Genomic DNA, 144,179 nt, shown 5'->3' with positions numbered 1-144,179 from the left:
CATCTTAATAATAGGAGAAAATATCTCATCAAAATCAATTCCTTTTACAACTAACCTAGCTTTAAATATTTTCTTACCTTCATTCTCTTCTTTTAACCTATAAACCCACTTATTTTGTAAAGCCCTTTTACCTGTAGGAAACTTAAATAAATGTCATGTCTTATTTTTCAGCAAAGAGTCCATTTCATCTTTCATTGCAGATTCCCACTGAATCTTAGTATCCACTTGGACAACTTCATCATAACATTCAAGTTCACCAACATCTTTTAGTAAAATAGAATACAAAAAGGGAGAAAATATTTTTGGAGGTCTAATTTTCCTTGTTGACCGTCTAGCATTCACTAGTGTGTGTGGTATTTGTTGTTGTGGTTGTTGCACATCATGAGGAATGGCTGGAACATCATCTTTTGAAGTATCATCTAGCTACATAATCATCTTCTCTCTTCTCATGTTGCTGCAATAGATCTTTGTACAACACTTTCTCATCGAATATGATATCCCTGCTTCTTACAATTTTATGATTTTCAAAATCCCAAATCCTATAACCAAATTCATTAATTCCATATCCAAAAAATACACATTTCTTTGACTTAGCTTCTAGCTTGGTTCTATTTTCAGAATCTATGTGAGCAAATGCTTCACAGCCAAAGGTTTGGAGAAAAGAATAATTCACCTTCTTACCATTCCATACTTCCTATGGAATACCACAACCCAAAGGAGTAGAGTGACCTCTATTAAAAAAATATATAGTAGTATTGACAACCTCCACTCACATGTGTAAGGGAAACACAACATGCAACTTCATGCTCCATTATAGTACTATTTATGCATTAAGCCACTCTATTTTCCTGTGGAGTCCTTGGAATAGTTTTCTATCTACGAATACCATTAGTGGAGCAATAATCTTCAAATTTATGACTACAATGCTCACCACCATTATAAAATCTAAGACATTAATTTCTTACCTATCTCATTTTCAACCAAGTGTTTCCATTTCTTGAAAGTTTGAAATACATCAGATTTCTATCTAAGGAAATAAATCTATACTTTTCTAGTTGTGTCATGAATAAATGTAACATAATAATGAGAGCCACCAAGGGAAGATACCTGAGCTAGTCCCCATACATTGGTATGCACAAGCTCTAATTTCTCCTTTTTATTTTCCTTCCCAATCTTCACAAAACTCACTCTCTTTTGTTTTCCATACACACAACTTTTGAAAAAATTCATATTAACCCATTTTAGACCTGGTAAAACTTTTTTTGATTCAAGAAATTTCATACCTTTCTCACTCATGTGCCCAAGTCTATTGTGCCACAACATTGTATTAGAATTTATAGCAGTTATTTGTTCTCCTTACTCAACTGCAGCGATTGTTCTTGAACCTTCATTTCTAAAACAATTAAAATAGAAGAAACACTATGAGTTGTACAAAGATATAAGGTGTCTACTTTCACACCTTTTGCTACTACAAGGGAACCTTTTGAAACCTTCCAACTTTTATCATTAAAAGTACCCACACAATCCTCATCACCAAGTTGCCCTGCAAAAATTAAATTCCTACTCAGCCATGGAACATGTATTTCCTCATGTAGTAGCCAATGATTCCCATTCTGCAACTTAATCTTAACTTTTCCCTTTCCAAAAATTTGACAGGGTTCATTATCCCCCAAATAAACAAGTCTAAAATCCCTTTGGACATAATCAGTGAAATAACCTCTATGAGTTGTAGCAAGAAATGAAGCACTAGAATCTAAAACCCATGAATTGTCAACACTTTCTAAAGACATAAGTGAAGAATCCTATTCGGATTTGTTACTTACCACATTTTACTCCTTGTCTCCATCTAGTTTATCTCCTTCATTTTTCTTTTAAGTCCAAAAATCTTTTTTTTATGCCCTAGATTCCCATAGTACCAACAGTTATTTGGTCCTCTCGACTGAGACCTCCTTCCCTTTGAATTTTCTCTTGATTTCCCATGATTTCTAGAATTACTTCCTCTCTCAATTGTTTTGCCTCAACTTTGTGCATTCAAAGCACTTCCTGATCTAGATTCACCTAAGGTTTTCCTATGAGTTTCCTCACTCAAAATAACACCGATCACATCATCATATTTTAGGGTACTAATTCCAAGAAAAGAATTACTCATAGCCATTACAAAGCCATTCCAACTTTCAAACAAAGAACACAAAATCAAGAGAGCCCTAGTTTCTTCATCAAAATTGATACCCACAGAAGATAATTGACTAGTAATAGTATTAAACTCATTTAAATGATCTAAAATAGATCCACCTTTTATCATTTTCATATTAAATAAATGCTTCATGAGAAATAGCTTGTTTGAAGTGGAGGGATTTTCATACAATTTTTCTATGGTTTGTATCGACTCTTTTATTTTTTTCACTTTTGTAATATTAAATGCCACCAATGGTGCTAGGAATAATCAAATGCTTCCAAGTGCCTTTCTATCCAAAATATCCCAGTCATCATTTGACATAGATCCTTGATTCTTTTTTTTTCCTTCCAATAGCTTAAATCCTTCTAATAAAGATAGTCTTCCATTTGCATCTTCCATAACTAAATGTTCTTCCCATTAAACCTGTCAAACCTCAGCTTACCTTCATCTACCATCACTCCCACTCAACTATGAGACTTTCTTATAGAGGATAACTAAAAGAACAACATGGCTTTGATACCACTTGTTAGGATTACACTGTGGAGATAAATAACAATTACATGCAAATATAAACAATATCAAAAAATAATAGATCACACAGAAAATAACACAAGACACCAAGATTTAATGTGGTTCACCCAATCCTTGGGCTACGTCCACCAAACAACAAGTCCAATATTATTATGGCCGAATGATTACAACCTAATTACAATTTGTAATACCTTATAGCTCAATACTGCTGCCAGAACCAATTTTTGCATCACAACAATGAAAACAATCCCTAACCCTAAGCACTTTTATACAAACTTATTTTTACAATTTTAGGGATATAATTAATAATTACATGTTGGCCTAAAATCCCAATAAAATAGGGCCCAAATTTTTTTTCCAAAGAATTTATGAAGTATATACAGTACTTTCCTGATCAGTCACCACAAACTAACACATTCAAGATTAGCAAAGTGAGAATACACCAAGTTACAGGTTATCCAACACTAGATAGGGTAAAGAAAATTAGATGTATAGTGAAGAATGACAATAAAGATCAGATGAAGACCAAGTGGAATGACCGTGGAATGTTGATTGATGAAATTAAGGATCCTATTTTTGAATTTGTAGTGCATGTAATTGCACACAAGCTATATTAGTTGAGTTGACTAAACATTGTTCCATGCATTTTAGTTGACTTAGGTTATATAATTCTGAAGAAATAACATTGCTACAATCTAGTCAAGCTACAACTAGAACAACTATCTAAAAATTTTGTAGCAATTAGAAAAGCGAAGAATACATCTTGTAAATTTGGATCTTTGTTAGTTTGTAGAATTTTTTATATACAAAATTCATTTCCTACTATTGGCATTATTGTGTGGGATAGCACTAGATCTATAACCATGAAAATCAATAATTTAATTGAATAATTGGGTGAAACTTTTGAGACCATAATGGATCATTACTTTGAGGATTTTAAGGGTAAGATGAAGAATATAATGAGAATCCCACAATCAATGGTAGATCACTACTATGAAGATATTTATTTCATGGTGGACACAAATTTATTTGATGCATAAGCAATGTTACCAAGGGTTGCATGGTTAAATCCAATGCAATATGAAGTGAATCTGGATGAAGTCACTAGTGATGCAGAGCCACACCTTGGAAAGCTCAGGAGGAATATTCACTCAACTGAGTTACTTCAAGGGGCACGACATCAATCAGCCAGGATTGAACTTGAACCAAACTCAAGATTGGATTAATCAGAATATATAAATCTCCATAATTTATCTTCACCCACACACCAAGATCTTTAACTCGGAATGTCCTCAAAGAAAATATATTTGCACTTTGACAAGAGAGACCAAGATCGAATTGCTGCCAAACTCCATAGTCGATTATCTATATCATTTCTAAGGCAAAAACTAAACTTTCTCTATTACCCAAATTCGAATTAATCTCTTACATAGCCAACCAGCTTATTTAAAATTGACTCTCCTTTTCTAATAAAAGGATGAGAAACGTTTTTCCATCTTCTACCCCAAGAAAAGGATAAGAATCTGAAAACCGCCTACTACCTATTATTGGAACCTGACAATCATGCAGTAGGCCACATGTTTTTTTTTCGTCTTCTACCCAAGAAAAGGATAAGAATCCAAAACTGCCTACTACCTATTATTGGAATCTGACAATCATTAAAACTATTCTAATTTAAAGAATCTACACCCAGTCCTAGGTGGCTATATCTGGAGAGCTCATCGAACTACTACTCTAGGTATGCTGCCACATGTAGGACGTTTATTGAAAACATTAAATTTAAATATTGAAAACATAAAACATTTATTATTTTATTTCCCGCTCTGCTACTGCAGCATACTCCCAAATTTCAAAAGTTTCCAAGTCCCTTGGAAACATCTGCAAAACAAAGCATTAGAAAAACATATGGATCCCTTCATCTTGACTTTTGGTTTGTACTTTTCCTCCATTAGAAAACTTGGCCTTTCTTGAACTTGTATCATTTGAATTTTCTCTTTCTCCTTCATCTTTACCTTTGGTTTGTTTTCCATTGGTAAGATAAAAATTATTTACTACTCACTAAGCATCCACTTCATCATATTCTGAATTTGTATGGCTACTACATACACTTGTAACTTCATCACATTCTGAATTTTTATTATTGCTGCATACACATGAATTTTTATTCTGAATTTTATGTCCTGAAAATAATTTTTTGCCCTGTCATAAATATATTTAGCCTCATCTTCTTTGTCCATAACATCATCTGATACCTCTTCTTTGGAAACTTCTTCATGCTGAGTCTTCATACTACCACCATTCCTTTGCCATTCTCCCATGATGGCTGTAAACTGTTCCCATAAATCAAATTCTTCTTTAGAACTTGCTACTACACAATCTTTATCTCCATCCTCATGCCATTGCTCTTGACATTTCACTACACCATGCATTTTGAAGGCTTCATTATTTTCCTCCAACTCTCTTTCATAGGAGTACCTTTCAGCATTGTACTCATCTCTATTTTCAAAGGACACATTACTATTCCAACCATAACTTTATCACACTCAAATCCCATAGGACTTTCCTCTTTATTCTTCTCATCAACATTTACTTGTTGCACTGCTTCTTGCTGCAATTTATCTTCTTTCTGCTCTTCATGTTCTTTCCCTTCCAAAGGACAAATCACATCTATCATTGTTGAGATTTCAAGACCAACTTCAGATACATCTGCACTCTTTATGGTTGCCTTCTCTATACTTTCATTTGCCTCTACCAAAACTTCTTTCACTTCCTCTTTCACTTCATCATGCATTGGAAATGCTATCCTATCAATAAGACCTATACTTCTTGATTCCTTCCATGTTGTATCATCCTTCAATGGAAATAAAAGCATCTTCTTCCCATTCTTGTTGATGGTATATGTGTTTTCTCTACAATCATATATGGTTGACCTGTCATATTGCCATGCTCTTCCCAAAATCAAGTGACAATCTTTTAAAGGCATAATATCACATTCAATGGTATCAAAATATGGTCCAATATTAAAAGAAACATATGACTTTTCAAACACATCAATCCACTATTCATCTCCTAACCCATATGCTCTGTAAGGTAAATCATGAGGTACTCTTGGAAAATTCAATTTCTCAACCATTTCTACTGAGATTATACTTTCAAAGGAACCACTGTCAACTATAACTTTGCATACCTTATTCTTGCACTTGCACTTTTTTCTAAATATAGAATGTCTTTGGCTATAGCTTTGTCTTTCTGCTTCTTCTTCTTCCATTATTCCTCAGCTAGGTTATTTTCTTCTTATCTAGTCTCCTGGACTTCTTCTTAGAAAATTTCTCTCAATCTTTCACAATCACACAAACATATACACAACTATTTTTTTCCCAAACCTTTTGCTGAGCTCTGATACCAAAAATGATGCAGAGACACACCTTAGAAAGCTCAGGAGGAATACTCACTCAACTGAGTTACTTCAAGGGGCATGACATCAATCAGCCAGGATCGAACTTGAACCAAACTCAAGATTGGATTAATCAGAATATATAAATCTTCATAGTTTATCTTCACCCACACACCAAGATCTTTAACCCAAAATGTCCTCAAAGAAAATATATTTGCACTTTGACAAGAGAGACCAAGATCGAATTGCTGCCAAACTCCATAGTCGATTATCTATATCCTTTCTAAGGAAAAACCTGAACTTTCCCTATTACCCAAATTCGAATTAATCTCTTACATAGCCAACCAGCTTATTTAAAATTGACTCTCCTTTTCTAATAAAAGGATGAGAAACATTTTTTCATCTTCTACCCCAAGAAAAGGATAAGAATCCAAAAACTGCCTACTACCTATTATTGGAATCTGACAATCATGCAATAGGCCACATGTTTTTTTGTCATCTTCTACCCAAGAAAAGGATAAGAATCCAAAATTTCCTACTACCTATTATTGGAATTTGATAATCATTAAAACTATTCTAATTTAAAGAATCTACACTCGGTCCTAGGTGGCTATATCTGGAGAGCTCATCGAACTGCTACTCTAGGTATGCCACCACATGTAGGATGTTTATTGAAAACATTAAATTTAAATATTGAAAACATAAAACATTTCTTATTTTATTTCCCGCTCTGCTACTGCAGCAACTAGAACAATTATTACATTGTTATATAAAGAAATTGACAAAAATGTTGGGTCTTTCATTAATTATGAGTCAACCAAGATTAAAATGATGATGCCAAATAAATTTCCCAAGATCGAAAAGAAATGGAAAAAGATGATAGACAACCTTAAGGGAAAACTTGGTGATGGACCCCTCTAAATAATAGAAGGAAATGATGAAGAAGAGGAATCTGTCGAAGAAGATGAGGAGGAAGAGGCAAAGGGTAAAGAGCTAATTGTTTCCAAGCTGAAGACAAATAAGAAGAAGAAGACAATAATTGTTGATCCTAAGGTGAAGAGGGATCTAAAGAAGAGTGTGAAGAAAATGGTTACCCCTCCTCAACCTAAGCCTAATACAAGAATAATCACACAATCCAGAGAAGCACAACCTTCAGTTGCTAAAACATGCAAAAGTTTGGCAAAGAGAAAATAGACCACAAAAGGGACCAAGAAGAGTCCACAAAAGAGGTCAAGAAGGAAGTTGGTTGTCAGGCCAGATGAGGAGGAGGATAAAGGAGATAAAATAGAGTTTGACAATTTGAGCAAGTTTTAAATTGGACCCAGACAATCTCCTATGAGAATTGACTAGGTATGTAAAATAATTAGGAAATCAACTAGTATAGGAGGCTTTAAACATATTAAATATGATTCTTTAAAAAAGGAAGACCAAGAGAAAATTGAGAAGGTCATGCTAGATATCATGGAAAAATTTAAATATACACCTATAGAATTAGCAAACAGTATTCTTGAAGATTTATACAATAAATTAGATGTGAAATGGAAGTGAGCATTACCCACTGAAAGGTAAATAAGGGAAACCAAACTGGCCCAAATAATTCTTGACATAGGGAAGACACATATGTCTATTACCTTAAGATATTTTCTAATAAATTTGTGCCAAAATAAAGGGTATACAAAATTTCAAAGAATAAAGTAGAGGATGTAGTAAAACAAAGCATTTTGATATCGAAAAAAGCATTTGGATTTTTACTTCTATTGACAAGAAGGAAAAGATGCTATTGAGCTTGAAAGTGAAGATGATGAGCATGAAGAGGAAATAATAAAGAAAGTAGAGGGCAGTGAACAACAAGACATTGTCACTATAGAGGATATTCCTTATTCCTCACCTTTGAATCAAACTATCTTAACTAAGGAATATTTGAAGAATGTAGAAACAAACACCTTAGACATCCATCTCCCATGCACCAATCTAGTTTAACTACAAATTCAAGATTATCCACAAATTCGTAGTGCATGAATTGATGGTTATCAAGTTACAATTGTCACAATTGTTGATTCATATATGAATGTTGAGTAGAAAAATAAAAAAAATTATTGTACTCAAATATCTACCACCCATGACCACTCATGTAATTGGAGAGGAGGAAAAAGAGAAATGTGAAATAGGTCAACTTGCTCAAGATGCCTTAAGACCTCATATTGATTGAGCTAAGGAGGTCAAACCATCTATGTTAGTCGAGACTGAGAAGCCTCAAGAGAAAGAGGCTATCCAAGCCCTCATTCAAATCTTGGGTGTTATTCTAGTATAAAATGATGCATCATATGTTATACCTATTCAATAGGTTACACCTACCCAGTAAGGGAACACTTCTACCAAACAACAAACACAAGGACTGTGTGCCATAGGTACACAATTGAAAATATCATTATCGAGTGTCAGCACCATGTGGTATCAAATAATGAAGAAAAGGATTGAATCACTAGAGACTCTAGTGAGTTTAGATGAGGCCATTACACTACCCAACTATGACCCTAATAATATGACACTAGAAAAAATACAAATTCTATAGGTATTGTTGACTCGTAAGAAAAAGTAAGAATATCTCATAAGGGAGTTTAAGTAGAAACAAGTACTTCATAATATAAAACACATTTTTGTAGATGCATTTGATATTCATGCTATGAATTAGAAATAGCCAAATTTGGAATAATTAGTTGATATAGTTGAAAAGGTTAATAATGAGGATATAGAGACCAATGAGAAGTTGATGAGCTAGTTTTAGAAAAAGTTTAAGCAAAAAGTTTGAACAAAGATTGCAATAAAATAGGTTGAGCTTTCAAACCTTACAAATAGTTTGGAAGGAATTTTGTATATTATTCATTCTTTTTATATAAAAAATTTTAATGTTGAATTTTTCATTATGGAGAACCAACATTCAATTGATCAATTACAAGAAGATTTGAAGTCTAGTGCCAATTCTTTGAGCAAGAACACAAATCCAAGGTTTCATTTATTTAATAGATTGACATTTGTTCAAGGAAGATTAACTGAGTTGATGGATAAAGATAGCAACATAAGATCAAAATTGATTCCTATTCAAACCATGTTGCTACCTTGATGTGACAACCAATCTTTCTTACAAACCCTAAGATCTCTAGGTTCTTCTTAGGTCTTCCACCTAATTGGATAGGGATTATTTCACCCCTTATTCCTCTAAGGATTCTATCAAAAAGATCCCACTTCTTCAATTGGTGCACATCAACACGATAGTACAAGATAGCTCAAACTTCTGCAAACACACAAATAATCCTGATGCTCCTTGGATCTTTCCATTTTTTCAAATGAATACCTAGGAATTCCTTAGGTTACTCATCAACATACTACACCCAAAACAAGTTCAAAACCCTATTCAAATTGCAATCCACTGGTCAATTTTTACTTAATTGCTTGGAAAAAGGCTTTAAGAATTAGCCCTCCAAATGCACTAAAACTGAGATATTTTAAGAAATCCCTTAATAATTGCCAAAAAAAATAACCTTTCTAGATACTCTTTTTAGAGTACTTGAATCTATTTTAACTCTTAAGCCTCCAACTTGTTCATACAACTCAAGCACAATTTTAGGCTTAATTTGAGGGTTTCAAGGATTTTGGTGTTGTTAAGGTTTTAAACCTCTTAAAATTCCTTACTAAGACTTCTCCTCTATATTGGAGTTGACCCACATTATATACTTACTCAACACATTCTTTAATTAAAGAATTGGACCTTCCAATCCACTCCAAATGCTCTTTTTTCATATTTGTGATCCCTAACCAAACATGGTTTGCTTGCTTAGGGCATCACACTAAAAATGTTTTCCATTCTTCCCATGGGGTCTCCTTTTCTGTATATAATTTAAAAGGAGTCTAGTTCTAAATCCCAAGAGGCCATACATTTAATATGGTGGGAAATAGCCTTAAGACTCCATTTTGTGTTGGCTACCCAGTTCAAGACAACAACCCACTAACTTACAAGATAATTTATTTGAACACACAAAAATCTCTAAAAAAAAACAAACAAATTTTTTTTTAAAAAAAAAATTAAGTAAAACCTCCACTAACACTTCCATTTTAGAAAACTATAATTCTGATCCATACAAGCATGAAAAAAATACTCAAAACAAGAAACTATTGTAATAATGAAAAATGTTGATTACATTGCATAAAATGCCATTTCTCCTTCTTCCAACCTCTATAGTTCTAGAATTTAAATTTCCAAGTATATTTAGTGTTTGAAGGGCTCACACAATGAAGTTTCTCTTTTTGCATAAAAGTTGCAAAAGTGTTCAATGACATCTTTGCAAAAAATGAGCAATTTTTGTAAGTTTGCAAATTTTCTACCCAAAATTTCTCTACTTGCTATCAAAATTTCCAAAAGGCATAAGATGGATCCAAACCACCTAATAGGGAACCTAAAACACTTGATTACCCTATTTGGCCCTCAAAGCCCAAAAATTCTTTATGGTGCCCAATGAGCACTTTTTGAGCAATTAGGAGCAATATTGCTTTGTGGGACTCTTCAAACCTATTTAACCTCACCTTAGAACCAAGTGTATCCTATTATTATGCTAGTGATGTGGCTAGCATAACTAAAAACTAGAACACCAAAGAATCCCTAGGTCTACCCTTGAGCCTACCTAGGTGCTCTTGCACCATACCTCATATAGAGGTAATACAGAAGGAACTATCACTTTCCACTAACGTAGTCAAGAGTAATCCACATTTTTCTATCACAGATAGTTTAGTAGATCTACCTATCCATCTAGAAATCTAGATTTAGGTACTGCAAATCAGAAAAATCAAGATTGAATCATGGATTATAGGTGATTTTACTACATCACAAAACATTTTTTCCTAAGAACTAGTTGAGCCCTACAAACCCCAAGCCATAATTGTCAAAAATAAGGGGGAGTATTAATCATGACAAAATAAAGAGGGAAATAATACTCATGACACAAACACAAGGGAAATCCAAATTAGAATATGATATTATACCCCAAGGGGAATCAGATATAGGAAATGAAATATCAAATATTACAGATCATAGGTATGAATAGATATGTACATATATTTTATACAATGAAGTCCAACAGTTATGGAGGCAGAATCAAAGTCTAAGGGGAAAAGCTATTTTTGTTATTTTGTAATTTTGAATGCATTACTAAGTCATGAAAAAATATCTTTGTCACTAATGTCAAAGGGGGAGATTGTTGATTAATGTCCAACACTTAGTCATTTTCTAGGAAGCATTGGTCAGTCATCACTCTGACTGAGCCACTTAATGAAGGTTAAGTTACATAGACTTGGTTATATGTTCATTACATGTTAGGAAAGTATAATGTTGCCAAGAACCCTAGTATAGACCAAGTCACAACATATGTTGAGTAAAGGATAAGAAAATTCGAGCTATGTGAAGATATTTTAAACCAAGTGTGTCAGTTACTATTGAGCATCTAGAAGCCAAGGAACAACATGAATATAATTTATGACTAAGCATCTAGATATTCAAGTGCCCAGTAAACTAGTTTTGGCATATGACTATGTGATGAACAAATACTTATGTAAATCATTTTTTGCCAACTTCTATGTGATATTTATGGATTGTAGAGATAACTAAGGAGCTAATTATGTATTATGTTAGAGGACATCAATCCCTAGGAAGGTAGAGCAACCAATCATAAAATTAGAAGGATTAAGCAAAAAAAGGGAGTGTTTTGGATTGTTGATCTTGATCTAGAACCTTCTCCAATTGTCTATTTAAGAAGGGTTCAAACCATAAATCAAAGTGAATGCAATGAAGGATGACTATGTATGTGTGATTAGGTTATGGACAACACAAGGAAGGGTAAGTTTAATAATCAAAGATAGAGATTAGATAGAACAACCTAGCAGTAAAGAGAAAAACAAAGTTTATCATAAATTAGGAGATCAATTCATGCAAGGACAGAGGAGATATTTAATATAGAATAGAGTTCTAACTAAAGGATCAAGTATTGAAACATTCTAACCAGTGTATTAGAGAAAATTTCTTAACATAGTGATATTAACTAACCTAGTTAAATCTCCTAATAGAGTGCTTATTCCATTGTATATTTAAATCATTTAATCAAGGTATACTTAATAGTCTTGTAAATATTTTAACAAAGAAGACCCCTCATATATTATATCATCAAAAGTGGTCAAATTTTTACCCTTAAGAGGCACACTTTATTGCCGGCATAGCAATGAAGATTTGTGGGTGTCATACCCACCCAAGTTTTACCTTCACCTTGGATGGTTTTTGGGTAATCTCTGTGTTATGTGTTTATATTTAGCTTTAATGTTTATGAATGCAATTCCTAGTTATATATGTTTTATAGTTTATGATTTCATGGTATATGATCTAAGATATGAGATGGATTAGAAGTGAGTATAGTTAATCTATTATATTATTTCAAGGATAATGCTTTTGTAGATCCTAATTCACTCCCCACCCCCCTCCCCCACCCCTTCTTAGTATTTTTCTTCTCAATAAGACTTCCAATAGGAAAGGTCAAGGTGGGGGTTGGTATTTTTTGATGAGGTTGTGGAGTGTCATACACAACCTATAGAGAAACTTGTGGTTGTTATAGAAGAGTTTCCTAACTTGGTTGTAGATGATCAAGCTATTGTGGGTAAGGATTTATATGTTGTAGAGCATCTTGTTGTGGAAAATGGCATTACTGGTGTTGGGAGTTTGGCACATATTGAAGAGGGCTTGCATATTACTATTGCTATGTATTTGGTTTTGGATTTGTTTATTTTTTTTGTGGATGTGGAGTTTGATGCTCTTGTCACTGACATAGATTGTTGTGATAAGTTTCATGCCAATTTTTTTGTGGTGATGCATACTATTGTAGTGTTTTTATGGATGTCATAGGTGCGGTTGACTTTTGTATTTTCTCTCTTATCCTTGATGAATTTGAAGCCTTTATGAAGATGAAGTGGATGTTTGGTTTTAATGGAGGAACAAAGTGTGGGACACATTTTTCTTGGTATCTTAGAAATCTGAAGCAGGGGCATCTAAGGTTCCTAAATTTTTTTCATTTTTAGTGGAAGACTAGAGCTGCTTGGCCATCTATGTGGTATTTTTCAGTTTGAGGCTTGACCAAATGGCTTTGGTGGAGAATCTTGGTGCTTGATCAAAGAAGAGGTGTACATGGTTGTCATTGAATTATTGTATTGACTAAGGAGCTCAGTCATTGAAGGAGGTCATCATTTACTATATTACTTGTGGGAGCTTTGTCATGCTTGGCTGGTTGTTGTTGATGTTCAACAGTTTGGGCTTGTTGGATGAAGTGCTTTCATATTTGATCAATGGACTCTGTATATTTAATGTGTGAAGAGTGTGATCATGATGTGGAGTGATTGTGGTAGTTTGTGTGGACCTATTTGGATCTTGGTTTTTTTTCCTAGGTATATTTAATGGGTGTTGTAAGTATTTTAAGGAATTTGGTATTTAATATGTGTTGCAATCTAAATTGTGGCTTAGTTAGGTATAAGAAAATGATATTGTGGAGTCTTGAATCATTTTTCATTTTAGCATAATGTAGTTGAGAGGAGTGAAGTTAGTGAGAAAAGCTAGTTGTTGCTACTTAGGAAACAAGGAGATCGCTTGGTGGCTTGTGCACAAGTATAGATCTTCCTTAGAGGTTTCTATCAGAGTGTTGTTGTGTTACAAATCTAGACTAGCTAGGGTGTGGGTTGGATCTTTAGGGATCTTGTAGAACTATTACTTGCTTTGTATTTAGCCATAACAAGGAAGGCCTTGCAGCCCAAAACATTGCATGTAATCAGTTATTTTATGAAAAAAGAGATGAGTTTGGTATAATATATTGTATCTTGTCTTATGTTTTTATTATGTGTTTAATTGTTGGGGACTAGGACATATACTTTGGCAATTCTCCTTCCTTGTACTACATCAAGTCTTTCTTGTCTATATATTATATGGTTATTTCCCTTAACTTGTCTTCTTCTAGAGGAATTTCACATCAGAAATATATCTAAGTGGATGTACATATACTCTATTAAATTTATTTCTCTTATTAAATTGTTAAAAATGACTTTGATATCGAGGTATATGTTATGCTCACTTTTTTCTTGCACACACACACACACACACACACACACACACACACACTTACTTGACATCCTTGATATACACTTGTAAATCCCTTTATGGATTATGCATAATCGTAAAGACTTGATTCTCCATGCACCTTTGATCCCTTAAGGATGTAAGTATACTTAAGATTGGGTCTCCCTTTTTTGTTTTTGTACTTGAAATAAGCTAAATCCCATACATAGGTAACACATCCAAAATTTGAACACCCTAAGTCCCATACATGAAAAACACATTTTTAGCTTCATTTTTGTTTGATTCATAGTGCGATGTACACTTCATATTGGATGATATAATCACACTTTTTCTTTTCTTTCTTCTATTTGTGATTTCTCTCTTATTATCATATTTTAGTTAGTATAGAATCAATCCCTTTGGGACTTGATGTATTATTTCTCTCCTTGATTATGATAAGATTCTCTCATCTCTTATGCTCTACTTTACATGGATTTTGGGCTGAGCCCATACTCTTACTAAAGCAGGGGCTAGATGTATCATCTTAAAATGGATGCACTCTATGTTAGGACATTTTTCAGCCTCCCTTTTCAAGATCTTTTAGACAAAAATTAAAATTCTCCATTTACTTTAATGGATGTTTGAACCTTTTTAGGCCCTAATTTTGTGCTTTTCCACCTTTCTATTCACTTTCCCCAATACCTAAAAAGATTTCCCAAAGTCCTATTCTTATGAGATATGGATGTGGTCAATCCTATCCTAGTGAATAATGATGACTTTGGCTCTATCTCTAAGGATACATACCTCTCGGATCTTATCCTCACATCTTGGAAAATTAAAATAATTTCTTGGGTTGGCCCTCTCACATGTATACTCAACATTTGTTATAGAAGTAGGTCTCCCCTCTTCATTTTTTGATCCATTATAATCCATGTTTGATAGCATATTTGCACTTGAGCATTCAAGCCTTTATGAATTCAAGCAATCAAGCATTCAAGCCATCTTCAACTACATTGAAGAAGATCCTTTTGCAACCCATTGGAGAGGATATTCATTATATTCAAGGTTCTTTCAAGGATCTTTAGAGAAGTTCATTTTGGGGCTTCATAATTAATCTCACATGCTCATGCCACAACCTTTTAAGATCTAGTTTCTTCCGGTAGTGATAGTGGATCTTGCCATCAAGAGAGGATTTCAACATTCATCATTATTCCACATCTAATTAGAATAAAGAGTAAATTCATATCCTCTAAGTTGAGTCAACTTGGTAATATGAGCTCATTGAATTTGATTGAGAAATCATACTCTTGTAAGGTGAAATTTTTCATTTACTTAACATTTCCATCTTTGTAATTACTATTTCAATTTCAATTTCAAGGTTAATTCCTAAACTAGGGTTTGGCCAAGGAAAACCCCATATCAATAAATAAATAAAAAATTCTTGTAGGTTATAGGTTTTTGAAAGAGGAATAGTATACAGATTTGGATGCCCATTTTGTCAAACATCAGAGATTTGAAATCATTTCCATGATCAGGCACATAAGGAATACAATACATTTCTTTCTCGTTCCAAAAAAAATCTCTATCTTGGACTATGATACATTTCTTCCACATCCCAAATATTCATCTCCATTCTAAAAACTCATTTCTATCGTATAGCTCAATGATTTATGGATTTTTGTAGATCTCACAGCTATAGGTCTAGAACTAGTTTGTTCACTATTAGGAATAGTACAAAGAGAAGACATTTAGATCTAATTTTCCATTCACATTTCAAGGTTAGTCTTTAATTTTCTTTATTCATTTTAGTAAATATAATTTCTAGATCTATAGTCCAAATAACTATAATTCATTTGATTTCATTTTCTACAATTAGGGTTTTAAGGATCTTGCAATCTTTCTCTAATCTTTGTTTGCATTAATGCTCCTCCATTATTTGGATTGCAAGAATCTTCTTGGATTTAAAAACCTTAGAGTTGGAGTTGAAATAATCTATCTCCTTAATTCCCCTTTGAGGTATAAGGATATACCTCCCCATCAAGGATAACTTTAAGAAACCCCCTTTGGGAAAATATATAAAATCATGGTAAATCCAACATTATTTTAGGGGTAAAAAAAAATCGTATTGGTGATTTTTATTTTCAAAATAGGAAAGAAATTAATTTTATTGGAAATTTTTTTCCATTGTATGAAAAATTTGTAAAACACTAGTGAATCTTTAATTATTTCAAAAAATCATGATCAAACATACAAATACCTAGAAACCATAAGTTTTTATTATCCAAAATATAATAACCTTGTTACTAACCCTAAGATGATCCTAAATCAATGGTATAAACCTTATTTTGGGATCAAATTTTAAAGACAACAAGTTGATGTGAAAGTTTCAAGAATAATGATACTTTTCCATAGTATAATCTATTTCAAGCCAAAGATTAGAAGGATAAAAACTTCCTTGGAAAGTCTTTGGAATAGATACAATTGTCAAGTCTATGTACTTTACATATAACTCGACTTAAATTTTTACCATATATTGGTGGATGTGACCATCTATTTACACATGCCTTGGAAATTGTGAGCAAAAATATTTAACTTATCATGTGGAATGATTAGATTACATTGGTGAAGTCATCACCAAAGTAAAAATTATTATCGTTATTAATGATTGGCCGAAGCATAGGAACCAATTTTTGTAAAGTGTGGGTGACATGACCACCTTGAAAGTGCAAATTTTGTCACCAAATTCAAGGTCATTAATGAGTGAAATTTTCCATTTGGCGAATATTTACCACTAAATTTGTCCCTACTCCCCATACAAAATGTGAGCTAATTGAGAGTTTTTTTATTGCTTCATATTTCATCTTATACACAACATAAGACATAAAATCAAAGACATTGATACAAAAAAAAATTGTTTGTCTATTTACAATAATGATATGAAAACAAGAAAACAATGAAAAACTCTTGTTAAATACCAAAAAAATCCCTTTCCTAAAGAGAACTCATTGTTTTAAACAAATTCATCATTTATGCCTAACTAAAGGTGTCCCATATTAACAAAGATGTAATCACCTATTTCATCTACCACTTCAATCCAAATTTCTTAACAATAAAGTCATAATAAGTCCTAGCTAGCTAAGATTTCAAATCAACATGGTAGTCCAAATAGTTTTCGGTGATTTAATAATGATGAAAAGAGAGTGTTAGAAGCATATAGATTCATAGATGGGATGGTCACATGAAACATAGTGCTCCAAGAAGAAACCTTGATGGAACCCTAATTTTTTTGTAAATTTTGGAGTACCACATATCATGTCAAAAGGAAAAATTTTCATGAATGTCATCCTCATCTTTTTCTCATCATGAAGTCAATTTCCAAGTTTGTATATATGTGCAAGAAATTTTTTTTTTCCCAACTATTTATTTTGAACCATAATTTATTCACACTTAAGTACCTATATATCAATTGAGTTATTTAACTATAGTCTACAGATATTCTACAAATTTTCAATCACATAATATCATTTAGGGACCAATTGGTTGCTGGAATACAACTAGAATAGTCATTGCAAATTAGAGTATCCGGTCATGTTCTTCACTTGGTGTGTGAAATGGGATTGGGGAATAGGAATATGTATATCCATTTTAGCCCCAAAATGAGAATAGGTCCATTCCCAAAATTACTTGTTATTGGAATGGAGAATATGATTACTTCTTTCGTGAGGCCTATTCTGATTGAAACTAGTCCTGGGAGTCTTCATTGTCTTGTATCTTTTCATGAAATTCAAGGAAAATTTATAGCATTTACGGTGCCACATGCAAATGGTATGTCATTGAGTAAAAAAAATTATATGAGAGACATGTCAACAATTTAGGGAATTGTATGATTAGAATTGTCCCTTCCATTTGAGGTAGACCAAATCTTCAAAGTATTCTCTACATTACTTTCTAGCAACTCATCTGAAGAAAATTTGGGACTCAGAATATATGATTTGTTGGTTTATGTTTTGAATTTTTCTTCCCTTTCAATATTGTAAGATTTTTAGTAATCTAGTTTTTCCATTAGTATAACCATGGATAATTATGTACATACAATAAAAAATACTTGAGATCCAAACATTAAAATTGTAGGTATTTTATATATTTCTCTATGTGAGTTTAGTAGCAATCTTACCTATTCGAAAATATTGCATCTACTAAAAATCATTTAGTGATTTTTTCATGTGCAAAATAGTATAATATTTCCAAACATTAATTAAGATTTCTTTAAGATAAAATGTTTTTATCTAAGAACAAGATGGATAGTAGTCTTCAACTTGACAATTATTGTGCCCCTACAACAACAAGAATGTAATATGTTGCCTATGATCCCTATCCTGGGCATCAAAGGCATTGTAAACAAGCATGTATGGGTCATGGTTGTTGAATAGACTATGGAAATTTTGAAAATTAAAACTAATTTCCAATTAAATTTTAGGTTAACCAAACAAGACTGGGAATGAAATTTCCATTCCCAATCCTCTTTCTCATTCCCATTCCCATTATCCATTCTAGTTTCCTATTCATGTGCTTGTTGTTGAGTAATGAAGTATGATGGAGTTGGAGGCCTCATTGTATGGCGAAAGTCGTATGGTAGAAGTAAAGCCATGGAAATGAAGTATGATCATATACTGGAGGTGAACTCACCATAGAAAATATTGCATAGGACATCGTACTAATCAAAAAATCCATTGTGTAGTGTGAGACATATCTGCATATGGTGAAATATATTTATGAGATTAATCAATGGTGTTGTATGTACATTGAAGGTGGTCTAGAAAGTCATCTTAGTATGGTGAAGTAGTATGATAATGTTGGTATGAGTAACTGAGGCCCGAAGGGAGTATCTGAGGCCTTGATATCAAAGGGAGTTTTGAAGGCCTAAGGGACTGATCCCACATCAAAAGGAGTTTCAAAGGCTAAAGGGAGTGATCTAATGTTGAAGGGACTACTAACTAGAGGAGTGATTGTTAGATGGATGAGGGACTGTTGGGAATGTCAAGACTATCAACAAATTATTTTTTATGACAATTAATGTAGTGGATTCCATTATGAATTGTAGAGTGTATAAATGTCTATGAAATTAGTTAGGTTGAATGGCCTAAAATAGTGAAATTCATGTATATTGTAAAGACAGTCTAAGCTTGTGAGCTTATCCAAAAACTAGAGTTTGTTGTATGTAAAATGTTTACTATAATACATAGTTTCTTGGGGGGTTTTGGGTGGTGTGTTTTTTTTTAAAGTGTTTCCCATGTTAAACTTGGTTTGTGTTTATCTTGTGCACATTTGTTTTTCAATGTTCTTAATTTTTCTATACATCTCAATGTTCTAAAGTAGATTTACAATCTTTTATGTTTCCCCTATAAATTGGCATTTGGAAGATATTTTTCACGTGTAGGTTTCCTAACAAGTGGTATCAAAGCCTGGGTTATCATTGTCAGGTAGAGATATTTTTGTATCAATTTGTTTCTAGTGGGAGTGAGTTTGGAAAGTTTTTATCTTGTAGTTGAGATGGTGGGTATAGGGAGAGTAGAGATTGACAAGTTCAATGGCACAAACTTTAAGTTGTGGAACTTAAATTTGAAGATATGTTGGTTGATCATGATCTGTGGATTGTTATGTCTAGTAACAAGCCTTTGGGTATGAAGCAAGAAGATCGGGATCTAGAAAATGAAAAGGTCAAAGGAATGATAAGGGTATGTCTTGAAAATTCTATTTTTTTGAATGTTCATGAAGAGAAAACTATGCATTCTTTATGGAAAAAGTTGGGAGATATTTATCAGGGAAAATTGTTGGTAAACAAGCTCTTCCTGAGAAAGAATTTGTACTCTTCGAAGATGGATGTGTTGGTGTTTGAAAACATTACCGGTTTCCAATTACCCTAATGAGAATATGACACATCTAGGGGCAGCTAACTCCCATCTTTGATGCATCATTTCAAACACTGGGCCAACTATAAGGTTAGACCCTTCTTCTACTTTAGGCTTTGCAAAACCTAGGTGGGTGAACCTCAGATTCAATTAATATGGTACCAGTGCAAAAAAACATACTCCTGAATCTATTATAGTAGATTTAACCCTTATATCTCCTAATGCTTATGCAATAACACAGATATACAGTAGCAAATTGCAATTCTATGATATTCACAAGCTGAGTGAGGGCATCACATTTAGGTTCTTCAACATGAAAGGGAAATACAAATGATTAATGATGTTGATTCAACAAAACCTCAGATATACAACAACATCAACAAGTGATCCTATAATCTGATCAGTGCCTTAATCATTGGGCAATTCCATGAATCAAATACATACATATGGATATCTGATACTTAGTTATATATTTAGATATCTGATCTATCCATTCACCTTATGAATAGACATCCATGTTCAATTTAAATCCCATTCTTACATGATATCCCCATCTATAAAACTTGCAATCCTATTGATTTCTCTGAAGCAGTTACACAACCCTTTGAGTTATAAGCAACAATGAAATAACATACAATCTTAAGGGACTACAACTAAGACATAGGCTCTTTGTTCAAAGATCTTAAAACATTGAAGATTACTGATAAAGGAGACAAGATTCAAGATGAAACTCAACATGTTGTTCTTTATATTAATTTCCTTGTAACAATACATTCATATGCATGAAATGAAAACATAAAACACATAATAGATCTAAACTTATACTATAATCTACAATATTGATGTTCATATAAGAGAATAATGTTGAAGAATGGTGTCTCATTATTGGGAATACATCAAGATTGGAACCAAATCCTTGTATTAGAGCCATGAGCAATTTTTCTCTAACAAACTAGAACCTATACAATGAGAAAGAAAGGGAATGATATAGTAGGAAGTGAATTCTCAGATCTTTTGTAAAGATGACATGTGTCCAATTAGAATTCCTTCCCAAGGAGATGAAAAACCTCTTTCTACCCTCTCTCTGTAACTGCATATCAAACAATCATCAATTGGCCTCCAAAGAACACAAAATATCTGAGATACTTGATTGGAAATCACAACTAATTTTGATGCAAAAATGAGCTCAAGGTAAAAAGTGAAAATCAGTTAAAAATGACCTCAAGAAGCTAATATAACCTTTTCCAAATTATTATATCCACATTTAGGCTTCTAAAGGTCTTCAAATCTGCCCTTTAATCAATTTTGTTGCTCAATGGTGAAAACTGCTCATTCCACTGAGAATGCCTTGGGAATCACAAATTGGCTTATAACTCGAATTGGTGAATACTTGTGCATAATCTAACCTTATATTTGGAAATTTTGTCTCTTCTTGGTTCCGGTGGTATATTGGAGTACCCATTTTTTATAAAAATAACCCCTGTTATGGCCTTTTGAAGATCATACCTCTGTTCATAGATTTGCACATAAAAGAATAAAATTTAAAAAAAAAAAAAAAAAATTCTATAGTTTGAACTATAGAATATTCAACACTGAAATCAAATTTTTCAAATTTGTGACTGAACATGCACAGGGACATTTTTTTAATTTTAAGCTCCTTTTATACCCTTTAGCCAATCGGACAACTCCACTTGTCACAATCTGACTAGCCATCTGTACGCGAGTGGGCCCCACATGCAAACTGCACCAATTTTTAAAAAATTTCAGCAAGTCACCATGTCACTTGTCAGAAATTTTCTCATTTTTTGGTCATGACGTGGTAACCACCAAATTTCGGCGAGTTTTTCGATGACCTCATCCTTTGGTGCCACGTGTTGTCACCACCTCTACATCTGCTTATCACCACCTCAGTGCCACGTAGCTCCATATGTCACTACCAACTCAATGCTCACTATGTCACTATGGTAATCATTGAGCATATTCCATTTAGCGACTTAATAATAACTGCATGATTCACTACACATTGTGATCTCCTTGCCCGATTCGATTTCCTGCCATGTCATCATGAGTGGGTCCTCCCTCAAAATTATGCTGACATCATCATCCAACTAGACATCAATGGGGCCCTTGCACAATTCATGCTTCTTGAAAAGCGTTGTCTTTTAAGACAACACAATAATTGTGGAATGTTATATTTACACAACTAAAGAGCTTCCCATATAAACAATGTGGGATAATTATCTTTATGCCCTTACTCATGACTACAAGTTGCTTCTAGGCAGCTTCCTTTCAAATGTGTGATCTCCTTTGGGTCTGTGGCTACTCTCATTTATGTTCTTGGCATTGATTTCCTTCTTGAATTCAATAAGAACACCTTCTTTCATGTCTACAGGGTACCCTACTTCCTCTTGTCTTTGTCGTGGGTTTACCCTGTTCTGCTCAACTGTGGGTGGCTAAGCTTCAATCCTATGGCTCATTTCTTTCCTTGATTGCATCTTCTTGGATATTTTTTCTTTGCTTATGAAGGATGCATGGGATCTCTTGCCATCACTACCTAGTTTTCCTTTTACATATGTGGACTCTTTTTCTTGGTGGCTCTGTCCTAATAGATGCCCTTATTCAGTGTGGACTTCTGCTTGCATATGCTATGTCTTCATTTTTTTTAACATGCCCAGTTCTTTGAATGGTAGTTTCTTCATTTTTCTTGCAACTCTTTTAAAATTCAGCTTCATCCCCACTGCTTTGTGTGGGTTGTCTTCTTGCTGTAGTTCACTTTGACCATTGGCAACTCTTTTTAAATGGTGTGTACTCTTTCCTGCTGACTCTTCTCATTGGTAGCTTGCCCTTTAGTTCTACCCAGCTCCTAAGTGGATGCTCTATTATAGCTATTGCTTTATTTATGTCTTACCTTCCTACCTTATTTTTTTGCATGCGGATTCATCCTTTACAGATCCCCTTCCATGTGCTTTGCCTCTTCTTTTGGTCTTTGACTAGCATCTTTTAATGAAATTTAAGGGCACCTTCCATTTTACACTTCATCTCCCTTCTTCCTTTCAATGTGCAAACTCCCCTTTCTCTTCTTCTTGGTGTGGGTTATTAATTTGACTATATTTTCTTTTGATTCAGTCTGATTCAGATTGTTATTTTCTTTGGAAATTTAACTTTCTCTTTCTTCTTCTAGCTCAAACTGTATGTGCTAAACCAATTGTCAATAGTATCTCTTAATTTAGCTTCACAAGCTCTTTTAATCCCATTTCTTAGATAGTCGGTCTCAGCTCCTAGTATCTAGTAGAAGTCAATTTGGAGAGTGAATTTTCTTTTGGTGGTTAAATACTTTCTTCAATATCTAGTGTCTTCATATACCATCCATCAAACGCTTTAGCAACTATGACTGCTGGTCAAAAAATACAGCACTTTGGTATGTGCTTATTAGCCTTTATTATTTCATGATCATCCACTAAAAGGCATCCTTATCTTCCTCGGAGTTACATCCATCCAGCACTATCATCAGCAAGACTGAGATGAGCTAGTGATGTCTTGCTCACAGTCTTACAGAGACACAATCATTCACTCTGTATACTCCCTACGCCCTTTTGATCTCAAATGAAAATATAAGCACACTAAGATATTTAATAATTGCAAACATTAGGACCAGTAATATAACCCTAATAACCATGGTATTAAACTCATCTGATGGAATCAGTTGGGCCCCAAAGAGGGTCTGATCTGATTTCTAGGATCTAGGACTATTACAAAGAATGTTAACCAATTACATAAAGTTAATTTTAAAGCTTTAATAAAGAAAATTAACATAATTTCAAATAAGAGAACAACATAGAATAAAATGATAGAAGGAGAAAAGAGAGATAGAGAGACAACACATTTGATTTCGATGTTCATCCGGTATGGACTACGTCTCCGGGTCTAGCTCCAATAGGGGGACCGATCTGATTAACTCCAAGAAATCAATTACAAGTGATTTAAAATAATTCCCTTCAAGTACATGCAACAATACTCTCCAATGTGCAGGAATAATCATCACATCTCCAAAATCATAGTTTCCTTCTCATCATTTGGCTATTCAAACATATTTCCATGCCTTCAAAATGGCCCCTAACCCCTCTTTTATACAAAAACAAATGCCTTAAAATAGGGAAAAACAAAAATATTTAATAATAGGCCCTATAACAATCCCTCCTTTGAAATAAGGCTTTTGGTTAAATTTGCAAATTGTCTTCATACCCTTTTGGAGGTTAGTTTTTAACAAAGGGCCATAATTAAGAAGCTTGGTGGTTTGAGAATAAGTTAAAAAAAACAATGCTCACATAAATTTTTGACCACATACATTGGTACAATGGTTGAGGACTTTTTGTTAGGCCACACCGGCCGGGGTTCAAATCCCGTCGGCAGCCTTTTATCCCACATAGGCAGTGGTAAGATTTAAATAGGATATTTGTTAAGAATGTTCACCGGCTGAACTTTAGAAGTTGGTGGTCATGGGTTCAACTCCCAGCATTGCTCATAATATCTTTTATTTTATTTTTATTTTTATTTTTATTTAGATTATTATTTTTTCTACCTCATCATCTCCAACTTCGATCAGGCATATCTTTCGCATACAAGCTCCGTTCTTGATGAAACAAACACCACTGGAAAGCTCTTGACAAGATCTTCAATTTGAAATCCATTGTTGACCACTTTGGAGATGATTATTTTTTACCTTTTTAATGACCTCTATTCCCAGTTTGACCAACCTTTGACTGACCATAACTTTTTCATATGGACTTCATTTTTGCTTGTTCAAATTACGTCGGGTCCAAAATTTTGAGAACTTTAACTTGATGCTAATTATTGGAGTTTTGGAGATACTTCAATTTTGACAAAAATATCCCCTAGATCAAGCTTCCCCACTGAAAAGCTTTTAGACCACTGAAAGTTTGATTACTCGAAAAGTAGGTGAGGGTATTTTTCCCTCATTTTACCAATCTCCATCCATTTTTCCTTGCTTGGATGCATCTCTTTCAATCCCACTTGGAGGTATTCAACTGGTCCCCTTCATGAAGTTTTGACATTCTTGTTTAGGATAACATCTTCTGGTAATTCTGACATGTACGCTGGTCAAAGATCATCAACAGAAGGAACCTAAACACAGATGTCTTCATCCAAGATCATTGGAGGCTCATACAACTTCAGATTCTCAACATTGATAACTGAGTAAATTTGAATGTATGGAGGAAGATTAAGGTGGAAGGCATTAGTACCAATCTTTACCAAGATTTCAAAATGACCATACCTAATAGGCTTGAGCTTTCTTCCTTCACCTTGCATTCTGTCCTTGCTAGTAAGTAACCAAACTCTATCACCAACTTGGAACTGATGATCAATGTGATACTTATCATGGTGAGCCTTGTATTTTGTTTGGCTCTGTTCCAACTATGCTTCTACTACCTAATGGATTGCTTGGACCTTCTAGATGAACTTTAAAGCCCTTTCTGCATCATGGCATCCATCTACAACATCGTCCTTCTCAAAAGCAAAATCCATTGGTTTCTTTGGCAAGTAACTGAAACAAATCTCAAAAGGAGACCTCTTTGTAGAAGAGTGTTCTGAATGGTTGTAAGCATGTTGCACATAGTGAATACTTTCATTTCACAACTTAGGATGCTTGCTATAGTAACCTCTAATCAAATAAACCATTGTCCTATTGACTACCTCTGTCTGTCTGTCAGTTTGCGGATTGAAGGTTGTACTCTTCTTTAACTTGGTATCCATGAGTCCCTACAAAGATGATCAAAATTCCCCTAAGAATCAAGAATCTTGAGCTAATACAATAGAAGTGGGTAACCCAAAATGAACCCATACATTTTGAAAGTACAAATGAGCTATCAGTTTAGCAGTGATTTTCTTTTTACAAGGCATTAAAATACACATTTTGTTGAACCGATCAACTACTACATACAAATAATCATGACCTTTCCTAGACATAGGTAAACCTCCCACAAAGTCCATAGAAACACTTTTCCATGGACGAGATGGTACAAGTAATGGTGTGTACAAACCCAATTTCCTATTACTTGGTTTGCTGGTTGCCAGTAACAATATTTTTGCAATTGAGCTAATGTCTTACTTACCCCAAAATGCCCTACAATTAAATAGGTGTGTGCTTCACGGATTACATGTGCCTGTTCATCTTTAGGAATGCATAGTTTTCCCAAGTGGTACAACAAATTATCCAGCACATAGTAATCTTTCTCTTCCACATGTTTACCCTGGATTAAAGCTGCATAGATATCCTTAAAGTTCTTATCATTAGCATATTGTTCCTGAAAACTTCCATGAACCATAGAACTATTCTGAAGGATTATCAAAGCATTCTTAATAGGAGACCATATCTTCTACTTTATTATGGGAACCCTTTTTATACTTAATTACCAAATGAAACCGTTGTAGAAAACCCATCCACCTAAAGTGCCTACTTTGTTGCAACTTAGATTGTGAGTGCAAATATTGTAGTGGCTGGTAATCAGTGTGGATTACAGTTTCCCTTCCCATTAAGTAGTGCTTCCATTTTTTAACACACTAAACTAAAGCATAAAGTTCCTTATCATAAGTAGGATAGTTACTTACTACTCCTAAAAAAGTTTCAAAGTGGTAGCAGACTAGTTTACCTCCTTGCATGAGTACAGCTCCCATGGAAAACCCGCTCACATCTGTCTCAATCTCAAATGGTTGATGTAAATCAAGTAGAGCCAAAATAGGTGCAGTGCTCAACTTTTCCTTTAAAGTGTCAAAAGCGTTCTGTTGCGGACCTCCCCACTAAAAAGTTGCCTTGGTACTAGTTAATGTGTGCAATGGTGATGAAATATAAGAGAAGTTTGCAAATGAACTTTCTCGAGTACTAGACTACACCTAAGAAGCTCCTAGCTTCTATAACTGTACTTGGCTTAGGCTATTTTACAATACATTGGACCTTTGCAGGGTCTACTTTCAATTGACCATTTCCTACAACATAGCCTAAGTACACTAAGGATGTCTTTGCAAATTCACATTTTGACCTCTTTACATAGAGTTTTTCTTTTCTCAATACATCAAGTACTTTCTTTACATGAATTACATGATCATCCCAAGACTTACTAAATACAAGAATATCATCTAAATAGACTATGAAAAAATCATCAATAAAAGGATGAAAGACATCATTCATGACTCTCATGAATGTAGCTGGTGCATTACAAAGCCCAAATGGCATAACCAACCACTCATAAAGTCCCTATTTTGTCTTAAAAGCAGTTTTCCAAATATCACTTTCTGCAATTCTTATTTGATGATATCCACTACATAAGTCTAGCTTAGTGAAATAAATTATATGTTTCAACTGATCAAGTAAATCATCGATTCTAGGAAGAGGGTACCTATTCTTTACCGTTATCTTGTTCAAAGCCCTATAGTCAATGCACATTCTCCAAGTCCTGTCTTTCTTTGGAACCAACACAATAGGAGAACCACAAGGAGAAGTACTAGGATGGATAACTCCTTTCTCAATCAGCTCTTGAACTTGCTTCTTGATTTCTTCATTTTGCAAGACTAATAAGCAATACATGCCAATATTAGGAAGTGGTGCATCTTGCTGCAACTAAATCTCATGTTGTATTTGGGGCAATCCTTTCAGTTCCTGAAACAAGTCATCATAAGTGGAAACAACTTTGACCATTTCATCTTTATGTTTTGGATCACATCCCTTAAATGCCTCAGATGTTTCATCTTCTTTGGTTTTTACAATCATCAACACAAAATTCTTACTAGAGTTGACTAACCTTTTCATTTGACCAGCATTAACAAGGGCTAGATTAGTCTTTATTTTATGTGCCCATACAATGTATTCAATTTTATCTTTAAACAAATGATACTTATTTTCCCCCCTATAGAAGATAGCCTGTCGATCATACAAATAGGGACTCCCAAGTACAAGACCACAAATATCTAGAGGGACTACATTAACTTCTACCTAATCTACAAAGTTTGCAGTGATAGCAAATCTTAACTTACATTGCTTGGTTAACTGTAATTGCACATCATTGCAAACCCATCCAAGAGGATATGGCTTCAGATAAGGTGTTGTATTTAGATTAAGCTTCTTAACAACTTCCTCAGATATCAAATTAACTTGAGAACCTATATCAAATAATGTATCAACCTTATTTTTCTTGATGACAACTTGAATGTGAAATAATTCATTCCTTTTCTTATCATTCTTAGGAGAAGAATCTTTACTCGTACTTGCACTTATGCTAGAAGAACTGGTAGCTGATTAAAGAGAAATATATTTTCCTTTACCTTGGATCCCAGTGGCAACGATCTGTGTTTCATCTCCGGAGTCAGGTCCAAGATCCTATTGTACTATAGCAACAGTCTTTTGTTTGCCTTTATTTCCACCAAATTGCATTGGCCTCTTTTTAGGATGCAGCTTCCAGCACTTAGAATCATCATGCCCTTCTTTCTTACAATGTGAGCATGTGGGTTTCTCAACCTCTTTCTTTACAATAGCTGTCCTTTTACCCTTCCCTTTGCCTTTGGACTTTTCCTCAGACTTAGATGGCTTTTTGTCAGACTTATCAATGAAAGTACCCTTACTTCTTGACTCTAAATGTGTTGCCTGGACACATACTTCATCCAAATTACAAGGATTTAGGATGAGAATAGAGTTCCTTAGGTAAGAATGAAGACCACCTATATACTTGAGTAAAGTGTCCTAGGTATACAATGAGACATTTAATGAAATTTCCCTTTTATGAAACTCATGGGTGTACTCTTGGATAATTTGACCTTTCCCTTGCCTAAAATGTTGCCAACTCATCATTAACTATTGCATATGGCCTATGGGGTAGAATTGCTTCTTTAAAGCACTAACAAATTCTGACTGAGACATATTGATCTTAACATGTTGTGAGGTTTCATGTCAGGTCCTACTCTCCCGCCAAGTTAGAGCTACACTGCCTAACCGAAGAGTGGCTAACTGAATTCTATCAACATCATCTACAAGGTTTTGAACTCTACAATAGACTTCTACTTGTTGAATCCAGTCATCTAATTTCTCATCATTTAACTCGCCACAATATTTTGGCAAGTCAAACTTTACATCCAACTTAATTCAAGGCTTATGTCCACCTTTAAAAATATTAGAAGACTTAGAATGGGTAGAAGAAGAAGAAGAAAGGGGAGAAGGAGAAGGAGAAGAGGGAGAAGCAAGAGAAGATGGAGGTGTCTTTGGTGGATCATGATCAATGCCTTCCTTTTTCTCTTTGTCCATTCAAGTTCCACGTCTTTGCATCTTCTCTTCTCTTTTTCATACCAAAACTTCTACCATTGTCTACAAATTCTGAAGAGTCTTCTAGATACTTCGGTCTTCCGAACCTTGTCCATCACCTTTATCTTCCATCTGTAATGGTGGATTAGATCTTCATTTTTTGACCTCAGGATTATATTCTTCAAGATTACCTTCACCTTGATTTAACCTAGATCTTGTTCACATTCAAATCTGAAATACTAGTCCAATAAAGCTCTGATACCAAATTTGATCTAATTTCTAGGATCTAGGACTATTGTAGAGAATGTTAACCAATTACATAAAGTTAATTTTAAAGCTTTAATAAAGAAAATTAATGTAATTGCAAATAATAGAACAACACAAAATAAAATGATAGAAGGAGAAAAGAGAGATAGAGAGACAACACATTTGATTTTGGAGTTTGTCCAATATGGACTATGTCTCTAGGTCTAGCTCCAATAGGGGGACCGATCCAAGTAACTCCAAGAAATCAATTACAAGTGATTTGAAATGATTCCCTTCAAGCACATGCAGCAATAATCTCCAATGTGTAGGAATAATCACCATGTCTCCAAAATCATAGTCTCATTCTCATCATCTAGCTATTCAAACATATTTTCATGCCTTCAAAATGGCCCCTAACCCCTCTTTTATACAAAAAAAATGCCTTAAAATAGGGTAAAACAAAAATATTTAATAATAGGCCCTATAAAAATACCTCCTTTGAAATAAGGCTCTTGGTTAAATTTACAAATTGTCTTCATACCCTTTTGGAGGTTAGTTTTTAACAAATGGCCAGAATTAAGAAGCTTGGCAGTTTGAGAATAAGTTAAAATAAACACCGCTCACTTCAATGTTTGACCATACATTGGCGCAATGGTTGAGGATCTTTTGTTAGGCCACACTATCCAGGGTTCAAACCCCTATTGGATGCCTTTTATCCCAACATAGGTAGCGGTAAGATTTAAATAGGATATTTGTTTAAAATGTTGCAATGACCATCGGTGGTGCAATGGCCTCCTGCTGAACTTTAGAAGTCGATGGTCACGGGTTCAACTCCTGGCACTGCTCATAATATCTTTTATTTCATTTTTATTTTTATTAAATTTTTTTTTTTTCTACCTCATCATCTCCAACTTCAATTGGGCATATCTTTCGCATACAAGCTTCGTTCTTGATGAAAGGAACACCGCTAGAAAGCTCTTGATGAGATCTTCAATTTGAAATCTATTGTTGACCTTTTTGGAGATGATTATATTTTACCTTTTTGATGACCTCTGTTCTCGATTTGACCAACCTTTGACTGACCATAACTTTTTCATATGGACTCCATTTTTGCCCATTCAAATTGCATTGGGTCCAAAATTTTGAGAACTTTAACTTGATGCTGATTATTGGAGTTTTGGAGATACTTCAATTTTGACAAAAATATCCCCCGAATCAAGGTCTAACTAAAAAAAATTTGTTTCTGAACAACTCAACTGTGACACTGATCCATTAACCATTTGAAACTGATTAGAATCAAGCTCGATCACTGAACCATCAATTAAAGCTCACTTTATCACTTAATTGCAAACTATCAACTTCATGCCAGGAGGTCCTTTGATTGGCCTTAAAAACTTATCAGAGCACCTAATTGAGCTCTGAAAATTGGTACATTAACTCTTTGTACCGCACACTTTTACTATATCAAATCTTGTTTCATGAAAAATTTGAGGTCAAAAGATATTGACCATCAAAGTTGACCTCTCAAAACTGCCTACAAGAAAACATGTTAGAAAACAACAAATTACATTTTGAAATGGCTTCAAAAACTAGGCAAACTGACACTTGAGGAAACAAAAATTGGGGTGTTGATTCTCTATCATGAGGAGAGTATGGATTTGTGATTTGGACTCATGATGAATAAAAGGACGTAAATGGCAATCAATCAAAGTGGGATACTCAGATTTTGCAAATTAAAAGCACTAACAGAAAGCAATTTTTGCAAATGAAATTAACCTGGAAAGGTTTGCAAATGTATTCATCATGACTTGACAATCAGCACACTTAAAGTATTTTTAGAGGACAACACATTGGTACAATCCATTTGATCTAGGTAATCGTATATCTCAAGTTATAACATCCTGAATAGGGTACTGATCAATCTGCATTTGGTGACACTGGTAAAAAGATAGAAATTATGTTTGGAATCTTGTTTGAAAATTGATCAAATGGATACATCATAAGCTAAAGCTTGAAACATAACAAGTCTCTGACCTCTACAATGCAACACAATTTTTTTTTAACATTCCAATCAAGTAGGTCAAAATTATAACATGTCAAATAGGGCTTCCCAGAATTATGTGCAATGTGCATCAACATGAAAACAATAAACTACCAACTTTGAGGGATTCAAAACCTAGTCAAACAGATTCAAAATGACTTAAAATCCAATACATAGGATCTCTAATATGGACACCAAACACTTCCAAAGTAGCAAGTCGTGAAAGATTTTTGGGTGTGAGATATTCAATTGCAAACATAGCCTCCTATCATTATTTGACATAGGTGAAAATGCAGATTTGAAATGTGCTCGAAACAAGACTTCACGAAATGACTTAGAATGTCAATTTAAGTTCATGAAATGAGTGGATAGGCTGAATGGAAGGTGTTAGAAACATCAAACACCTCACAAGGATCAAAGCTACAGTCGGGTATGCATGCATCAAAAAGAATTTATGGGGCTTGAATTTCTCAATGGTACTCAAAATTGGGAAGGCAATTTTAAGTCCCAATAGGATGAAGGAATGGCTATGGAAAATCATCCAAACACATTCAATATGGTTTTTACACAATTGACATTTCTTGGTGTATCTGTTAGTGAAGAAGTATGCTCGTTGCTTGATTTATGGGATCACCTTGTGATGGTCATTGGAAGTACTACCACCCAATTAAAAATGGGTGAAGTGGTTGTTGCACTTCTATCAGAGGAAATGTGGAGGAAATATTCTAAGGTGGCTAAGGAGGCTCTCATTATTCAAGGTAGAGTGAAGGACAAAAGAAAGAAGGACGTGAAATAAAAATAGTTTTCTTTGTTAATTTTTAGTGACCTTTTTTAGTGTTAAAAATCTAGCAAATTAGGGGTTATAGTTCCCACCATAGAAATAATTGTAAATAAATGTTTTTCCATCGAAATTTGAAGTATGTTGTTGATGACATATGTACCTAGAACTATCAAAAATAAATTTTAAAAAATATTGTATATTTTGTTTGTTATAGCTATTTTAATTTGAACTTTTCATAATTTAATAGATTTTCTTTCCCACCGTCTTTTTGCTAGTAAATCCATATCAACATTACAAATGTTTTATATTATTGAAGAGGACCCTCTCATCTACAAAAAATTATCATTTATTAAGAAATTTGGTACCATATATTAATTTTTATATTTTTCTGAATGTGCATCATCTTCAATGTTGAAATACGTACTTGCATTATTTTGCAATTATTGTAATTGATATTTTGCTACCTTATTAAAAAATTATATTGACATAATCTTGACTACAAGCTCTATCTAGTGGTATTTTTTAATTTTATTTGAGACCCTAATTTTGATGATGAAAATGGTCTCTAAAGTGTGAAGTTCTTCATAATTACAAAAAAATTAAAGAAAGTGCCACATCAAATGAGACATAGATAGTTCAGCCTGATCCAATCTGGCCGAATGCAATCTAGCGGAATTGGATTTGGCTAGATCAGTACAACCCAAAAGTACACCACACAAGATCACATGTAGTAGCCTAAAAGTTTTAATGGTTTATACAATAAAATAAGTATTTTATTTTAAAGGTTAAGGTTTTTTTTAAAAATATTTTATTTAATGATATTTTAGCTTTTAGTATTAAAAAAGTTAACTTTTATGAAATTTTAATGAAGAAATATTTGGAAATTGGATTTTTATAGTTATTTTAAATCAATTATTAGAAATTATTTAGGTGTTTTAAAACATTACGAAAACTATTAAAATTATTTAATTTATTTAATAAATTACTTAATCTAAATTTAGCAATGCTTTAATGTAACTAGTTGTCTTAAGATTTTCTACTCTTATAGACAGTCAAATATAATAAGCTTCTAAAGTTGAAAGTTTTTTTCTAAATTGTCGATGTTTTACTATTATTTATGTAATTGAATTTATTGCCCAAAAAAATAGGAGGGCAAACACACACCCACACAACAATTTTTATTTTATTTTTAAACTTTAATAATTAAACCCAAATTCCCTGAGATGATAAGTTCAAAATGATTAAAAACTAAATTAAATTCAAGGCAGATACAAGGTCTCTATTCAAACTATTAAAGCTATGACTCAGATGGAAGTCCCATACAGAATAGGTTGACAAACATTCATTGCTAAACTAATTAATTAATTAATTTAAACAACTAGTTCAATTAGCTGAAGGACTTAACATTTTATTAATTTTAAATACACTCTTATTAATACATTCTTAGAATGGCGGCAACCATAATTAACAATAATTTCAAGTCCTATTAACTTTATTCGATAGCAACATATTTAGGCAACAAGTAAATGAACAACTTAACCAATTGATTTGGATATTCAACTATTATAAAACTAATTGCTCGAATAACACTTTAACTTAAATATCATCTTACACTTAATCTCACAACCTTTGTTTTAGTAACAATCTATTTAAGAACAATATAACCACTAACCCAAAGATGAACTAATTAACTAATCTCTTTAATTAACTTTGATTAATACGAAAATTTGACTCAATAACCACTAATTACTAGAATTATGCACTCTAGATTATTTCCTACACAATCAATAGATCAATATCTAAATTAAAACAACCTGATATTCCAATCATAGAAATAGTAATATTTTTTTATGTTCTATATGATTCAATATTGGAAATGATTTAGCACTAAATTATAATGATATTAACATATAATAATATATAAAAAAGAAATCTAATTACAATTTGAACTCTACTTATACTAAAATCTAAAAATTAAACAATATTAAAACACATTAAAAAGAAACTAAATGGAAAGAACATGCAAACAAATTTAATTTCCTATGCTACCAATTTACATTAAAACCAACTCTTAAACATACTAACCCAAACTAATTTAGTAACACTAAAACTAAATCCTATTTTTAATCTAACTAACCTATCATCCCATAACATTAAACTTTAAAGTTAATGCTAAAACTAAGTAATACTATAAGTATCTTACATAACAAAAATCAAAACAAAACACACTAACTTAACAATATTTAACGTGTCCTACTAATTTAAGTCGAGCATATTAATTTAATTATAAAAAGAACATAATCAAACTACTAAACTCACAATAATTACATTACAAAACAACAAAACAACTAATACTAAACTAAAATACCCAAAGCTAATTAAACACATAAAACCCTATACCCTGCCTACTTCCCTATTCTCTTGGCCACTTGGAATCGTCCCTATCCCACATCCCAAGGAGCTTTGGGCAGACTCCAAGACACTAAGCGCTGCCCCAAGTCTACCAGGCGTAGACTTGTCCCCTCTTCCCTGAGCTGGAACAAACCGTCATAAAGCAAGCGCATAGGATGAAGGTGTGGGGCTAAAAGGGTTGGGCAATATATATATATATATATATATATATATATATTTTTTTTTTTAAGTTTGCATGAAGCTGAAAGTCCATCTCAACTACTTTCCCTACCCACCCACATGGTCCATGGGAAACTTAGGGGGGTACAAGGCCATGTCACATTAATTTTGTTGACTTGGCTTAAGACCTCAGGTTTGCCCCTTTGTTCAAACCTGACACCATGAAATGATGAGTGGGGGTGTGGGTTAAGGACTAGGATAGAGGGTGGGTAATAAGTGTATAAAGTTATTTAGGCGAGTTTTAGGATAGAGATATATATGTTTATATATATTTTTGCATTATTTTTTTTTTTTACACCAAATTTATTTATTTTTATATTTAAAGGATTTGAAAATAGATTTTAAAAAAGAATCAATTAGAATATGCTCTGTTGACTCCAAGGATTAAATATTTGTCTCTCATACAAATTCAGGATAGCATAATGCTCCTGGGTGTGTACAAATTTTTTTTTTAAGTGTAGAATATTTTCTAACATGCATAATTTCTCCAAGGCATATTTTTGTGTCTTAAGGATTTTTATACAAGGAGGTTTATATCTTCTACCTCTTCAAATTGAATTCACCAATTATTTTGTTAACAAGAGGGTTGAATAAAAAAAATTATCAACTAAGTGAGGTTTTTTTTATCTCCCAATAAGCATGAGTCAAATTGGAAAATTTCAAGATAACAAAATTTATTCCTTAACACAATGGAAACTTGAAAATTGCATAGTTCAAAAATGTCAACATTAGAACTATTCTTCCACACACATATACATGAATTGAGATAACACATGATACAATAAAAGGAGGTTTTCTCAATCCTTTCTCTCTATTAATTAACCTAGTTCAAGGCTCCATCGGGAAAGAACCAGTAAGAAAACTCGACATCTTTGCCAAATACATCAAAATTTAAATACATTTTTACATAATGTTACAATACAATTGAATTCTCTTCTAGGTCTTTCAGAAGAGGTCTTTTCCAATATCTTCAATGCATCAAGGGAATCATGGGAAAGATAAGAACTGACCCGGAGGTAAAACAACATACATGATGAAAAATTTAAGCATGCATTCCCAACCCATTTTTTGCACAATAGGTTCAACAATGAACCAACCTAGGGGGGGAGGTGAATTTTCTGAATAGGATACGTCAATCACCATACCATAACATAGCCCTTTCAGGGCTAAAACTCAAGAACTTCCATTCTTCTACAAATGCCCTTTCGAGGCCAATATAACAAGGGTTTTCATTCCTTCTCTTCTTCAAGAATTCAAATTTTCATACAAGGTATGTGATGATAAGTAGGGGACCATACAACCTACCCTCTTTCCCTCTTCTCACCATGAGAGGAGACTCTACACTGTTGAAGTCTAACTAAGGCCCTTCCCCCATACTTGGTCACTTCTTCCCTATCCAAGGGTGAGTAATTCCAAAACAATCCCCATGCAATCCCCTCAAAATTTCAAAGCAAAGCATAAGAATGACACCCAAGAACAAGTTAGGATCCCTCCCCAAACAACCTAAACACACATGCAAGCAATATGAGAACAACACAATGCCTTATGCATGAATCAAAGTATGAACAATATGAAGAACATGATCAAAAGAGTGAAGAACCCTACCTTCACAAAAGAAGTTATGGTAAAATGAAAAGTTGAGAAGAGCTTATCCTTCCTTTCCTTCAATCTTCAAACTTCTCTCTAAAAAGTAGATATTGGGTAACAACCCCAAAACTTCTCCAAAATGCCTCTAAATATGATCCTAACTTTAGGTAACCGCAAGGTGGAGTTTTAGTCACCAACTCATGAAGGAGACAAATCAATTTTCGCAATCAACCAAAAGTAGTGTTTATGAGTGACCCTAAAAGTCAACCAAAGAGGCTAAGGGGGTGGAAAGTACTCCCAACCCATACCCTTACCCCTAGGATACTTAAATTTAATGTTTTTAGGCCTTAAAGACTTAATAGAAACCAATAAAAGCTAGGAGAATTTTAAGACTATATAACAACCTTCAAAGAAATACCATGCAAATTAGCACAAATTAGCAAAGGGTTCAATTCTGTCTTTCCATTAGGTTTCTCGACTAAACATCCTACACACTCATTGCACACATCAGTAGTTCAAGAAATCACATGCATTATGTAAATTATGTATCAAAAAAATCATATAAATTAAAAACATCCATCTTTCTAATAATCAATTGTTTATCTCATTCTACTCATTTTTTCAACCATTAAAATTACATAATCAAAATGTTAGTTCTGCATTCATTTACTTCATCATTATACATGTTCATAAAGCATTAAATGATAAAATCAGATATCTGAAAGTAAGGCATCACACATCATAAAATAGCATAATAATGTTGAGTGCATTAAATATTGTCTCGACATATCGAGTCATGAGTATCAAAATAATAATGTATCAACTATGCTACAATGGGCCGAGGTGAGGCCTCACATCCTCCCCCACTAAGCATGAACTTCCTCCTGGAGTTCATAAAAAAGATATGGGTACTAAGATCGCATTCGTGCTTCATCCTCCCATGAAGCTGTAACTTCATCATAGCAATCCCACTGGACCCTAACGTGGTCTAGCTCTCGACCTTGAAGTGCTAGGGTATGTTGGACAATAATACTGATAGGCTCCAGCACTAACTGGTTGTCCAACTCCACCTACAAAGCATCCCAATATATTATATGAGACTCATCATAAATGTACCCTCTAAGTACTGAAACATGAAATACATTGTGGATGCATGATAGGCTAGGTGACAAGGCTAAACAATAGGCAACTGGTCCTATCCTCTCTAGGATCTCGAACGGTCCAATGAACTGGGGTGCCAACTTAGAGCCCTTTCTAAATTGAATCAGACTCTTGTGCAGTTGCACCCTCAAGAAAACTCTATCCCCAACCTGATACTCTTAGTCTATCCTCTTTGCATCAACATACTTCTTCTATCGATCTTGTGCCTCTCTCAGGTGTTGTCTAGTCACGGTCACCTACTGCTCCATCTCCTTAACTAACTGAGGTCCAATAGAAATCTAGTCCTCGATCTTGTCCCAACTCAAGGGCATCCTACAAGGTCTTCCATACAAGGCCTCATAAGGTGGCATACCTATGGAGGAATGGTGCCCATTTTTATAGGAAAATTCAACAAGGTGTAGGTACTCCTCCCACTTGACCTGATGGTCCATCACATACTTACATAACATATCCTCCAAAACTTGATTCACTCACTCAGTCTAACAGTCGATCTGAGGATGGTACGCTATACTAAAATTAAGCCTAGTGCCCAATGTTGCCTGTAATTCTCTCCAAAAAGATGAAGTGAACAATAAGTCCCTATTAGAGATGATCTTACGAGGAACACCATGAAGTCTAACAATATCTTGCAAAAACACCTGACCTCTGTTCTATGCTATAAACATAGTATGCATAGGGGAGAAATGGGCAACTTTGGTCAACATGTCAACTGTCACCAAAATGGCATCATGGCAATAAGACAACAAGGGAAGACCAACAATAAAGTCTATAGATATAATTTCCCACTTCCACTCTGAAATCTCATGAGGCTAAAGAAGCCCATTGGGACACTCGAGGCATCTCGCAACTATGTTAGAAATTTGCACTCTCATGCTTGGCCAATGATACAACTGTCTCAAATCTGCATGTAACTTCTTAACACTAGGATGCACTACATAAGGTGCTCTATGAGCCTTAAGTATAATGAACTCGTGCAAACCCCCCATGGAAGGTACATACTTATGTCCTCTATGACACAAGAGCCCATCAAACTCCAAAGGATACTCTGAATACTTCCTTTTTAAGGGTCTCTGAGAATGTACCACCTAACTAACCTCTGCATAAAGCTCATCTACTGGCAAGTGTTGTAGAATCTGCTCTCTCAAGTTAGTGCAAGTAATCATAGATGAAAGCTCATGGCACCTCCTACTTAAGGCATCTGTAACTACATTTTCCTTTTCCTTGATGTAATGAACAAAAAAATTGTACTCACAAAGGAACTCCATCCACCTTCTCTACCTAGAACTAAGGTTTAGCTGCATGAATATGTACTGCAAGCTCTGGTAGTCAAAATGAAGCTCAAATCTATGACCTAGTAGGAAGTGTCACCACCTCACTAAAGCATGAACCACTACTACAAGCTCTAGGTCATGAGTAGGGTAATTGAGTTCATGAGTCTTCAACTTCCTAGACTTAAAGAAAATAGGTCATCCATCCTACATAAGAACTGCCCCTATACCATCCAAAGATGCATCAGTGCACACCACAAAATCTGCAGATGGATCTAGTACTACAAGAATCAATGTACTTGTGAGGGCTCTCTTAAGCTCTTGGAAAGCTCTATCACACTTCTCTATCCACTCATACTTCTTTCCCTTCCTCTTAAGAGATGTGATCAAGTGTGCCAATCTAGAGAATCTTGCAATGAAGCATCAATAATAGTTTTCTAGTCTCATAAATCTCCTCACCTCAATCACACTGGTGGGTGTTGGCCAATCCATGATGGCCCTAATCTTTGATGGGTCTACTAAGACACCATCACTTGATATGACATGACCAAAACAATGTATCTCAGGCCTAAAAAATGCACACTTCGACAAGCTGCCAAACAACTGATTCTCTCTCAACTTTTAGAATACCTATCTCAGGTGCTCTTCATGTTCCTTCTCATTACAATAATATATCAAGATGTCATCTAGGAAAACAACCACAAACTTATTCAAAAAGGTACAAAATACTCCATTCATGAGGCCGAATGGTACCACAGTGAACTTGTAGTGACCATACCTAGTACATAATACAGTCTTAGGGATGTCACTATCCACAATCCTCAACTGATGATAACCTGATTTAAGATCAATCTTTGAAAATACTCAGGCACCCCACAACTGATCGAAGAGGTCATCAATCCTAGGAAGAGGGTATCGGTTCTTGATGGTTACTTTTTTCAACTATCGATAATCAATACACAACCCTAGTGATCCATCTTTCTTCTTTATGAAGATCATTGGTGCACCCCAAGGTGACACACTAGGTTGAATATACCCCTTCTCTAAGAGTTCCTCCATCTGAATCTTAAGTTCACTAAGATCATGAGTAGTCATCTTGTATGGTGCCCTCGACATTGGCTCTGCTCTTGGTACAAGATCAATATGAAAGTCCACTGCTCTAGGTAGAGGCCTATCAGGGAGCTTTGAAGGAAAAAAATCTACAAACTCCTACAATATTGGAAAATCATCGAGGGATGACTCTCCCTCTAAATCTTCCTCCTTGTTGCTGATGGTGATAGCGAACAACTGACCTCCCTTTTGCATGCACCGTCTAAGATGCATAGCAAAAATCATACGAAGGGATATGGGTCTCTTAACCCCAAGGATCACTCTAGAGATACCATCCTCCTCCACACATTTCACCCTCTTTTGTTGACAATCCATCTTGGTGTTGTGGCCATAAAGCCAATCTATGCCAAGAACAACATCATAAGAACCTAGAGGGGTAATGCATAGATTAGACATCGTGGACATGTGTCCAATCTGAATTAGGAAATTATGCACCATGGAACTAACTGACACTCTGGCTCCTGAGGCTATCTCTACCTCCCAACTGACATCTTTCCTAACTACCACCAGCCCGCAATGCTCCACAACATAAGGAGATGCAAAAGAATCAGTAGCTCTGAAATCAAATAAAAAAGTAACCATGCTACCCTGTATCATACCTGTAGCCTCGATAACTATAGCCTAATGCTTAGCCTAGAAGTTATCAACCACTACAAAAAATCTATGGGATCTACTTACATCGCCAACTGTCAGCTCTAAAAATGCCCCTCTCTGACCACTGGAGGACTATCCCTGAGGACACTCTCTAGCAATATGACCCATGCCACCACAAGTGTAACATGGTTCTCATGTATAAGATTGTGCACCCTGAGATCCAAACTACTGTAGGCCTCCTGATCTACTAGATCCACTGAAACCACCCCTAGAATACTGTTGAGTCTTAACCGACTGAGACTGTGCGGCATGTACTTTCTGATCCTGCCTCAGACCCTGTGACTGCCATTGCTTGGGCTTGGAGCCCTGATAACCCTATGAGTGTTTTTGTTGCTACTGCTATTGAGGTTTTTTCTATTGAGACTGTTGGCCCTTAGAGGACCCTGTTGTTTAGTTCTAATTCCCTTTCCAAGGGGGTTCTATTGGGTAGAGTTTCAGTTCTAAGACCTCGAGTCTACCTCGAGTATCCTCTGTGACTAGTGCTACCTCAACTTCCTATCTGAAGGTAGTAGGAAAGGTCATATGAACTAGACCCTAAAGTGAGAAATTCAGGCCCATGATGAATCAATGCACTCACTATTTCTCATCCTTCATGTATTCAACATACGAAAGGAGCTCGAGAAATCTAATCTCATACTGAGCTATGGTGAGGCCCCTCTGATATAGAGAATGAAACTCCTTAATCTACTTCTGCCTGAAGTGCTCAGATAGGTACCTCTCTCTGAATCTCTCTAAGAATGACTCCCATGTGAGGGTATCCATGCTCACTCCTCCTATAGTCTCCTCCTGATGCCACCAATTGGAGGTATCTCCTCTCAGCTGATGAACTGAAAGACATTCCTTTAGATTACTCCAATAAGGATGTAATCCAAATAACCATTTAAGACTTTGTAACCAGGCCTCTGCTACTGTCCCCTCTATGGAATCGATAAAGAGTGGTGGTCTGAGTTGTATCAACTCTCTGATATCATCTCCTATATGCCTAGGAGGTTTGTCAAGTGGTGGTCCTCTCTAATGTATCGACTCACCCTCATGCTCACCCTGTTCCTCAACCTGCCTCGATCGGGGTCTCCTACTCCTTTCTCTATCTCTGGCCCAACCTCCTCTAGGACCTTGTGCTTCCCCTTCAAGAATCTGCTACCCAGGTTGTACTGTATGTGCTATCGTCTGCTAGACTATGCCAATCAATGTCTGGAGGGCATCCAAAATGTCCTAGTTCAGGTTCATTGGTGGAGGTGTTGGGGTTGGTGGTGGAGGAGGTGGTGGTCCATCCTCCTATGCCACTCTACCACCTCTTGCCCTATGACATCTTTCTTGATGGTTTCTTCGTCTAACAGGAGGCATCCTACACAATTAAAGTTTTAGTTAAGTTCAGAAGCATAATGGTTTTAGGTTCCTAGTGTTGAAACACGGGCTCTGATACAAAAATTTCAGGCCCAAAAAAACACGAGGGCAAACACACACACACACAACAATTTTTTATTTATTTAAAACTTTAATAATTAAACCCAAATTCCCTAAGATGATAATTTCAAAATGATTAAAAACTAAATCACATTCAAGGTAGATACAAGGTCTCTGTTCAAACTATTAAAGCTACGATTCAAATGGAAGCCCCATACAGAATAGGTTGACAAACATTCATTGATAAATTAATTAATTAATTAATTTAAATAACTAGTTCAATTAGCTGAAGGACTTAACATTTTATTAATTTTAAATACCCTCTTATTAATACATTCTTAGAATGGCGGCAACCATAATTAACAATAATTTCAAGTCCTATTAACTTTATTCGATAGCAACCTATTTAGGCAACAAGTAAATGAACAACTTAACCAATTTATTTGGATATTCAACTATTATAAAACTAATTTCTCGAATAGCTCAGAATAAGACTTTAACTAAAATATCATCTTACACTTAATCTCACAACCTTTGTTTTAGTAACAAATTATTTAAGAACAATATAACCACTAACTCAAAGATGAACTAATTAACTAATCTCTTTAATTAAATTTGATTAATATGAAAATTTGACTCAATAACCACTAATTACTAGAATCATGCACTCTAGATTATTTCCTACACAATCAATAGACCAATATCTATATTAAAACAACCCTATATTCCAATCATAGAAATAGTAATTTTTTTTCGTTCTAGATGATTCGATATTGGAGATGATTTAGCACTAAATTATAATGATATTTATGTATAATAATATATAAAAAAAGAAATCTAATTACAATTTGAACTCTACTTATACTAAAATCTAAGAATTAAACAATATTAAAACACATTAAAAAGAAACTAAATGGAAAGAACATGTAAACAAATTTAATTTCCCCTGCTACCAATTTACATTAAAACCAACTCTTAAACATACTAACCCAAACTAATTTAGTAACACTAAAACTAAATCCTATCTTTAATCTAACTAACCTATCATCCCATAACATTAAACTTTAAAGTTAATGCTAACACTAAGTAATACTATAACTATCTTACATAATAAAACTCAAAACAAAACACACTAACTTAACAATATTTAATATGTCCTACTAATTTAAGTCAAGCATATTAATTTAATTATAAAAAGAACATATTCAAACTACTTAACTGACCATAATTACATTACAAAAAAACAAAACAACTAATACTAAACTAAAATACCCAAAGCTAATTAAACACATAAAACCCTATACCCTACCTACTTCCCTATTCTCTTGGCCACTTGGCCTCCTCCTTGTCCCACATCCCAAGGAGCTTTGGGTGGACTCCAAGACACTAAGCATTGCCCCAAGTCTGCCAGGCACAAACTTGTCCCCTCTTCCCTGACGTGCAAGAAACCTTCATAAAGCCAGTGCATAGGATGAAGGAGTGGGGCTAAAAGGGTTGGGCAATAATTTTTTTTTTTTTACAAGTTTGCATGGAGTTGAAAGTCCATCTCAACTACTTTCCCTGCCCACCCACATGGTCCATGGGAAACTTAGGGGGGTACAAGGCCATGTCACATTAATTTTGTTGACTTGGCTTAAGACCTCAGGTTAGCTCCTCTGTTCAAACCTGACACCATGAAATGATGAGTGGGGTTGTGGGTTAAGGACTAGGATAAAGGGTGGTAATAAGTGTATAAAGTTATTTAGGTGAGTTTTACAATAGAGATATATATGTATATATATTTTTGCATTACTTATTTGTTTTACACCAAATTTATTTATTTTTATATTTAAAGGATTTGAAAATATATTTTAAAAAGGAATCAATTGGAATATGCTTTGTTATCTCCAAGGATTAAATTTTTGTCTCTCATACAAATTCCAGAGAGAAAAATGCTATTGGGTGTGTACATTTTTTTTTTGAGTGTAGAATATTTTCTAATAGGCATAATTTCTCGAAGGCATATTTTTGTGTCTTAAGGATTTTTATACAAGGAGGTTTATATAATCTACCTCTTCAAATTGAATTCACCAATTATTTTGGTAACAAGAGGGTTGAATAAAACTTTTTTATCAACTAAATGAGATTTGTTTTATCTCCCAATAAGCATGATTCAAATTGAAAAATTTCAACATAACAAAATTTCTTCCTTAGCACAATGAAAACTTGAAAATTGCATAGTTTGAAAACATCAACATTAGAACTATTCTTCCACACACATATACATGAATTGAGATAACACATGATACAATGCAAGGAGGTTTTCTTAATCCTTTCTCTCTATTAATTAACCTGGTTCAAGGCTCCATCGGGAAAGAACTAGTAAGAAAACTCGACATCTTTGCCAAATACATCAAAATTTAAATACATTTTTAGATAATGTTACAATTAAATTGAGGTCTCTTCTATGTCTTCCACAAGAGGTCTTTTTCAATATCTTAAATGCATCAAGGGAATCATGGGAAAGAAAATAACTAACCCGGAGGTAAAACAACATACATGATGAACAATTTAAGCATGCATTCCCAACCTATTTTTTGCACAATAGGTTTAACAATGAACCAACCTAGGGGGGAGGTGAATTTTCTCAATAGAAGATGTCAATCACCATACCATAACATAGCCCTTTCAGGGCTAAAACTCAAGAATTTTCGTTCTTCTACAAATGCCCTTTCGAGGCCAATATAACAAGGGTTTTCATTCATTCTCTTCTTCAAGAATCCAAATTTTCATACAAGGTATGTAATGACAAGTAGGGGCCCATACACCCTACCCTCTTTCCCTCTTCTCACCATGAGAGGAGACTCTACACTATTGAGGTCCAACTAAGGCCCTTCCCCCATACTTGTCCACTTCTTCCCTATCCAAGGGTGAGGAATGCCAAAAAAATCCCCATGAAATCCCCTCAAAATTTCAAAGAAAAGCATAAGAATGACACCCAAGAATGAGTTAGGATCCCTCCCCAAACAACCTCAACAAAAATGCAAGTATTACAAGAACAACACAATGCCTTATGCATGAATCAAAGTATGAACAATATGAAGAACATGATCAAAAGAGTGAAGAACCCTAGCTTCACAAAAGAAGTTATGGTAAAATGACAAGTTGAGAAGATCTTATCCTTCCTTTCCTTCAATCTTCAAACTTCTCTCTAAAAAGTAGAGATTGGGTAACAACCCCAAAACTTCTCCAAAATGCCTCTAAATATGATCCTAACTTTAGGTAACCGCAAGGTGGAGTTTTAGTCACCAACTCATGAAGGAGACAAATCAATTTTCGCAATCAACCAAAAGTAAGGTTTATGAGTGACCCTAAAAGTCAACCAAAGAGGCTAAGGGGGTGGAAAGTACTCCCAACCCATACCCTTACCCCTAGGATACTTAAATTTAATGTTTTTAGGCCTTAAAGACTTAATAGAAACCAATAAAAGCTAGGAGAATTTTAAGACTATATAACAACCTTCAAAGAAATACCATGCAAATTAGCACAAATTAGCAAAGGGTTCAATTATGTCTTTCCATTAGGTTTCTCGACTAAACATCCTACACACTCATTGCACACATCAGTAGTTCAAGAAATCACATGTTATTTAAATTACATATCAAAAAAATCATTCAAATTAAAAACATCCATCTTTCTAATAATCAATTGTTTGTCTCATTCTACTCATATTTTTGACCATTAAAATTACATAATCAAAATGCTAGTTCTGCATTCATTTACATCATCATTATACATGTTCATAAAGCATTAAATGACAAAATCAAATATTTGAAAGTAAGGCATCACGCATCAAAAAATAGTATAATAATGTTGAGTGCATCAAATAATGTCCTGACATATTGAGTCATGAGTATCAAAATAATAATGTATCAACTATGCTACAATGGGTCGAGGCAAGGCCTCACATTGAATTTGGAATTCTTTTGTATGTAGGTGATTCCAAGCTCTCTATTTAGGTTTTTTTGCAACGGAGAATAAATCAAAAAGAGAAAAAATATATGATCAAGTAAGAGATGACCAGAAGAAATGATAAACAAAATGTAAAATAGAGCCATCAATTGAAGATCCATTGATTGAAGTTGAAGAATATCATGCTGAAGTTCCAAAAAGTAGTAGGACATTTGGAAAATATGGTTTAGGGTTGGAAATTTTTTTGGAGATGCACAAAGACTCTCTATTTAGAGAAATTGAATCATCTAAACACATGGTGCCTAAAAGTAAAATTAAGATACATCTAAAAAATATGTGGGGGGAATTTTTAAAAAATAAATCTCTGATTAGTAATGCACAATTATTTATCAAATTATTTAGGAAAAAAGAAATGAATCCTATTCTAGAGTTGTTAGGTGTGAATAATAAGAAAAGCTCAGAAGATAATGTCAAGGCAATAATAGTTCAAAATTTGAATGATGTGTTAAATTCTATTGGTAACAGAAGTCAAGAAGCTGATTTAGGTGGTGCACATAGAGCATTGATGACTATGATTACGAGAAAGGACTTGTCACTCAATCAATTTCTAAAATGTTAAATCTATCTAGAAGAATTGTTCAAAGATACATAATAAGGAGAAATTTGTTTGACGAGAACATTGAAAAGAATTGGGTTAATATTTTTCAGCTTCTTCAAAAGGATAGAGTTTCTGAAGATGTTAGAAGATAGGTTGTTTAGTATTGGACAAACCAATCACATGTTTTTTCCAATAGAAGAGACACAATGCAGATCAAAGATGAAGAGATTGGTATGAAAATAGCACATCCAAAACATTTTGTAGACACAACACAAAGTGAATTATTTGAAGATTTCAAAAAAAAAATTTGAAAATTTTCCAAAGAATGTTTGAGAGGTTACACCCATATTTTGTACACATAAATAAGGTATGTGAAACATTTTTTTGTCAAAATCATGTTGAGTTTCATCTTTATTTGCAATCATGTAGAAAAGCTATGGAAACACTTAAGCCAAATGTGATAATTCCTAGAAGCACAACACAATTTGTCAAGTCTTTGTTATGTGATAATTTTGAAGGGTCAGATGAATTTAAAGTACAATGCATAAAAAACGCATGTACAAATTGTGGAGAGTTGAATAAATTTCCATATGAAATAGATAATATTAATGTTTCAACACCTATTGTCTGGAAGAGATTTGAGTATGAGATATATCAAACAAAGAATGGAGAAGAATAAAAATAATACCTTTGAAGGAGAGGAATTTTCCATATGGTGATTTTATGGATAAATTAAAAACTATTATTCATCCACACATCTAGCATTTCATGGTGCAAGATGAAAAGTGAAACAGTTTTGAGAATCAAAAAATTGTTTCCTAGTAGGATGTATTGTATCAATTGTAGACTTCTCTAAAAACTATACTTTTTCCCCTCAAACTAAAATTCAAGATAAATATTATCACTTAGACCAAGTTGCAACTTTTGTATAGGTTTCCTATAGACATGCACAATTTGAGGTGGATGGGATCGAAAGTATTGATCCAAATGAATGCATTATCATCAAGGAGGTCTACTTTTATGTTAGTCAGATAGGGTTCATGATAGGATATATGTAGCTCATTATTTTTGAATGTTCTTTGATGATCTCACGAATTGTGGGATAAATGCTTCAAAACATTGGATTTGGTTTGATGGTTGTGTTGGTACATGTATTTTAAAGTTAAACTTTAAAATTTCATGCATATATTTAATTATCTAAACAATTAATCATATATAGATTTGATTACTCATAAAAAAAATTATTTTTATTTCATAGGCCAATTTATGTATGCAAAAGTATTTAATTCTCTTGCAACACAACATGCGAGACATAATGTTAAGTTTCTTTGGAAATACTTTGAAAGTGGTCATGGAAATGGAGAGCATGATGGAGTAGGAGCATGTATAAAGCGTGCACTTCACCAATATGAAATTCTAGGTATAATATTTTTATGTACTAATCAAATTTGATGTATGACCATTTGCTAGATAATTCACTTATATTTTGTTAAAATTCATACAATTTTCTTTCCTATACAGGTGAAAAGATAGACAAAGAATATCAAGTTGTTGAATGGTGCAAATTTCATTTTTCTCCTTGTGATAGAACCTATAATAAACACTTTTTTGGGGAATTGAAAGGTAAGCTTTCCATTTTGCTTTGATATGATTACTTTAATATTTTGATTATTGACATAGATACTTGCCAATTTAATGTGTTACAGATATTGATCGATCAAATCCTTACAATTGTAAACCCATTGTTGGAATTAGAAGAGTGCATCAACTGATGACTACTGGACAACACAAACCTCCAACAATTCAAGTAAGAGAAAAACCATGTTTTTGTGATGTTTGCATTCAAAGCAATGCAATAGGTCAAATTAAGAATATTGTGAATGGATATGTCTTTGAATGGACATGGCCAAACATAATCAGAAGTACCCTTTATGAAGAATATTACAATGACATAGACATTCATAAGCCTATGTAATCAATTGATTATGAACATGTTTCTAATTCAGTTATTCTAGGTGTTTTTGTACAAATATGTTTAATTTTTATATTTAATTGTCTTCATATTTATTTATTTACAAGCTCCATAATTTTGTACATTTATAGGTGACATCTTTGTTGTCTATGTGGATCCTCAAAATGTGGAATGTGTAGATTATTATTTACTTAGATGCACACAAGTGAAAATCAAGTTGAAAGCACCCTGTACAGATGATGGTAACTAGTCATATCCAACTGGTTTAGTTGTTATAGAAGGTACAGATTATCCCAAGTTATGATATGTATACAAGTAATTATAGACTAAGAGATTAATTATAAAAATTTATTTATTTACTATATTGTTAAGAATGATCAATGAAATACAAATATTATTTTGTAAGTACCTATTATCAGTAAAAGAAAATTGACCACAATGGTGTTCAATTTGTTGAATACATGCTCGGCAAAAAAGTTTTTCATTACAGCCACTTGGTTTTATCCACAAAGATCCAGTTGGACATTGTGCCAAAAATAGGATATAGCAAAGCAAAGTGGATGTTAGATATAGAGGAGCATGAAAAGTTTTTGGAGATTATTAAAGATAGAGAGAATCCCAACCATATGTATTAGGAACTTTATGATTGATAGATAGGTTTAATGATCCATAAAAATATTTTAAATTTATATATACATAAATTGACTTTTTTTTTTACATTGCTTTAGGTTTTTTTTCAATATTTATAGATGTTTTTGTTTTTACATTGATTTTAGTGTCTAAATAAAAATAATGTAATTATTTCTATTTACATTTACATTTTCTATACACTTTTACAATACACCTAGAAATTTATGTAAGACATGTTTTCATTAATTTATAGAACATATAAATTTATACATGTTTTCTTTTTACATTGCTTTAAGTGTCTAAATAAAAATAATGTAATTATTTCTATTTACATTTACATTTTCTATACACTTTTACAACACACCTAGAAATTTATGTAAGACATGTTTTCATTAATTTATAGAATATGTAAATTTCTTATACATTAACAATTATCTAAAAAATAATGTATAGAGATTTCAAAAGCATGTTTCCACATTTACATAAAAGATATTCTATAAATGTAAATATAAAATAATCAACTACCTATAAACATGGTCACATAACTCATGAAAATATCATATATGTCAACTATAAATGTAAATGGTCACATAACTCATGACAATATCAAAAAGGTCAACTGTAAATATAAATGGTAACATAACTCATGAAAATATGAAATATGTCAATTATGAGCGTGTTGTAAATGTAACTACAACATGTATGTCCTCTTGCCCCTGACCACTATGTACCTCTGATGTACCTCCAATGATACCACTCACATATGATGGTACCGCAATAAGTGGTTTCCCAATCAACAACTATATAGCTTGATAGGATGAAAGTAGATTAGTAGAAAAACATGTACTGATAGCCCTCATATGGTCTACTAATGATTCCATGGAGATGTCTACTAGAGATAGGATGTCAACCTCATGATATATATATCATCAACTAAAGATGATGTAGTAGTGTAACCACCTATAGATACAGATCATGAGTGTGTCATGTATATGTGTTATTGATTAGAAGAAATATCATGTACCTAGGTAGAAATAGTAGCAATCCTCTGATACACATCTCTGTGTGTATCATTTACACTCTATCTCTTGCTGCAGCCAACTCCAAAGATTTTTGCATCACCAAAAGGTTTGGACCAATCAATTCCCATTTATTAACGAGTGTAGGAGCATCTGGGTGTATGAATTTATCTGAGAACCTACCTTGACCCTTCCTAGCACACCCAGGGATACCATTTTAATCAACATCTTGATGTAGATGAAATTTTATAAACAATTGTTTGCACAAATAAAAGGGGAACTCATCCTTTTGGGGCCACATGTGATGTGCAGCCAACCAATGAGGATATATGAAAGGTGCCACCAATGGATCAATACACCTCATAGCATGGTACCCTTTGACTTTTTTCAAAGGTCAATAATATGGGAACATGCTCTTGACACTCCCCACTAACACCATCTCATCTATCTCACTCCACCCAAAACCACCACTGAAACTATGGGAAAGAGAACTATAAAATGTGTCCAAACTAAAACTATCATAAGGGTTAAAACTGTTGATAGTGTGCATCATACTAATCAACTCATCTCTAATCATAGTCACCTTATCCCTATTTCATAGGCTAGGTGAAGCTAGTGGACTTTAATACATATCATCAAGTGCACTCTATAAGCATTGAATAGTGTCATTGAATAATGTCTCCATATCCTGGATACTAGTAGTCAATCTATAGGATGAACCACTATGAGGATGACCATATACAATGGCCTCTCCAGAATCAGTACCCCTAGATGCTATAATGATGAAAGATATAAAGAAAAAAAACTAAATAACTAATAATAGAGATCTGCACATGCATATATATAAATATATACACTAATTATTATATAAACTAATTAAATCAAAACAAACTAAATGAATATTTTTAAACAAACATATTGTAAAACATATAAAGAAATGTTAACTACATTACATTTTGTTTGCAACAATAGGTGCAAATCAAATTTAGATAACAAGTTTAGGAATTATGTGGTTAGAGAGTGATTTAGGGTTTAGAGAGATGGGGTTTAGGAGTTAGAGAGAGATAGACGGTTAAAAGTTTGAGATCCAGAGCCAAGGTAGGTTAAAGTTAGAAGAGATGAGATTATGTAAGATAGAGAGAGATGATGTTATGTGAGAGATAAAGAGATGAAGTTATGTTAGGGATTATGGGGTTAGAGAGAAGTTTAGGGTTTATAGAGATGGGGTTTAGGAATTAGAGAGTAGTTTAGGGTTTATAGAGATGGGGTTTAGGAGTTAAAGAGTGGTTTAGGATTTAGATAGATGTAGTTTAGGGTTTAGAGAGATGGGGTTTAGGAGTGGAAGAGATGACATTGTGTGTGTGTGTGTGTGTGTGTGTGTGTGTGTGTGTGTGTGTGTGTGTGTGAGAGAGAGAGAGAGAGAGTAGGTTAGGTTTGGGAGAGATGAGGTTTTGTGTGCGTGTGTGTGTGAGAGAGAGAGAGTGTGTGTGTGTGTGTGAGAGAGAGAGAGAGAGATGGGATGGGAGAGATGAAGTTACATTAAGGATTATTAGGTTAGAGAGTGGTTTAGGGTTTAAAGAGATGAGCTTTAGGAGCTAGAGAGATAAAAGCTTAAAAGTTTGAGATCTAGAGAGAGAGTGGGTTAGGGTTGGGAGATATGAGGTTGTGTGTGTGTGTGTGTGTGTGTGTGTGTGTGAGAGAGAGAGAGAGAGAGAGAGAGAAGATGGGAGAGATGAAGTTATGTTAGGGATAATGGGGTTAGAGAGCAGTTTACAGTTTAGAGTGATGCAGTTTAGGAGGTGGAGAGTGGTTTAGTGTTTAGAGAGATATATAGAGCTTACAAGTTAGAGAGGGATAGAGGGTGAGAGAGAGAGAGAGAGGATTTTAGGGTTGGGAGAGATGAGGTTATGTAAGTTAGAGAGAGAGATATAGGTTTAGGGATTATAGGGTTAGAGAGAAGTTTAGGGTTTAGAGAGCATTTTATGCTATAGAGAGATAGGGTTTAGGAGTTTAGAGAGATAGTGTTAAAAGTTTGAGATCTAGAGAGAGAGAGGGGAAGTTAGGGTTGGGAGAGATTAGGTTATGTGTGATAGAGATGAAGTTATTTTTGGAAACATGAATGCTGATGACATTCCTATGAGGGAGCATTGTAGAGATATTATCATGATGATATGTTACATTCATGACTGCTTTTGTTATTGATGTCAACATAGTAATTTTTTGTGGTATTTGACATAATAAAAGTGGTAAAGATCAATTTTGTATGGATAGATCATTAAGTATTTTCACTAGCAAGGTTAAAGAGAGATACTACTAAGTTTCTAGTATGCACAGCTAAATTTGGAAGCAAAAGATATTAAGTTTGAAAGAAGTTATGATAGTTTTGGTGAAGACTATTTTGAGATATCGTTTACAGAAGCATGTTCTAGTAAACTTTTTATATCTCTTAGTAGAGTTGTTATTCTAAAAAGAAAGATTAAAGGCATGTAGAAGACATGTTGGAGATGGCATGGCTAATCTCGCTCATCATAATATTACATGAATGGAAAATTATTCAAGTTACAAGGTGATAGATTAATGTTATCGCTAAGTATAACATGTTCTTAATGAGGTCATATAATAATTAATTGAGGAGGTGTAATAGCTGACTTAGGGAATTTTCTATGGATTTAGTATAAAGGAAGGACATTTTCCTTTGTTATGTATGAATGAATGAATGATTGCAAAAAGCATGAAGAGAAGAATAGAAGATAAACAAGTTGATATGAGAGGATAAGAAGAGCAAAAAAAAGTTGGAGAAAACTTCATTGCTAATGTTTTATTTTGACATCCAAGGTTTGATATTTAGATCTAAGGTTTATGACCTAGTCTACAAGGTCTAACAATGATTGGTTTGATTGACATGATAGAGAAAAGAGGATAAAGCACTGTACAAACAATTATTCTACAAGGAATAGTTGAGAGATTAGTTAGACAGTGAAGTTTAGTGTTCTTTCCCTGGAAGTTATTTTGATAGTGGGTCCTTTTTCCTTCTACAACTCCTAACAGGGTTGGCACAACTCTTAAGAGGGTTGGAATATCCTAACAAGCATTCAAAGTCTCTTAACGAGGAATATATATATATATATAGGGGTCCTTTTTCCAGTGCGTCCTTTTTCCTTCTACAACTCCTAACAGGGTTGGAATATCCTAACAAGCATTCAAAGTCTCCTAACAAGGACTCTTATGTACTGAATGTGTTTGTAGACTCCTAAAAGGGTCCATCCTCTAACAAGGAATATATATATATATATATATATATATATATATATATATATATATATATATAGAGAGAGAGAGAGAGAGAGAGAGAGAGAGGGTCCTTTTATTTTGATAATGGGTTCTTTCCCTAGAAGTTATTTTGACAGTGGGTCCTTTTTCCTTCTACAACTCCTAATAGGGTTGGCACAACTCTTAACAGGGTTGGAATATCCTAACAGGCATTCAAAGTGTCCTAACAAGGACTCTTATGTACTTAAGGGTTTCATTCCCACCAAGGTTTTCCCTAGTTGATAAATCTTGTGCAATTGTGTATGTGCATCTTCTTATGGTTGTTTTTTACTTTGATTGGATGGTTAAGATTAATTAAGGTTGATACATGTTTTAATTGGATGACTGATTCACCCCCCACCGTAGTTATATTGGTGGACTATTGGTTCTAATAGTTGTGTTAGGGATTATGGGGTGGACTATTATTTCTAATAGTTGTGTTAGGGATTATGGGGTTAGAGAGTAGTTTAAGGTTTAGAGAGATGGGGTTTAGGATATAGAGAGAGATAGAGGGTTACAAGCTTGAGATCTAGAGAGAGAGAGAGAATTAAATGTTTAGGGTCTAGGCCAACATATTGGAGTTGGAGTCTAATTTGGTTCAATGTGAAATTTTTAGTTCAAGTTTGATGAGGTTTAATAGTGTAATTTAATTACATTCAATGTTAAGTTCTCCTCCTACCTATAATTTATAAGGTTTCAATTATAATTTGTTTGTGTTCGTGGTAAGATGTAGAGTCTAATTTAGTTCAATCTAATGGTTTTAGTTACCAGTTTACAGTGGTTTCTAAAATTTTAACTTTAGAACAATTTCTAATGATTTCTAATAAAAACATTTATGGTAGGATTAAACCACAAACAAAAATAACAATTACATGCAAATATAAATAATATCATAAAATGTTGAATTGCATAGAAGAGAAAAAAAGATGCCAAGATTTAATGTGGTTCCCACAATCCCTTGGCTATGTCCACCAAATAGAAAGTTCAATAATATTACGATCTAGTGATTACAACTTGATTACAATCTGTAATCACTTATAGCTCAATACCGCCACAAGAAGAAATTTTTGCATCATACATAATTAAAAGATACCTAACCCCGAAGAATTATGATGTATGTATAGTACTTCCTTAATCAATCACCATAAACAAACAATCTCCCACGTAGGGACTAATCAAGCTCCACACTAAACAATAATCTCCCACTTGGAGACTGATCTTGTAGCAATATTTCTACCACATGGGGCTCCCACTTGATCAAACTACCTCGGACTCAGTTGTTCTTTTATTTTGTTTAGTCTAGAAGAAAAAGTGAAGTTGGAGAGGATTTTATCTTCTCCCTTGTCACTAGTGACCTTGGTAAGAATATCTACTAGATTTTCATCTATATGGATCTAGCCTAGCTTTAACCATCCATCATCCAAAATTAACCAAATGAAATGGTACTGCAACTGTATGTGTTTTGTCCTTGAATGCAAAGCTAAATTGTTTGCAAGATGAATGACACTCTGACTATCTATAAATAAAAACAACAATTATCCTCTTGAGGGTGTCCCAATTCTTCCAGGAAGAACTAAAGCCATATCATCTCCTTGGTTTCCACTGTAGCAACAACATACTCTACCTCTCTAGTGCATAAAGCGTTATCCTTCTATAATCAAGAAACCCAGCTCACTACTACCCCACCAATAGTAAATACGTAACCTATAGTACTCTACCTAGTATCAATATCCCCTACCAAATATGAGTCAACATATCCCATTAAATCAATAGTAGAGCCCACAAAATTTACACTTATTGGATGTTCCTTTCAAATATCTGTGAATACATTTAACTGTATTCCAATGCTCAAGCCCTGGATGACTCATATACCTGCTAAAGACTCCCACTAAAAGTATAATATTTGTCCTTGTACATACCATAGCATACATCAAGCTTCCTATAGTTGAAGCATAAGGTACCTTTGACATCTTGTCCTCCTCTTCTTGTGTCTTTGGACACATCTCCTTAGTCAACTTCAAATGACTAGGTAAAGTTGTGCTAATAGCTTTAGCATTCTCCATTGAGAAATTTTGCAACACCTTTGCAATATAATCAGCTTGAAAAAATTTTAGTTTCATTTTCTTCCGATCTCTACAAATCTTCATACCAATGATTTGTTTTTCTACCCCCAAATCTTTCATAGAAAATGCATATGTTAACTAGCATTCTAGCCCCTTAATTTGATCCATGTTAGACCCAACTAAAAGCATATAATCAACATATAAACATAAAATAATGTAGCTATCATCATCAAACCTCTTAATATAAACAAAATTATTTGATTGACACCTACTATACCCATGCTCATACATAAAATTGTCAAATTTTAGATACCATTGCCAAGGTGCTTGCTTCAAGCCATATAAATTTTTCTTCAATCTACACACTAAGTTCTTTGTACCTTTAACCTCAAATTCCTATGGTTGTACCATATATATTTCTTCATCCAAATCACCATGAAGGAAGGTTGTTTTAACATCAAGCTGCTCTAAATGAAAAACTTTAGTAGCTACAATACTTAAAATAGTACGAATATAAGTCATTTTTACAACAAGAGAGAATACCTCATCAAAATCAATGCCCTTTTTCTATGCAAATCCTTTTACCACTAACCTATCTATAAATATTTTCTTACCTCCATCCTCTTCTTTCAATCTATAAACCAATTTATTCTATGAGGCTCATTTACCTACAGGCAACTTGCATAAATCCCAAGTCTGATTTTTTTATAAAGGAGTCCATTTCATCTTCCATAGCAGACTCCCACTAAATCTTAGAATCCACCTACACAACTTCATCATAACATTTAAGTTCCCTGACATCTATTAGTAAAATAGAGTACAAAGAAGGAGAAAATCTTTCTGGAGGTCTACTTAGCCTTGTTGACTATCTAACATTCACTGGGGTGTGTGGTATTTGTTGTTGTGGTTGTTGCAGGTCATGAGGAATTGTTGGAACATCATCTTCTGGAGTATCATATAGCATACATATGTTGGAAATATTCAAGACTATGCTGGGTTACTAAGAGGGGAGGGGTGAATCAGTAACCTTAAAAACTTTATCAAATTCAAATCTTAATTGCAATAATCCAATAATCATTAATTCGTTAAATCGGATCTAACTGCATGCATGAGAAACTCAAAACATAAACATTTATGGCACATGAACACAATAATTTGGTGACCCAGAAACCTTCCAAATAGAAAGTAAAATTGGAGTGGGGATAATACCTTAAAAACATTAATACTGTAGCATAAAGTTGGTCCGTTAAGGCTTACAATTATCACTTTTGACTATCTGCCCTGTTAGGAGCAATTAGGACTACTAGGTCCACCTTGTTAGAGGTTTTACAAACATACAATGAAGTATGTACTCGGTAAAGAGGTTTGACAAAAGACTATTAGATCTACCTTGTTAGAGGATTTTGGATTGGTTCACCCATTAGAATGAAATAGTAGATCCCTGACTTACAACTGATTTGCTGATAGAGATTCTTTGAAGTATTGATCACCTTTATGTGATGGATATGACTCTGCTGCTCCTTTACTAATATGGCCTCACAAAACACTTGTTATTGATTCACATTCGCATGCTTCTTACATATTCTTCACTCTCACTTTTCATTCATGCATACATACATCTATATGGATATGATACAATACATTACCTATATATATACAATCCAATTTACAAAATTACAAAGTCAGCCAATATACAAGTTAACACCAATATTACAAAGTCGGCTCATATGAAGAAACTTGGGTATTGAAGACTGACTTGGTGAAATTTTGATACACGGTGTCCACTATAATTACTCGGTATCGTTATGCATTCCATAGAAGTGGAAGCTTGGTCCATATTAATCATCTTAGAGTAGTCTTGAACTTGATCTGCACTAGTGACTTGGTAGATACTATGTAACTTGGTAGAAATTGAATTATTCAATTATCATGATTGTACTCAGTAAGCACTAATCATCTCATCGCTCGATTAACACTAACTTCACTCCACATGAACTAATGGCTTGGTAGAAACTATGAAGCTTGGTAACTATTGAACTACTTGATAGGAACTATAGGACCTCACACTTCTTGAATTTACTTGGTAACCACTGTAATGCTCAGTAGGAACTGTAAAGCTTGGTGGCAAACACTATAGATTGTTCAATGAGATCAATAGCCATACAGAATTTGAATAAGTGTTGTCACTAATAACAAACTTGACTTAATGTCAATAATCTCCCACTTTGGCATTAGTCACAAAAAGACTTATCAGCCAAAATTTATATACATTACAGTGTGATATTGGCTCGGTACTGGTATACTATTTTTGACATTTTTCAAAATTTGTCTTTGTAAGTATATACTTTCCTTTGCTTTGGTTTGCATGATTCTCCCCCATACAATATACATATTGTCTCTAAACTATATATTTTATGTTTCTCCACCTTTTTGACAAGAATGACAATGATTTATTAAAAAATTATTTACACAAAGACACCAATATAAGAAAGAAACTCAGAATGTACCTTAAGTATGAGTGCTAAAGTCTTATCCCAATTTTCTTTAAAAACTTTGCACATATGTAGAGAAATTTGAACTTATGTAGAGAGTTCTATCATGTGATCTGCAATTGAGAAGTTGTTTTCATGGACCAATGTTTTTGAGTAAACAATGTGCTTCTTCATTGTGTCCATGATGGGAAGGATCATATTTTGAATATCTATCAGTGAAGACTAGATCCTTGCTTTTTCTCTCAACAATTCTGCCTACATATCTTACAAGAATCTAATTTTCATATGATGTGCAAAGCTTGAACTAGGGTCAAATTTCAACTGTTGTGTACTAGCCTTTAGATCTTCATCAATATTTGTTAGTTTTCTCTTTATTTCCTTTATGAACTCGGTAACATTGCATAATTTTCCAAAAAGTGATGTTAATTTGTGCAAGAATTTTCAAGATTGGTCAAAATTGAGGAAAGCTCCACTTGTTGAATAGCAATTTGTTGAGCAATATGCTCAGGCACTTTGTTATACAATTTCTTCTCTACTTTCTCAATCAATTTGTCTTGACCACTGGAATTCTCATTAAACTTCTGGACTGCTTCTTCTAATTGAAACAAATTTTTTTGAGAAGTATCAACTTCAACACCTATCACCTTAGTCAAAATATTCTTAGCACTTTCTATGATTTTATATTCTCTACCTCTTTCCTCTCTTAATTTCTTCTATTTCACTTTCTTTTAGAGGAGTTGACTAGCTATTTGCATTTGATTTGCAGTGGCATTATCAAAATCCCACTTTGGAATCTCAATCTCCTCAGCTAGATCAATATCCTCCTCTATCTCCTTTCCACTCAAAATTCTTATACATGGTTGAGCCTTGGGTTCAATTTCCTTTGTACATACTACCTTAGAATCTGGGATGGAAACAATATTACAGATAGTAGGACTAACAATAAAAATTGATATGGTACTAATAGATGGAATACTAATTAGCATGCTTACTGAATCCAAAACTAATATACTTACAGAAGTATCCAAAGTTTTAGAAAACAAAACTGTAGAATCCAAAATTGTCGAACTCAAAACTGTACTTACTACTGAAGAACACAAAATTGTAGAACATGTTGTACTCACTACTGATGAACCTGACTCAAGAACTGAAGAAGTGGGATGTTGTAGCTTGGTAGATGAAGTGGTAGACACTTCCATTAGTTATGTGCTAAGTTGTGAGTGAGCAAAGAGTGATTGAACATTTGATGTATCTATTGTGGTCATAATCAAACTTGCTAAAGTTGTCTCTAAACTTGATGTTGCTATTGATGTGCTTGGAGAATGAGGAAGTGAGGCAATGAATGCTATTGCTATCTTCATAGGATCAGTCTCCTCATCATCTTCTTTGACTTCCTCGGTAGCTTCTTCCTCTTTATCTTCTTCAACTTCTTCATTGTCAAACTATATTGTCTCAAAGTTTGTTCCTTCTTCCTTATCATCACTATCATCATCCTTGACTTCTACTAGAGAGTCACTTTTTTTATGCAAGTGATAAATATTCTTCCACATTCCTATAGCATTCTTGACTGCATGCTCTATATTTTTTAATAGAATTAAACAAGTATGAAATCTAAGAATCATCTTCTCTTCATTTTTCTTCATAGACTCTTTTACCTCAGCATTGGTAAAGCTCGGTAACAACCTCCTCAAGATTTTTTCATAGATATCTTTTTTTGTCTGCATGCTTAAGTCCCATCTTGGCTTCAACCTCTCTAATAAATCATTAGCAATCTGAGAGGCTATCTGATAAGGGGAATACTTCCATTTACCCATCTTGGTTAGCACCAATTCCTCAATCTGTTTCTTCTCAACCTTTGTCCTAGTCTCATACTTTAATGATTTGAAGTTGGTTATTCCTACACCTTCTTCTATTTGTTTCAATTTTTCCTAGAAGGTGAGAGGAGGCTTGCTAAAAACAACTTCACTACCTTTCTTCTAGGATCTCTTGGTAAACACTGCAGTGGATTGCTTGGGTGGCTTGGTGATGATTACCTTGCCTTTCTTCTTCACTGGCTCTTCTTCATTTTTCTAACTCATCTTCATCTTCTACTTCATCATCATCTTCTTCTCCTTTACCCTCGATCAACAAAAGAGGTGTGCTGGTTTTTAATTTTCTTATTCTCCTCTTGCCTTTGTTAACCACCTATGGAAGCTTGATTTCAAGCTCTATTCTTCCCTTGGCCTCATCATATGTTCCAAAGTGTGGTTCCTTTCGATCAATAGGTTCATTTATCAAGGCTTCAATTATGTCTTTTTCTTCATCAATGTTCACCTCATAGGGAAGAGGTTTTACCCATACAAATCTTGGTTTAACTGCTTGAATGTAGACTTTGTCACTGTCTACCATGAAAAAAACATCATCTTTGTAATCTTCAACCGATTTCTTGTTAATCCTAAATCTATTATTTATTTTCTCTTTGAAGACATCAAAGTAGTTATCCATTATGCTGACAAAATTCTCACACATTTCTGTAATATATTCATTAATCTGATACAAAACTAGCACATCCTTTCTCCATACGACTGTACCTTTAGAAGGGAAAAACTTTTGAACATAGAAAAATAGACATGTCAACAATGAACCAAATTTACAAGGATTGTTCTTGGATGTCCTTATACTTTCCATGTTTTTGTTGAATTGTTTCAACAACAAGTCTGCAAGATCATATGATAGATTGTTCTTCACAACTTTTAATGCCAAGTCTACTGCTTCACATGACACACTATTTAGACGACTAGAACTATAGATCTTGTAAGCTATCACATGTATGCTAAATTTAAATTCTACATCTGTTACACTACTAATCTTCATGCCTCTATCATCCCACTCGGCTAGGTCTTTGTTCTCTAACTCCACCTGACCTAAGGTTTTAGTAATTTTAGATTTGGTGAGCATGGGAAGGATGATGATATGATGAATCATCTTCTTAGTGATCAAAACCGGTTGCTCAAGCCATAACTAACCATTGTGAACTTAGCTTAGGATGTATCTGATCCATTTGATTTGGAAACTTCAAGGTAGGTGAGGAATGTGGTTTAAACCCTTATCTTCCAAATGCTTATGCTTGGGTTGCTTGGGTTTAAGAACACCATTTACACATAATTCACCTAGGCCATCATACATCTCTAGGGTTCCAATTTCTTAAACTACACACTTAAAATGAGTTTGGATATCATTAATGAGTAGTACCTTAGGAGTGATTGTGCTCGATTTGGATCAAGGGATTCCACAATTGTTGGTACAAGTTTGAAATTTGGTGGTTTCCATTGACTCCTTAGACCAAAATTTATGACCTTTTCTTTTCCTTGTTGCTACTACTTGATGCTACCATGGCTACTCGGTAGGTTATGGAAAACTTCAAAAAATTTACTATGAATTCCACTCAAAATCGCTTGATCACTCTGAAATTTTCTTGATTGCAATAACACTTTAAGATTTTGGTGAAAAATGAATTCAATTTCCTATCCTTTGATAAAAATTTTCCATTAATTCTTTGTACAAAAGTAGCTATGATGACATCATTATGCATGATAGGCTATCATCCACTATCTATTCAAATTGCTTAGTGAATACTTCATAACTCGGCAACCAAACATGTATGACTAGTTACTCCCAACCTTGCTCAGTAGAGTCCATGAACCAACCTTAGTCGATGATAACTTGATACTGATCTTCAATGATCCCCTTGTATCTTGAATACTGATTTGAATCTTTGCTTCCTTTCAATTTTGGAGCTGTTTAGATGTGATCATGATAACGCAGTTCCAATTCTTACTTAAGAACTTAGTTGGAAATGGTGGAGTCACCCACTTCTTGAGTGACATGACCATCATTGCTTGGAATAGCTTCCTTAGTGGATTTAGGAATCCATTGTTGCCTCATTTTCTTTCTGATGTTATCTTATTTTGCTTTCTTTTCATCTTCAATTCTACCTATATTCATGAAATTCTTGGCTAGATGACCAAGTTCTATACAAGTGAAACACCTTATGGTGGTAACTCTCTTCCTCGTGTGATGTTTGATATAGTTCATGCCAATGTGTCCATACTCTCCATAGTAATGACATCTACACTAGGTGTTATAGTCCCAACCAAATAATGCTTTCGCAATTTGCTATGTTGGATTGAATGACTTGGTTCTATAGTTTGATGCCTTGTGACCTTGTTTCTTGCATTTGTGACATTTGCCTTCAAATTTTGGTTTCTCTTTACATTCATTAGCCATGTGACCATGTTGATTGCAATTGTAACATTTACCATTGAATTTTTCTTTCCCATTACTCTAACATTTGTTTGATGTATGACGTATCTTACAACAGTGATTGCAAGTAGGTTTTTTATTCCTTTGAGCACCTTGTTTGGAGGATTCACCTTCTTCTTTATATTCAATTATTGCTTTATCTTTTTGTCTATAGAGATTATGCTCATTTAGTTGATTCAGTTGATTCATGTCTTCTTGGGATTTCATCATTCTCTAATTGACTTTCTTTTCAGTGTTTAGGTCATTTTTCAATCTTTCACTGATTTTTTTTTCAGATCTTAGCTCACTTCTTATCCTTTCATTCATCTGTCTTTGACTCATGATTTCTTCATTTGCATTAGAGATTTGATCTATAAGATCTTCATGCTGAAGGGATTGGTTTTGGATCTCATTGTTTCTTTCATCTTGTTCCTTTGCTCCAAGATTTCATATAGCCTTGCTAACTAAATTTCTTATTCTCTTTTGAGCTTTCTTATTTCTTCTTGTAGGGAACCATTCTACTCTAAGAGTTCTCTGATTGCATCATTTGCTTCATCTAAACTACTTGTAGGGAAAATATCTTCAATCTTTTCTTCAATGTATTGGTGATCATTCATCTGATTTGCAAGTTCCATCCCTCTTTTCAAGGATTGGGAAAGCTTCTCCTTAGCTTTCTTGAGTTGTGCAATGGCCATTTCTAGATCTAGCTTTTCATTGTCAATTGCTTTATCAAGTTTGAATATCTCCATTGTCCTTGATCTTTTCTCAAGCTATCAAGCTTTATCCCAAGAACCACAATGCTCTGATACCAATTGTTCAAAATATTCAAGACTATGCTAGGTTATTGAGAGGGGAGGGGTGAATCAATAACCTTAGAAACTTTATCAATTTCAAATCTTAATTGCAATAATCCAATAATCATTTAATTCATTAAATTAGATCTAACTGCATGCATGAGAAATTGAAAATATAAATATTCATGGCACATGAACACAATAATTTAGTGACCCAAAAACCTTCAAAATAGAAAGTAAAACTGGAGTGGGGATAATATCCACAAAACTTCAATACTACAACATAAAGTTGGCTTGTTAAGGCTTACAATAATCACTTCTGATGATATGCCCTGTTAGGAGCAATTAGGACTGCTAGGTCCACCTTGTTAGATGTTTTACAAACATACAATGAAGTATGTACTCGGTAAAGAGATTTGACAAAAGACAGTTAAGTATACCTTGATAGAGGAATTTGGACTGGTTCACCTGTTAGAATGAAATAGTAGATCTTTGACCTACAACTAATTTCCTGATAGAGATCCTTTGAAATACTCATCACCTTTATGTGATTGATATGACTATGTTGCTCCTTTGCTGATATGGCCTTACATAACACTTGTTGTTGATTCACATTCGCATGCTTCTTACATATTTTTTACTCTCACTTTTCATTCATGCATACATACATCTATATGGATATGATACAATACATTTTATATATATATATATATATATATATATATATATATATATATATATATATATATATATATATATATATATATATATATATATATATATATATATATATATATATATATATATATATATATATATATATATATATAGATATATATCAATCCAATTTAAAAAGTTACAAAGTCAGCTAATATACAAGTTAACACCAATATTACAAAGTTGGCTCAAATGAAGACACTCAGGTTCTAAAGACTGACTTGGTGAAGTTTTGATACATGGTGTCCACTGTCATTACTTGGCATCATCATGCATTCAGTAGAAGTGGAAGCTCGGTCCATACTTATCATCTCAGAGTAGTCTCAAACTTGATCTGCATTGGTGACTCGGTAGATACTGTGTAACTTGGTAGAAACTGAATTACTCATTTACTATGACTATACTCGGTAAACACTAACTGCACTTCACATGAACTAATGGCTCAGTAGAAACTGCAAAGCTTGGTAACCACTAAACTACTCGGTAGGAACTGTAGGACTTCACACTACCTGAATTTACTTGGTAACCACTAGAATGCTTGGTAGGAACTGTAAAGCTTGATCACTACTAAATTACATAGCAAACACTATAGACTATTCAATGAACTTGGTAGCCATACAGAATCTGAATAAGTGTTGTCACTAATAACAAACTTGACTTAATGTCAACAACATAATCATCATCTTTCTTCTAATGTTGCTGCTACAAATCTTTGCACAAAACTTTCTCATTGAATATGACATCCCTACTTATTGCAATTTTATGATTTTCAAATTCCCAAAACCTATAGCTAAATTCATTAGTGTCATATCTAACAAATACAAATTTGTTTGACTTAGCTTCCAGCTTGGTTCTATTTTTAGAATATATATGAACAAATGCTTCACAACTGAAGGTCTTGAGAAAAGAATAACTCACCTTCTTACTAGTCCATGCTTCCTCTAGAATACCACAACCTCAGGGAGTAGAGGGACCTCTATTAATCAAATATATAGTAGTATTGACAGCCTTCACCCACATGCTTAAGGGTAACCCTACATGTAACCTCATGCTCCTTGCATGCTACATTATAGTCATGTTCATGCGTTCGACCACTCCATTTTCCTATGGAGTCCTTGGAACGGTTTTCTATCAATGAATACTATTAGTAGAGAAATAATCTTCAAATTCATGACTACAATAATAAACACCATTATCAGATCTCAAATATTTTAATTTCTTACCAGTATCATTTTCAACCAAGGTTTTCCATTTTTTAAAAGTTTGAAATACATCAGATTTTTGTCCAAGGAAATAAATCCATACTTTTCTAGTTGCAACATCAATAAATGTAACATAATAATGAGAACCTCCAAGGGAAGATACCTAAGCTGGTCCCCATACATCTGTATACACAAGCTCTAATCAAGACCACTTTTCTTTTCCTTCCCACTCTTCACAAAACTCAATTTCTTATATTTTCCATACACACAACTTTTACAAAAATCCATATGGACACATTTCAAACTTGGTAAAACTTTCTTTGAATGAACTAATTTCATACCTTTCTCACTCATGTGCACAAGTCTATTGTGCAATAACGTCATTTATGAATCTACAACAACTGTTTGTTCTCCTTGCTCAACTGTAGCAACTGTTCCTAAACATTCATTTTTCTCCAAAACAATTAAACTAACAAGAACAGTATGACTTGTACAAAGATATAAGGTATCTACTTTCACATATTTTGCTACTACAAGGGAACCTTTTGAAACCTTCCAATTTTTATCATTAAAAGTAACTACAAAACCATCATCACCGAGTTGCCCTGCTGAAATTAAATTCATATTTAGCCTTGGAACATGTCTTACCTCATGTAGCAGCCAATAATTTCCCTTCTACAAATTAATCTTAACTTTTCCCTTTCCAACAACCTAACAGGGTTCATTACCCCCCAAATAAACAAGCCCAAAATCCCCTTGGACATAATCAATAAAATAACCTCTATGGGGTGTAGCATGAAATGAAGCACTAGAATCTAAAACCCATGAATCATCAAAACTTTCAAAAGAAAGAAGCATAGCATCCTTTTTGAATTTATTACTTACCACATTTTCCTCCTTGTATCCTTCTGGCTTATCTCCTTCATGTTTCTTTAGATTCCAACAATCTTTCTTCTTGTGACCTAGTTTATGACAATACTAGCAATATCTTGGTCCTTTGGCTCGAGACCTCTTTCCCTTCAACTTTCCTCTTGATTTCCCATAGTTTCTAGAATTATTTCCTCTCCTAGTCATTATTCCTCTGCTTTGTGCATTCAAAGCACTTCCTAATATGGATCCACTTGAGGTTTTCCTATGAGTTTCCTCACTCAAAATAACACTGATCACATCATCATGTTTTAGGGTATTAGATCCTAAAATAAAATTACTCACAGTCATTCTAGCTTTCAAGCAAAGATCAAAAAATCAAGAGAACCCTAATTTCTTCATCAAAATTAATTCCCATGAAAGATAACTGACTAGTAATAATATTAAACTCATTTAAATGATCTGCAACAGATCCACCTTCTGCCATCTATATAATAAATAAATGCTTCATGAGAAATACCTTATTTGAAGTGGAGGGCTTTTCATACAATTTCACTAGGGTTTCCATCAACTCTTCTATCGTCTTCACTTTTGTAATGTTAAATATCATTGATAGTGCCAAGCATAATTGAATGCTTCCAAATGCCTTTCTGTCTAAAATCTCTTAGTCCTCATCCATCATAGTTCCTTATTTCTTGGATTTTCCTTCCAAAGGATTCCATAAATCCTTTTGATAATGATAGTCTTTCATTTGCATCTTCCATAACTAAAATTTTTTCCCATTCAACTTGTCAACCTTCAGCTTACCATCATCTTTCATCGCTCCTACTCAACCATGATACTTTCCTACAAAGGATAACTTTAAAAAAAAACTTGCTCTAATACCACTTGTTAGGATTAAACTACAAATAGAAATAACAATTATATGCAAATATAAATAATATCATAAAATATTCAATTACACAGAAGAGAACACAAGACACCAAGATTTAATGTGGTTTAGATTGGGGCTATGTCCACCAAACAGAAAGTTCAATATTATTATGATCTAGTGATTAAAATCTAATTACAATCCATAATCCCTTATAGCTCAATACTGCCGAAAGAAGAAATTTTTGTATCATACATAACTAAAAGATACTTAACCCCAAAGAATTGTGAAGTATGTATTGTACTTCCTCGATCAGTCACCACAAACTAACAATTTAAATTCTCTAATTCACATGTAACTAATTTTCTATATATTTAATTAAAATTTTCTATCATTTTCTAAAGTTTCTAACTGTTCTAATATTTTCTAAATTTTCTAATGTTTTCTAAAGTCTCAAAAGTTTCTAATTGTTATAATCTTTTCTTAGTTTTCTAATATTCTCTATATAATTTCTACTATTTTCTATAAATAATGTTTTATAAATAATCTAATTTCTCTAATAATGTCTAAGCTTTACTAAATCTCAATACTTTTTCTAAACTTTATCTAATATTATAGTACTTAATTTTTAAATATAAATGTATAATAATATTGAAAAAAACTAAACTCTTTAAAGCAATTTACATTAAAAATACACGTTAAAAACCATATTTTTATCTAAGAAAACATAAAATAAAACTTTAAACATATTAAAAGATTAGGGAAAATTGTTAACATGCCTAATCTGGCTGAATGACTCTTGTAGCTCTTCCCACTCCGCAATTCCAGCAAGCTTTTATGACACAAATTACCAACAGATTTGTCCTTTTATGGCTTTTATAATTTTCCCAGTTCCAAATAGGTCGAATCTGACAAGATCTAATCTAGTCGGATCCAATCCGTACAAATCCTTAGGGATGTGTACACGCCACTTGGCATCTAGTCTGTGCCATGTGGTTTTGGTCAAATTTGGTCCCCCCTGAAGCAGTTCTGTCAGATTCAATCCTACCAAATCAATAAAGTTATCCCCAAAGGTGATATAGATCCATGATTTCACCCATGAATGCTCTAGAAAGAAGTCCAAAGTGAAGCATTGGAACTATGGGTAGGTTGGCCATATCTGAAAGGATTGCAAAGAGAAGAAGAAGAAGAAGAAAATGAAAGTTCTTCTAATTCTAAGTCTTCTCAAAGTGAAAATGAAGATGCAAGATGTGGGGCTTTGGCTAATTGGTCATCTAATGATGACTAGTTTGAGTAATTCAATCTTCATGTGGAAGATGTTTGTCACGATGCCATGTGTGACTTGACACTACTGTATAGTGGGAGTTGTTGGTAGTGATGTGTGGAAGTAATTAGTCACAATGCCATGTGTGACTTGACACCACCATATGGTGGGAGTTGTTGGAAGTGACATCAATGTCAAGTGTGAGTCGACACCATAGTTCAGTAGGAGTTGTTGGCAGTGACGTAGTAAATAATCTTCATTAGTATTGTAGATATTGAAGGCATGAGATTTTGATGTTTCAAGGATCTTTTCATATTTGTTGAAGTACTATTTGAAGATGTTAATCTTCATGTGGCTAAAGATGTTGACATCTTGAGGGCTAAACAAAGTCTTTCATAAAGGTGTAGGTTATGGTATTTTCATTTGGAGCATGTTATCTCTTTGTTTGAGATGATTTAGATCATGTTGTCATGTTTATGTTCCTAAGGCCATGGTTGAAACTTTGACATTGATCTTGGTTTTGTTTCTTTTTGTTGAGTATATTGATCATTTTTTGGATACTTCGTGATATTGCAATGTTGCATTCAGAGTTGGCATTGACTGGTAGTTATAGGTGCTCATGAATACTTAGAGAGGATGGTGATGTTTTCTCTTGTGATTAGAGATGTGTTTGTTGGAATGGTCAATGCAGGAAGTCCAAAAGGCATTCATTTGATATTGATTGAGGACAATTTTCTTAGTTGAGTCTTGGTTGGAGACTTGGATATCTTGAAGAGTATTCTCATCTTGGTCTTCACTTTGTCCTTCGTCAAGTGGGAGATTGTTGAGTAATGAAGTATGGTGGAAGCCATATGGTGGAAGTGAAGTCTGACTGTATGGTGGAGGTGAACTCATTGTACATAAAAAAATTTGTGCTTACTTGAAACAATGAAGTACAATGTACTGAGTGAAGGTGACATTATATGAATCACAAAGTCCATCGTGCAGTGTGAGACATATCTACATATGGTGAAATATATTTATCAGATTAATTGATGGTGTTGTATGTATGCTAAAGGTGGTGTGCAGAGTCATCCTAGTACAATGTAGCAGTAGGCAAAGTTGGTACAACTGACCAAGGCCCAAAGGGAGTGTTTGAGGCCCAGATGTTAAGGGGAAGTTCAGAGGTTGAAGGGAGTTTTAGAGGCCGGAGGGAGTGATCCAATACTAAAGGGATTGCCTACTGGAGGAGTGACCATTAGATGGGTGTGTTGGTGTTTGAAAATGTTACCTACTTCCAATTACCCTGATGAGAACAAGATGCATCTAGGGGCAGCTAACTCCCATTATCAACACATCCATTCAGACACCAGGCCAACTATAAGGCTATACTCCTTCTGCACTTCAGGCTCTACAAAACCTAGGTGGGTGGACCTATAGATTCTTTATATGGTACCAGTTGTCAAAGCATACACTGAATCTAATGCAAAGCAGATAGAAACCCTTATTTCTCCTAATAACTTATGAAATAACGTATATCTATAGTAGCTAGATGCAAAACAATGAAATTCATAAGCTGAGTGAGGGCATTCTGTTTAGAGCTCTTCAACATGAAAGGGAAATTCATTTGATTAAAGATGTTGATTCAACAAAACTTCAAAAATGCAACAGTATAACCAGTGATCCTATAACTGATCAGTGCCTACTCCATTGGGCAATTCCATGAATTCAAAACATACATCTGTGACATCAAGGCGTATCTCATATACCCAGACATCAGATCTATCCAACCACCTTGTGATTCAGACATCAATGTTCATTTAGGTCTCATTCTCACAAAATATCCTTCTCAAACAACCAGTAACCTTGTTTAAACATATTGAGCATTTACTTGGCCCTTTGGTCCAACAGCAAAATACATCAAACATACAACCTGAAAGGGATGCAAATGGGTCTCAAATCTTTGTTCCAAAACCACATAAGACTTACAGATTGCTGAGACAGGAGACAAGAACCAAAACAAAAATAGTGAAATTGTTGCTCATATGTATTCCTTTCCTTGAAACTATACATTCAGATGCATAAAATTAAAACATGAAACAACCTAATATCTCAGAACTATCTATATTATCTCTACAATGATGTTCACATGAGAGTTCTGCTGAAGAAAATGGTGTCACAGTCATGGAAACATGTCAAAATACTGGAACCAATGGTCTCACAGTGCAAAAACTGGAATCCCCAATGGTATCACAGCAATGAACTTTTTCTTCCCAAAAACTGGAACCCCTAAAAAGTGAAGAAAGAAAGAAAGATATAGCAAGAAATGAATTCCCGGATCTGATATGCAATTGCCAGGTGTCCACTTGAAATCCAATCCTCTATAACTGAAAAACCTCTTTCTTCCCTCTCTCTATCAACTGGCAGATCAAATCTTCATCATTATACCTCTCAAAGGCATCAAAATATCTGAAAAAGTAATGATGAAAAGATGCAACTGATTCTTGATGCATTCACAGTAAGAAGTGAAAAACTAGTTACAATGTGATTTCAAGAAGCCAAGGAAACAACCTCAAATTGATTTTCTTCACCTTAAGATTGCAACTAACCCCTAAAACCATCCTCTAACCAATCTTAATTATCACTGAAGAACTCAGCCTGTTCTGTCGCCAATGCCTTTGATTTCACAAATTGTCCTATAACTTGAACCAAGAAGCACCTGTGCAAAAACAAACTCCAGATTTGGAAAGTTCAGGTTCTCCCGGTTCCAACGGTATATTGGAGTGCCTAATTCGGTTAAAAATTTCCCCAGATATGGCTGTTTGAAAATTAGGCCTCTGTTTATGTCTCTATGACAATATTTCACAAATATATGAACTTTCAAAAGTTAAAACTATATCAGAAGTTCAAACTTTATTTATAAAAAAAAAAAAGTCCATGTCAGTTTCTTGGCAAAATAATTTTAAAATGAAAATCATTTTATTTTTTCTAGCCTCTTTAATTTTGGGTCAACTCCAGGTTTGACCAATGCCACGTGTCACTTTTTGATTGGCTGTTGACTCTTGCTGGATTCCTGAGTTTTTCGGCGACCTCACTATGTCGCTAGCCAGATTTTTCAAGATTTTCCGGCAAGCGACATAGCGACCTGCCGGATTTTTGACTTTTCCGGCCGCCTATAAGCTGCTGACGTCATCATTTGGGCATGCATTTTCTATCAAAATTTACTTCACTCCTTCTAGCTGACTGGGACCCACGTGCACCTACCTTGTCTTTTCAAAATGCTTTGTCTTGTTGACATTATATGTTTGGGTGCAAAAGCATATAAAGACTAAAAATACTTTCCACTTGCTCAATGTGGGATAATGTTCTTCAATGGTTCTTGCTCTTTGTGTTTGCTGTGATTGCTAAATGCATGAGTTTTCTTATTCCAAACATGAAAATCCATCTTGCTGGTCGTTTTTGCTATGAATCTACAGACTTTTCATTGTAATGGTCATTTCTTATGCACATGGTCATTTAAAATGCTGCTACTCCCTTCAAAAACGTGGCTGCACCTTTAGAGAAGCCATGGGCTTGAAAAATGGGGGTTCTTTGCTTCCTTTTTTATGCACATATGGTCTTTTATTGATTGCTTGCTGCAAAAACGTGAATCACATGCTACCTTGAGCTTTGTTTCACCAACAAATTTGTTCATTTCTCTAAAAAACGTGGATGCTTCTTCCTCTGTGGATGTTTGCTGCTGTCCTCTTTGTTTTCTCCAGACGTGGAGTACATCTTCTATGTTGAAAACTACCTCTCAGCTGTAACTTTCAAATTGAGACTACAATGTGGGAGAGAGCAACCTTTATGCAATCTTTTCCTTAATTCAATGTGCAAACTCACAACAAAAAGCTTCATTGTGCTCGTGGATTTTAATTGATGTGGAAATTTCTTGATTAATACTATCTTTTGAAATTGCTGGCAAATCAGCATCATATTGTGATCCTCTAAACCTCTTTAATGGAACACTTTCCAAATTCTCTCTTTCTTGAATCTTCACATGCTCCTTGTATTTTGCTTTTAAGAAACCATTTCCACCATTTACTTTGTCATAAGATTGAATCATATGCATAATGATCATCAATTCATTATTTTAAACTCACTTTTAATCAATTATACAAATTGTGAATTAGTGTCTGGAGGCCTGCCGGTTGTAATTAAAACTTGATCCAATCAAGTTACCAAGCCACGAAAATCGGCATGAGTGTTCAATCCTGCATACTCTATCACACTGCAAATTTTCAACCCATGATGGATTCCCAGTCAAGAGATTTTAATTGCCGAACATCCATACTTTAATTACTCTGCAGGCAAACAATGTTAAAAAACATAAACTAGGCTCGGGTTCGGCATTATAAATTGGGTTATTGATCACTTGGGTTTTGAAAACTAGGATATAAGTTCTTTGCCATGAAGAGAATATAATTCCATGTTTTGGGCTCATGAAGAATCACAGGGCACATTTGGCGAATTTACGAAAACAGGCACTTGGAAATTTTAACTGGCAAATGTGTCAAAAAGTGATTTTTGGAAAATGTACGGACATAAGAAAGTATGCAAATGGATTCATCATGACTTAAAAACTAGCATACTTTAAGGATTTCTAGGACACAACACAATGGTACAATCCATTTAGGCTAGCCAATCACACGATCAAAGTTATAACATGCCGAACAGGGGTACGGATCAATCTGGATACCGTAGCCGTAACAAAACAATGCAAACTGGGTTTTTGATCATGTTAGCAAACTGATCAAATGGATTCGACATGATCTCAAAATTGGAACATATGAAGTGTCTTACCCCTAGAACACAATGCAAAAAGGATTTTTTCATTTGGGTCAACTGGGTCAAAGATATGATTGGTCGAACAGGGCTTCCCAGAATTGTGATCAACTAGTTAAATGCACAAAACAGTAAATGACCAACTTTGCGGGGTGCAAAACCTAGTCAAACAGATTCGAAAAGACTTGAAAATTGAAACATAGGTTCTTTGTTATACACACTAAACATCCCCAAAGTGACTAGTCATGACACAGTCCTGGGTAAAAGATATTCAGATGCAAACTAGGCCTCTGATCGCTATTTGACACTTGGTAGAATTGCAAATTTTGACACTAGCTCAAAATGGGACTTCACAGAATGATTCGGGATGGCAAAATAACATTGTGGATCATATGCATATGTCAAATGAAAGGTGTTAAGCCACTCAAACACCATCTAGGCCTCAAGCTACCAACTGACCACATGCATAAAAGGCACTTTAGGACATGATTTTTCAAAATTTTCAAAATGAAACTAAAAATGAAGCATGCAATTTTTAGTCCCAACAGGGTGAGTGACCATTGGGACTGTCAAGATCGTTAGAAATCATTTTTGTTCTATGACACTTAATGCACCAAATTCCATAACAAATTATAGTGTATAAATGTCTGTGGGATTCGTTAGGCTAAATGGGCTGAAATGGTGAAAGTCAGGTTGATTGTAAAAACACTTTGACCAGAAACCAGAGTTTGTTGTATGTAAATTGTTTAGACTAATACAAAGTTTCTCGAGGGTTTTTGGGTGGTAGGTTTTTCCCAAAAGGGTTTCCCACATTAAACCTGGTGTGTGTTTATCTTGTGTGCATTTGTTTTTCAAAGTTCTCATTTTTCTTGTGCATCTCAATGTTCTAAAATAGATTTACAATCTTTTATATTTCCCTTGTAAATTGACATTTGGAAGGCATTTTCCGCATTTAGCTTTCCTAACACTTGTAACCAAACAGGGCCTTAGTATTCCATATACATTTTTCCAAAAAAAATTATAATCACAAGATAACTTTATTAATGTACACATTAGAACACAATTATTTCAATTACTAAGTATAATGCCTTTTTTTTTCCATATGAAATTTTTTATTTAAATGCACAACACACAATACCTTATAAGAGGAAAATATTCAGAAATTTAGTTTATCACTTCTTTGAAAATTTTCTAAATCTTAATAAATCGTAGGCTTAGATAAAATAGTTTTGAAATAAGGGAAATTTAAAATTTAAAAAGCTTTATAATGATCATAATATATTTTACCAAAAATTATTTTGGAGGATTGTAGAGGTAAGTGGGACACACCATCAAAATTTAAACTATTTGTCCACATTATATCGCTATTTAGCCACTCTTATTTTGAAATATCATTACGAAATATAGAATTAGGTCAAGCTTTATCATTGGCTTTGAATTGAGAAAGTCTTATTTTCGAAACAAATGTCTGCGTTTGACACTTGGATCGGGCTCAAATCTGTCAAAAACCTTTAATTTTAAATTTTAACTTAGAAATATCGAAATATCATCAAAAAGCTAGATTTTACTTTCTTCGACTCGGAACATTCCTGAATTTAAACTATAATACAAAATTTAAAAAATTAAAATCATTTTTAAATTTTGAAAATAAGAGATAATTAAATTAAATTCTAAACAGAATTTAAACTATAATTATATAAAATCACATTACTTATAAACTAGTTTTAATGGACAGTATATATTAAAGACTAAAATTAAATACATATAAGAATGTCATTTTCATAATAATAATAACAATAATGTCATTTTCATAATAATAATAACAATAACTTTGAAAAAAAAATCATTTTAAAATCGATAATTAGTTTTAATGGACAGTAAACTCTAAACACTAAAATTAAAAATATAAGAATGTCATTTTCATAATAATAATAGCAATAACTTTGAAAACAATGTTGTTTTAATATGATAGTTTTAATGGACAGTAAAACTTAAGCAATAATAATAACAATAACTTTGAAAAAAAATGTTGTTTTAAAATCGATAGCTTCGACCACATAAAATGTTTAGGATGTTAGTTGATCGGTTGAAGAATAATTTCCAGATCAAAAACTTGGAATTGAATTGAATGGACAAACACTAAAATTAAAAATATATAAGAATGTCATTTTCATAATAATAATAACAATAACTTTGAAAACAATCTTGTTACAGTAAATCAGTAAATCTTAAGCACAAAATATATAAGAAAGTCATTTTCATAATAATAATAATAATAATAATAATAATAATAATAACAAGAATTTTGGAAAAAAAAATCATTTTAAAATCGATAGCTTGAACCACATAAAATGTTAAGGATGTTAGTTGATCGGTCGAAGAATAATTTCCAGATCAAAGAACTTTGAATTGAATCATTACCTAAAAAAAAAAAAACACACAATTTTTAAGTTAGATTTTCTTCCATAGAAATTGAAAGGATCAATTTGGGTAAATTATGTATCTTAAAAAGGTAAGTTTGGCGTGTTTTGGTGGCTTTATGCAAACTGAAAGATATGCTACTTGGTTAGGTTTGTTTTGTTTGGTTTGTTTATGATACCCTAAGTACTTATGTTGGTGATCTTGGAACCGCTTTTTGTCTCGGCATTAAATAGTCTCCTCATCCCCACATCAATGCGAGATCGTCCCTAATACCTATGCGATTTTAAAAATTGAATATAAAAGTGTAGATATTATTATTTTGTATTTGGTTAACTAATTCTTTTACCATGAATTGTGCCAAGGGAAAATCGTGAAATATGATTAAAAAAATTATATTTAATAAAACATTTATATCTATGTTAAATTTAAAAATATTTTTAAGGATTTTGTATTCAAATAAAGTTTATTTTGACAAGATGAAAAATAAATAAAATTTGTAGATTAACTTGTTAAAATATTAAAAATAAAATCTTTATTTAATCTTAATATAATTGTTCTATTTAATAAATATTTTTCTTAATTTTTTAATAATATTTGAATGTAAAAAAGTTGTATTAATACATGAAAATTTTGTGTTATCTACATCAACAACAAATATTCATATCAACAAACAACAATTCAATAAATAACAATAAAAAGCTTATCTTTGAATAATGTAAAGGGAAGTAAGCAATTCAAACTAATGGGTAAAATCATTGGGAAAGTCAATCGAAATTATTAAAATATTTCAACTTGAAATTAATTGGTCACCATTTTATCAACTAAGAAATTAGTATACATATTCACAAAAAAGGTGCATAGATGCAAGAAAATGAGGTAAATATAAAGAAAAGGTGCTAAGTAGTGATCTAAGACAATTGTTAGAAAAGGTAGAGGATCCTATTCACTTGGCTTATGGTGCAGGAAACCTCCCTTTTTGATGCTTTTGGGTGTTCTTAGGGTTGGTTGAGATGTTTTCTGGTATGTTTAGGTGTGTTGAATAAATCACAATGGGTTGAGATCTATGGTGGATCAACTATATGTTATAAGAACCTATAGTGCTCACTAGGGGAAAAGTTGCTAAAAGATGCCATTTTGGCTTAGAATAGAGGAATAGTGTTATTTTGGGGTAGGATGAGTTTGAGGGGTGATATAGGACTCTATGGATGTTTTTTAGAGTCAAGGTGCTCACACTCAACCATCAAGTTGTCAAATTGGGCTAAAATGCTCATTGTGCAAAAGTTGCTCAAGTAACTTTGACAACTTTGCAAGTATAGAGCGACTTTTTGGTTAGATCAATTATAACCACCCATGCTTGAGATATAAGCATGTATTTGATACTTGGAGAAGGTTAATGAAAGTTTTGATTGCATTTCATGTTTTATGATTTCTGTATGAACTGTTGTGATTGTATTCCCTAAAACAACATTGTTTCTCTGAGGTTGTACGGACTATACAGATTGGTGTAGTAGATAAGGATTCATGGAAATGTAGAGAACTTTACTAAGTTTTATTTAAGTTGAATAGTTTTCTTTCTAGTTGTAGGTCTATAGAGTTAGGAGTTTTGGTAGTTTGTTGTTTGTATAGAGCAATCACAGTGTTGTTTGCAAAGAAATGATTCTAACATAAGAACTCACTTGTAGAATTGATTGAAACCATGGGGGAAGTAGGTTTAGGGCTTGTAAGTAATGTTTTTTTTTCTCATTATTTTTTTGCAAAGTTTATCCATGGCCAAACTAGAAACCCTATGGCTAACTATTAAGAGCAACTGAGCCAAGATAGGGACAATAGTGCTTTGGCATGTGCTCCCAAAGCATGGTGGAGAAGGTTGAAGGGTATTTGTGTAAGCCCTAGATGGTCCCCTGATAGGATCTAGAGGTGGAAGGAGTAGAACTTAAGGTTGAAGGGCATTTTTACAATTGTTTATGCTCACTAGTCCAAATGCCTTATTAATAGGCTTAAGCTAGGGCCTGGTTGAAATAGGGGTTATGGGTACATTCGAAAGTCAAGCTTTTGGAATCTGATAATGTTCACAAGTACCTTAGAGATTCTTAAGGTCTTATGTGGGGTCATTTGAAGATAGGCCTAATAGGCCTTGGAGCAATTAGGCCTCCTAGTGAATTTGAAACCCATTAGGTTGGTGAGGGGTCCAGAAGTGTGGGTGAAGGTTCAAAGGGACTTCTAATGGTTGAGTAGAATAGTAAGAGTCTAAGGAAGTATGTGGAGAGATCCTAGGAAAAGGATTGGGCTTTCTAGGATGGAAGTCTAACAAAGAAGACTAGGTTTTTGAGGACCAGTTGAACTAGTTCAACCTTGTAAGCTTGGAGTCTTACAAAGATTAGCTATACCTTGGAGGAGAAGTTGATATCAAGGAACTTGGAGATCCTAATTAAGAAGAAAACCTAAACCATTGGATGGTTAGAGCAATCAAAGGAGCATTTGGAGTGAATAAAACCTAGGATACCTAAGTCCTTTGTATTAGAGTGGTATCAAAGCCAACTTTAGTTGGTACATGTCTGATGAAGAAGGAATTCAAGGGAGCCAAGAAGCTTATAGTATGCCAACCAAGGCCTCATAAGGAAGAAAACAGACAATAAAGAGGAGGTGGACCAAGACAAGAAGGTGTTCTTAGAAATCTTCAAGTCTCTCAATAAGGACAGTATGGACTAGATTCCTTATTATAGTGGAAGCTTGAATGGAGATAAGTTGCTAGATTGGTTAGAAGATATGGACAACCAAATTGACTATAAAGAGGTCCAAGAGGAGAAAAGAGTCAGCTATGCTAAATCTAGGCTCAAGGGATAAGCCTTAGTATGGTGGAACATGATGCAAGATGATAAGATACTAGTAGGGAAGAAGAAAATTGTTTCATGGGATAGAATGAAGATCAGACTTAAGGCTTAGTTCTTGCCCACTAATTATGACATTTAGATGTATTAGAAGTTGTAGAATCTAAGGAAGAGGGACATGACAATAAGTTCCTACACTAAAGAGTTCAATAGGTTGAGTCTCAAGGCTAGGAGACAAGAAGAAGAAGTGGAGAAGGTAGCAAGGTACCTCAACGGCTTAAGGTAGGAGATCCAAGATGAAATTACAATGTTGGCCCTTGATAGCATGCACAGGTGTTTCCAAATGGAACTAAGGGTAGAGGATAAATCTAGGAGGAATAATGAGTCTTATAAGAGGGGAAAAGGGAATAATAATAGAGGATTTAGAGGAAGAGGCAACTTTGGAAGAGGGAAAGGTGTTATAAATGCAACCAAGTAGGACATACAATGGGTAGGTGTCATTTAAAGGCTAGTTCTTCTTTAATGGGGGAAAGCATAAATCAATTGGTTCAAGAGGATGACACACAAAGTGTTATTTCTCCTATTTAAAAGGTAGGGCTACTAGTGGATGTAGAGAACCTAATGCTAAGGAGAACTTTGGTAAAGATGCCAAGTATTGTCGAGCCTCCACAAAGGAAGAATCTATTCAAGACAACTTGTAAGTCCTATGGGAAAATCTGCAAGGTAATAGTGGACTTAGGATCCATTAAGAATATTGTGTCTAATAAGATGGTGGATAAACCAAAGCTAAGAAGGATACCTCAGGCCACTCCCTATAAGGTTTCATGGTTGAGCAAAGGGCAACAAATAATGGTGGATGAACAAAGTGTGGTTGAATTTGAGATTGGTGAATATAAGGACAAGGTCCTATGTGACATCATGCCAATGGATGCATGCCACCTACTCCTAGGATGTCCATGGAAATATGATGTCAAAGCTATCCATGATGGTGAGCACAATACCTATGTGATCAGAAAACAAGGCAAGAAATTCCAAATAGATCGATTGCAAAAACTTACTAAGGTGAAGCATGTAGGAAGAAGTATGATGTTATTGAATGGGATATAGTTTCTCAAAGCCATAAAGATGGAGAAAGGGGTTTGTTGTATAGTGATAGTGAAGAAGAAGGAGGAGACCAAGGAGAAAGCTAATATGCTGCCAGAGGTACAAGCCTTGTTGGAAAGGTATCATGACATAGTAGATAATGGGTTGCCAAGTGCATTGCCACCAATGAGGGATGTGAACCATCGAATTAGCCTTATACCTAGAGCAAGTTTTCCAAACAAAGTAGCCTACAAGATGACATCATGTCAAAATGCAAATATAGCAAGGAAAATCCAAGATTTTTTGTATAAAGGTTTGATAAGGAAGAGTTTAAGCCCATGTGTTGTACCTACAGTACTTCCACCTAAAAAGGATGGGAAATGGAGGATGTGTATAGACTCCAGGGCCATTTACAAAATCACAATCATATATAGGTTCCCAATGCCTCGAATATAAGATCTAATGGATAATTTACGAGGTTCTTGTTACTTTTCCAAGGTAAATTTGAAATTAGGATATCACCAAATAAGAGTAAGTCCTAGTTATGAGTGGAAGACAACATTTAAAACAAATGAAGGGCTTGTTATGCCTTTTGGCTTAACAAATTCACCTATCATATTCATGAGGCTCATGAATGAAGTACTAGTAGATTTCATTGGTAAGACTGTAATTGTTTACCTTGATGACATTTTGATATTTGGCAGGTCCAAGGAGGAGCACTTGAAGCATTTGGAGATGGTCTTGAGGAGGCTACATCAAGAGAAGTTGTTGATCAATCAATAAAAATGTAAGTTTATTAATAATGAATTAGTTTATCTTTTTTTTGTGGTTGCTAATGGGTGTATAAAGATGGACCTTGATAAAGTTAAGTCAATCTTGGAATGGCCTACACCTAGGTCTATAGGAAATGTTAGGAATTTCCATGGTTTCGCCTCCTATTATAGGAAATTTGTAAGGAACTTCAGTCATGTATGTCCCCCTATCCTCAACACCATTAAAGGTGGGATCAAATGTTATTTTAAATGGATAGTAGCAGTAGGCCAAGGATTTGAGATGTTGAAAAAGAGAATTACAGAGCTACCAACCCTTAGATTTCCTAACTTTAACTAGCTGTTTGTGGTGGAGTGTGATGCCAAAAAATTGGCAATTGGAGCTATACTAAGCTAAGAAGGACACCCTACGACATTTTTCTTAGAAAAATTGAATGAGGCTAAACATAAATATTCTACCTATGACTTGGAGTTATATGCCATCGTGAAAGATCTTTAAAAATGGAGATGCTATCTCTTACCTAGAGAATTTATGGTCTACATTGATAATCATGCTCTAAGATTCTTGAATGGGTAGGACAAATTGAATCAAAGGCACGTAAAGTAGGTAGAATCATTGCAAGCCTATAAATTTGTTATCAAGCATAAGAAAGGAGTTAGTAACAAGGTAGTTGATGCTCTGAGTAGAATGGTATTAGCCATACAAGAAATCCAACTACATAGCATAGGGATGGATGATTTGATGAATCTCTTCAAAGAGGACAAGGATTTTAGAGAAGCCCACGAGGCATGTGTGCAATTCCAATAGGGATTCAAGGTAGATTTCAATGAATTTATATTAAAAAAAGGTTTATTATTTAAAAGACATCTCATGTGTATACCTCAATGCTCAATGAGGGAGAATATTGTGAAGGAGAAACACCAAGGCAATTTAGGAGGACACTTTGGAGTGGATAAAGCTCTAGAACAAGTCAATAGGCATTACTATTGGCCTAAGATGTAGTCTGATATTAGAAAGTTTGTAGAATAGTGCCAAATTTGTCAAAGAGCTAAGGGACATAGTAGCAATAGTGGGTTGTATCAACCACTTACCATACCCCAAAGGCCTTGTGAGTGCCTTAGTATGGATTTTATGCTGGGTTTTCCAAAGACAACAATGGGAAATGATAGTGTTTTTGTGGTAGTGGACCATTTCAATAAGATGGCACATTTTATTCCTTGTAAACAAACCAATGATGCATCTCAAATTGTAGGCATATTCTTTAGAGACATTGTGAGAATTCATGAATTGCCTCTAAATATTGTAAGTGATAGGGATAGTAAGTTTATAGGTTACTTTTGGAGGACCTTGTGGGAGAAACTTGGTACAAATATGTCCTTCTTTTCAGCCTACCATCATCATTTAGATGGTCAAATAGAGGTGGTGAAAAGGTCACATTGGAATTTGCTAAGATGTTTAACCAACCAGCATGGTCGGTCATGGGATCACATCATAGGGCAAGCTGAATTTTCCTATAATGACTCCATCTATAGGAGCACTAGCAAAAGTCCTTTTGAAATAGTTTATGGTGCTCATCCTAGAGAATCCTAGAACTCAAAAATCTCAACTTATTAGATAAAAGGAGAGCTCAAGGGGAGTCATTTGCAGAGTAGATGAAGGAACTTCATGATCAAGTCTCCAAAATTTTGCAAAAGTAAGTGGAGAAATACAAGGCCAAAGCTGATCAAACAAGAAGAGATTTGTAGTTCAAGGTAGGAGATCTATTCCTTGATTACCTTAGAAAAGAAAGGCTACCCAAGGGCTAGCCAACTAAGCTACTCATGAAGAAGATACACCAATTGAAGATTTTGAACTTATGGAAAGAATGCCGATGAGGTGGTGTTGTCTCTTGATTTAGGAATCTCACAAATCTTCAATGTTTGTGATCAATATTCCACCTTTAAACTCGAGTCAATCCATTATCTGGGGGATAAAAATTAGTGGAAATTGAAATTTCCCCAATGCTCCAAGAATCAACATCATTGCAAAGTGTGCAAAATTATGACTCCAATGCAACCCAAATGGGGAAAAATCAGAGTTCAGATAACCAAGTCATGGCTAGACAAAGTTTGGTCAAACTAGGAACAAAGGCCGTAAATAGGTGGAAATTAATCATCTCAAAAGTGGTCAACAATGTATCTCAAATTAAAGAGTAGGTCAAAATATTTCCAACGACATTTGTTTCATTGAAAATGGAGTCTGTGTGTGAAAGTTATGACAGTTTGAAGTTTAAGTAAAAGTATGGATTCAGATTCAGTCCTGCTAGATCAATAAAGTTATCCCCAAAGGTGATACAAAACCATGATTTCACCCATGAATTTTCTAGAAAGAAGTCCACAGTGAAGCATTGGAACTATGGGTAGGTTGGTCATATCTGAAAGGATTGCAAAGAGAAGAAGAATAAGAAGAAGAAGAAAATGGAAGTTCTTCTGATTTTGAGTCTTCTCAAAGTGATAATGAAGATGCAAGATGTGGGGCTTTGGATAATTGGTCATCTGATGATGACTAGTTAGAGTAGTTCAATCTTCATGTGGAAGATGTTTGTCACGATGCCATGTGTGACTCGACACCACTGTATAGTGGGAGTTGTTGGTAGTGATGTGTGGAAGTAATTAGTCACAATGCCATGTGTGACTTGACACCATCGTATGGTGGGAGTTGTTGGAAGTGATGTTGATGTCAAGTGTGACTCAACACCATAGTTCAGTAGGAGTTGTTGGCAGTGACGTAGTAAATAATCTTCATTAGTATTGTAGATATTGAAGGCATGAGATTTTGATGTTTCGCGGATCTTTTTGTATTTGTTGAAGTACTATTTGGAGATGTTAATCTTCATGTGGCTAAAGATGTTGACATCTTGAGGGCTAAAGAAAGTCTTTCATAAAGGCATAGGTTATGGTACGTTCATTTGGAGCATGTTATCTCTTTGTTTGAGATTATTTAGATCATGTTGTCATGCTTATGTTCCTAAGGCCATGGTTGAAACTTTGACATTGATCTTGGTTTTGTTTCTTTTTGTTGAGTATATTGATCATTTGTTGGATACTTCATGATATTTCCATGTTGCATTCAGAGTTGGCATTGACTGGTAGTTTTAGGTGCTCATGAATACTTAGAGAGGATGGTGATGTTTTCTCTTGTGATTAGAGATGTGTTTGCTGGAATGGTCAATGCAGGAAGTCCAAAAGGCATTCATTTGATATTGATTGAGGACAATTTTCTTAGTTGAGTCTTGGTTGGAGACTTGGATATCTTGAAGAGTATTCTCATCTTGGTCTTCACTTTGTCCTTCGTCAAGTGGGAAATTTTTGAGTAATGAAGTACGGTGGAAGTGAAGTCTGATCGTATGGTGGAGGTGAACTCACTGTGTAGAAAATTTGTTGTGCTTACCTGAATCAATGAAGTATAATGTACTGAGTGAAGGTGACATTATATGAATCAAAAAGTCCATCGTGCAGTGTGAGACATATCTACATATGGTGAAATATATTTATCAGATTAATCGATGGTGTTGTATGTATGCTGAAGGTGGTGTGCAAAGTCATCCTAGTACAATGTAGCAATAGGCAAAGTTGGTACAACTGACCAAGGCCCAAAGGGAGTGTTTGAGGCCCAGATGTCAAGGGGAATTTCAGAGGCTGAAGGGAGTTTTAGAGAATGGAGGGAGTGATCCGATACTAAAGGGATTGCCTACTAGAGGAGTGACCATTAGATGGGTGAATGACCATTGGGACTGTCAAGACCATTAGAAACAATTTTTGTTTTGTGACACTTAATGCACCAAATTCCATAACAAATTATAGTGTATAAATGTTTGTGGGATTCGTTACACTGAATGGGCTGAAGTGGTGAAAGTCAAGTTGATTGTAAAGACACTCTGACCAGAAACTAGAGTTTGTTGCATGTAAATTGTTTACTCTAATACAAAGTTTCCTGAGGGTTTTTTGGGTGGTGGGTTTTTCCCAAAAGGGTTTCCCACATTAAACCTGGTGTGTGTTTATCTTGTGTGCATTTGTTTTTCAAAGTTCTCATTTTTCTTGTGCATCTCAATGTTCTAAAATTGATTTACAATCTTTTATATTTCCCTTATAAATTGACATTTGGAAGGCATTTTCCGCATTTAGCTTTCCTAACACTAGTAACCAAACATGCCCTTAATATTCCATATACATTTTTCCAAAAAAAAATTATAATCACAAGATAACTTTATTAATGTACACATTAGAACACAATTCTTTAAATTACTAAGTATAATGCATTTTTTTTTTCCATATGAATTTTTATATTTAAATGCACAACACACAATACCTTATAAGAGGAAAATATTTAGAAATAGACATTTAGCTTTCCTAACACTAGTAACCAAACATGCCCTTAATATTCCATATACATTTTCCAAAAAAAAAATTATAATCACAAGATAACTTTATTAATGTACACATTAGAACACAATTCTTTCAATTACTATGTATAATGCGTTTTTTTTTTCCATATGAATTTTTATATTTAAATGCACAACACACAATACCTTATAAGAGGAAAATATTTAGAAATAGAAGTTTAGGTATAAGAGGGGAAAAGGGAATAACAGTAGAGGATTTAGAGGAAGAGGCAACTTTGGAAGAGGGCAAGGTGTTATAAATGCAACCAAGTAGGACATACAATGGGTAGGTGTCCTGAAAAGCCTAGTTCTTCTTCAATGGGGGAAAGCATAAATTAATTGGTTCAAGAGGATGACACACAAAGTGTTATTTCTCCTATTTAAAAGGTAGGGCTAGTAGTGGATGTAGAGAACCTAATGCTAAGGAGAACTTTGGTAAAGATGCCAAGTATTGTGGAGCCTCCACAAAGGAATAATCTATTCAAGACAACTTGTAGGTCGTATGGGAAAATCTGCAAGGTAATAGTGGACTCAGGATCCATTAAGAATATTGTGTCTAATGAGATGGTGGATAAACTAAAGCTAAGAAGGATACCTCATGCCACTCCCTATAAGGTTTCATGGTTGAAAAAAGGGAAATAGATAATGTTGGATGAACAAAGTGTGGTTGAATTTGAGATTGGTGAATATAAGGACAAGGTCCTATGTGACATCATGCCAATGGATGCATGCCACCTACTCCTAGGATGTCCATGGAAATATGATGTCAAAGCTATCCATGATGGTGAGCACAATACCTATGTGATCACAAAACAAGGCAAGAAATTCTAAATAGATCGATTGCAAGAACCTACTAAGGTGAAGCATGTAGGAAGAAGTGTGATGTTATTAAGTGGGAAAGATTTTCTCAAAGCCATGAAGATGGAGAAAGGGGTTTGTTGTATAGTGATAGTGAAGAAGGAGGAGGAGACCAAGGAGAAAGCTAATATGCTGCCAGAGGTACAAGCCTTGTTGGAAAGGTATCATGACATAGTAGATAATGGGTTGCCAAGTGCATTGCCACCAATGAGGGTTGTGAACCATCAAATTTACCTTATACCTAGAGCAAGTTTTCCAAACAAAGTAGCCTACAAGATGACATCAAGTCAAAATGCAGAGATGGCAAGGCAAATCCAAGATTTGTTGGATAAAGGCTTGATAAGGAAGAGTTTAAGCCCATGTATTGTACCTACAGTACTTCCACCTAAAAAGGATGGGAAATGGACAAAATCACAATCATATATAGGTTCCCAATGCCTCGAATATAAGATCTAATGGACAATTTAGGAGGTTCTTGTTACTTGTCCAAGGTAAATTTGAAATTAGGATATCACCAAATAAGAGTAAGTCCTAGTTATGAGTGGAAGACAACATTTAAAACAAATGAAGGGCTTGTTATGCCTTTTGGCTTAACAAATTCACCTATCACATTCATGAGGCTCATGAATGAAGTACTAGCAGATTTCATTGGTAAGACTGTAATTGTTTACCTTGATGACATTTTGATATTTAGCAGGTCCAAGGAGGAGCACTTGAAGCATTTGGAGATGGTCTTAAGGAGGCTACATCAAGAGAAGTTGTTGACCAATCAATAAAAATGTAAGTTTATGAATAATGAATTAGTTTATCTTTGTTTTGTGGTTGCTAATGGGTGTATAAAGATGGACCTTGATAAAGTTAAGTCAATCTTGGAATGGCCTACACCTAGGTCAATAGGAAATGTTAGGAATTTCCATGGTTTTGCCTCCTATTATAGGAAATTTGTAAGGAACTTCAGTCATGTATGTCCCCCTATCCTCAACACCATTAACGGTGGGATCAATGTTATTTTAAATGGATAGTAATAGCAGGCCAAGGATTTGAGATGTTGAAAAAGAGAATTACAAAGCTACCAACCCTTCGATCTCCTAACTTTAACTAGTTGTTTGTGGTGGAGTGTGATGCCAGCAAATTGGCAATTGAAGCTATACTAAGCTAAGAAGGACACCCTACGACATTTTTCTTTGAAAAATTGAATGAGGCTAAACATAAATATTCTACCTATGACTTGGAGTTATATGCTATCGTGAAAGATCTTAAAAAATGGAGATGCTATCTCTTACCTAGAGAATTTATGGTCTACATTGATAATCATGCTCTAAGATTCTTGAATGGGTAGGACAAATTGAATTAAAGGCACGTAAAGTAGGTAGAATCATTGCAAGCCCATAAATTTGTTATCAAGCATAAGAAAGAGTTAGTAACAAGGTAGTTGATTCTCTAAGTAGAATGGTATTAGCCATACAAGAAATCCAACTACATAGCATAGGGATGGATGATTTGATGAATCTCTTCAAAGAGGACAAGGATTTTAGAGAAGCCCACGAGGCATGTGTGCAATTCCAATAGGGATTCAAGGTAGATTTCAATGAATTTATATTAAAAAAAGGTTTATTATTTAAAAGACATCTCATGTGTATACCTCAATGCTCAATGAGGAAGAATATTGTGAAGGAGAAACACCAAGGCAATTTAGGAGGACACTTTGCAGTGGATAAAGCTCTAGAACAAGTCAATAGGCATTACTATTAGCCTAAGATGCAGTTTGATATTAGAAAGTTTGTGGAATAGTGCCAAATTTTTCAAAGAGCTAAGGGACATAGTAGCAATAGTGGGTTGTATCAACCACTTACCATACCCCAAAGGCCTTGGGAGTGCCTTAGTATGGATTTTATGCTGGGTTTTCCAAAGACAACAATGGGAAATGATAGTGTTTTTGTGGTGGTGGACCATTTCAACAAGATGGCACATTTTATTCCTTGTAAACAAACCAATGATGCATCTCAAATTGTAGGCATATTCTTTAGGGACATTGTGAGAATTCATGGATTGCCTCTGAATATTGTAAGTCATAGGGATAGTAAGTTTATAGGTTACTTTTGGAGGACCTTGTGGGAGAAACTTGGTACAAATATGTCCTTCTTTTCAGCCTACCATCCTCATTTAGATGGTCAAACAAAGGTGGTGAATAGGTCACATTGGAATTTGCTAAGATGTTTAACCAACCACCATGGTCAGTCATGGGATCACATCATAGGGCAAGTTGAATTTTCCTATAATGACTCCATCTATATGAGCACTAGAAAAATTCGTTTTGAAGTAGTTTATGGCGCTCATCCTATAACTCAAAAATCTCAACTTATTAGATAAAAGGAGAGCTCAAGGGGAGTCATTTGCAGAGTAGATGAAGGAACTTCATGATCAAGTCTCCAAAACTTTGCAAAAGTAAGTGGAGAAATACAAGGCCAAAGCTGATCAAACAAGAAGAGATTTGTAGTTCAAGGTAGAAGATCTATTCCTTGATTACCTTAGAAAAGAAAGGCTACCCAAGGGCTACCCAACTAAGCTACTCATGAAGAAGATACACCCATTGAAGATTTTGAACTTATGGAAAGAATGCCAATGAGGTGAAGTTGTCTCTTTATTTAGGAATCTCACCAATCTTCAATGTTTGTGATTAGTATTCCACCTTTAAACTCGAGTCAATCCATGATCTGAGGGATAAAAATCAATGGAAATTGAAATTTCTCCAATGCTCCAAGAATGAACATCATTACAAAGTGTACAAAATTATGACTCCAATGCAACTCGAACGAGGAAAAATTAGAGTTCAGATAACCAAGTCATGGCTAGACAAAGTTTGGTCAAACTAGGAACAAAGGCCGTAAATAGGTGAAAATTAATCATCTCAAAAGTGGTCAACAATGTATCTCAAATTAAAGAGTAGATCAAAAGATTTCCAATGACATTTGTTTCATTAAAAATGGAGTCCGTGTGTGAAAGTTATGATAGTTTGAAGTTCAGGTAAAAGTGTGGATTCTGATGATGTTAGCATGACAACATAAAATCTTAAAGAGAGGGAAAAAATTCAAATAGTTATTTAATTCAAATCAAAGAAATTAGATAATGGGAGTTGAACTCTTAACCATTTCCCTCCTAAAAGTAAGGTCGACCAATGGCTTGCTTATGTTATACATCATATTAGAGGAATAATTGTTATGTACCATAACAAATCTACCCAACCTTATTTAAATAAGGTTATTAGTTTAAACTATCTACTACAAATTTGGTGTGAAATCATAACCAAAAAAATGGTAAAGGGGTAAATTCGAAGATGAAGTTGGATATGGGGGATTATTTTTGTAATTATTTTTTATAGCCTAATAATGGCTAATTTTATGTATAAAAAGGAATAGTAGGCCTTGAAAAAGCATCCAAGTGATGAGAAGGAGATTATGATTTTGGAGACTTGGTGATTAATACTGCACATTGGAGAATAATGTTATAATTGTGCTTGAAGGGAATTATTTCAAAACACTTGTAATTGATTTTGGAAATAATTGGATTAGTCCCTCTATTGGAGCAAGACCTAGAGATGTAGTCTGACCCATGGACGAACTCCATTATCAATTGTGTTTTATCTTTTATCTCTCTTCTCTCTTTCTTTTAATCATTCATTATTATGCTTTATTCATTTAAGAATTTAATTTATGGTAATTTGATAAATAATGCTTTGAATTAACTTTATGTAATTATGTTAAGCATTCCTCTATAATAGTCCTAGTTCCTAACCAGATCAATCCACCCTTGGAGCTTTGGAGGATGTTGACTAGGTGAAAGACTTACCTACTCCTACACCTATGAAGTTGGATACTATTTTGGACTCTAAAGTCCTCAAGAAGACTAGAAAGGCTAACTACAAAGTGTACCTCATCAAGTGGTAGGGTCTACTTGATTTTGTTACTACTTGGATGACAATGGTGGACATTCTAAAACATGAGGTCACCATTGCAGACCTACTAACTCAAAGGACTTGAGCTTTTGTCCCAGGGGAGTATGGTACAGGGCATCTCCCATTTTTGTTCTTTTGGGTGTTCTTTGGGTTAGTTGAGATGTTTTTAGGTGTGTTTAGGTGTGCTTAATAAATTACAATGGGTTTAGATCTATGGTGGATCAACCATATGTTGTAAGAGCCTATAGTGCTCACTAGGGGAAAAGTTACTAAAAGTTACCATTTTGGATTAGAATAGAGGAATAGACTTATCTTGGGGTAGGATGAGTTTGAGGGGTGATATAGGACTATACAAATGTTTTCTAGAGTCAAGGTGCTCACACTCAACCATCAAGTTGTCAAATTGGGCTAAAATGCTCATTGTGCAAAAGTCGCTAATCAATTTTGAAAAGTTACTCAAGCAACTTTGACAACTTTGTAAGCATAGAGAAACATTTTGGTTAGATTGATTATAACCACCCATCCTTGAGATATAAGCATGGATTTGATACTTGAAGAAGGTTAATGGAAGTTTTGATTGCATTTCATGTTTTATGCATTTTGTATGGATTGTTATGACTCTATTCCCTAGAACAATATTATTTCTTTGAGGCTATATGAACTATACATATTGGTGTGGTAGATAAGGATTCATGGAAATTTAGAGAACTTTACTAAGTTTTATTTAAGTTAAATAGTTTTCTTTCTAGTTTTAGGTGTGTAGAGTTAGGATTTATTGTAGCTTGTTGTTTGTACAGAGCTATCACAGTGTTGTTTGTAAAGAAATGGCTCTAACCTAAGAACCCACTAGTGGAATTGACTTAAAAAATGTAATAAATAGGGTTAGGGTTTGTAAATAATATTTTTATTTTAATTTCTATTTTTTCAAATTTTTTCCATGGCCAAACTTGAAACCCTATGGCTAACTATTAAGAGCAGGTGAGCCAAGATAGGGACAATATTGCTTAGGCATGTGCACCATAGCCTTGTGGCTAAGGTTGAAGGGTATTTGTGGAATCCCTAGATGGTTCCTTGAGAAGATCTAGAGGTGGAAGGAGTAGAACTTAATGTTGAAGTGAATTTTAGAATAGTTTATGCTCATTGGTCCAAAGGCCAAATTAATAGGCTTAAAATTGGCTAGTTGAAATAGGGGTTATGGGTGCATTCAAAAGTCAAGCTTTTGGAATATTATAATGTTCACAAGTACCTTAGAGATTATTAAGGTCTTGTACAAGGTCATTTGAAGAAATTTGGATTTTTATCATCAATCAATGAAGATAGGCCTAATAGGCCTTGGAACAATTAGGCCTCCTAGTGAATTTGAAACCCATTAGATTAGTGAGGGGTCTAGAAGTGTAGGTGAAGGTTTAGAGGGATTTTAAATGGTTGAGTAGACTAGTAAGAGTATAAGGAGTATGTGGAGAGATCTTAGGTAGAGGATTGGGCTTTCTAGGAGGGAAGTCTAACAAAGAAGACTAGGTTTTTGAGGACTAATTAGACTAGTTCAACCTTGTAAGCTTGTAGTCTTACAAAGATCAGCTATACCTTGGATGAGAAGTTGATCCCAAGGATCTTGGAGATCCTAATTAAGAAGAAAACCTAAACCATTGGATGGTTAGAGAAATCAAAGGAGCATTTGGAGTGAAGAAAACCTAGGATACCTAAGACCTCTACATCAACTTACCTCACACATACAAAGTCTAGAGTGACGTCAAAAATATCTCAACTTTCATCTTTATCTTTTGCATCCCTATCCTTAGTGTGAGTGAGAGAGTTCATCAAATTTAAGTGAGTAAACTATTTAGAAGAGGAAGAGATTACTACTAATGAGTTTGATTCATATCAGGGACACATGTTTTGGAAGAGGGTGAGGTCTCTCCTTCTAGCTATAGGTAGGTAGTGATGATAGTGGAGCCTATTGGTTCTGATTAGTGCAGGGTTGCTATGAGTGATGGGGTGATGTAACAGTTTTTTGGTGTTGGTTCTTTGCTTAAGACTATTGCTTAGTCTAATATGGTTTCTTAAAAAAATGATGTTGATCCACCACATATTTCTTCTCCTGGATACATGGTTGTTGGTTAGAGGGCTTGGTCTAGGCTTTCTATCCATGGAGCCTATATTTTGGTTTCTCGAGGATTATAGGATAAGGCCACTCTAGTGGAGGAATGTTGAATCCTCATAATTGGAAAATGTTCTAAAAAGTCTCCTCCTTATTTTGTGATGACTCTTTGCTCCTAGAAGAAGGTAAGTAAAGGAAAATAAGTAGATTTTCCTTCTGCCTAGTAGGTTGTGGTATTTTGTTTGTAAAACCATATGGACAATTATGGCTTAGGGTAGTGTGACCCTTTCCATCTTTGTTGGTTAGGTTTGGGTTACTTGACTTAAAGCTTTTATTTTATGGCAATATTGGGCTTGGTTGTGGGGTTTTTCTCTCCCCCTTTGTAAAGGTTTTTGGATCCCTTCAAGACCTATTTTTCCCATGATTAAAAAAAAGCCAAATTTGAACATATGACACAAAAATGAACTTTGATCTACAAACTAAAGTTAAAATTTGCATACTATCACATAAGCACCCCAATATTAGGTGCCTTTGACAAAAAAGAGAAGTAGAATTGTACTAGGTGGTTTCACCCATTCAAAAGTTATTGCAACCTATGATAGTCTACTCTACAGCTTTTTAGCCCTTTTTCTAGTGGATTTGAATATGCATGCATGGAAATAAGGAAGACTATATGTTTAGTGTATTTTGGGTTTTCTAGGACAAAATGTATGTTGGTGTTCTTACCTCCATGATAGCTTATGACAATGCAAAAATATATTCTCCTAAAGAGTAAAAGGATAATCAATGATAGAAATGTTTGAGGTCTAATAGAGGTAGAGAATTTACTTAGAATCATTTGAATGCATATTGGGAGGAAAATGGAATTCATAGAAAAACTTAAGCCCCTAAAAAACCACAATAGAATGGATTAGTAGACAGAAGAAATGGACCTATTGGACTAATTTTCATTGTTCCCTATTGAGATTCATAACATGGCTTAACCACCTTATGTGTCCTATAAGTCTAGTGGTTGTATCAGGCATTGATAGGTCAATCTTTTGGTGTAAAAAAACTCTAGCTTGTCACAAGTGGCATCAAATCTTGAACATGGGCTCAAATCTCCTTGTGTGCACTAAGGAGGCATTGCTGGATTAGCTATCAATGTACCCCTTTGATATTTGTGAGATTTAACTACCTCCTACATTCAAATTGATAGGTCGATATTTTCCTATACAAATAACAAATATATTGTAAGTTGACAAAAAAGAATATTGTAAGACTTACGACAATTTTAGGGTGACTAATTAACTTAGCATTCATGATATTTTATCAATTATCAATAATTCAAATATGATTCAAAATCATAATTCTAATTTTCTTTTTTCTCAATCAACACTATTTAATTTAAGACATAATTTAACCACAATTAATTTTATTACATTATTTATTGGATATAGATTATTAGCTCCAATAACTAATGCTTACATACAATATGATAGTTTTTTTATTGTATTAGCTTTTCCATTAGGTTTTTAAATTAGTAACAAGTAGAGATTAAATTGGTATCTTTTGTGATATGTTTCTCTTTTCATTTCTTCCTATGTGTTCTTCTATATTCTTGTAGGATTATATTGTACATGGATTATTTTGAGTACTAGTTATTTTGGTCTAAGTTGTCATGTTTAGATTATAATTAATTTTAAATTGAAGAACAATGTTTATATAGGCTGTCATAATTTAAAAGAAATTTGGTTTGTTATTTTTTATGTGTTATAAATTAAATTGTTATTTCTACAATGTGCTTTTGTTCATTTTAAAATTTCTCAATTCTAATATAGGTAAGTGCACAAAGATGGAGGACAAAAAAGGGGTATAAGTTGCCACTTTTTTCTAAAATCAAACAAATCTAAACTTTGGCAATAAATTGAAGATAGTTGGACTCAATATTTAAACATATGATAAAAACAAAAGTTGTATGTAACTCTGAATCTATTTTCTAAACTACTAATGTTTTTATTAAATGGTGGAGTTTAAGACCCTCAAGAAGGGGGAGCACATAAAGTGGTCTTGTTTTTTGAGTAAATTTATAACATAGTGTCAAGCGTGCTCCCCCTAAAATCTTTAAAAAAAAATTGTATTCTTTTAATCTCTCTGATGTGGATATAGCCAACACTACGTAGTTTATCCCCATATTGTTTTGGTAATTGTTTACTCTATATTTGATTTATTATGAATTTTTAAAGTGGTGTCATCTCAAAAACATGAAATCTTGTTGTGTCACCCATAGAAATCATTGAAGACTAATCAAAAATAATTTATTTTATAAAGTGTGTAGAATGGAGTCTAGTTTCTCAAAATATAACTTGTTGCAAGAAATGATGAAAGAGCGAGAATCTATCCCCAAAATACTACAAGGTAGTTTTTGACAAAAAATGGACATACATTGAAAACAAATTAGTGTTGAAAGGTTTAACATAATCCAAATTAAAATAAAATTATATGGTTAGACAGCTAACAAGGAGATAAATAATCTTGTGTAACCCAACTCTCTCGTTATATAACCACGAGAAAACTTGATAGATGCCACATCACCAAAGCTACACTTTTTTGTGTATAGTTGTTGAAAATCATGTCTAAGATATGTTTCAAATGTCCAAGCCTTTGGGTTGGATATCCAAGGACAATCCAACCCTTAGGATTGTCAATCTTCAATCAAGGGCATAATGTGTATGCATTATAGTGTATATGCTGAAATGTCCCTTTCTCTGGTTTTGTATGATATTTCCAACCTCTAATCAGATCTTTAAAATCAAACAGCTAATATCCCAAAGATCCACCAAATTCCTCAAGAAACCCCAAATTGGGTATGCTGAAAATAGTGCTAAAAGCTTCACAACTTCACAAATTATTAATAAATCTGAAAATGGAATTTTTTACCAAAATTTCAGCAGAATAACAGCCTACAAATTGACATTTCCAGATCTGTATAGCCTTTACACAACAGCTCAAAAATGTAGGACCAAAACTATGCTCATCGGGCTCCCGAAATAGCACAAAATATGCTCGGAAACACCACAAAAACACTAATAATCTATCTCAGAAGTTAAATCATGTCCCAACATATATATTCAGCTCTATTTTAACATTTAAAAGTCTGATATATAGCAGAAACCCAAACTGATATGAAATACTCAACTGTAAACACCAAACTCCTACAAAAACACACCTGAAAACTCACAAATCTGCACTGTTCAGCACAAAGGCAAACTCTGTATGAGCATGCACATGGAATGGCTTCAAACTCCCATCCTTAGCCTTCCTGGAAACCTACAAACTCCCATTCTTGGGTCTCCCTGGAAACCTGCAAACTCCCGTTCTTGGGTCTCCTTCCCCACAGGTTTGGCAGCCTCTGAAGAATAACAAAGAATGAGCAAAAATCAAGTTCTCCAATCAGCCCAAAATGCCTCCAAACCCCTTAAAAGAGGGCATAACTGTAACTCACATCCAAGAGAGTTTAATGAAACTTATTTTAATAATAATTTTCATTTATTAGTCCAACGGTTTTCAAAGATTAACCCCCTTTTTTTGAAACTTCACTTTCTTGGGCCCGCTTGCCTTAGCAAAGATTTTCTTTTTTTAATTATTTGAAAAGGGGACATGACAAGTCCTCCCCTCCCAATCATTTCTTGTCCTCAAGCAATGGCTGAACAATAAACCAATCAATCCACCTAGATCCCAAATGTAGTCATGAACTATACTACTACCAATCAACACAGGCTCTTGTAATATCCTCTGCAATATGACCAAGAGGAATCCATAATCAAATTGACAATTATAGCTCAACCAAACTCTGAAATCACCACTACCACAATCAAAAACCCATGAGGCACAAACTCTTAGAACATCAGAACCCAAGTAAAGTGGACAAATCAAACTACCAACACAGTAAATACCACCAACTCATCCCACTGGCCTATATGGAATGTACAATCCAACTCTGCAACAATGGTGAACCCTCTCGAATGAAACTATACCAAGTATGGAGAATCCACACACTGTACAACTCCTGCAGTCAACACAACTCTGTAAATCATCGGCCACTATCTCATAACCATAACTCCCATACACTGCTGATGGTGAAAAGACATTACAAGATAAAGAGTAAGAAATGGAATCCAAACCAAATTTGTCTGCCATCAACTCCTCAGCACAAGGATCAAATGCTAACTGATGTACATACCCTGCAATATAATGTTGATAAAAAAAACCAACCTCAGTCAATAGCTCACCATGAAGAAGTGATACAACCCACTGTGACTGATCACCAACTAAGTCAAGAGATGTCATAGCCAAAGGAGTAGAATCAATAACAACACCTGCTAAAGCATCACTCCAAAACTCCTGCTCTAAGTCATGTATTATCAACCTGTCAATTGTAGGACCTATCACCATGTCATGCCCATCACAACTCTCATCCCGAGGCATCAAACTATCCCATAACTGATGATAAGCACTAGGAACCAAAGTACATCTCTATATCATCATCTCATCAACATGGTCATCAAAGGTAGATAGATGAGCATACCTCACAGTGTAATGCCGATAGAATGCACCAATCTCAGCCAGTGGCTCAGACTGCAATCCAGATGTAACTAACTACAATCGATCATTAACCAAGTTGGAACTGACTACTACCTCTGAAGAAATTGCGAAGGGAGTAGTATTACTAGTAGGAACCATGCCAACTATCAGCTCACCAACGTCACACATGGTCTTTGATACAACATCTCTAGTCTTCGTGCCATTAGTACTAGAGGTCACCACCATGTCAGGCACACCACAAAAATCTGCTACAGCACCCAACTCAATTGAACCTGACTCTAGTGGGAATGAACCTGATATGCCAATGTTAGTATCAAGGATGGATGCATCCCCATCTCCACTATCTCTAACAATCTCATCCATGGACATCCTCGGATCACCAAACACCACAGCTTGTGACTGTATAGAATTAGGTAAAGACTGTAGTCACTCTAACTCCATGGTCACCTTAGCCAAATGAAACTGTGACTCCTTGAGAGCCAACTGTGTACTCTCAAGAATCTCAGAAGTCACCTCAAGCTGCTCAGTAAGCTCACTCACCTCATCTTCCTTGGCCAACAATGCATCATATGCTGTACTGCCCCACTCCATAAGATAATCTCTGTCGGCTACCAACTACATATAATTTTGTCTCAAAATCCGAATAGCCTCCCATAAAGAGTGGATCTCTGTCAATGAAAGATAACTTCCTCCCTGCTCATCACTAGTAGGAGAACCCCATCCATAAACTGCTAACAACTGACGAGAAGCATTGAAATGTTGGCAAGTGATAGCAATGTCTTGGTCACTAACTCTCAACTGATTAGACACATGATGGCATTGGCTTGACTGTCTCCTACAAACCTCCTCTAATGCACTGTCTGAAGGAGTGTCCTCAAAGTTACTAGTCTCTAGAGTATTACCATCCATATCCTGTGAATCAAATCTAAAGCTCATATCAACATACGGAGTATCAAAAACATTAGCATTTCTATCCAACTCCTCTATACCCAAGGAAACTAAGTCTTCAAAACTGCCCATTGCATCCTCCTGGATGTCATCAATGCCAATATGATCCTGGGACTCATCTATACACACTGCCAAATATGAAATATCATCAACACATTCTAGCAAGTATGGTCGACTGGATATATGAACAAAGCCCAACATTGGTGTATAAAAACTAATACCAACATCAAACAAGATACTAGCACAAGAAAAGACAACACTGTGTAATCTACAAATCAAATCCATGATAGCACCCAAAAAAACATTGCTACCAAAAAGTGTTAAAGATCTCCAGTCAACTGAATCCCAAATGCCAATATAACAATCTCGAGTCCATATCCGTAAACTAGAATCAACTGGTAACTCAAGCAAACTCCTCACTTGAGTAATATGACCAATACCAACTAACTCCACATACCTGTCATGATGAGATAATGAAGTCACAATACTATCTTGGTTCACCTTCAGCTGGCTGGACAAATCATGTGAAGTACTACCAGCCTCAACCTCATGTGATGAAGCATCTAACTATGATTGGTACTCTTTCTCAGCAAAGTCATGAATGCTCAATGTCTGCTCATCTCTACCAAGTATCTCACCATCCTGCACAACAACATCCTCATAATCATCATCTGAACCCACTACACTGTAGGCACTGCCTGTTGTAACTATACCATCTTGAATACTTGTGGCATCACCCTTTGACGACCTGTAAACAATTGTCTCAATTTGAGTATCAAGTTGACTGTTACTATCAATCTGTGTGATATCCTTTCCCACCACCTCCTATGGCAGAGTAGAATCTGAGACCTCTACCTGGCTATCAGCTAGTTTCTCAAACTCCTCATGCAAGTTCTTGGGAATTGTGTCATCTGTCTTGTGAGAAAATCTGCCAAATAGAAATCCAATCAACTTATCCACCTTAGCTGGGTCAGATAACATGTCATTTATATGGTGGTGCTCAACCAACTATTTAGACATGTCATGGCTTATTTTCATAAGTTTATCTCGAATGTCTAAATAACCATCCTTTCTACTATTTTGACTTTGGCTATCAATTGTCCAAGATCGTTCCCTCTGAGACTCTGTACTATACCTGTCCATTCTGGATAAAGTAGAGTGTAACCCCAATAGAATATAACTTCTTCAAGCACCAAGAACTAACATGTAAATGATTAGAAGTAGCATGCAACCATAGATTTAGACATGCAACTGATTAGAAGCAACATGCAACCACCAAATTATGACATGCAAGATCTGGGTAGTTGTCAAAACTGACATGCAAACTTCTACAACCACCAAATTCACCAAGAACTAACATGCAAATGATTAGAAGTAGCATGAAACCATAGATTTGGACATGCAACTGATTAGAAGCAACATGCAACCACCAAATTATGACATGCAAGATCTGGGTAGTTGTCAAAACTGACATGCAAGATCTGGGTACTTGTCAAAACTGAAATGCAAACTTCTACAAACACCAAATTCACCAAGAACTAACATGAAAATGATTAGAAGTAGAATGTAACCATAAATTTTAACATGCATCTGATTAGAAGAAACATGCAACCATAAATTATGACATGCAAAATTTGGGTAGTTGTCAAAACTGACATGCAAGATCTGGGTAGTTGTCAAAACTGACCTGCAACTTCTACAAACCCTCAGGCTGGCAAGATCATGGATCTGATACCACTGAAATGTCCCTTTCTCTAGTTTTGTATGATATTTCCAACCTCTAATCAGATCTTTAAAATAAAACAGCTAATATCCCAAAGATCCACCGAATTCCTCAAGAAACCCCAAATCGGGTATGCTGAAAATAGTGCTAAAAGCTTCACAACTTCACAAATTATTAATAAATCTGAAAATGGAAATTTTTACAGAACTTTCAGCAGCATAAAAGCCTACAAATTGACATTTCCAGATCCATATAGCCTTTACACAACAGCTCGAAAATGTAGGACCAAAACTATGCTCATCGGGCTCCCCAAATAGCACAAAATATGCCCGGAAACACCACAAAAACACTAATAATCTATCTCAGAAGTTTAATCAAATCCCAATATATATATTCAGCTCTATTTTAACATTTAAAAGTCTGATATAAAGTAGCAACCCAAACTAATATGAAATACTCAACTGTAAACACCAAACTCCTACAAAAACACACCCGAAAACTCACAAATCTGCACTGTTCAGCACAAAGGCAAACTCTGTATGAGCATGCACATGGAATGGCTTCAGACTCCCATCCTTAGCCTTCTTGGAAACCTACAAACTCCCGTTCTTGGGTCTCCCTGGAAACCTGCAAACTCCCGTTCTTGGGTCTCCTTCTCCACAGGTTTGGCAGCCTCTGAAGAATAACAAAGAATGAGCAAAAATCAAGTTCTCCAATCAGCCCAAAATGCCTCCAAACCCCTTAAAAGAGGGCATAACTGTAACTCACATCCAAGAGAGGTTAATGAAACTTATTTTAATAATAATTTTTATTTATTAGTCCAACGGTTTCCAAAGATTAACCCCCTTTTTCCGAAACTTCACTTTCTTGGGCCCGCTTGCCTTAACAAAGATTTTCTTTTTTTAATTATTTGAAAAGGGGACATGACATATGCACTATAGTGCATAGGCATTATTAAAACTAAAAAATTGGCACATTCTTTCTATTATTAAATAGTGTTTCCATATTATTTAAATTTGAAAAATTGGAAGTTATCTTCTAGTTTAAATAGTGTATATGTGTTATAGGGCATATGCGCTATAGTTTTCCTTGTTCGAGCCTATGGTTCAGCCAATACAAAGCATAGTGTGTATGCATTATATTCCATACACAAAATATTGTGTACACAATATGTTAGATTGCGGGTGGGGGTGGGGAGGTGAAGGTGGCAACTTTTTGGTCCTTTGTGCATATAACCATATATAAAATAAAATAAAATTCTTCTAAAGTTTTTTAAAAAATAATTATTTCTTATCAAATTATGTGTTTTTGTTAACTCATTTTACGAATGAAAATGTGATGTATTTTTTTTTAATAATTAGTAAATCAGTATCACATATAATGTATAAGAAACACAAACATGTCAAGAATTTCAACTATATTAAACTTAATCTATTTATCCATCTCTCCAAAATTAGGGGATGATATTCTACATAATAAGGTAAATGAAAAATTAATATAATTTTGTCTATTCATATTTACATAGCTTAATTTGAACATTTATATATCAAGCATTTATGAAACTAATTTTTTTATATAATTAATATTTATTACAATAAATCTAATAAGTACTAAAAACAAACATTATCATTTAGAACACTTGTGTATTGACTTGTTTTCTATTTATGATTAGCACAACTCTGAGATTACTCTCCCTAACACTAATCACTAAACTATAAATATATCTATGCATAGCTCACCAAAATTACTTATTTTTTTATTCTAAAACAATTATAATTTATCATTTTCACCATTTCAAAAACTAAATACCTATCTCTTGTTAGATTATGGTGACTGATCAGGAAAGTACTGAACATACTTCAAAAAAAAATTTGGGCCGTGCCCGACATGGTAGCTGACATATTATGGCTGACATATGGCTGACATGTTATAACCCTAAAGCAGTTTAATACTTGTATAAAAGGGCTTAGGGTTGGGTATTTTTCATTATGTTGTGATGCGAAATTGGTTCTTGCGACGGTATTGAGCTATAAGGGATTATGGATTGTAATTAGGTTGTAATCACTAGATTGTAATAAGATCGAACTTGCTTTTTGGTGGACGTAGCCCAAGGATTGGGTGAACCACATTAAATCTTGGTGCCTTGTATTCATTTCTGTGTGATCTATTATTTTTTGTTATTGTTTATATTTGCATGTAGTTTTTATTTCTGTTCGTGGTTTATCCTAACAAGTGGTATCAGAGCGAGGTTGTCTTTCAGTTATCCTTTGTAGGAAAGTCTCACAGTTAAGTGGGAGTCTCATAGTTGAGTGGGAGCGATGGCAGATGAGGGTAAGCTGAGGGTTGACAGGTTTAATGGGCAGAACTTCTAGTTATGGAAGATGCAAATGGAAGACTATCTATATCAGAAGGATTTATGGAAGCCGTTGGAAGACAAAGCCAAGAATCAGGGAACTATGTCAGAGGCTGAATGGGATCTTTTGGATAGAAAGGCACTCGAAAGCATTCGGTTATGCTTGGCACCATCGGTGGCATTTAATATTACAAAAGCAAAGATGACAGAAGATTTGATGAAAACCCTAGCAACACTGTATAAAAAGCCCTCCACTTCAAACAAGGTATTTTTCATGAAGCATTTATTTAATATGAAAATGGCAGAAGGTGGATCTATTGCAGATCATTTAAATGAGTTTAATACTATTACTAGTCAGTTATCTTCTGTGGGTATCAATTTTGATGAAGAAATTAGGGCTCTCTTGATTTTGTATTCTTTTCCTGAAAGCTGGAATGGCTTGGTAATGGTGGTGAGTAATTCTGTTCCTGGATCTAGTACCCTAAAATATGATGATGTGATCGATGTTGTTTTGAGTGAGGAAACTCATAGGAAATCTTCAGGTGGATCTACATTAGGAAGTGCTTTGAATGCACAAATTAGGGGCAGAATGATTGAAAGAGGAAGTAACTCTGAAAATCATGGAAAATCAAGAGGAAAGTCAAAGGGGAAGAGGTCTCAATCGAGAGGACCGAACGACTATTGGTACTGTGGCAAACCAGGTCATAAAATGAAACATTGCTAGAATTGAAAGAAAAATGAAGGAGATAAATCAGATGGAGACAAGGAGGCAAATGTGGTAAGTAACAAATCCGAAGAGGATTCTTTTCTTCTATCTTTAGAGAGTGTTGATGATTCATGGGTTTTAGATTCTGGTGCTTCATTTCATGCTACACCTCATAGAGGTTATTTCATTGGTTATGTCCAAGGGGATTTTGGGATTGTTTATTTGGGGGATAATGAACCCTGTCAAATTGTTGGAAAGGAAAAAATTAAGATTAAGTTGCAGAATGGAAATCATTGGCTACTACATGAGGTAAGACATGTTCCATGGCTAAGTAGATATTTAATTTCAGTCGGGCAACTCGGTGATGAGGGTTGTGTAGTTACTTTTAATGATAAAAATTGGAAGGTTTCAAAAGGTTCCCTTGTAGTAGCAAAAGGTGTGAAAGTAGGCACCTTATATCTTTGTATAGGTCATATTGTTCCTTCTACTTTGACTATTTTAGAGAAAAATGAATGTTCAGGAACAGTTGCTGCAGTTGAGCAGGGAGAACAAATAGCTGTTGTAGATTCTAATACAGTGCTATGGCAAAATAGACTTGGGCACATGAGTGAGAAAGGTATGAAAGTACTTCATTCAAATAAAGTTTTACCAGGTTTGAAATGTGTTAATATGGATTTCTATGAAAGTTGTGTGTATGGAAAACAAAAGAGAGTGAGTTTTGTAAAGACTAGGAAGGAAAACAAAAAGGAGAAATTAGAGCTTGTGCATATAGATGTATGGGGACTAGCTCAGGTATGTTCTCTTGGTGGCTCTCATTATTATGTTACATTTATTGATGGCACAACTAGAAAAGTATAGGTTTATTTCCTTAGACATAAATCTAATGTATTTCAAACTTTTAAGAAATGGAAATGCTTGGTTGAAAATGAGATTGGTAAGAAATTAAAATGTCTCAAATTTGATAATGGTGGTGAGTATTGCAGTCATGAATTTGAAGATTATTGCTCCACTAATGGTATTCGTAGATAGAAAACTATTCCAAGGACTCCACAGGAAAATGGAGTGGCCGAACGCATGAACAGGACTATAATGGAGCGTGCAAGGAGCATGAGGTTGCATGCTATGTTGCCCTTACACATGTGGGTAGAGGCTGTCAATACCATAGTATATTTGATTAATAGAGGTCCCTCTACTCCTTTGGTCTGTGGTATTCTAGAGGAAGCATGGACTAGTAAGAAGGTGAGTTATTCTTTTCTCAAGACCTTCAGTTGTGAAGCTTTTTCTCATATAGACTCTGAAAATAGAACCAAGCTAGAAGCTAAATCAAAGAAATGTGTCTTTTTTGGATATGGCATTAATTAATTTGGTTATAGGCTTTAGGATTTTGAAAATCTTAAAATTGTTAGAAGTCAGGATGTCATATTCAATGAGAAAGTGTTGTACAAAGATCTGTTGCAGCAACATGAGAAGAAAGAATATGATTATGTAGTGCTAGATGATACTCCAAGAGCTAATGTTTCAGCCATTCCTCATGATGTGCAACAAATGCAACAATAAATACCACACACACCAGTAAATGTTAGATGGTCAACAAGGAAAATTAGACCTCCACAAAGGTTTTCTCCCTCTTTGTATTCTATTTTACTTACAGATGCTGGTGAACCTGAAAGTTATGATGAAGCTGTGTAGGTGGATACTAAGATTTAGTGGGAGTCTGCAATGAAAGATGAAATGGACTCTTTGCTGAAAAATAAGACATGGGATTTGTGCAAGTTGCCTGTAGGTAAAAAGGCTTTACAGAATAAGTGGGTTTATAGGTTTAAAGAAGAGGAAGGAGGTAAAAAAAGATTTAAGGCCAGGTTAGTTGTAAAAGGATTTGCATAGAAAAAGGGAATTGATTTTGATGAGATATTCTCTCCTATTGTTAAAATGACTTCTATTCGTATTGTTTTAAGTCTTGTGGCTACTAAAGATTTGCATTTAGAGCAGATGGATGTTAAAACAACCTTTCTTCATGGTGATTTAGATGAAGAAATATATATGGCTCAGCCACATGGTTTTGAGGTCAAAGGTAAGGAGAACTTAGTGTGCAAATTGAAGAAAAATTTATATGGCTTGAAGCAAGCACCTCGGCAATGGTATCTAAAATTTGACAGTTTTATGCATGAGCATGGATATAACAGGTGTCATTCAGATTACTGTGTTTATTTTAAGAGGTTGCATGATGATAGCTACATTATTTTATGTTTATATGTTGATGATATGCTTGTAGCTAAGTCTAACATGGATCATATTAAGGGGCTAAAATGCCAGTTAGCACATGCATTTGCTATGAAGGATTTGGGGGTAGCAAAAAAAATCCTTGGTATGAAGATTTCTATAGATAGGAAGAACAAAACATTGATGCTATCTCAAGCTGATTATGTTGAGAAGGTGTTGCAACTTTTCTCTATGGAGAATGCTAAAGTTGTCACCACACCTTTACCTGGTCATTTGAAATTGACTAAGGAGATGTGTCTCAAGACACAGGAAGAGGAGGATATGATGTCCAAGGTACCCTATGCTTCAGCTATAGGAAGCTTGATGTATGCTATGGTATGTATTAGGCCAGATATTGCACATGCAGTGGGAGTCGTTAGCAGGTATATGAGTCATCCAGGATTTGAGCATTGGAATGCTGTTAAGTGGATTCTCAGATATTTGAGAGGAACATCCAATAAGTGTTTACACTTTGGGGGCTCTACTACTGATTTATAGGGCTATGTTGACTCAAATTTGGTTGGGGATATTGATACCAGGAAAAGTACTACAGGTTATGTCTTTACTGTTGGTGGGGCAGCCGTGAGCTAGGTTTCTAGGTTACAGAACATTAATGCTCTATCCACTACAGAGTTAGAGTATGTTGCTACTACAGAGGCAGCCAAGGAGATGATATGGCTTCAGTTCTTCTTGGAAGAATTGGGACATCCTCAGAAGGACAATTTTTTGTTCACAGATAGTTAGAGTGCCATTCATCTTGCTAAGAATTCAGCTCTACATTCTAAGACCAAACACATACAGTTGCAGTACCATTTCATTCGGTCAGTTTTGGAGGATGGACAGTTAAAGCTGGAGAAGATACATACGAATGGCAATCCAGCAGATATGTTGAAAAAGGTTGTAACAAGGGAGAATTTGAACTCCTCTTCAGCTTTGGTTGGTCTTTTAGACTGAACATGCATAACAGAACAACAGAGTCCAGGGTGGTTTGATCTAGTGGGAGCCCCATGTGGTAGTGGTATTGGTACAAGATCATTCTCCCAGTGGGAGATTGTTGTTTAGTGTGGAGCCTGATCAGTCCCCAAGTGGGAGATTGTTAGATTATGGTGACTGATAAGGAAAGTACTAAACATACTTCATAAATAGTGGGGGGGAAAAAATTTTTGGGTCGTGGCTGACATGGTAGCTGACATATGGCCGACATGTTATAACCCTAAAGCGATTTAATACTTCTATAAAAGGGCTCAGGGTTGGGTATTTTTCATTATGTTGTGATTCAAAATTGGTTCTTGTGGTGGTATTGAGCTATAAGGGATTACGGATTGTAATTAGGTTGTAATTGCTGGATTGTAATAAGATCGAACTTGTTGTTTGGTGGACGTAGCCTAGGGATTGGGTGAACCATGTTAAATCTTGGTGTCTTGTGTTCATTTCTGTGTGATCTATTATTTCTTGTTATTGGTTATATTTGCATGTAGTTTTTATTTCTATCCGTGGTTTATCTTAACATCTCTTACAATTACTATTTTTCAATTATTACTTCCATGTCTATAAAATTCTTAGTAAAATAATCTACATCTCATATATTAATCTAGCTTGATCAATTGAATGTGATAAATAAGTTCTTAAAATAAAGCACCACAAGTAAAATCACTAAATTGAACACTAATCCTAACCCTAATTGAATACTAAACTATATTGAACCCTAACGTATACATTAAATTAGTATTTTAATCTAAAGCCTTAAATGTTGTTCTATATGCAATCCTTTCCCCTCTTGATACTACTAGGTATATAACACTACATCTCATAGATTAACCTAGAGATCAATTGAATATGATAAATAAGTTTTTTGAATAAAGCACCACAAGTAAAATCACTAGTAGGAAAAAATATAACATGTTTCCATTATATTTTATCAATTATGAAAATTTACACTATCAATAAGCCAAATATAATGTAAAATCATAAAAAAAAAATTGTATTAATTGTAAGTAGATCAAAAAAGAGAGTTGCACCAAAGAGTACAAATTCAAAGGCACAACCTCACAATGAGATTATTAGAAAGTCCAAGTACATTAACTAGTAACAGAGACTAGTGAAGTAAATCATCATATGCACAACCCAAGCAGTCCATCCCATGGTGCCCTCCATCCACATAATATTTTTCTAGCTTTGAATCTTGTTGAACAAGAGGATCATGCCATTAGAGGTGTTCTTGTTCTTCCTTTCAACTTCCAAGATAAGTTTCTTTATAGTCTTTTCAAAAATCTAAAAATTGCCCATGTGTCTCCTCCAAATGTGCCCATCCTTAAGCTTAAAGGTGAAGAAAGTGGCATATCCATTCTTTAGGAGTCTTTTATATTTTTCCTTATCCACCAACATAGTGTTGTGCAGTCGTTGTTGATAATAGATTGAAAATAATAAAAGAGGGAGATTGTCGAGATGAGATTGAAGAAGACTATCAAAGAGGGAGATTGTTGAGAACATACAAGTATGATCAACATGTTTCAATCATTCTTTTGTCACTGATGTCAAACCTTCTATTTATGGATAAGACAAATGCTTATATGATTTAAGTACTATCACTTAGTTGATTGATGAAGAGGATTTGATCAAAAGATGTAATAATAACACCTAGAGGAAAGGTTAAGTTATGATGATGTAATAAAGTACAAAAATTAGTTAAGACAGTGATAACATGATGTATTGATAATCTACTTAAGGTTACAAAAGGCTAGTTACACTAAGAAAGTTTAGAAGAACAAGTTATAGAACTTAGGTTGTCTGCCAAGCTTGACCGAGTGGAGAGTAGGTGTCGAGAAAAGTTAGTACAAACCAAGCAGAAAATCAATTGAAGCCAAGTAAAACTTCATTCTAGTGTATGCCAACCAAAATAGTGGATGCTGAATAAATTTTAGTTGATGTCGAGCACTAGTAAACTGTTCATGCTAAGTGATTTCATAGAGGATGTTGAGCAATGTAGTATGTGCCAAGCATCAGAAGCTAGATAATGCTAAGTGGCTACATTATTTAAAAGATCATGAATTCATAGGATCTAAGCTAAAAATATTGTTTTCTTAGAATTTTTGAACTAGGTGGAAGTTAAGATTGGTGACCTGGTCTCATAGAATTCAAGATAAACTATTTTTAGGTGAATTCAAAGAGGATTCAAGTAGAAGTTTCTAGAAGAGATATGAAATGTGGGATAGATTCTTTGTATCCTACCCAATCCATCTTGAACTCTAATTTTGACGATGGAGATTGAGTGGGAAATGATCTTAATTTCCTATTTATAGAATGGCCAGTCAGGAGCAAAAGAGGTTGAGTGTGAGAACTTAAGGAAGATAAGGATTCAAAGGTTTTGCTTCATCAAGTAACCTAAGAGAATAGATTGCATTCACATGTTAAGAATGAAGGCTTAAGGACATGTATGCTTGAAGGGTGAACAATTTGTTAGAACTAAAAAGTAAGAAGGCTAAGCAGAATGGAGGATTGAATCAATGATCTATATTCTACAAGTGAAGTTGTAAGTTGTTATTAGATCAAGCCTTATTGTTACTCTCTAAAAATTGTATCAGTCTAGGGTAAAATCCTTTGGATTAAGGTTGACCTAACAATCATTTTTAAATCTTTTAACTGTGTGATAGTCCAACTAAATGGTCTAAAGTCCTCTAACAAGGTTTAGTCCTAATAGGGTGATTGAAATCCTTTAACATGATCACATTTAACAACGTTTATTGTAACCTTTAATAGGGTTGACATTTCACAAGGCATCACTTCAGAAGAGTGAAAAAGAGTAGCATGTTATTAGTGGTTTTTTCCAAATTGGGTTTCCATGTAAATCATTGTGTCAAGTGTGTTGATGAATCTATTATGTTTCATGTTTACATTTCTACAAGTTGATTTGATAGCAACCTTCAAGTTTTAAGTGATTGCATAATCTTATGGATGCATTGATGATGAAGATAAATGTTTTATGGGTCCACTAAGCTATGAAAATTTTTATTTATACATCTAGACCTTGGATAAATTATTCAACCTTCCCCCCTCTCAGTTATTTCTAAAGTATTCCAACAATTGGTATTAGAGCCATCTAACTAAGAGGACTAATTTGAAGGTACTAGAAGCACAAAGATCAAGATGTCAAAAAGAGAAGTACCAAAGCTCAACAAAGATAACTTTCCTGCATGGAAGTTTTTGATGAAGCTACACCTTGGAGAAATTGGAGATCATGCATAATATACCATTACCATTGAACATGTTGACCCTACTAAAGCCCCAACTACTGAGGATATGAGAAAGAAGAAAGAAAATACCTAGGCAATGCTAGAGATTTCCTCTGCCCTGAGATATGCTGACTTTGATGATATTAAAGGTCTTGATAGTGCAAAGAAAATGTGGGATGCCCTAGCTGCTATTTATAGAGGAGACACCAATGTTCTTAGATCTAAAGATAAAAGTATCAGAGGTAAGTTTGATGATATGAGAATGGAAGAAGGCAAAAATATTGCTTAATATGTTACAAGGATAAAAGAAGTAGTTAATGCAATAAGAGGAGCTAAAGGAAAATTAGATGATGATACTGTGTTAAGCAAAGTTTTAAGAACATTATTGCATATATATGCTATTAGAGTCTCTACGATTCAAGAACTAAGATGCATACCAGGGAATGATCTTTCACTTGAAGGATTGATAGGTAGACTTACTACTTTTGAGCTATCTAACTTTGATAATTAAAAACTTGAGAATATTGAATCTGCTTTCAAAGCCAAAGTGTCATTGAAGGAACCTAATGAGAAGAAGAAGACAAGATAAAATATGTATCCAGTAACTATAATATAGATGAGGAGGATGTTGAACAACTTGAAGCACTACTAGAAAGAATATTCCACAAAGGTAAAGGTAAGTTCAAAGGTAAATTCCCTATCATTTATTTCAATTTCAATGAGGTTGGTCATATTGTTGGTAGATGTCCAGAAAATAAAAATTACAAAGGTAGTGACAAGTATAAGAGTAGAAGAGATGAAGACAACAAGGACTACAAAGACAAAGGAAAAAGTCATGCTACATTTCTGAAGAGGAAACATTTGATGAACATGATGATGAAGTGGTATATGTTGCAATGGAGGATGACAGTGATGAAGATGAGGGAAACTACAACTACACTTGTAACCCATGTTAACAAGAATGATAGGTGGATCATTGATAGTAGGTGTTTACATCACATGATTCGAGACAAAAGAAAGTTCATTTCCTTGAATTGTTATGATGGAAATAGTGTAAGATTTTGTAATGATGCACTATGCTTCATAAAAGGAAAAGGCTCTATCAATCTTACAGATAAGATTTTATGTGACAATGCTTACTATGTTGAAGGACTTAACTATAATATCTTGAGTGTGTCACAATTAAACAATTTGGGATGTAAGGTTGAATTTGAAGACAATTTTGCTAAGATATATGAAACAAATGGAAGACTGATTGGAAAAGGTGATCAAACTAGAAGTAATCTATTCTATCTTGATATAGATGATGCTACTTGTCTAATTGTAAAATCTAATGATGTATGGTTATGGCACAAAAGGTTATGTCATGTTAATTTTGATAACTTGGTTAGTATTAGTAACATGAGAAAGGTTAGAGGATTTCCTAAGTTTGAGAAGCTTGATAATGTAATGTGCAAACAATGTCAATAGGGCAAGATGACAAAGTCAAGTTTTAAGAGTAAAACTTATACCTCTAAAGAAATTCTAGAGATTGTTCGTACTGACTTGTACCAACCAATTGAAGTGAAAAGCTACAAAGGAGATAAGTATATTATGTTGTTTATTGATGATTACTCTAAAATGATTACAACTATGTTTCTTAAAAAGAAATATGATACCTTCCAAATGTTTAAGTGGTACTTGGCAAGAGTTGAGAAGGAAATAGGTAAAATTCTAAAGTGTTTGTGATCTAACAGAGGAGAAGAATTTACATCAATGAGTTTGAAATGTTCTACAATGATAGAGGAATCAAAAGATAGACATTTAATCCTAGAACCCCTCCACAAAATGGAATTGCTGAAAGAAGGAATAGGTACATAATGGACTATGCTAGAACACTCATGATGGAGAAGAGTGTTGCTTTAACCGTGTACAAGTCAAGAAAGGTACTCATTCAACACCTTTTGAATTATGGTATGGATACTCACCCAATGTGAAATAATTTAAGGTATTTTGAAGTAAATGTTACATTCTTAAAGATTTCAAGAATGGTAAACTTGATGCAAAAAGTGAAGAAGGTATATTCCTAGGATATTCCACAAGAACTAAATCTTATAAGTGTTTAAATATTCACACTAACAAAGCTATGGAAAGTGCAAATGTGAATTTTGATGAATATATAGAAGTACATGAGGTTGAACCTATGAAAGGACTAGAAGAATAAAAATCATTTGTATACTCTTATGAAGGTATGCCTACTGAAGAAGATGCTACAAATCAAGCTAAAAACAAACAACAAGTTTCCGTTACCAAGTCACATACTATGAATGTCAAGTTACATTAAGAATTGAGCTACATTCAGAAGCCATGTTACAAAATAAAGTTGAAGCACATTTAGATTCTAAGATTAGTAGAGATGTTGAGTTACTTGACAGAGATGTACAAAATGATTTTGAAACTGCAAGATCAAATGAAGAAATAAGAGTTGAACAAGGATTGTATGAATATGTCAAAAGACATCATCCTATTGCATAAATTATTAGAGATAAATATGCTAGACCAATGATAAGAAATAGATTGAGAAGCAATACATGTTTGTTGAGCATGAAGGAACCTAAAATAGTAAAAGATGCATTAGAATATGAAGATAGGAGTAAGGCCATGGAAGAAGAAATAGAAGACAAGAATGTGATTGGCACCAAGTGAGTATTGAGAAACAAACTAGATGAAAATAGTGAAGTAACAAGGAACAAGGAAAGATTAGTCTACAAAAGATATGCACAAGAAGAAGGAATTGACTATGGAGAGACATTTGTCCGTATTGCTAGATTGGAAGGAGTAATAACTTTACTTGCTTATTCTACATACAAAGGTTTCAAAGTTTATCAAATGGATGTTAAATCTACATTTTTGAATGGCATATTAGAAGAAGAAGTTTATATAGAATAGCCAGAAGGTTTTTTTGATGTTGGAAATAAGAACATGATATGAAAATTACAAAAATCTCTATATGGTTTGAAACAAGCACCAAGAGCATGGTATGAAAGACTTCATAAGTATCTTGTGAAGATTGGATTTAAAAGATCTGATGATAACAACAATCTATACATAAAGTTAGAGAAAGGAAAAGGTATTTTTTATCTGAAATTTTTGTTGATGATATCATATCTGGAGGTCAATATGCCTTATGTAAAGCCTTTGAAAATGAAATGAAGGAAGAATTTGAAATGTCTATGTTTGGAGAGATCAAATTCTTTGTGGGTTTGTGAGAATATCAGATGAAATATGGTATACACATCACTTAATCAAAATATGTCAAAGAAATACTATTTTTTTTGGATTGGAGGACTTAAAACTAGTTAGTACACCTATGGCGATAGGACTCAAGTTGTCAAAGAATGATGATTCAGCTAAAGTGAATCAAACATTGTATAGGTCTATGATTGGAAACTTACAATATGTGGTACATAGTAAACCTGACATTGCATTATCTATAGGGGTAGTTACAAGATTCTCTACTAACCCCAAGGAAAATGGTTTGATGGCTATAAAGAGAAAAATGAGATATCTGAAGGGAATAGAGGATTATGGTCTATACTATAAGAAAAATAAGAATTTTGAATTAAAATCCTACACTGATGCTAATTGGGCTAGAAACATTGATGATAGAAAAAGCACCAGTGGAGGAGCATTTTTCTTAGGCAAGAGACTACTTACATGGACTAGCAAGAAACAAAATTGTACCTCACAATCTACTATTGAAGCTAAATATGTTTTTGTCATTGTAGTAAATTGTACAAACATTATATGGATCAAACAGCTACTCAAAGGTATGAAGGAAGAAATGACAGAACCAATGATACTTTATTGTGATAATACAAGTGCTATCAATATATCACATGTCAAAAGTGCAACAACCATAAAACACCACAAATTGTCATAAATGAAAGTAAACATCAACAATAAATACATCCAACCATAAAACACCACCAATTACACCACCAAAAGGAATTTTTTTTTTTAAAAATGGAGACTTAGGCTACATACTTGGGAGTGTCATCACATGGTCAAACTACTTGAGATATCCTAGATTGATCACTCATTAGACCCCAGACCCTCAAGCATTGAGTTACCCTAGATTGGTCACTCTGGATCCCAAACCCTCAACATGACAGATGCAGTACCAAAATACCCTCTCATGAAGATAAGGAAAACTAGTCATACCTCTCACTAGGTATCATGTAGTGCCTCTAATGTTTGTAGTTTGTACCTCAATGTATTTTGTTTTGAGAGATACTTGTACTCTTGTTATATTACATTTGTGATGACCTGAGGGTTAGATGTTATACTTTGATTTTAGTATCATAGATGTTAGATTACTATGTTGTTCAATTGATCATATTTGTATGATGATGCCATTTTGAGATGATAGTATGTTTCATGATGATATTTGGTTAATCAAGATTTGGACATATCTCTAATTTGGTTATGTATTGGATTTAATGCTATGGTGATTTAATTTATTCTTTCTTGGTTATGCTTTATGTGAACGTGAGTGATGTAAATGATTTTTTTCAATATATTTCAAATAAATGCAATTTTTTCTTTGGCTATGTTATTATATGAAAGTGTACTTGATCATGTGTTTTAGTGTGCACAAGATTCATATCCCTGGCAGTGGCACAATGGAGTAGTTATTTAGCTGTTCATATTTACCAATATCATCCTATATGGTCGAAATATCCTTATTTAATTGTCTAAATTAAACCTTTCAGTGATTATTAAATTTGAACTCATTTACAGTATGTGATTAGACCTATAAGCATGTTTGTGCATTTAGAGATTCACATTGTCACAAAAGTTATTAACAAAATTCCTATGGTTTTGGGGTTTTTGGGATTTAGATTTTATTGAATTTAATTTCTATAAAATTTTCCATAGATGAATTCCAATTGCTTAGAATAACCTATTTTTGTATGGGTTGATTCATGATCTAATTAGTCCTTCTAGTTATTTGCCCTAATTGATTATTAACTCAAAAAGTAAATAAGTATTGAAAGAGGACATTCATTCTTCAATTCTCACTTTTTCAAATCACAAATTTGAGAGCTTTTTCCAAAATCCTCTTATGGAGGATCAGTGTTTTGTTCATTGTGAGAGCTACATGTGTGGGATCTTTGGGAGATCGGTATCATTAGATCCAACTCGAGGATACCTTGTTTTGCCATAGTTTTTGGCAACTTTCATGAGATTGTTATTTTATTTGGTTGATTTCCATTTTTGCCCTTTTTGTTGTCAGGTAGAGCTCTCTTATTTTCATGTTTTAGCTCCATTTTTGGTTATGTTTCTAGTAGTTGTTGCTTACGAGGTTGAGAACTAGCATTCCCCTGTATTTTTGTTTGTTGGTTCTACTCGGTTGGTCAGGTATGAATGTTTCTCTATTTTCAAGGTGAGGGTTTAGGATTTCACACTGTTATGCTGGTTATTTTAGCATACAATGTTTGAACCTAAATCTTATTGGGTTTTCGTGGATTTTATGCCCAAAGACCAAATGGGTTTTATTTATGATTTTTTTGAGTTTTGGGGTTTTTACCTCAATTTGTGTGTTGCCCAATTTTCTTGGGTTTTCTTGGCATGATGTTGATCATAGACCTGGATCATCCTTTAGATGGCAGTTAGATCATTGTTTCACTTTTGTGTTACATTGGGATGCATGCCACATCCATTCTCCAGAGCTATTATTCAGTTGAGTGTTTTATTGCTTGTATTCTCATCGATCTGTTATGTTATGACCTTTGTGATGGTGGTGCGCCACACATGAGCACATGCATGTAAATTTTTTAGGTGAACTGTGGGGACCGATCTCCAATTTGTATTTTGGTTTCAAGTGTAAAAGTACAAAGCTATGTCACCTTTTAGGTTAACTTATCAGAACGACTAAATTTGAGTATTTCTATCTAAAAATCTTTTTTTTTTTTTACATATGATGTAGATAAATTTATTCTAGCTAAGTTATATATGGTCTTGCACTTTTCCAATTGGAAATGTCTATTAAATACATGTTTTCACTAATACATTAGCGGTCAATTTGCGACGTTAATTTGCGACGGTAAGAAAAGGTAATGTGGTTTTGGCTTTTTTTTTTTCAATTTTATCCTGATGTCATCGCAATTGCAACGGTAGGCATTGCAATTGTGATGCCAGTGGGATATAAGAGAAAAAAAAGAGCCAAAAACACTCATTTGAATGAAATTGTGCGACACAAGGTTCTTCTGAAAGGAAAGGCACGCACGCGGGAGATCACTTCAGCAAGGTGTAAGGTGAACTCGAGCATTCAGAGGGTCGGGTAGAGATCCGCATCAGCAAGGTGTAAGACAAATAAACCCATTACTCCTTTGTTCTCCGTGTTTTTCAGTGTTTCCATGTCTTAGTTGCTAAATATCATATTTCTTTTGCCTACTCTTTTGCTATTATTTTTGTGTTCAATGTCTGGCTTTCCAAAAGGTTTCAGGGCCCCTTGAAAACATATTTTACCCATAAAATCAAAAAATTTCATTTCCTCGTCCTCTTTATTATGGAAATTGCTAGCCTCAAAGAATGGAGAGGGAATCTCCTTCAATAGGAAGGCCTTTCATTCTTTAGCCTCACATTTCTGTGAACCTATATTAAGAGGCTTCCACAATCATTTTAGTGTGGATCACTTGGCAAAAGGTTACCACAACTCATTCAAAGCGACCTCCTATGGTGTTCATTATTCTTGCCTGCCCTGAATTACTTTTGGACACTCCATTAATATTGAGCTTGTAAAAGCCTAAGGAAGGTGGATCCTAGTTTGTATATTTGCAAAAGGCAAATAATGCTATGGGCAGTAGAAAGGGATGTCATGGTGTTGGCCCTTGGAGAAATGGGATCTAATTATTTTGAGTAATTAGTAGCTACTTTACAGATTTACAGATTCCCAACATCATTGTCTCAGTCAAAGGGAGAAAGAAAATGTCTTTTCCAAAAAATATATGTAAGAAACTTGTAGTTTGAATAAAATTGTTAATTTTTATTTTTATACTCAAAAACCAAAACGTGTCTCATAGCCTTTAAAGCAATATGGAAAATTCATAAACAAGATAACATGGCATTATTAAGATATTATTCAAACTGTACAATGTTACAAACACCTCAACCTAGCACTGACTTGAATAGAAAAATTTTGTCACTATTTTTAATATGACAAACTATTGCTCTCTTCCCTCAGTCATGAATATTATTGATTTTGACACTTCGCACTTCAATATTTCAGTGTGTCATCACCATTCATTATTGCTTTCACGTGCTACTAATTTTAGGCTGTAGAAAAGTGCCATCACATCTTAATATATTGCCATGAACTTCAGTGTGCAAGTTAAAAATTAGACCTGTATAGGAAGCCCTCTAATTGTCAACATTTAAGATGCAATCATACAATAATATCCACCACACAACTTCACTTAAAACATGAATCTGCATGTCAGTGAAAGTATATATTCTGCAGAATTGATATCTAATGAGATATATTAGACCTACGAGATTATACCAATAACAAATTCTGAAAATAATAATTGAGAAATTTTCATTCCAGGAAGACCTACATTATGTAAAAAGATACATGACATCAGGCATACAACAAATTTAAACATCAAATACTTACAAAATGCCATACAACAGATTTAAACATCAAATACTTACAGAATGGCCTCAACCAAGAGACAATCTTCCAACTTAGACCCCAAATGAAATTTTCATTTCAATGTGAGACTGTATGGACTGGGACATGGAGATACAGCAAGATCAGTTAATCGATCAATAAATTCATTAACTGCTTCTAGGCACATGTTAAGCATTTTTTTCTCTATTCGTACCAACCGTGTTGCCACTTGCCTTTTGGGGTTCGTACTTGGGTCTGCAAGCTGATGCAGTGCAAATATGTTGTAAAAAATCACTTTGAAACATATGTTGGTTGAAAAAGTATAAGGATATAGTTATCCCCAACATGAAGGGAACAAATTCTTACCACTCTTTCATCTTCACTAGCAGTTGATGGATAGCCTACAAGTCGTTCTCTGAAGTAACTAGATAACTGATCTAGAACTGCTCTTTCTGTACATGGGCTCACCTGCACTCATATTCTAATTGGTTAAATTTACTTTTCATAATAAAGGAAATATATAACCAGTAAGAATAATGAAACACATAAATTATCAATACAGCAAGGTATGAATATTATCTAACCACCACCCCAATGCAAAATGTTGGGCCGAATAGTTTCTACAATCTAGAGATGACTATTTAATATTCAGTTTCTGCAATATAGATCTACTTAAGATAATTTTACTTTTGAGCAGCACCAAGAAAATGACGTGTCCAAATATTTCTGAACTTCTAAGATGACAAGGAATTCTATTTCCAGGAATTTCTTGGAAATTGTAATCCTTCCTTTGGTAAAAATATATATCTAAGATCAGAAGCATTCAAAAACTACACCTTCTCAATCTCAAAAAGGAAAAATATATACCAAAGATAGTACAAAATTAGATCTTCCATTTAAAGAATTGAAGATTTAACCACATCAAATGATACGCGTAGAGGGTCAGGTAGAGACACGCATCGACAAGGTGTAAGACAAATAAACCCATTACTCCTTTGTTCTCCATGTTTTTCAGTGTTTTCATGTCTTAGTCACTTAATATCATATTTCTTTTATCCATTGTTCCTCCATCACAAAATCTTTTCATTTATTGGCATAATTCCAATAACTGATATAATGCCACTCTTTTATAATAGTTTCACTATAATACCTCATAGCCTGACTTGTATTCAATCTGCAGGATTAGTAATTATCCTCAACTTTGCATTCTCTATTGTCAAGGCACAAATATTTGCTACTGCTTCTTAGCCAGAAGTATAACCTTTTATCATTAATGGCTCATGGCACTCCAAGATAATCCTCAAACAATCATAACAAATTCATATGAAATCGATTCCATGACAAAACAAAACAAAATCTTTGAGCTCTTCCTTGAGACGGCTTATAGTCGATAGAGCCGGCACTTATTAATCAATCAATATCATATCAAGTAACAATATCACTGATTTATGCTCAATAGATGATAAAATCACAAATATTTTAGTTAGGCTAAATCAGTTCTCAACACTTACATTATTCGAAATATCAGAACTCATTTGCAAAAGATGCAGCCTTCAGGATTACTTTTAAAATTGTCTTTCCAACCCTTACCAATTTTGTCTCTTCAGAGACTTCACAATAACATGATAATTAGATGCCTTCAGGTATCCCCACCTGAAGGCATAGCAACACAAATTTCTTGCTATGTGGCAAGTTGAGGCGAGACTAATCCCTGCAAATGTACCAAGCTGCCCATAATTTAGATCCATCAGTAGATATTGAGCCTGAGTCAAACCTGAGACCAATTGGGAGCAAACCCAAAGTCCAAGTGAACTCCACTACACATCCAGGCTCAAAAAAGGGTTTGTGGTAAACCACATGAGAATCAAACCAGAGTTGATGTGTAGCATTGAGATCATTAGCCTAAAACTATGACTCACGACCTGCCTTCAGACCAACTTGGCTACATGTGTGCCATTAAAAGGTTTTGTGGTTAACCAGGTGAGAATCGAAACAAATTTCATGCGTAGTCTTAGGAACATTAGCCTAACACTATGCCTCATGACTTGCCTTCGCACCAACTTGGCTACAAATGTGCCCTTTAAAAGTGCTTGTGATACATCCAAAGAGAATCAAACTGGTGTTGATTATCGAACTATCACAAATCAATCAAGAAAAAATCATATTTTCAACACACGTATTGTTGCACTTATAGTTGACATTCGACACTTGGAGTTGATATGCACGTTTCTTTGAGGTGGGTGATAACAAAGAGCTCATCAATTTTCACTGTGTTATCTTCTAGCTACAAGTCTACACCATTCTTCACTATTTTTTATTTATACCTAATACAATTTTATTTTTCAAAATGTTTATCACTGCCACAGTTTTTGACAGTTGGCTTCTTTGTATTAACGCCTATAAGGAGCCATTGGATATTGGAAGATAAAGGTTATAAATCTCAGGTAGTTTGTCTATGAGATTTCTTTTGGATTTGGTTGTGTTACATGAAATGCTGAAGTAAGATGCACTAATTTCAACCCATTCTGATTGATTTGTACAGATTCTTATAACCAGTTCCAGTTATTTAATTACATTTAGACACTATCTTTTAATGCTTTATTTCAATGTGCTACATATTATATTTCATATTTGTGATATGTGATGAAAGTATTATAACATATGGAGGAATAGTCCATGAGTGGCGTGGCTAGTTGAAATGGTTTTAGTTTCAATTTTACACCATTTGATACAAATAATCAGTTTACCAATTGACCCCTAGGTTCATTCCATTTGCAGTAAAATCTTCATTACATAGAAAATGTTCACAAAATCTATGTCAATTCTCACACATCTTCTTGGACTTACGCAAATCTATGTCAATCCTCACACATTTTCTTGGACTTACGCAGGAACTATGGTGCCCTGTAGCTCTTGTTAAATATGTTATCGACTTGAGTTTTCTATTAAAGGCTCTCATGCTGAATTGAAAGCCAGGTAAAGAAAAAGATATTATACACTATTTTGTTGGTACCCTGTGCAGCACAACAAACTTGTTCTTACTATAAGAAAATTTTCTTTTCTTTTGTTTCATTGCAGATCTTCTGCTTGCACGAAGGTCTCTCCCCATCATTGGACACACTTGATAACATTCAAGCTTTGGATCGCATACAGGAAGTGTGTCTATACACATAAGTACAAACTTATTCTTTTCCTGCAACACATATAACAACAATTTTAAGTGCTTGCAAGGTATATACTTATGAATAAATATTACATCCTGATTTAAATGTATAAAAACAATTTTCATTCCTTTTAAGCTTCATTCATCTCGACGTCTTTTGTTCTTTAGGATACCTTTAGGGGAAGAGTATGTGAATGCCCCCTCGTGTCTAGAGTCTAGTTTAGAGGAGATGGCTATTTACACTGATAAGGTTTGTTGAATCTAATTCTAAATAACATTGCTTGCTATTGTTGAATCTAATCTAATGTATGTTTTAACTAGACTTGTAGCTTATATGTTTTGAAATTTTTGTCAGGCCTTGTAGTTTGTATAATTTGATTGTTGGAGAGTTTCTACAGCTAAGCAAGAAGGCCATTGCACGAGTTATAGCCGCACGCTCGGGTATGAAAATTGTTTTTTTCAAAATTCTAATGTATATTTTAACTAGACTTTTAGCTTATATGTTTTGAAATTTCTTTTAGTGGCTTAATGTTGTAAGGTCTCTTGAAATAAGACCTTCAGGCAGTTGGTCAAAGTTTTACAAATAATCTTAGGAATAAAGTCAAAGAAAGTATTTTTAAAATATTAAAGTATTTAGCTAGGTCTAAGAAGATTTGTGTACTTTTGACAGTTTTGCTTAGTTTGTGAAAGTTGTAGACCAAAGTTTTCATATCCCGATTTTTGCTTCCTGCAAAGAACGATCATGTCAGATAATATAAGTGAAGAACAAAACAGGGAGACAATCGCTAGATTGTGGTCTAACTTGAAAAGAAAAGGTGATGGAAAATGTTATTGTCCTTGCAATATTTGTAAGGGCTTAAACCATAGAAGACTGCTAATCAAAAAAGTTAAGAGACATTGTAGGGAGAATGGTCAGATTGAAGGGGGGCATGACTATCATCCACTGGTAAGTCGTTCATTATATCATTTTAACAATTTATATACATGTGAAATCACTTGATGATGAGTTGATGATCATGGTTTATTTATGTTAATCAATTTTATATAGTTTGATCTTCCCAGGGAAGTACATGATATGAACCACAACAATTCGAAGAATATGGTTTTCGAAGTGGAGGAACATGGAGGTGCAAATATCCAAGGTGAAGATAATGATCCCATGGAAGATGACAATCATGTGCCAGAAAACACAATTGAAGAGGATGGTATAAATACATTGATCCATGACACATCTAGTCCAAGTGTATCTGATCATGATGATGATGATAGCCTCGATGTACCTCTACTTTAGAAGGCATACGAGCCCCTATACAAAGACTCCCAAACAACTCTTCTCTCTATTGTATTGTTGTTGTTGAACTTGAAGGTTATGAATGGTTTATCCAACATAACAATGTCATGTATGTTAAGGTATGTCATATATGTCTTTATAGTTAACAAAGGGTGAATAATGTACCACTAATATTGTTTATATTAACAACTTATATTTTTTTCTATAGATTGATAGGCGATTTTTTGTTACCATCACCAAATATTCTACCTTGCTCATATCGAGAATTAACTATTGTTATGAAAGATATTGGAATGGAGTATGAAGCAATACATGCTTGTCCCAATGATCATATTATATATTATAAAGAACATGAATTTGCAACACAATTCCCTGTATGTCATACGAGTAGATATCGAACATATTGACTAACAAAAAAGGTGCCTCAAAAGGTTCTTCATTACATCCCCATTATTCCACGGATGGGACAATTATTCGGGTGTAGTAGCTTGGCTCAATTTATGGATTATCATGCATGCAATAGAAGTTGAGATGACATTATTTGAATCCCTGCGGATGGTTCAGCATTTATGCACATAGAGGAAAAGTGGCAACACTTCAAAGAAGAACCTCATAATCTCAAGCTTTCATTGGCAGCAGATGGTGTCAATCCACTTGGAGAGATGAGATCTATTTACTCGATGTGGCCTATTTTTGTTATCAACAATAACATTCCTCCGTGGATGTCAATAAAGAGGGAACACATTATGTTGGCAATGATTGTTCCAAGTATCTTATCATTCGATAGTTATTAATTTACATGTACTTACAAATCTTGTAGTAAAATGGTCACAATAATTATGTAATGTTACTATTCATTCAAGTAGGTATATATCAAGTAAAAGATATGAATGTATATATTGAGCCTCTTATCGACGAGTTGGTGGAGTTATGGAATGGTTTCACTATGTATGATGTGACTTGCATGGACAATACATGATGCTCCAGGGCTAACACATTTTTGTGGTATGTTATATTGAATTCAAGTTGCGCACAATAATTCTAATTATAAAAATCAACCTATTTAATAATCCAATTACATCATTATCTTGTAGGTCTTCAAACAAAGGAAAAACTTGCATGTCCAGTTTGTGGTCCAAAGATGAAATCTCATCATTCAAAAAGTTTAGGAAAGCAGGTGTTTGATGAGTGTAGACACTTCCTCCATAGGAATTATAAGTATCGAAGTACGGAAAAACCTCTTTTCAATGGGAAAGGAGAGACTACATCAAACCCACGAAGAATGACACCTCATCTATGGAAGTTGGAATATAATAGAATTAATTATCGAGGTAATGCCATTCCACCTAATGGTTTATGTTTGTAATTTATATATTTCTATTGTGATTTTTTTTGACTAATTGTGTAATTGATGATCGTGAAGGTCGTCAAGGCAATACTGACAACCTTCCAAAGGGACTAAAAAGCTATCCTAGACAATTTAGTAGGTTGCCCTACTACGAGCACTTACAAATTGTGCATTTGTTTGATACTATGCATATTGGAAAGAATATAATAGAGACATTGTGGAAAATATTGGATGGAAGGCATGACAAAGAAAAAATTGTCAAAATTTGTAATGACATACATGAATCCAATCATGCATTGAAAAATTTCATTCACTCAAATAGAAACAGAGATCAGATTAATATAAGTGCCCTTCCATGGTTATTAACAGAGCAGCAAAGTGATGCCATAAAAGAAGTCATACGAAAAATTCGATTTCCCACAGGATTTGCTGCAAACATAAACAATCTCATATCAAAAAAAAGTGAATTTGGGCTAGGGCTCAAAACGCATGATTGGCATACTTTCGTCAAGGTAACTTATGTTCTTCTGTATTTACAATATACTCATAAACTACGTGTACTGTTCATTATGTTATGTTAGAAAACAATGAAATGATTGGTTTATAATTACTGCAGTATGTGCTTCCTCTATCTCTCCTAGAGCACTTCAACAATAACATCAAACAAGTGATATACAATCTTGGAAAATATATGAGGTAAGCAGTAATATCTATTCAATTTGTTGTATATATTTATTATATTCGCGATTTGTTTTTCTTGCTATGTAATCTATTGTATATTATTTTGTAAAGTCTCATATCTATATATTTTTTGTGACTTGAATCTCTTAATGTAGGTGGTTTTCATCTAAAGAAATCCATAAAGAAGATATAAACTATTGGAAGAGAAGAATTCCTCATTTACTATGTGAAATGCAAAAGTGTATACCTCCAACTTTTTTCAATGCATAGGAACACTACCTCATACACCTAGTTGAGGAGATTGAATTGTGTGGACCTATACACACTAGGTCAATGTGGATGGTTGAGATTCATTTGAAATCTTTGAAGGCTTTGGTTCGACAAAGAGCACATCCTGAGGGTTCTATGGTAGAGGGATATATGGTATACTAGACTATGGTTTATATTACTGAATATCTTCCTAAGTTTGCATCAAATATCCATGTAGATCGCATTTGGGATCTCAAGCCTTTTAAAAAATTCGAAGGGGAGTACTTGATGGGGAAAGGTACATTGAGGAAAGTGAGAGGTAATAAATTATAAGATGTTATTGTAATAAATTATTTCTTAATCTTCAAAATAAATCGGTTGTAAGTTGTCTATTTTTTTTTATACAGGTGCTCGAGAGTGGGATGCACTACATTTGTATATTGCAAACAATCTTGATTGGATGACGGTATGGATTGAATGATGTCAACATTCTGGTCGCACATTAACATGGGAAAGTGTATCTTCATTGGTTAAAGAAGCTCATCGTAATGGAGATTCCAATGTTACGCAAAGGGAAATAGATTTAGCACGTGGTTCAAGATATTTCTAGGTATGTACAAATTTATTAATCACCTGTATGTTTATCAACTCACGATACAATAATTTTGATATGTTTCACATTTTATTGCAAGTTAAACATCACAAGGCTATGTTTTGTAATGGTCAAAAATTTCATGCCAAAGTGTTGGATGACATGAAGAAAACTTGTGATTTAGGAATAACTGCAATCTTTCAAGTGACTAATATTTCATCTAGAAATGACTTACATCCTCAAGAGTTTGAAAATCAATACTGTGGCATTTTGGATGAGATACTTGAGTGTGACTTTAGTTCCTTCAAATTACGACTCTTCGTTGTCAAATGGTACAAGCTACGACTTAATCCAAATGATCCTGATAGAACTATTATTGAACATGATAATGGATTTACAATGGTTAATACAAGGTCATTTGAGCCAGTTGGGGATGAGCCTTATGTTCTTCCAAGCCAATGTGAGCAGGTATTTTACTCAGAGGTTCCACATAAACTGGGTTGGTCATTTGTTGTTAGACATGAACGGAGAGGAAGGCCAATTAAGTATAATGCGATGGAAGAAGAAGATACTGAAGAAATAGAAGATGATGTAGATGGTGATCATGATCGACAGTTATTGGATGATGTTCCTGACACAAATTTTCATGAAGAAGAAGAAGAAGAAGATGACAATGATGCTGCTACTGATGATGATGATGAAGATGATGTTGATTTTGATGATGACGATGACGACAACGATGAAAATGATGACAATGATGATGGCAAGGATGATAATGATGATGACAGTGATGATGATGATGATGATGATGATGATGATGATGATGACGATGACGACGAGGATGATGATGATGGAATTTAGAGGTATGCCATCAATCCTTAATCTATTTAATATTCATTTCTTGATAGAAATATATTTGTCTTATATATATGGTTACATGGTTTATTCATTATCTATTTAAAAGCTACAAGTTTCAACTACAAATAGAATACTGCTAATCTAAATTAACTATTAATCTAAGTTAATTAAATAAAACTAGTTAAAACAAATATTGATGCGTGAATGTATTGAGCCTTAATTTTCTTTCAAGTCAAAATTATTTGTAAGTGTTTAGTTTAGAAAAGGGAATTCATTAAATATCTATAAAAGGGAGTTGTACCTAGAATATCATAGGGAAAACATAATATAAGTGCTTACCCAATTTTTTGGTTAATAATTTTTCCTCCGTAGGTGATGCAGAGACCCTAGGTGGTCTTGCAATCATTCATAACAAGAGGGACTTCCATAGTGTTCTCACAACACCAACCAAGCATCTTCGTAAGATCCCTCTCCTTGATCCAAGCCAACTCCATAACCTATCAGAGTGCACACCAAATCCTTATGCCACCTTAGGTTCTACATCTTTGGAATAATCCCATGAATGTCCCTCAATCCATCCAATAGATTCATCCAAGCAATCTAATCAACAAACTATCAAATGCTCACAATGCCTCAATAGGTACCAAACTTGACTTCACCATAACTAGGTGTTTCCTCCACCTCCACACACATAAAAAAACTTCAAATAGCATGTCCCCAAGGTGACTAAGCCCTCAACTCATCGGCTGATACAAAAACCCAGTTTTAGCCCTTCATTAGGCTTACTTCCCTAGTAGGCTTATAATGTGAGCTTGATTTAAGTGTTTTATTGTGTACCTTTTAATGTTTTTAAATTTTATGTGATTCTAATGATGGGTGTGATTATGATATGATGTGATTATGCTCACGATAATTGAATTACATTTGTAGGAAACTGAACCTCTTTTAGGAGCATCCCGCACAGTCTCATGGATTGACAGGTATAAGTCAATGCTCCTTATAGACAGTCTATTTAATACACTTATCAATAGTAAGATTTATGTCTTCTAAGATCTCTCCCATTTGTAGGTACCAGCGAATAGGTATTTGTTAGAAGTGTCTTCCTCGAGTGAGAGAAATATAGGAATAGAAGAGGAAAGTGAGACATGCAGTTTATCTAGAATAGGGAGATTAACTAGAGGTAAAAGGACTAGAAGGAAATTCAATAAACGCATGAAATTTTTCCTTGCTCAAGGGGGGTCATGTTCTTCTGATGATGAGATGGAAGGCAACATCGAGGTGCCCTTGAGGTACCAACATCTACAGAAACATTGGGTACCCAAGGAACTTCCTCCAATAAACACTAATTTTTGTGTTAACGAGAGGATATATCGCATAGCACCATCATCACTACATGGTTTGGGCCTATTTTCTATGGACGGCATAAAGGTGTCTTACAAAAAAGTTTCTGAATTGATGGAGTATGTTGGACCATGTTACGATTACAAAAGTTGGATGCATATTGTTAAATATAAAAAAGTATGTGTAGGTATGCCCTCTCGGCAAATTATATACAATAGCAAGACAATAATCAAAGTAAAAGTGTGGCTATATACATTAATGGAAGGCCAAAAGAAACAGGGAATATTGCGGGTTTTATAAATAGTACACAACCTGGGTCAACTATAAAGCAACCCAATTGCATATTTGAGGTGCGCGAGGGAAATCGTGTATTCATCTGTGCGATAAAATCAATACATGCAGGGGAAGAGCTTCTTATTGATTAAAATTTGAACCGCATAGATACAAACGAGGCTACTATCATGGGGGTGGTACATACTATTAAACCAAGTTCTAGTGAATGACTCCAACATACCATTTAGTCAATAAATTTTGTGCGAACATTTTTATACTTGATCTTTGACATAGGGGCACAATATGGAGCAACCGCCTAGAGGGGATGCTGGCGATGTTCCCAACTCATCTACACATGAGCAGGTAAAACTCATTGTAATTGTGAAAACTAGATAGAAGCAAAATGTTATTTTTTTAATGTTGTTTTCTTCATTTTTTTGGATTAATTTTGATAATACTAATACTATTGTTGTCATAGAGGGCCAGTGGTCGGAGGGAGGGAAAGGAACATGCAGTCCCTGATCAAAAGCCCCCCCCTGAGGAGGACCCTTTTTATATTGATTTAGCAGACATTGATGACCCGATTGGTTCAACTAAAATGTTGCTAAAGAAAATTGGCAGAGAAATTTTACATTTGGCAACCATAAAGCCTACTACTCAGGAAATAAGAGAAAGGGGAGCTGAATTGATACACACCTCTGAAACCTTAAAAGTAAGTATTAATGAAATTTTTAATTATAGTTCAAGATTTCAATAATGGTTTTTATGTTATGCTCTTTAATGGCATTAATTAAAATATGGATGCATTGTCTTTATAGAGTTTTTTGTGTGATTTCGAGCCCCGTTCCCATGATGAGGGTGCTGCAAGTGGTTCAGGTAGATCGCATGTTCCATTCCCCACTTTTTTTTTCCACTAAATATATATAGGAATGATCATAATCATTGACAATACATGCTCAAACAATCCTTTTTTTAATGCTCTAACAATCTTGTCCATGCTAGTCCAAGCGTTCTATATTTATGCATGCTCTAACAATTTTATTCTTCAGCTTCACATCAATTGAATCCTATGATGACGCCACCTCCATCCAAGACAACCACAAATCTGTTTTCAACTACTGAGTTAGCAACACGTAGCTTACAGGCATCCACTGTTGCACCATCTACTGTTACACAAATCCCTATTTTTCTCTCTTATGACAGCAATAAACAATTTTTTTTTTCAAATTTTTAACATCAATTATCATTTATTCTTTTATACTTCGTGACAAAGACTTATGAAACTTATGAAACTTTTTGCAATAGGAGCTATAGCATCATTTCCTGGATGTTCCTATGTTCCTAAACTGGAATGGTGAAGGATGTCACATTGATCGTCAGCGATGATGAAGGCATTCCATTAAAAGTAGCCAAAGTTCTAGGTACTTTAAAGTTATTATTATTCTATAGTGATATAATAGTAATTTAGTTTTTGATCACTCTTCATTGACTAATGATCCCAAGATTTTTTTGTAGGGAATGATCTTTTTTGGAGAAAGCTTGGTGATGAGTGTTTGTGAATATTTGGGCCCACCATGCGTACCTGGTGGAACATCATATCCTAACTAAAACCCCAAACCACTATTTTGATTTCATACCATTGCTATAATAGTTTTCCTTTTCATCCATTTCTTGAACTATATATATTAAAGGTAGCTTCACTTCATTTATGAGTCTAACATGTTTTGTTTTACTTAAAAGGTGGAATAACCAATGCAAACCATTGAAGGATGATCTTATAGAGAGCATGACCCAACTCTTTGGACCTCGTGCATTCAAGAGAAACAAACTCCTTGAAAAAGCTGGTTTATGTTTGAAGTATATCAGGGACCAGTACAGAAAAAATTTATGGGATAACCCTAGGTACGAGTGTCTACCCTATGTTCCTAAGGCTGAGTGGCAGGCTCTAATTTTGGATGGAAAGTATAAAGCTGACAAGAAAAATAATATTACACCAGTGGAGAGTATAGCAAGGTATGTGATACTGTTGAGAATCTAATTATGTACTAATTAACCTCGATATTTATACTATCTAACATATTTCAAACTTTTCATAGATTGCCTGACACATCAAAGGCAACAAAGGCAAGACTAGAAAAGCACAGGACACACAAGCTCGACTCTGGTGGTTTTTCAAAACTTCAAGCAAGAGTTGTAAGTATTAGTAAATGAAAAATTGTATCAAATTTTTTATATAATGTGATGGGAAATGCTAGAACTTCCTTATTTAGCTCATCAATTATAAATAGGTCAATAGAATATAATAACAGTAGTGGATTTTCATATTCAATATAAATAATTCAACAATTGAAGTCAGACTCTGCAATCTAGATTAGTGAAGATTCCTTCATTTACTAATATGACATTATTTAAAATCTCACCCTTGATGTTTCCATCTCCATAGATTTCAAACTAATCTTGGGGAGGAGCAAGCTCAGAGGGATGGGTATGATAAAAGTAAGGCCACCCAGCAATAGAATTACAACAGATGTAAGTGTATGAATGTTGGATGACTCAATTGCCCTCCTAAAAACTCTCTTTTCTTTGCAAAAGCTTAGCCCTGGTTCTACTAGATTGGCTCTATCTATATCATGCCCAAATTTCAAAGGAAGAAACCTCTGCATTAAAGTTCAACAATTCTTAAGTCTATTACAGTTAACAAGCATTCATGGTAATAATGTTAGGGTCCTATGTTCTGACCTTAATAGTGCCAATTTCTTTAATGGCGTCTACAATCTTAAGCTAATTTGTAAGTTGACCACCGCCCAGAATTGAAACAACAATATCAATGCCTTGCATAGCCTTTACCATTGAATTATGATCACTTAAATCTCCATGCAGAACACCCATTATAATATACATGCACATTAATAAGACCCATTACAGAACATGTAGACATTAATAAAACCCATTACAACACAAATTTTTACAACTATAATATAGCTCATGATCCCAACCAAATTAGACTCATTGATAAGGAGATCACTAATTGAACACCCCTTCTTAACATAATTTCTAAATACCCAACTTCACAACAAGATAGTCAAACATGATTATTTGTGAGATGACTGCTATCTAACAATTTAGCAAATAGCTACAATAGTAGTTACCATGAACAAACAAGCAAAGCTTAATCATATATTCTAAACCTATATGACCAATCAAAACAATCTACAGTCTATAAAATCAATATTTTAAACAAGTACACACACTTTACAACTATGCCATACATATCTACCACAAAATCTTAGTTATGAACAGAGCTAGTGACATACATAGACAATGTTAACACTAGAATCTTTCAATTCATGGAGGCACTTTTCTTTGGCAGAATCATGGGCAGTGATGGGTCTAATGAGAGCATAGGTAGAATGGCCTGCATTTACAGCTATAAGAGCAAAAAAGTGACCAATATAACCAGTGGCTCCAATCACTAATATTTTACTTTTCTCTTCATTCACAAAATCCTCATATGAAGAAATCTCACAAATGGAGGCCATGGTTGAGACTAAATTTTCCTCCAATAGTTGAGAATAAAGGCAGTGATTGAAAGAATGAGGGAATGCAGTAACACTTGCAGCCATTTTTATTTCCAAAGAGCTGAACTAACTCTTACCCAACTTAAGAATTTGGAGAAAATATGTTGGTACAAGCAAAGCATACAAACACGCAACATTTATATAGTAGATTTCTCCATCAAAACTGCTCAATTTTTCTCCTATTATATTGTGATGGATATAGATGATTTGATGTTGATATTTTAACTACCCTCCATTGGTTGATGAAACAATGCAAGTAAAATTCACCATAGCATGCAAAAATGCAGGGCTCAGAGTTCAAGAGATGACTCATAGAAGAGGATAAGAGAATTGGCTTCCAACAAGGCTATAGAGCCATGGCTGAACAGCTACGAGCTAAAATCAGTGTGGAAGGTTCTAATAATGATGCATCTGAGCCATAGGTAAATAAGCTAAATGAAATTTATTTCAAATTGAATACTTTACCAATTAGTCTATTTGATGTTAAGTTCCAATATAGAGTGAGTATATTTTTCTTAAGCAAGCAATGATAACAATGTGTAGGATGTTAGAATGCAGCCTGCCAATCCTTCTACACAATCTGTGGATGCCGAAGGTTCGCATGATGTGCATCCCAGTGGTGGAGGTATACATTTGCTATTAAATTTTTTATATGTAAATGCAATTGGTGTTTGGATTAAAGTAACATTTTGTATAGCAGTTGTAGAGGATCGAGGGGTTGATGTTCATGACCATGTTGACGTTGAGTCCAGACAAAATGATGTGGTCAGATCAGGTAAAGAGCACCACAGTTATTTTATTTAAAATAATTAAATACTTGTAACAATTATAATAAATTATTTTTAATTTAACTCTTTTATTTGTTATTGCAGAGGACCCCCCTTTGCAACAGCATAGGAATTTGAGATCATCAAGAATAGAAAATAGAACAACTGATGAGGGGGGAATTGATGATGACACTGATGCTCCTCTTAGATCTTACATAGAAAAAAGAAATAGAAAGAAAAAAAAAGAAATGATTTTCATCTACATACCTTAATTGATAATGAATGAATTTTATGTCTCAATGAATTTAATTATGTGCTAATGAATGTTCATGAATTATGTGTTAATGCAGAATATTGATGAATGTTGCATGCTAACGAATCTAATGTGTTAATGAATGTTATCATATGACATTGATTGAATGTTACATTTTATTAATGGTTGAAAGAATGAATGAATGTTAGATGTTAACGGGGAATGTTGAGTGATGTTAGGGGGAGGGGGGTGGGGCCAAATGAGCTTCCACCTTCACGTGGTTGGCCCTGTTTAGTAGAGAATATTAAACTATTCTCGAAACAAAGTGAAGCTCAATAAGATACTAACAATAGGTAGAAACAAGAAGCAATAACAAGCTCCTTCTAGAACATAACTCTTACCAATTATTGCTATCTTCTCCACACTAGGAATCTCCATCATATTCTCATATGCCTACAACAAAATTAGAATAACTAACCAAAAATAACTCATATTTTCATACTTCTCCATGCTTGGAATATAATCACCTTGTTTACCCTTCCCTTGGCTCTTCATCTCCATTGTCTTCTCATCCTTCTCTTTCCACCTTGAGACCTCTACTACTGTCTGCAACATGTCTTCACACCCTTGCCATTTGCCTTGGTATACCAACTCCTGGTTGGTGGCTGTTCTATCCGATTCAGTCATCATTGTCTTTGTGAATTTTCTTTGTCCAAATTTCAATGGACACCATATAGAACCAATCAATATCATATCTACTTCTCCAAGCCTTGTTTCTTTGCTATTTACATCAGCATTTGTACTTTTCATCTTTGTTCCAATCATCTCCTTTCCCTCAAGCCCTTCAAAACCTGATCTTTTTCTGTCTTCATCAGCATCCTTTCTCTTTAACTCTACTACAACCTTTTGAACCTTTTTGGTGTTAGGTTCTCCTTGCTCTTCAACACTTGATTGCTGCTCATTTGTTATTTTTCCTTCAAATGGAGAACTTGTCTTCATATCATCCTTTTCTAGGTTCTTTTCCTCAACCTCATTCTCATTAGCTGTTTGCTTCAAAGCATCATCCTTTTTGATCAAAACATCTTCCATTGCTTCACCATGTTCCTCTTTTCTTAGGAACCTTTCCCTCTCAAAGATTCCAATGCTCGCTAACACCTTCGAAGTTGTCTTGTGCTCCTCCAATGGTGTTAATACCATCTTATCTCCATTATTTTTGAAAGTGTAGGTGTTCTTTCTGACATCATGTAGGGATCTCTTCTCAACCTGCCAAGCCCTTCCTAAAATTATATGACAACCACTCAAAGGTACAATTTCACACAGCACAACATCATTATACGATCCAATGGTGAAGGGAACATAAGCTTTCTCCTTCACATCAACACAACATCCAACATCCAATCCTTGTGCTTTGTAAGGCCTAACATGTGCTATTCTTGGTAGATTCAATTTGTTAACCATCTCAAATGAAACAAGATTTGTAAATGAACCACTTGAAACAATAACCTTTTAAAATTTCACAGATTGGAACATGAGATTGGATGGTTTGAAGCTGGGAAGCCTTTCTATCCAACAATGTTTGATCCTGTACTTCAGATTTTTAGTCACGACCAACCACTTAGTTGTTTGGGTAGACCCAGGTATGTAATTGCATTGTATTAGATATGGTTTACGTTTTTGTTGAGATTCTATTACTACAAAAATGTTGTGCAGTTTGTAACTTCTAATTGTATGGTGTTTTAACATAATTTTTGTTTTAATTTGATTTAGTTAGATTGAAAAATGTCTACATAGTTACTGCTAGAAGCTCTTTCAATTTTCACCTGATGGAATGTAGAAATCTCATGTCTTCAAACATTTAATAGAATATGTATATGAATTTTGCTCATTTTCTTTTATTACAAGTCAATTATTCAACTAATCACCACATCTTGGCCTCCACTGACTATTTTACTAAATGGGTTGAAGCGACACCTGTAAAGAAAACTAGTTCCAAGGTGGTAAGAAAGCTTTTGATGGACACTATCTTAGTTAGGTTTGGGGTACCAAAAAAGATGATAATAGATAATGCTCAGAGTTTTTCTTCAAGAGAATTGCAACTTTTCTATAATGAAAATGGAATCTGTCTCTCCCATTCATCCAATAACTTTCCACAAGGAAATGGTTAGGTTGAGTCTTCAAATAAGAATCAGGTCTCTATTATGAAAAAGCTGGTTAGTGAAAATGCAAAGGACTGGTTCAAAAGGCTTTTTGAAGCATTATGGGCAGACCGAACAACTCCTAAAAGGGTGATTGAAATGAGTTCTTTTGAGCAGGTGTATGGCATCAAGTCTCAGTTATCCATTCCTCTTGAACTAGTAGCTACCAAATTCCAAAAATTTATTGAGGATGGAGTTCTCCAAAATGCTTTACAAAAGAAGATTTGTTACCTGACGAAGATAGAAGAGGAAAGAGAAAGGGCAGTAGATCACATAACCACTTACAAAGCATGAGTTTAGATGATCTTTGATGGTAAGGGTAGACCTTGAAAGTTCATGGAAGATGATAAGGTGTTATTATGGAACAAAATGAGAGAACCTAAAGGAGCATGCAGGAACTTCAAATCACTCTGGAAGGGCCCTTTTGAGATCAGCAAAGTGCTTGGAGCTAATTCTTTCAGACTAAGGTATTTGGATGGAACCGAAATACTTGTCCTACAATGGACAAAATTTGAAGCTTTATCAGTTATGATTGTTTTCCAGGTTGGGTTTTGTTGTGTCTTAGCTTAGTCTTTTCCTTTTTGTTTTTTCTCAGCTCAGTTTTTAGTCTAGTCTGTTAACTACATTTAGACAAATGATGCGATTAGGTTTGAAAATATGGCCTGATGTAAAACTCTAACGATTAAAATAACCTCAATGAGTGGAGCTAAAACTACGATGGTGGGCTGGGATCAAGCTATCTCCTTGAGTCTAACGCTTGTGATCAAATTCGGATTGTTAAGAAGTGGCCCCTCTAATTTGAAACTGAGGTCTTCAGAAAAGGTTGATATCAGACTTACAATCAGATTTAATTTACTGGTGAAGGCCTCACTATAATCTAAAATTAGAATTTGACAATGGTGTTAGTCTGAAGTCAAAGCCTATTTAATTTTAATTGATTTGGGATATAATCTTCTTGACAGTACCAGCTTGAGCATGGATTATCATGATTGATACAGGCACCAAAATAGTCTTAATTTGCAAACGCAGGTCATAATGATGGATCAAACCTCTGCTACTCTCAACAGTCTAAGTAAAATGAAACAACTTTATTCAAATCTGCCTCTGAAATTTCAAAATTTATGCCCTTGTCTTGCAATTGCAATCAAGAGATCTTCAAAATAGAGCCCTGCTACCCTACCTTCATAGCAAATTTCTTGGTATATGGGGCAGTTATCAGTGCAACTTAATCTTAAATGCTTGCAAATTTTCATTAAATGAAGATTTCCTTGAGTTCTGAGGGTGAAAGACATGACATTTAATTCATTTCCCTTTGAAATCTGAAATTCAAGATTGTCCATCGGGTAGAACCTGATAAAAGATATTAAATTTAATGCCTCGATTCACAAAGGTTAAGGTAAGACAGTGATAGCAAGGGCTGCCATTGACTTTTGGGCCCAGATCTACATGTATTTAATACAATTAATCCTCCATACCCCTACTCGAGTTTAAAGCCCAAGATCCAGCTATTTGGATTGAACTAGGGCCTAAGCGACTTAAATTTGAATCCTTAAGGCCAGATGCTACATCTTTAGGGCCTAATTTAGCCAACTGATGTTACATTCTAGGCATAAGGGTTCATTTCATTGGTCTTTGAGCATAGATCTGGGCTTAATTCTCCCTAAGTTAGCCATAGGGCAGACCCCATTTCAAATTACAAACACATTTTGATGCTCTCAGCCCATACATTTTATCTAGGATAAGGCTTAGCTGATTAAACTCTCTGATCTGATCATAATTTGGGCCTATATTAGGCCACACGTCTTATACATGGGTCTTAATTAAAAGCCTTACATCCACACACCTCAAATAGGGGCAAGTTTTAATTCATTTCAAGTATAACCCCACTGTCTTAGGGCTTGATCCACCTTGAAATTGGGCCCAGATCTGGCATACATTCAATTATTTGTTCTTATAGTAAGGCCTTAGATCCCCCCATACTTCATATAGGGCTACACTTTGCACAAGATGCAAATTTAAAATCCACTGTTATCATATTTAGATCTGGCCTTTTGCAAAAAAGGGCAAATTTGAGTTGTAATTACTTTTAGATTGCAAAGTTCAAGGCCATTTGGAGCTTATTAAACTCGAATCTTGGCTTAAGAAGGCTTTTAAGGTCACAACATTTCATTGCCAGGCCTTGATTATTAAGTTTTAGGCCTTCTCAAGCCCATTCACCAACCATAGTGCCCAATTTTAAGCCCCATTCTTATGGAATTATGGCTTGGTGTTATTAGACCCAACCCCCACGTTTTACCCCCAAGGGCTATTTATATGCATTAGATGTTGCTCACAAGCCTAAGTTTACATTCTCAGTTGTATGGCATTATTACTAATACTAAGAGTTTTGAGCCATGTGGGATTGAATTTTGGGCCCATAGGATCAATCTCGGGCCTTATCCGCTTCTCCCTTCACATCTCCATTTTCTAGGAATGAACAAGATTCTTAGCTCCATTTGCTAGGAATGAAGAAGAGTCTCAGTTCTATTTTGAAGGAATGAAGAGGAGTCTCATTTGCTAGGAATGAATTGGAGTCTCATTTCCATTTGCTAGGAACAAAGAGGAGTCTCAGCTCCATTTACTACTTTAGTGAATTTTACATTTCCTTAGCTCAATTTCTATCTTTACTCCCCCTTTTAGAGTTAGCCAATTTTTCTCAATTTTCATATTCTATCCAAACAAAACCTTTTGCACCCCAGATTGCTGCCAACCTACTCAAATAGCCATGCTCATCAGAAAAAGAAGAGGGGGGTTCACTATTTGCAATGGGGTGATCTTGTGAAACCTGCTCAACAAGTAGTACATCTAAAACTAGACTAATCCATAAACCTAACTAGGTACGTTTCTCTAAGTTTTTCTACATATAGTGATGCGCCCCCCTTATCTGAAGACATCAACCGATAAAGTGCTTCATTATCTATGCATCTGAGAGAGAAAGTATGCCATCTCCTATCTCTTTGAGGAATATGGTGATTTATCTCAACATGTACCTTTGAGAATAAACATTTAGATGCTTTCTCTCCCACTGTTTGATGTCTTTTTATAGTTTTATTATTGGTATCCCTTTCCAAAATCTTTTGATAAGAACACCGTATTTAGTTTTGAAAGTGTAATTTTAATCTTATAATTCATTCAAAATTCACAATATCCTTTTCACCGTATGTGACAGAAAACATGCATTCTTTCCAAACAACAGCAATCTCTTTTAGTGTTGCAGGTGTAAACAAGATATCCCAATAGGTAGAAAATTTGTCAAATGTCAATTTCATTTCAAAAAGTCAAGAAAAGAACACAAGTTGTGGCCAGTCATGCAGTAAATCTAGATCATCAGTAGATCATGATGCATCATGCTTGCGGCGGGGCCGCTATGGCGGCAACACGAGCGGCCTCGTCGTAAGCATGATTCACCATGATCTGCTGATGATCTGGATTTACTGCATGATTGGCCAGAAATTGTGTTCCTTTCTAGACTTTCTGAAATGAAATTAACATTTGACAAATTTTCTACCTATTGGGATATCTTGTTTACACCTGCAACACTAAAAGAGATTGTTGTCGTTTGGAAAGAATGCATGTTTTCTGTCACCTGGGGGGCATATGAATTCATATGCCCCATGATGCATCATGCTTGTTGCAGGGCCGCTGTGGCGGCAACGACAGTTGGCATCGTCGCCACAGCAGCCTTGCCATATTGCTAACCGCAAACGTCGCAATTGCGACATCCACCCACGCATTGCAATAAAATGTGTGTTGCATGCTTAGTGACGCCGTCACAATTCTTGGATATGCATTGCAATTGTGACACAGTTGGAAACATTGCGATGGCCAGCGGCATCGACACTAGTGCTACTGTGCCGCTAGCACCATCGCGTCCTCGTTACAATTTTCCAAGACCGTCGCAAGTGCGATGCCCAAGTAAGAACTAGAAAGGCTCTCACCTCAGTGAACTCGTGGGTAGATGCCGACGCCACCCCATCGCAATGCATGGGGAAGATGTCAGAATTGCGACGGGATCCACATGCATTGCGATGGGAGTCATGCTGGTTTAGAATGGTTAGATTGTGATGAATAGGCATCAAAATTGCGATGTCTAAGGATAGACATTGCAATTTGTGACTAAAAAATAATGACATCTACTACCGTCGCAGTGGTGACACATTTCCATCATAATGGCGACACTTAGCCATCGCAAATCGATGCCAAATGTGTTAGTGTTTAGACTAGTTTGTATCTAATTACTAAAGAAGTAAAATTATTTCAAAAAAGTGGTGTTTCAATAATTCTAACTATTTTTATGATATTTTTTTAATAATATGTAAACACTATTTTATAGTGCTCAAAGTCAAGAATATTCTCATATAGAGTTTATAGTGTTTTAATTGGATATAGTATATTGTAATTAAAAAAATCTACAACCACATATTTTAACCCTTGAAAAGATGTTGGTTTTGAGAAAGAAAAAATATTAGATCATATAAAAACAAATCTAAAAATTATATGACATTCTAGAGGAGAGAGTCCTCTTCTAGAATATAAATTTTTTCTCCTTGTTAGAATAGATTTGTTTTGAAAAATGCGGTGGGAGATGAAAACTATCAATTTTAAGTGAGCTGAGATTTCAATCCTTATAAAAGAGAAAATATAGGTCTAAAGATGATTTTTATTTTTGATTGTTCTAGATATATATGTTATCTATAACATAGTCTGACATCAAAGGGAAATAAATTTATTTCCATATAGTTTTTTGGTGGGAACTAGACCCCTAATTTTAAACATTTTTCAACACCCAAAAGTTTATCTATAAAAATTACAAAAATATATTGATTCTTATGTTGGAAATATTCAAGATATGACAAGTTACTGAGAGAGGAGGGGTGAATCAGTAACTTTTAAAATTTTAAACAATAAAACTGCATACTGATATATTCACCATTCATCCAAGTAACCTACTGTAAGCATGCAACAAAATCATTTGCAACACTTGAACACACAGATTTGGTGACCCAGAAACCTTTCAAATAGAAAGTAAAACTAGGGTGGGGATGAAACCCACAAAGCTTCGTTACTGCAGTATGAAGTTGGTCGGTTAAGGCTTACAATGACCACTTCTGGTGATCTGCCCTGTTAGGAGCAGAAAGGATTGCTAGATCCACCATGTTAGAGGATTCACAAACATACAATAAAGTATGCACTCTGTTAGGAGATTTACAAAAGACTGTTAAGTCTACCTTGTTAAAGGATTTACAAAAACTGATTCACCTGTTAGAATGAAACAGTGGATCTGATTACAACTGATTGCTGATAAGATCCACTATGCTCTGATTCACCTTGATGTGATAGATAAAACTTTTCTGCTCCAAAACTTGACCTTGCTGAATACCTTCACAACTCAGCACACATACTTTCGCACACATGTATTTCTTTCACACTTTCACATTTTCATTCATTACCTTACATTTGAATGATACAATACATTGCATATATATATCATCCAAATAAATAATACATGCAAGGTCGTCCAAAACAACAAGTGCAAATCTCTATACAAAGTTGGCCCAAGGTAAAAACTCTGGTTCACTGAACTAACTCGGTGTCCTTCTGATACTCGACATCCACTGCGTTACTCGGCATCGTCATGTACTCAATAGAAGTGAAGGCACGGTCCATACTAAACACTTTGAGTAGTTCTGAACTCGATAACCACTGGAGACTCGGTAGAAGAGATGTCACTCGGTGAACACTTCTATCTGAACTGTAGCTCGGTGATCAAAGGAAACACTCGATAGAACCTTGTGACTCGGTGATAGTTAGTTTCCTTGATAACCGTCTGAGCTCGGTAAAATTAATTTCCTTGATAACCTCAGGAGCTCGGTTATCATGAAGTTCTCGGTCAATACTAAGTACATCTCCACTTGGTCAAAACTGATTCCTTTCTTTACCTCGAACACTCGGTAAACACTGGCTTTGTTCACCTCGATCACTCGGTAAACGCTGACTTCTTTGTTCACCTCGATCACTCGATAAACACTGAGAACTAGGTAAAGCTTGGCTTACAAAGGAATGTCCGATGAGAGCTCGGTAAGCATTCAGAATCCAATAAGTGTTGTAACTAATGACAAAAATGTATCATAATGCCAACAATCTCCCCCTTTGGCATTAGTGACAAAAACACTTATGAGACAAAATTTATCTGACATGCTGATGAATGATTCTAAATATACATAGCTTCATTATATACAACTCCCCCATAGAATGTACATACAGTATTTACATGAGCTGTATATCTCTTCCTTTATACAATTTCTCCGAAAACACTTATTCACCCATAGTATATATATCCAGCAATAATCTCCTCCCTTTTGACAATAATGCCAAAGAATAAAAGAATATATATACTTATATAGAAACACCAAAATGAGAGATGAACTCTGAATGTACCTGAAGAATAAGCTGGAGAGTCTTATCCCAATTCTCTTGCAAAATTTTGCAAGTGGAAAGAGCTACTTGAACTTCAGCCGAAAGTTCAATCACATGGTCTGCAATGGAGAAGTTATTATCATGGATTAATGTCTTTATATGTGCAATGTGCTTCTGCATTGAATCCATGATGGGAAGGATCATGTTTTGGATATCTATCAATGTAGATCGGATCCTTGCCTCTTCTCTCAATAGCTCTGCCTGCTTCTCTGACAAAAATTTGATCCTGAGGTGATGAGATGAGCTTGAACTGGGGTCAAGCTTCAAGTTCTGTGCGCTCACCTTCAGATCCTCATCAATTTTATTTAGTTTCTCTCTTATTCCCTTAGTGTACTCGGTAACATCACAAAGCTTAGCAAAAAAAGATGTTACATTATTAAAAGAATTTTCCATATCTGCCAAAACTGAGGTTAATGCAACCTGATTTATTGCAATGTTCTGGGCAATGTGCCCCAGCACCTTATTATCAAATTTCTTTGTTGCACGCTCAATCAGCTTTTCTTGTCCGAAGGCATCTTCATTGAATTTATTAACTACCTCTTCCAATTGAATCAAAATGTGTTGAGAAGTATCAACATCAACGCCTATAGCCTCAATAATTATGTTTCGGGCATCCTCAATTATCCTGTATTCCTTATCCCTTTCCGATCTTAACTGCATCTGAGTAGCCTTTTTCTCAATAAGTTGACTAGCATACCTCATTTCTTCAATGGTAGCATTATCAAAGTCAATCTTTGGAATTACTATCTCTGTGTCCAAGTCAATGTCTTCAGGAATTTCCTTTCCAGTGATCATAAGTCTTAATGGTTGCTTTTGTTTGACTTCTGAGATGACTGGTTTGACCTTTGGAATAGACACAACAGTAGAGACAGAAGGACTAGTAGTAAAAACTGGGATGCTTGAGGGTTGAGTGCCAATAGGAGTATGTACAGGGTCAAAAATTTGAGTACTGGCCAAAAATGGTGATACACTTGGTAATATAGTATCTAAGCTCACTGTGCCTGAAGTAGATGGCGACAAAATTGTAGAACAAATTGGAGTAGTCAAAATTGGAGAACTCACAGCAATACACAACATGCTCTATATCTTTGATCAACTGATGATGATGGAGTCGAGGAGGCCAACTCGGTAGATGAAGAGGCGTACAGCTCGGTAGACGAAGTGGTAGTCACTTCCACTGATGATACCTGGAGCTGAGATATGGCAGGTGTAGATGGTAAATCTGGTGTAGATGAACCTGCTGAAGCTGACTCCAACCTTGATGATGTCACAGGTTTAGCTGGGGAGTGAGGAAGGGATGCAATAACTGCTGCTGCAATTTTTACCGGATCATCCTCCTTATCTTCCTCTTCAGCTTCTTCCTCTTTGTCTTCTTCCTCTTTCTCTTCCATCATTACATGCAACTCTCCTGGTGTAACTGTGATGGATGGAGTGCTATCTAATTCATCACTGCTGCTGCTACTGTCATCATCCTTTATTTCTACTGGGTCTACACTGGGCTTATGTAGATGATAGATGTTTTTCCACATGTTTGTAGCATCATTTACAACATGCTCTATATCTTTGATCAAAATCAAACAAGTGTGGAATCTGATCATCATTTTACCTCTGCTCCAGTGAGACTAGGCCAAAGATTCTTCAGGGATTGCTCATATATATCTTTTACCGTCTTGGTGGCTAACTCCCATCTTGACTATACTCTCTCCAGTAGTTCATTAGAGATATGAGGAGCAATCTGGTCCGGGGAGTATTTCCATTTTCCCATTTTGTTAAGTACCAGTTCCTCAATCTAGATTTTCTCTGCATCAGTCCTTGTCTCAAATTTCAATGCCTTGAAATTTGTGATGCCAGCTCCTTCTTCCAATGATTTGAGCCTCTGCTTGAATGTAGGTGTAGGCTTGACCAATACAGGTTCCTGAATACCTTTTCTTGTGCTCCGAGTAAATACTGTTGTAGGCTGCTTCTTGGGCTTGGTAATGATTACCTTGCCTTTCTTCTTTACTGGTTGCTCTTCTTCTGATTCTTCTTCTCCTTCTTCGCCTTACTACTGCTGGTGCTTACGGATGCCATTTATGCTCGGTGAGTGAAAAGGCTTTGTAAGAATACTTTGCTAGAAAATCTCTTCAAATCGCTTGAACTCGCTTGAAAGCCCTTTTTTTCTGTGTAAATCTCAAATTCGCGGTGAAAAATGAGGTCAAAATCTGCCCTTTTGATGAAAAATTTACCATTAATGTTCAATACGAAGGTAGCTGTGATCGACAGACTGTCATCCACTAGCTCGGCTTAAACTTTGCAACTCGGTGACCAAAAGAAAATAGGTTAAACCGACCTTAACTCGGTAAGAGAAGAAGCAACCATGCTCGGTAAGTGCAACTTGGTGAAAGAAGCCTTATTGCACCCGACTGAGCTCGGTAAGGTCATGTACCGACCATGATCCTGATGTATCTGAAATATTGATTTGATCATATTTTCATTCTAGGACTGCTTAGGATATTGCTTTGTAGATACAGTCCTGGTCTTATCCTGATGAGTCTTAATTGGAAATGGTAGAGTCACTCACTTCTTGAGTGACCATTCCATCACTTGAATTATCTGGCTCGGTAGACTTAGAAATCCATTGCTGCTTCATTTGCTTTCGAATATTGTCTACTTTGATTTTCTTCTCATCCTCGACTTTCTTTATGTTCATGCAATTTTTAGATATATGACCAAGTTCTGTACATGTATAACATCTTACAGTGGTATCCCTTTTTCTTAGGTGATGCCTTGCATAGTTTATGCCAGTATGACCATATTCTCCACAATAATGACATCTACACCAAGTGTTGTAGTCCCAACCAAATATTGCTTTGACAAGTTGTTCAGCTGACTTAAATGATTTGGATTTGCATTGTGATGCCTTATGACCTTGCTTTTGGCATTTGTGACATTTACCTTCAAATTTTGGTTTCTCTTTGCATTCATTGGCTTTGTGTCCATGCTGATTGCAATTGTAGCACTTTCCATTAAATTTTCCTTTTTCATTGCTCCAACATCTATTAGATGTATGACCTAACTTACCATAGTGGCTGAAAGTAGGTCTTTGATTCTTTTGAGTACTCTATTTGGAGGATTCACCTTCTTCCTTGTATCCAAGGCTTGCTTTACCATTTTTTTTATGAAAGTTTTCTTCATTTTGCAGATTCAATTGATCCATGTCCTTTTGAGATTTTACCATTCTCTCATTGACTTGTTTTTCAGAGATTAGATCACTTTGTAAGCTTGCATTGATTTGCCTTTCAGTAATTAAGTCATTTCTCAAATTCTCATTCTCAGATCTTAGATTCATAATTTCTTCATTTGCATTAGATAATTGAGTTACAAGATTTTCAAGCTGAGAGGATTGATTGTTCCTTACCTTTAAGTCTTCAGCTGCCTTGTTCCTTTGCTCCAAGATTTCACATAGCCTGATGGACTATATTTCTTGTTCCCTTTTGAGCTTTCTTACTTCTTCCTGCAGAGATCCATTCTTTTCTAAAAGTTCTTTGATTGCTTTGTCAGCTTCATCTGAACTACTTGATGGTGAGAGATGTTTAATCTTTCCTTAAACATATTGATGGTCATTCATTTGCCTTGCAAGTTCTTTTCTTCTTTTCAAGGATTATGAAAGATGCTCTTTTGCTTCATTGAGTTGAGCCATGGCCATTTTCAGATCTAGCTTTTCATTCTCAATAGATTTTTCAAGTCTGAATATCTCCATTGTCCTTGATCTTTGCTCAAGCTATGAAACTTTTATCTTGAGAACCTTATTGCTCTGATACCAATTGTTGGAAATATTCAAGATATGACAAGTTACTGAGAGGGGAGGGGTGAATCAGTAACTTTTAAAATTTCGAACAATAAAACTGCATACTGATATATTCACCATTCATCCAAGTAACCTACTGTAAGCATGAAACAAAATCATTTGCAACACTTGAACACACAGATTTGGTGACCCAAAAACCTTCCAAATAGAAAGTAAAACTGGGGTGGGGATGAAACCCACAAAGCTTCGTTACTGCAGTATGAAGTTGGCCGGTTAAGGCTTACAATGACCACTTCTGGTGATCTGCCCTGTTAGGAGCACAAACGATTGCTAGTTCCACCTTGTTAGAGGATTTACAAACATACAATAAAGTATGCACTCTGTTAGGAGATTTACAAAAGACTGTTAAGTCTACCTTGTTAAAGGATTTACAAAAACTGATTCACCTGTTAGAATGAAACAGTGGATCTGATTACAACTGATTGCTGATAAGATCCGCTATGCTCTGATTCACCTTGATGTGATAGATAAAACTTTTCTGCTCCAAAACTTGACCTTGCTGAATACCTTCACAACTTAGCACACATACTTTCACATACATGTATTTCTTTCACACTTTCACATTTTCATTCATTACCATTACATTTGAATGATACAATACATTGCATATATATACCATCCAAATAAACAATACATGCAAGGTCGGCCAAAACAACAAGTGCAAATCTCTATACAAAGTCGGCCCAAGGTAAAAACTCTGGTTCATTGAACTGACTCGGTGTCCTTCTGATACTCGGTGTCCACTGCGTTACTTGGCATCGTCATGCACTCGGTAGAAGTGAAGGCACGGTCCATACTAAACACTTCGAGTAGTTCTGAACTAGGTAACCACTGGAGACTCGGTAGAAGAGATGTCACTCGGTGAACACTTCTATCTGAACTGTAGCTCGGTGATCAAAGGAAACACTCGATAGAACCTTGTGACTCGGTGATAGTTAGTTTCCTTGATAACTGTCTGAGCTCGGTAAAATTAATTTCCTTGATAACCTCGGGAACTCATTTATCACGAAGTTCTCGGTCAATACTAAGTACATCTTCACTCGGTCAAAACTGATTCCTTTCTTTACCTCGAACACTCGGTAAACACTTGTTGTTTGTTCACCTCAATCACTCGGTAAACACTGACTTCTTTGTTCACCTCGATCACTCGATAAACACTGAGAACTAGGTAAA

Source organism: Cupressus sempervirens, chromosome 7, assembly GCF_028749045.1.
Source record: "Cupressus sempervirens isolate cs-2001-9-10 chromosome 7, ASM2874904v1, whole genome shotgun sequence".
In the NCBI taxonomy this organism is placed as follows: Eukaryota; Viridiplantae; Streptophyta; class Pinopsida; order Cupressales; family Cupressaceae; genus Cupressus; species Cupressus sempervirens.
This window is presented reverse-complemented; position numbering follows the sequence as displayed.